At 36.7% G+C, this 134,157-nt stretch overlaps 1 protein-coding gene across 1 annotated transcript; it reads left to right on the top strand.

Moving 5' to 3' along the window:
* Positions 1-71,213: 71,213 nt before the first annotated feature.
* On the top strand, positions 71,214-133,751 carry LOC139674850 (sodium channel protein type 2 subunit alpha-like). The gene is made up of 27 exons (XM_071561699.1): positions 71,214-71,290; positions 86,817-87,141; positions 88,787-88,905; positions 90,099-90,188; positions 91,062-91,190; positions 91,636-91,727; positions 92,790-93,026; positions 96,347-96,410; positions 98,537-98,678; positions 99,362-99,568; positions 100,337-100,618; positions 101,130-101,510; positions 102,985-103,111; positions 103,916-104,154; positions 105,481-105,654; positions 106,724-107,080; positions 108,539-108,991; positions 115,939-116,056; positions 117,923-118,077; positions 119,274-119,447; positions 123,063-123,185; positions 123,439-123,720; positions 125,043-125,096; positions 125,919-126,056; positions 128,996-129,100; positions 129,507-129,777; positions 130,158-133,751. Exons 2-27 carry the CDS (start codon positions 86,869-86,871, stop codon positions 131,339-131,341), a joined length of 5,970 nt encoding a protein of 1,989 aa, XP_071417800.1. The 5' UTR covers positions 71,214-71,290; positions 86,817-86,868; the 3' UTR covers positions 131,342-133,751.
* Positions 133,752-134,157: the final 406 nt, after the last annotated feature.

Here is a 134,157-nt window from a genome sequence, read left to right as displayed (position 1 = left end):
GAGGTAAGCTCTGTGACCAGACTGGGTTACAATTCAGGCAGTGAAGGTGGGCAGTTGCAGCACAGGTAGGAGAGAGAGCTTGGCCACAATGTAGGTATGCTGAGAGGAATGAGATACTGGTGTGCTGAGGGGATCAGGAGACAGGACGTGGCTGAAGTTAATAGGTATTTTTTGGGGAAAGGGCTATGGCTTAAAACTGCGAATCATTTTGTACCCTTTTCCAGAGTGAGTTATCAGTTACAACCCAGTATTAATGATGGTATTTTGGTTTCTAACAGTTGAAGAGCTGCTGATTATGTCTGAAATCTTGTACAGACAATCCGTGATGTAGAAATGGTTATGCAGAGGAGAAATGAAGGATGGAGAGGGAGATGAGAAATTTAAAAAATGCAGCTGTGCCTGTTGTTAGATCATGTTTGTCTCCTCCAGTAGCTGGGATAAATGAGAACAGCCTCAGGATGATATTGCCCCAGCACTGTGTGTGCTTTTGGGAGTGAACACCAGAGAATCGCTTTAATGACGTTCTAACTTCTATCAGATCAAAGTAGAAAACTCAAAATATACTGTGTTTTCAACTACCACTTGCATCTTTGAGAACAAACTCATCTGTGTTTGTTTTTTTTAACTTGTATTACATTTTTCTGTACTTACCAATGACATCTAAAAAACTTGAAAATTTACTGTTTCTTATCCTTATTTTTGCCAGGGACCAATACAAACTTGATTTGCATTTTTCTTAACTCTGAATTTTATTAACTTATAGCATGTTTCTATGATTTTTTTTTCAAATTTACATCTCTCTGGTAGCAATTCCATTAACTATAGAATTTAAACAACTCAGTATTTTGGACATTAATTTTAGCAGGAATTTAAAAAAAATTAATACCTCTTTCAGAACCATTTTTAATATCAATTACAGGAATATTGGCCCTATTAACAAAAATTTCATGTAAATTCTTTTATGGAGAGATTTCTAAGATACAGGCCACTATGCCAGAAGGTGCTTTGACTCAGCTAGTTCCTGTGTTCAGAAAAACAATTTTGTCAAATAAAACTGGAAATCTGGGATAATACTTGCAATTTGCTTAGACATAAAATACTACTGTTTGTCTTTAATGTTTTATTTTTCTATCTGCAAACTTGTCTAAATCTCAGATTTCTTTTGTGGTAAGCATTGTTCCCATTTTCTACTGCAGTGGGTTTTTTATTTGGTACTTTTGTAATTTTTTGAGTATGTCAGTAAACAGTATCAATTCCTAATTCTAGGAATACTCTTTTCAGTTTTATGCCATGATATTAATTTGTCATCCTAGTCCCATGAAGCGTTTTGTTATAGGCGACTGAATGCAATTTACTGCCATTTCATAAATAGTTTGAGACTGGTGTTTATTGTTCCAAATCTCCTTGTTAATTTGTCTTCTGATTTCTGTTTACTGCTGCCTGTAATAATGTATCCAAAAAAGAACAACTATATTTTCCTCTGTAATTACACTGACAGTTGGGGTTGGTCACAAAATATACTTACACTGTGGTGTGTATATTGTTTTAAAAACATTAATTATCTTTTAGTTGTTTCTAATTAAGTTATCCTTATTTGCATGGCTAGTTTTAGTTTTTACCACAGTGTTCCACAGTGATCCATATTCTTTAAATCTCTGATATGGTGAATCCCTGTATAGGCAAACGGTGTACTTGACAGAGTCTGTGGGGATGGTGCTGTCCTGATACACAGCAGTGATGGTCTGGGGCAGAGAACCTGCGTGCTCAGGACTATGCAGAACTTTTTGCTTTAAACAAATCAGTTCTATGACCATGGCATTCTCTTCTGTTCCTCCCTTTGGCTGTCATAAAGCCTCCCCCATGACAGTCTCCAGCTGCTCCAGCCCCATTTTGCAAAGACCATCCCTGTCCTAGGGGGGCTTCGGAAGGATGATTTTCCTACACTATTGCTCCAGCTGCAGTGCTGGAGCTCAGATTTGTTTCACAGGAAATGGTATTTACTACTGTGAAAAAGTTACTGAAAGGTGTCACAATTACAATAAACTCTTTCATTGGGGTATCTACCCAGATAACATCATGACAGTCAATGCCAAAGACACCTGCTTAATAAGGATAGAATTAACCTTTGAAAGAGCAGCAAGGTACTGCCAAGAGGTGCTTGATTAGAGGTTAATATATTCAACTCTTGCAAAGCTTGCCAAATGAAAAGAAAAAGAAAAATTTATATTTTTATGATTAAGTCAGGGTTCAGTTCACGTCAAGCTTTTATAATGGTATGTGCAGTATTAGTGGGATCAGGTATTCAATTGGGATATAAACTGTTCTGTTGAGCACCCTGCTTGACAGCATTTGTTCCATTTTTTTGTTGGACATAATTTGTTGAAATCTGTCTATATTTAAGTAACTTCCTATCATGCAATTACTTCAGTTTTATGTACCGGCTCTGATATTATATTCTATTTTTGCATGTACTTCTCAGGAAAAGTGACACATGAAGCTATTTTTATGTTCCGATCTCATACTCTAGACATGATGAAAAATATAAAGCACTGGAGTACCAAACTTCAAGAAATATGCAGTCATTACAGTTAGAAATGCCAACAGTAGATTCCAATTTCAGTGGCCTACTGAGTGGCTATGCTTCATTTAGATAGTGGATTTTCCACTTGCTCTCCAGTTCTGCACTAATCTAAAAGTCAGTAAGCCAGAACACATGAAGTTTTAAATAGAGGAAAACTATTTCCCAAATTACTACTACCTTTTCTGCATACATAGAACTACCATGGGTTGGAAGAGGAATTTACAGCTGGCATATTAAAAAAAATGTGTATTAAAGTGTAAAAAAAAGTATTAAAAATGTATTCATCTATCATATCTTAACTACTCCTGTTACATGTGCTACTTAAAGGAAAGCACATTTTCTGTTGTCTCTATGAAAAGAATGCATGTGTAAGAAATAACAGAGAGGGGTAGAAGGAATAGGCCCAAAGAGAAAGGGTAAAAGCATAAGCTGAAAGGAAAATAATAAATCATAAATATATGATGAGATAGGAAACAAGTGGAGCAGTAAGTGTTTAGAAATTAAATCTGTTGCTTTAAAAAGTTACATAAAATTTTGATCCATCAATGCATTATTGTGACTGTAACTTTACATACTTGAGGAAGAGTTGTTCTCAATGGCAACTCAAATTATACATCATCTCACCACATTGCTGGACTGGCTCCTGACATTTACTAAAATTTACATTGCCTACAAAAAGCTGGCATCTCAAATTACAATTCAAAACCAGAGACTGCTTTGCTGGAGAGTACACAGAAATTATTTGAGGTTAATTCTAGTGCTGAGTGAGCTGATAATATATTCTATGAATCACTCAATCACAGTGAAATAGACATTTAAAAAAAGATAATCCTGGCCTGCCTGGAAAAAGCCTTTGGAAATGCCAGCATGAGATAAGTCAGCTTCTGATACATTTCTCCTTTGTAATTAAAAATATGATGGAAATCCGTTCTGGTGCAATTTAGAAAGAGAGTGCATCGAATCATGTCTACCATCTGCTGAAATGCTGGTGGCATTATTAAGATTGATGCCAGACCCCCTCAACTGACTATTAGAGAGGAGTGCTAATAACACCTACTGCATAAACTCTATGAAGCCAGTAAGTAAACTGTTGAGACAAGCCACAGTTCTCGGTTGATGCTATGCAATGCTCCATTTGACTAAGACAGAATTTCTCAAGAGGCTTTAAAAAAAATCCCTATGGCTGCCTGGAACCTGCTCATTCATTTTATCTCCAGACCAGTTCCAGAGATGCTTATCCTTTTCAGCTGTTACAGACAGTTTTAGAATAGGACTATTTTCATTTGGAGGAAGGATATAAAATAACTGTGCTCTATACATGAAACAGAGACCCTGAAAAGACTTTGTGTCAGCCTGAGGAAACAGAAGATCTATTTGCAGAATTGCCATCTGTGCTGATTTTGGCTGGAATAGTGTTAATTTTTTTCACAGTAGCTGGTATATTTTGAGTTTGTGCTGGAAACAGTATAGAGTATTTCAGGGATGTTTCTGTTACTGCTGAGTAGCTGGGAGGGGTCACACCCAGGACAAGTCACCCCAGCTGACCACAGGGATATCCCACACATGCTCAGCATGAAAAGCTGGGGGAAGAAGGAGGGCATGTTTAGAGTGACTGTGTTTGTCTTCCCTACGTGAGGTGGAGCCTCACTGTCCTGGGAATGGCTGAGCACCTTCCACACCATGGAAAGTGGTGAATGAATGCCTTGTTCGGCTTTGCTTGGGTGCACTGCTTTTGCTTTACCTGCTGACTGACCTGGCTTTACCTCAACCTGTGCGTTCTCCAACTTTTAGCCTCCTGACTCTCCCCCACATCCCACGGGGGCAGAGGGTGTGAGGGGTGTGTGAGAGAGCGACTGTTATGGTGATTAGTTGCTGGTTGGGGTTAAAGCACAGCATCATCTCAGAATGCAGCTTTACACTAAGAAAAAAAGAATTGAGGGACTAAATTTTACCTATAGATTTCATTCTTAATTGATAAAGCTCCCACTGATTTGTCATTTCTCACCACAGCAAAATTGATACAGGGGTCTTACTAGTTAAAATAGCAATTGTCTAATTCTTTGAGCTAAAAAGGAAAATTCTTCTAGTTGTTAACAGTGTTTGGCATACATCAAATTATTGAGATTTTCAGGCTCTTCCCTGGAAGGAATATCAGTTATATGCTGCTAATTGTATTATGTTGATTTGAAATGTTATAGCAGTTCTCAGAGCATGATAATGACTATTTTTGAGAAATCAGCAACTGGAGGATGGATTAAATAGGTAACTATAGGACATACAGTAAGTACAGAAACTTCTCTTCCTAAACCAATACCGAGCAATGGCATTTTTGAAGGACAAAACACTTGAGTATTTTAGAAGCACATAAGGAAACTGAGGCCACAGTTAAGTAATTTGACAGTGACCACATATTTACTGAGCTTTTTTCAAAAATGTGTTACTACTGTGATTGAGTAACATTATTTAAGTAGGCCAGCTACAATATCTGTAGAAAACTAAATCAAGATAAAATTTATGACAACTACAAAAAAACCCCATCAAAACTTTCAGAAGTAAACCTTACTTCATTTTTTGAAAAAAAAATCACATAAAAATCAAAGAGAATTTATACTAAGTTGGTACTAGAAGTCTGTATAAATAACTGGCAATAGATTACCAGCGAAACAGGCAGAGTAAGAAGTCTGGATCTGACACAGCTGTGTTTAATATGGAATGTAGTAGAAAGAACAGCAACAAAAGATTGTACAGGCAGCACAGCATTCTAACCAGTATTAACAGGCTACAATTTCCAGGCTTGGTTCAAGTCATGGAAACTGTTTACTGAATCAGTGTGATTAGTAACCAAGAGCAGTGCCAGGGTTCTTTTTCCAAAATCATGACCTGGGCAGCATGAAAGGCTCTCCACAGAGGAGGCACAAATTAAGGTTTGAACCAGAGAGAAAATTAAACACAGTAGCTTTCCTCTCCTATCTCCTCTTGCCTTTTTCACTTTTTGATTTACATATATATACCAGGCATTTGGGTCAAATATGATAACTGGTACCTTCTGTTTATGTATTTCAAAGTAAATGAAAAATGTCTTATGGCAACGTTAGAAAAAAACCCACACCAACACCTTTGTATGTAATTCTACTCCTTTTTAGTGTAGTAAAGTTTTATTTAAAGTAACCACAATAACCTTAGTACCTTCTTTGCTTTTCAGTTGTAGAAGAAAACTGCTGGATACTCAATTCATGTGTCAACTCTTTATTTATCCTTTTTTCTTTATTATATTTATCTTACAGGGCATGTTTAGCAACGTAATTGTACATTTCTCAGTGTTTTCACCCATGCAGTGGAAATTTAGTAATCTTTATCTCCTCAGTGCTACTGTTAATTCCAGGTTTGAAAAATTTATTTATTTGGGGTTTCATGAGAGCATGTGTAAATTTCAAGGGGTTTTTTGTTTTGTTTTGTTTGTTGCTTTGTTTTGTTTCTTTTCACTCTCTGGCTGAAATTTACTTTGATACAGAGGCATATGAGTTGAGACCTCTAAACATTCTCAAAATATCTCAGCGTGTGTCTACCTTTAAACAAAACAAGACAATTATTGTGAAAGTGGTATTTTTAACATGGTAATTTTGTGTCTAGTATTGCTGCAGACACTTTCATTCTTTCTGTTGTCATTTTCCACAAATCATTTGCTATTTCATTATTTTTGTAATTATTTTAAATAGCTGAAAATTATTAGAAGTATGTTGCGACGTGAAAGAGAAACAAAAGCAACAGAGCAGAAACAGAAGTGCTAGCAGAGGGGAAAAATAAATGACTTTCTAATTCTTAGTAGGCACTCTATTTTAGCTGCACATACACATCTCACTTGACCCTCCCCTTTGTTCCCTCCCAAAATATTGCCTGGCTTCTAAGATCTTACAATTTCCCAGTAATACTGAGCATGCTAGTCCCCAGATTTCACTGATAACAATTTGGAAGCAGGACAAAAGAAATATTTTCCTTCAGTTGTTCAAGCAACTGAGGAGAACCTTCTGCTGTAGTCAAGAGCCAAAAGAAAAATGCACAGGCTTAGTCTGATACAGTCTCTCCATTTGTAAGAGCTCCAAGTAGTGGACACATTTTAAATCCTCAAATGTATTTATTTCCATTAAACAAGTACTAATTAAAAAAAAAAGCTTAAATGTGCTGTATTGTCTCTGTTGCTTTCAAAACTACAGTAAACAACAAGGGATCAAGTGCCCAGGATTTTTCATTTACTCGGTGATAATACAGAGCGCCTTCTACATCATTTACTCTGTACATCATCACAGAGTTACATCCTGGGAAACTTTGGTGAAGTCCACAGCAGTCCTGAATTTAAAATTCCTTGTAAACTTTTTGTCAGTCAGCTAATTTAAGTTTTACTTCACTGCTTTTAAAAAAATTATTATTTTTAATAGACTGTTTATATAGACTTAAATAACTACCTAAACAAAGGTGTTTTTATCTAATATTCATTGCGTGTTTTTAAATTAGTTTTTCCCCCTCAATATTACAATCTGTAAAAGACAAATTAGGTATTATCAGCATTCCTTCTTTTTAAGAAATGGCATTTTATTTGGTCAGATACTGAACTGATGATTGAAAATGAGTAATAAGAGAAAATGAAACATATTCTATGATGGATGATTAACAATGAGCATATAAAAAGGGTATTATGTAAGAGATGTAGCTGCAGGGAATAAAGATGAGGTGCAAATGATGGAGTCTTTGAGACAGAGGGTATAACTAGGGAGATTCTCAAATCCGGTATTACTATAGACCATTTTCATACCCATAGTTCAGCAATGTTAATTACTGTCTGTGATAGAACTTCATATAAACAGGTTCAGAGAAAGACAGTGCATAACTTGAACACTCCTGGGTAAGCAAAGTTCATAAACTGCCTAATCTCAAAAAACATGTATTGTTTCAAAATTATTAATGAAGTGCTACAGTTGAAACAAACATACCATCACACTATGACACAGAGAAATGAAAAAGGAAACAGGCTTAAATTAGGGCAATAATATTTTCTTTTGATTTTTCTTTGCCATTTGCTAAATGCCTCGTGATTGCTGAGCTTTAAGATAACATGTTGTGGTGCTTTAAATCTGGGAAAGGATCGTATCTTCACAGAACTGTTTTTGCAAGATGCAGCAGAGCAAGCAGAAGAGCTGACAAAAGGGAAAGGACACAGAGCTAAAGGTACAGAAACACAAGTACACGTGAGAGATCTTTTTAGTGAAAAGGATTCCTGAAAGATCTCTTCCATTAAGACAGATGATGTAGTAAAATGTATTTAGCAGGTCATTTGTATCTTCTGCCCTGTAATGGCACATATTGGTCTCTACCTATATACTGGTACTACCTGTGCCTTGGTATAAAAAGATAGAAAAATCTTCAGCTTCTGTTTGAAAACCCAGGAATTGTTCTGATTTCATGAAGACTCACAACGGTAGCATGAAACTCCTGAGTATGGTTTGTTTGGACCCATTTACTTCAACCTCATAACAACTTAAGAAACATGGTGAGTCCATTTCTCTTTCTAATAGATACTATCAGAGAATAGCAGAATTGTAAAGACTTTCTGCTCACAAATGTTATACAGGTTAAAGATAAAAGAAGGTGCATATTGGGGATTTTATTTTGCATGTTTAATAGCCTATTGAAATACTAATTGTGAGTCTGGTGCATGTGCTTATTTGATTAACTTGATCTTGTTAATTTGACACGTTACACACTGTACTCTGCAAGCAATGACTCTTTCACTCCTGTTTAATTTATGGATCTGCTCTCCCCTGCATACCACCACCTGTGGATTTCTCAGGCTTTAGGTCACAAGCTTATTTCCCTCCTAATCAACTCAGAAGTTACATTTCCCTCCAAGTGCTGTTTCCAAAGGCATGCTGGTAATGGATATATTTACATCACATTTTTCCACATCACTTTCAGGCTTCAAGAATTGATTAAGCTACCACAGGCTGACAAATTGTTCCAAATATCAGCAGAAAGAATGACAGTGAAAATGGTTTGAGATTTGTTGCTTTCTGCCACAAGGGACAAATACTTAAGAAGAAGTTACTTAGGTTAAAAGTATTGTCTGTAAAATATTGCAAACTAAAACTAAACTAAATGTGAAGATGAAGATAAAGAACAAGTTATAAATAAAAATACTTTTCCAGACATTTTCTGGCTGCTGACCGTGGACAGCAGGTGTGCCTTTCCAAGTGTTTTATGGTCAGTTCCCAAGAGGTTACCAAGCTCTGGTGCCGCTGGCTAAGAGGTTGGAAACCATACAATGAAAATAGACTTGGGCAAAGGGAGGTATTTACTGACTTGCGGGTCAGAAAGAGAAGAAGCCATTTTTTTTTTAAATGACCCAAACAGCTCAGTTTTTCACCAGGATCAAACCATACAAAACTCAATGGATACACAATAAGATTATAGGTAGGATCTGCAGATAGAAGGCAGAACTTCTCTGCTTTTCTCTGCGTTCTGGAGAGTTGAGCCAAATAATAGTCAGTCTGCTATAATACTGAACTAACAAGAAGACAATTTCTGCTAAACCAGGCCCTAAATAAATAAATAATAAAATTAAATCTTCTTTCAGAATAAAATTAACAGTGTTTAAAAAATTAAAGTAATCAGGTTGTTTCAAACTGTAGTTTCTTTTTGTAACAATCACAGCTTGCAATGCACTATGAAAAGTGGGGGGAAATTGAAAATCACAGTCCTCTACATCCTCTTAAAAAACAATGAGGGAGAGCAAAAAGAGACATCATTATATTTATTTCCATGCACCCTAGTGTTCTTTCATGTGTGCCATTTTCAAAGTTGTAATGTAGACACAAACACAGATACTTCTATTCTACTACTGCAAATAGATTTATATTACAGTATTAGCACATTGAAAGAAAAACCCAACCTGATGCTTTTAGTTTTTTCAGGTTTCCTAAAGTGAATGAGATTCTTCTCTGTCTACTCCATTTCCTAATTCCAGGCTCATCTTTAGAACTTCAGTTAGCACAAAATAAAATATTATTTCTCTTTACCTTCAGTGGTCTTTACTGAAAGACCTAAAGAAAAAACTGTGTCATATCTGCAGTTGTACAGTCCTGAAAATATCTTCCAACCTGTCAGAAGCCCTGTATTTCTAAAAAGTGTTTTTGTTATGCACCTTTTTCACTTTCTGGACTTCTACAATACCTGTTAAACTGCTGTATATATGTTCAAGTTTTTAGGGATTTCTGTTACTGTGTAATGATGGAAGTCTGATTGTTTTTAACAGCACCACAAAAAAAAAAGAAAAAAGATAAAAAGGACTTAATCTTGTAGAGAAAATGTGCTTTGTAGTTTTTAAATGGTCCTATTTAAATGCTTCCCTGTTCCAGATATAACTTTCAGATTTTTAGACTGCTTTCTTGGGAAATTCAGTCATCCTAGGAAGCGGAATTTGATGCACTGTCAGAATAAATTTTTCTGTTAGCTAACTGTACTCTACAAAATATTCAGTTCATCATAACAGATGAAAAGTGCCTCTTTAAATTAAAAATAAAACAACCAAAAAACCAGAAAAGAAATCTTTTCAAGAGCAGGCAGAAAGAACATAGAGACAGGGAATAATCAGATAAAAATGGGACCCACACCTGAAATCGTTGCAATTTGTTGAGGACAAGTGATCCTATAAATAAGCCACCCTCATCTGCACACATGATACATTATGTATCTTTGTGGATTCTGAATAAGCAGGGAACAACAAGAATATTCCAAAGTAAAAGTATCCATTAAATCTTAGCTCAAAGAAGACTGGAAAGTTTATTGAGGGCATATGACTATAGTCTATCCCATCCTGTTGCTTATAAAAATGCAGCCTGCTTAACAGTACTTTATATGTAGATGAGATTAACCCCAAATTTAACTTTTGCTGAGGAACTGGTGACACACAAGTTTCAATTTTCCAACTGATCTATCCTACCTTTTTCTTTTCCCTAGCGAGTTTCCTTGTTGCTGTACCTCAAACTGTAACTTCTGTCGCTGTGAGGAAAAGCAGATGATTCTACCTGTTTAAGATGAGAGCCTGTTATGGATTATTTCCTCTGCTGTCCACACCTCCAAATAAAGCACAAAAAGGGTAAAGCTGAATTGAGGGCAGAAGAATAAGAGTTCCTGAGGATCTGTTAAAGAAAAATACTATCACAAGTTATTTGGAACACATTTAAATGTTTGACTGAAAGGTAGTTACTTAGTAATTAGGCACGTAGTGAAACTGCTTGCAGGGATCACCAGAGTGTGGAAATATCAGTGACAACTCTGTCAACATGCCTACTTTCTAAAAAGGCAAAAATGTAATACATCTTCCAAACTCTGAAAAAACAGCCCAGTTTAGAGGTGATTTAATTAACAGTGACTAGTGTGAGAGGTGGATTGTTTTTTCAGATGATTTGTAAGGTACCTGTAAAAAGCTAATACATTTGCTTAGAAAGTAAAAGCACAGAAGAAAAGTTTTCTTTTTGAAGAAAAAAACCAAAACAAACCAAATCAAAACAAAACCAGAATGTGAATTTTTACTAAAAGCCCCAGAGAAAATATGGTCTTTCCTTTTCACATTAGAATGAGTTCATGAAAACAAAAGAGGGGAATGTATGTGCAAAAAAAAAAAAAAAAAGGTTGAGTTAAGGAAGAAATGAAGGCAAAATCCAGAAGGCTGACCGTGCAGCACTCCCTTCAATAGCAAGCTTTTCAGCAGGGGAATTTTTCGGCCATCCTGTGTACTCAATCACCTTCAGTCATCCAAAAATACAAATGACACAAGTGCTAACAGGGTACAAAACTGACCTACAGTTGTCATGGGGTTCCATTCTTTTCCACACTACATGGCAATGCTAAATTATTATAAATGTTTCTGAGAGTTCTACAGAAAAAAAAAGTTGCTTCTTTAGGCAATTGTAATGAAGGACTAACCCTTTACATTAAGCATCTTTTGCCTTCCTTTACTTTCTGGCAGCAGTTCATATGTTTTCAGCAAATGTCATAGTTTAATGAACATATACCAGATTATTTAAATGAATGGTTTTAATGAGTTCTTTGAACAGGTTTCTCTGAAAAGTAAGTATGAAATTACTTTCTCAACTGTGATGCTTTAATGTATTTTCAGAAAATCACTATAATCTCCATCCAGCAAACATGAGCCATAATTGCTTTAACATTCCAATGTCTTTGAGTGCTACTAAACTAAAGTAGTTGTTTCATGGGAGTGATACACCAGCAGAGTAAATTGATATTTTAATATATTATTAATTCCTAAGAAACATTTTTTTCTTTTAGGAAAGTGGAAAATCCTTTTCATTTTATCAGAATGGTACATCAGTTTATGTCTAAATAATGAAAATAAATGGACAGGCCTGATACTACAGGCCTAACTTAAAAGACTCCAAAACCAGACTTGATTATTAACTTATTAATACTCCTTAGAAGGAAATATATCCAAGTTCCACTGGGATAAGCCCAGGTGAAAGTAATTTCACTTCACTAAGTGATTTAACTTCAAAATTACTGAGCTTGGTCCCTGACTATTTATTCCTTTTTGTATTCTTTGTTGCAATATGAAGTGTTAATTCCATTCAAATAAATAGGATTGGGCACAGTTCACCATTTATGCACCAGGAAGAAAAATATGCCAAAAGTGCATTTGCAGCTGCCTATAATGATGTCTTTCACTTCTGAACCAGCAGAGTGTTCTTTATATGATTTATCTATTTGTTTAGAAGTGACTTCATGGTTTAACACGATTTAATTGACCTGATTTCTCCCTATTGATTTTGTACATATATAAATAACAGCATTACAATGGAAGTGTAACCCAAATGAGAGGTTTTAAAATTTTTAATATGCAGTATTTTGCCTTAGAATAAAATATATTTTTCCCATGGAATAATGTAATAAAATGGGCCTGGTCTTGGAAGTCTGATGTTTCAAGAGGTAGTCCAAGCAGGGTTCCAACAGTTGGCAATCTCTCTGACCATAAAGTTTTGTTTAAATTTTTAAGATTCCACTGTGATTTCTATGGCTTTGACTTAGTTTACATGTAACAGTTTCTAATTTTGTTCTTCTTTGTGGCTTCTGTGTGAAAGCACTACAAAAATTCAAGAAAAATGCATCAGTTCATTCTCCATCCTTCACTCCTTCTGCCCATGGGAATGTGCTATGCCTGGGTGAGACTGAATCTTAAGCAATCAGTTTGCTAAAATCTTTGCATGACCTTGCATTATGTTGTGATATAAATATTTTCTTGTATTGCTTATTACTTGATAGAACTCTAGTCAAAATGTGCCTTCTGAAGGCATACTAATACAAATGCTGTTGTTTTTCATGGTAAGTATTTTATCTCATGGTGAAATATTCAACTACCAAAATACTTTACAGTCATTTATATTAATAAATGCCTTTGTTTATCTAACATCCAGAGTCTTTATCATTAACCAGGTACCTATGAAATGCTTAATATTTATCTTTCAATACCTTCAGTATATTAACTTAAACTACAATACAAAGCCCAGGCTTTACACATGCAAAGCTTGAGATTGCTGTAGATCATATTTGTTTTACGTGATTTAATTTGTTTCATTCTTATTGAACTTTTACCAATGGAGGAAACAGTAATTTCTATGTACTTTTTCTATGGTTAGATCTTGTACATAGATGTTGATGTCGTTGTTAGTACCAGTATCACTTTGTCTTCAACTTTTCAAAGCATCCTTTCACAGAAGACCTTTGTCTATGGAATTCACAAACTTTTTTTTTAAACCTTGCTGGTGCTTTTGGTCTGTGTTGCCAAGATTTAAAAGTGAATGACACAAGTTTGAATATCCATACTTCAGCATCAGAAACACTTGGTTGGAATGCCTGCATTTTTTGTAGTTTTACTTTCAAAATACTCTTTTTAAGTAAAAATATTTGAAATAATGCTTATATTGTGAAAGTTGTCTATGATACAGGTTCCATTTTCCTACATTTCATATTGATGGTATCTTGGAAACCTCAAGATGTTTTACAGTTCTGGAGAAATAAATCCTCAAAGGCAATATAAATCTTATGTCCTAAGACAGCTACCTGAACAGAATGACAGAATTCAAGTTTTCCACTTGAATTCTGAAGAACTGTTCCTCCTGCTTGTCACTTCCCAGTTTATAACCTCCCTCTGCTTTTCAATTTGTTCTATGCAAGATAATGACTTTAATAGCTGTGATTGCTGCAGGAGTTTCAGTGACTTAGCAAGGAAGCAAGCTCTCTAGAGAGTACACCTCTTTTTTTTACTTGCAGATATCCAGAGGAAAAATTTATTTTAACTAGAGCTCTAGTCAAATATATTTCACATGCAGCAGTCTTGGCAAACAAATTACTAGGAAGAGAAAAGCAACTGCTCCTTGAATCTTTCCCCCCATCTCCTACTCTTTTTATTGAGCCTTTGCTTCCCTCCTGTATCAGAAATGACAGTTTTTCACTTGGAGGATAACCAAGCAAAAAGACATATACTTGGAAATTATTTTATGAAGTATATCAGTGCAACAGTAACACTAACAGTTGGATTCTAAACTGCATGTGAATTCAAAACCTTTGCATGTGAAGCAGTAGCAAATTTTGCAAAATAACCCTGACAAAGTATTTTTCAATTGGTGTAACAGTTGTGAGACTGGGAGTAAGGAATTCTTTTGCTTCCTTGGTAGTTATTTTTTTTAAATAAAAGTGTGCAATTCTCCCAGGAGAAGAATGCTCTTTAAGTTAAAAAATACTATTTCTCACTCAATAAGGAACTCTCTGTATCAACAAGACTGAAAAAATAATTTGCTCCTGCAAGATTGATCATGTCTGCAATACTGAATGTATGTCTTCATAGGAAGAAAAGTTGACTTTGCTGTTTTTAACAGATGACTGTTAGATCCACCAAAATTTTTTTCACCTTAAAATCATTTGAGTATGCCATTTAGCAGCAATCTATGGCTATTTTATGTGGTCTTTAAAGTGCTCAATAATCCCATAAAGTTTTAACCTTTATTTTATTGGTACCTGTTACTTTGTGTGTTATGTGTTTAAAGCCAATGAAAAGATTTTTCATGAATCACATGAATTTTTATTTTACTGTTCACATAAAAAAGCTTTATTATATCTTTTAGTAGCAGGATTGTGTATGAATTACATAATTGTCAGCATGCATTATTCTGAACTGTAGTTTCTGAACCAGAAAACCACCTTTAAATCACTTTGGGCATTAAAATTAAATGGCTAAATGACTTCACTGCATCAACTGGTAGGGTCATCCTGCAGCAGAACAGAGTTGTGAAATCAAGTATTGGTGTATCTTTAATTGTGAAGCAGGGTCAAAGTTATTCAAAGGGGATTTTTTATTTACTTTTTTTTTAACCTGGTAAGTGAACAAAAAGTGAGGAATTAAAATGTGGAAGGTGTAAAGTACTCCATTAGCAACCAAAAGTTGCAGGGACATTTCAGTTTCCATGCAGAAGAAGTAAAGCTTCGTGAAAGACTTTTTAGCCACAAAAATGATTGAAGTTGGCCTAATTAAGATTACTAACCCTTTCAGTATCCTATACTTCTCGAAAGCATTTTTAAAGTTTCAGTAAAGTCTAGCTTCCCCTGAGACAGTGCAACCAAATTGCAAACATTTCTCAGACGAAAATCTGATGCCAAATAAATGTTGCAATTGGACCTTGCCTGTCATGTTAATGCCAATGAAAGGCAATGGGTGAAGTGACAGCAGACCTGTCATTGAAAGGGAGTCAATTCTGTTCTACAAATAAGAAGCAATTGCTTCAGAAAGTTTTAGAGTGTTTGTAAATAGTTTGATTTTGGAATTCTTCTCCCAGGCCATAATATGAGATCCTCAGATTAGCTGAGCTGGTTAGAGCCTGGTGCTAATAATGCCAAGCTTGTGGATTTGGCCCCTCTCCAGGCCATTCACTTAAGAGTTGAACCTGGTGATCCTTGGATGTCCCTCCCAACTCAGATTATTCTCTGATTCTGTGAAATATCTTGGGTTTTTACTCCCCTAAAAAGCACCAGCCAAACACAGCTGCACAATAACTTTCATGGCATCTTGGCAAATAGCACCAGTCAGCAACCATTAAAATGAGCCACACCAATGAAATTATGCAATAGGGAGAGCTATGGGTAATAGTAGATACTGATAATCAGTATGAACATACTGATCCAAACAGGCCACGGGACATCCATGGGAGCTGTGGCCACCCATTCCCAGCGGGTCACAGCAGAGGGGCAGTGTGAGGCTGGGAACACCACTCTGGGCCCATCTCCATTCCTGCCCTGGAGGTGTCCACTAAGCCCAGGCACTCACCTTCTGTCCACCCAGGGCCTCGAAGCGGCTCCGCAGCTCCTCCACAGTGATGGGGACATGCTCCGTCAGCTGAGAGCTACCTGAGGGATCCTTCTGGGACACGTCTGCCCTCCTGCTGTCTGATGGGACCTTCTGCAGGGTGCTGCTGCAGCTGCTCTTATCTGGCCCCAGGGGTGGCTGGGCTGGCGAGTACCGAAGCGTCAGGCCGGGTCTTGAAGCATTGGCAGACTCCCATCTCTGCTTGAGGAGCTCCACGGAGCCCTTCTGCAGGGTCAGGTCCTCCAGCTCCAGTGTGCCCTGCCAATGCAACATGTACCTGGGGTCAATGGCCAGTGGCATGATGCCAACAGAGGCCACCACAGAGTGGCTTGAGAGCCCTTGTGGATTGCAGGACAGACCAGGGCACAGTCTGATTGCTGGAATAGAAACCTCTTCCCAGTGGAAAGCGAGATCCAGTAAGAACAGATCCACTAAGAATCAGTGAAAGAGTTCACTGCGTTCATACAAGAGGAATATGTTAATTATAGAGTGAATTAAAGATGGTGTTCAGACATTTTATTCTTAAGCTTGGCAACAGAATTGCTGTCTATCATGAATGGAAAAGCAGCAAGCACACAATTAGGGAGAATTCCAAACAAAGTGGGGTTAATGAATGAGTGCCTGGTAATCAGCCTGTGCTGCATGAAAGGTGTTGTGACAGGTGACTTCAGGTTTCTATTAGATTGATACAGCTGTCTGCATTGTGGAGTGAGTCACAGCATTTTAATGCAGCCAGGAGACAGAAGGGCTACTGCATTAGCTGTGAGAGTGCTTGGGTAGTCTGGAAACACAACCCAGGGCAGCTCTGCTAATTGCACTGTAACTCCTCTGTCAGGTAAATTGCTAAGTGTTGATATCAAATCTTTCTAATCAGTTGACTGTGTTCTCACAAAGGCTTATTTGTCTTTCTTACAGTACACTTGGGAAGGAAAATTGCCATTCTGTCATTTTGCACCAGTTGCTGATATCTGCTCCCCTTTTCCTGAAATCAGCTCCCAAGTGGATTGATTTTGAGGTTTTCTGCCCTGTAGCATATACTCAAAGGTAAGTTTTTACCTCCCATTCAAAACGAAATTTGAGTAGAAAGAATATTAATTTAAAACAGCAGAGAGGAAGAAATGTCAAAATAACAGAGATCCAGCTAGAAACTAAAATCTTAATTCATTAGTCCCTTCTTCATGGAAAGAGATTCTTGTATGTGTGCAACTTCCTAATTCAGGTGAGTGTGCTTTTCCTAAGTCAGGTGAGTGTGCTCATGCAATATCCTATGTTTTGCTTCATTGCCAGTGGGTCCCTTTGCTGGTTTCAGTGATTTTCAGGGTGCCTGTTATGCCATTATTCAAAAATAGTCTGGAGTTCACCTCCTCCCTCATGGGAACAAGGTTGCTTCTTTGACTCTTATCTAGTGTGAGACCTATTGGCTGACAGACGAGGGAGGAAATTAACATGTTTATTTTGATCACATGTGTGACTGGCTGAGCTGATTGTGTGGAGATTCAGTAGTTTATAAAGTTGGTGATTTGATGTTCTTTCCCCACCCCAAAAGAGAGATTTCAGTGTAACATATTAATTTGTATCAAGAATAGATTTGGTTTGCCCTAGAGGTCACTTGATGTTTTCACCTTTTGTTACTGGTCTCTCCGATATTCACAGAATTACATAAAATCACAGAATATGCAAAGTTGGCAGGGACCCACAGGGATCATCGGGTCCAACCCTTAGCTCTCAGCTATCTGGCTATATTTGTCCTCTGGCCTAATTATTTCTCCCCCAAACTTACCTTGAACTATTCTCTCATAATGACAAAAGACTTATTACATTATCCAGTTTGCTGAAATTTCAGGCATATTGGTATCTGTGGGTCTGTGACTATCTTCTTCCCAGGAGATGCATAATAAGAGCGTACCCATGTATGGGTCTTGTGGCAAGGTAGAACTTATTCTGTTACAGTCATGTTTTCAGTCCCATTGCTCATAACAGTCAAGTAAGAGCCCATGAAAATGAACAACATATTTTAAAAAATTATCAATGTGATAGAATAAAGGTTTCAGCCAGATTAAATCTCTGCAGGGAGCATTGTTCTCTCATTTTTCATGATTTGGAGACTCAAGTATGCTTCTATGGCCAGAAGTGATGTGTTGGAGAGAGGAAGATTGCTGTATGAAAAAACTAAGTTCGCTAGTAAGCAGTCATTCTGGCAGAAATGGAGGGAACTACCTAATATGCTGTATAACCTTCAAAAGTAGGTCTTTGTAAATGCCAACTAAATCTTTTGCATTAATGTGTTTGTATTATGAGGCCAGTGATAGTGTCTTGTTTCTTCTCTGGGACCTTTTGTATCTCTCTCCCACCAATTTTAGAAGAGGCCTATGATAATTCTTCATTGCATGTAATAAATCTGATAAAACTATACTTTTCCTGAGCAAACACCTATGGGAAGGCCTGTAGATTTTGGGCACTCATGAATTGCAGATACCCCATAAATTTGAGGGTTTTTAAAAAATCCGAAGTTGCAGATAAATCTGTCTTCACAGTAGGATCATTGAAATGGTATTATTTTTCTTGCACTTTTAATGAGATAAGCGCTCTTGTACTGTTCACAGACTGTAGATTCAATTGGTAGGGGAACATATGCATGCAAGTAAAGAGCTGTTGAGGAAAACTACACTCTGCTGTATGTTCCTTTGCTAAAATGGCTTCCTGCATTTTCCTCGTATTCTTGTTATCTTAAATGTTTCTTAAATGAAAACTCTTTCATTTGTTCACTAACAAAGAAGTAAATGGAAATTGAAAAAATGGTGAACTGATACAGTTTGCTTTTAGAACTATATGTGAATAGTGTAGCTTGTATCTCCATGGGATTAACCATCATGCATATTGCACTGGTGAGTCCTCTCCTAACATTAGAGTCTGTTGTCATGTAGCCACCATTTGCCACTGCATTTGGAGCTAGATTCCCTTCTCAATTAAACAAACAAAAACCACCAACAAAACAACCCCCAACACGCTAAAAACACCCTCGCATCAACCCCCGCCCCCTTCCCCCCTCCCCCAAATCTTTTGAGGACAGGATTGAAAAGTCTTTTTCATGGTTTGCCATACTACTTCATCCAAATCTTGCCTCTGAGATTTTCCTTCCTATCCTACCCTGCTTCCAGTTAATCTGCACTGTCAGGAATCCCTGGTATGAGGCTCCACAGTTCATTTTGGGATAAATTACTAGAGAAAGAACATGTTGCAAATGAAGACTGTATATCATTCAATCCATTATTTTTCCCAAACCACTGAAGAACAGCCCCCAGAATCCAGAGGAAGCTACAGTGTAAAAAGCAGCTGACCCCTTACTTTATGGCTATGCTGGGAAGGAGGCAGAGGTGTGAGAGGACCAGCATTAAGCTCTCCTTTAAATCTAGTCAAAAATGGAATAAAATAGTTCAGTTGGAAGGGATCTGGAACAATCATCTAGTCCAACTGCAATATTCAGTGGTCACATTACTAAATAATCTATTTTGTGCTGAGGATGCTTTATATGTGCACATGATAGGTAGGCTTGTGCTTCTGACACCACTGCTCGAAAAGCTTGCAGTTTCTTCTGTAGGTAAGTAGAGCCTCCAGTATCTGTAACATTTCTTCATTTACACATCAGACACTTCTGAACAAAAGCACCTCAAACAAGTTTATAAAGAGCTAAAATAGTTCTTGATTACTAGAAAATATAAAGCACTTCCAGATTCCTAGTCATATTTTGAGAAAATACATTATTTGGGGCTATCATTTAACATTCCAACCTTTATCCTGATACGAATGTGCATAGCTAAATAATAAAACTTAAAGAAATGTTATTTCAACTCTAAGTTATGACAGACCCTATTCTAGCAAATGTCACAAGGTTCCAATATTTTAAGGCAATTCACACTGAAACATTAATTCTCATATCTCACCAACAAAGTCAACATATTTTATCATCTAATAAGAAAGGACTCAAAAGTGTATCATTCATATTCATAGGATTGAGGAAAGATATGCTTAATATGTTTCCTCTTATCCCACCATTCTCATTTATTACATAAGCATTATCACACTAGAGAGCTTATTAAAAAACCCCAAAAACCAAAAAACCCAAATTGCATATTTGTACTGCATTTATCTTACCACTGTGTTCTTCTTAGTCAAGTTTTCTTGTGACTCCTCTGCATTCATTGTGTGCCTGTTTAAAGGAAGACAATTTTAAACATTCTCTTAATTCATTGGTCTCGTTTGACTAACGAACATGAAGCTTGATAGACACACGTCTGATAGTAGTTACGAGACACCAAATCTCTTACGTGCTTGCGTTGCCAATGTATTATTTAGTGAGTCATGGAGGTAAGGTAAGCTCTCTGCCATAGCCCTGGCTGTGCTGTGTGTGCTCACCTTACACTGCTTAGCAGTGGCAAAGGCTGGAGGCAGCAGCTTTTGTTTCGGTGCTCTTTGGCAGGAAACAAAGCACCTTCCAGTAAAAAATTGCTAGTTCTTAAGTACTTAGGAAGGGTTTGGGGTGAAGGTACTATTGGTAAATCATAAGTCAAATGGATAAGAAAGCACTGTGTACATTCATATCATTCAAGCCATGTAAAGATACTGCATTCCAATGCAAGTGGCTTTCTTAATAATAAACCTAATTGCTTTTCAGTAGTTTCATTGTGGACCAAAAGTACATATTAGAAACCATACAGGAAAAAAATTAGAAGGATTTTCAAAGATATTTCCCTCCCTTTCATTCTGTTTTCATCTGCTGTGTTACAGAACTGTTACTTTTTCTTTTTGCTCCCCCTCCTGCCTCAGTCCACACCTGTCACAATTGCATGTCAGCAGGTGAAGACTGTAGTCAACACATGTTGCCTTCTGACCTTTACCTACCTAACCACTGTGGGCAAACAGAGCCAAATTCTGGGGTTTCTGGGCCACTGTCCCATGGGCAGGCACATGCAATCAGCACAGCCAACCAAGTCTCGCAGAGCTCCTTTGCCGAGGACACCAGCCAGGAGGACATATGCAGGGACAGAATGTGTTCTGTAACCTCTTCCCAAATGACTTAGGGGCATTTTTGTGGGTGGACTATTCAGTAGATAATAAAAATACCCAAACATAGGCAGCACTTCTTTTTTATTGTTACTCTCGACTACGAGGCTACCTTCAGGTTATCTCTTGTAGCCAGCTGGGCAGAAGTATATGTTCAGTCAGCTCTGGCATGCCACCCTTGTTTTTCTTTTATTTATATTTTTCTTTCTCTCACTTTTCTGACTTTCAGGCTAAAGCTCTTTGTCCAATAGAAGTTTAAAGGACTCTTCAGCTTGTGCCACATGTTTTGTAACTCATAAAAATTACATGAAATCTTACTTCAAAATCAGAAGGCTGTGAAATGTACAAAATAACATATTCATTTAGAACACCTATGAAACTCTTTCATTTTTCCTCCCCTACCTTTGAAACGGTGACAAAACCTATACTGAAATAAAACATACCATGCTGCAAGTTGATTATATGTGACTTCTGCTTCTAACATTTAAGGAGAAGTGGTTAAATATGTGTGCAGAATCTCCTCTATCCTGCCCTTGACAGCTATTTTTATTTCTAAGTAGTTGGTATACAGAATTTCCAAATCACTGTGCAGGTTTTTGCCTCTCTCAGGTTTGATCATGGCTAAATGACTACAAGGAAACAGGGTCTTGATTCACTGTGTATTTTAAACTGAAGGTTCAGAATGCTCATGGCAAATATTGCTGAGCATGAAATCCCTGCTCTGAGGCTCATCCATCTCATTGCTACACCTCCATAATTTCCATTCCCTCCCCCAGGTCTGTCCTTGTGAACCAGTAGAATGCTCACATAACTGAACAGTCTAACTGCTATAACTATAGAGAAATTTATTGCATTTAGTCTCTGCTTAAGAAAATCTATTTAATCTTTTTTTTTTAAATTAAGATTATGTTTCAAAATAGGAATTTACTTGGTCAATATCTGCTTTTCTTCGTTCCTTGTAAGTCTTAAAGCACAGTAATTGTCAGACTATTTGATCTACACTACAGTCCTCTGAAAATGGCTTTTTTGGTTAACCTGCTCTTAGCAAAAGGGAAATTGCAGAGAAATCATACATAGACCTCTTCGCTTCTATAGCAAATTGTGAAAAGAAGTCAGAAGTTTGTGGCTATAATGACGTAACTTGAATTAAAGCAACTTGGTCCTCATGGTTATGATAAAAGGTGATCCAGAGATGCACTTTGCCTGTCTGTATTAGGGTTCCAGCTCTTCTACATTTGTATTTGTCTGACAGCTAATAAATGTCCTTGGGAATATATTGCAGGAGGAAGGTGCAGAAAAAAAGGTTTTAATGTTGAGTTTTAACAAAAAACCTGGTGCTTGAGTTTAAATAGTGAGTTCTGGGTTAGGTGATGCATTTCAGAATGTGATTCTGGGTTTTTTTCCTACACAGATAGAGCCAGGGAAATGGAGGTAAGAATTTTATAACCTCATCACTTTAGTCAGTGTTCTGGGAGCCCTGAATTGCAGCCACATGTAACTGTTATGGCTCCGTCTTGGCAGGAATATATGAATCGTCACAGAAAGGAGTATCATTTTGTGAACTTGTGAACAGAGCAAGCCTTGGCAACATGTGTTAAATATCTGGGTGAAATTCCCAGGATCATGGTATGATTCACTCAAATTGGATAGCTCTTTAATGGGTCAGTTATTTTCTACTGGAGAAATTGCAGCTGGCTAGCTTTTTGGTAAGGATCTGTTGTGAGTATGTCAATAATAATTCTATTATTATAATTCACCGAGAAAAACCCTTATGTGATTTCAAGAGACAGTGGCATCCATTAAAAATGCCACTGATGGCAGTGAATGGTCACTCCTCTAAACCCTGGAGAGCAAAGCTTACTGTGCTTAATCACCTGCCCTCCATTACAGACAAGAATATTTCAGATGCCTTAATTTTGCTTTTTATGTCTCTCAGGAATAGCTGGTGAAATGCCATATGACATTCTTTTCAGCATGATGGATTTTTCCACTATGCTGCTTTATGTAAGACAGCAAGGAGTTTCACACTGAGGGATCTTGAAAGAAGACTATTGCAGTTATCTCTGCCATCTTTCTGAGACTATCATGAGAAGGATTTCTGGTCAAGTTTTCCACATGAAAGATAGTATTGCTAAAATACATTGTTTAAATTATTTCTGTTCTTTTAATTAATATTGTTTGCCATATGCCTTCATTAGGGAAAACAGAGGTTTCAGTGAAGCGGTTATTATCACGACTGTCTAAATATTTATGATTATTACATCACATTATTATTATTATGGACAAGTGAATGTCTCCTGGAAGTATACACATCTTGCATTTGTTCTCCCCATAGTTCAGCACGTGAGAGCTTCAATGTATTACAGAGTCTGGTATGCTGGAATCAGTCAAGGCAGTTGTAGCCTCAGCTGTCTGTTTTGACTGTATTAAATAATTTGAAAATGATTGGGTGATTTCAAATTTGATACTATGTATGAAACAGAGATGAGAAAGGTCCCAGTCTGTTGAGGGAAGCAAAGATCAATGTGGACAGGCCCTGAGTTGACCTAAGTGACTCAGAAAAACTTATTTTTTGTACAAAGACTAAGACAGGCTAGTCCAAGGTGCATGGCATAACATCTGAGCAATGGAAGAGTTATCTGAATGAAGTATTAGTGTTAAGAATAGGTCAAGGAAGAAGGTAAGTGCTGAAAGGCTGAAGCAGTGCTTTGAAATGGTGCACAGAAAAAAAAAAGAAGATATATAACCTCACTAGTATAGCAAGTACACGTGGCAAAGGTACCTAAAATTCATGCTACGCCAAAAATTGAGGATACAGGGAAGCCATATCTATTGTTGGCCATGCTTGTATTATGAATGAGATGTTGACTGATGTAGGAGGTATGCAATCTGATCCACTTTGGCTATACTGCAGTTAAACAGGGAAATAACTACTGCCTTATGATGGCAAGGTAAAATCTTGGTATGGATCACTTCAGAATGGAAGCTTTTGAAGTAAGGTATGCAAGGCTATTAATTTTACCTCTCTTTTAAACCTGATGAATCTTTTAATCTCTTCACTGGGGATTTAAGGCTTGAGAGTTCTCCAAGCACAGTGACTGGTGTAATCCTTTGGTCTCTCCTAAATACAGGAATTTCCCCACTGGGAATACTATGTGGGAAAAGATGTTTTTTTTTTTGTTTGGTTTGTGTTTGGTTTGGTTTTTTTCTTTGTTTTATATTTATTAACGATAATGTAGGGCAGGGGTTTGGGGAGGACGTGGAAGGGAAATATTCTCTTTTTCTGTTGCTTTTGGTCCTCCCCAGAACAGTAGGAGCACTGTAGTAAGACATACTTTCAATTAAGTTTTCTGCCCAAGAGGCATGGATAGGTACATGATGTTAGTATTTCAGCTTGTGAGCACAGGTCTTACAAACCCCAATAAAATAGGGAAGTAAATAAAATGTAACACATATATAAACCTGTGCTGTCAGATATACTTAACTATGGGACCTCGCAGAACAGGATATTGCTATAAATATCTGCATATCTCTGTTTACAAGTGATTGCAAAAGGTTAAGCAGAAAGACAAATGGAATGGAGTTAAGATAGACATTGTCTTATCTGATTGACACGTTCTTGCTTATTCACCTCAAAGATCCCCCAGAGTTGGTTGCAGTACTCCAGGCAGGATCTCACGAGAATGGAGTAGAGGGCACATCAAATTACACACGTTTCAAATAGAGTAAATTACATGTTCTTTTCTTTTTTTTCAACTTTTAAAATATTCATTCATTTCAACTTACAGCTGCAAAGGAAGTCTAGTTGCTTTATACAAACAGTGAATTTTCTAAATGAAATTTACTCTAAAGAGTATGATATTAAAGGACATTCTGAAAGAGAAGGTACTGAGAATGTTCAGATAACTCACATCTGCTCTTTTACTAGCTTGTCAGAAAATTACAGCCCTTTTCCAAAGTAATAAGCTTAAGAAAGGTAAGCCTTACTAGAGAGAATAAAGGCAAGAATTGGAATACTTTTACCCAAGGAACAGGCTTGTAGCCTCAGGATTGGCAAGCACTGACATTGAAAACCAGCTGCTATTTAAAAGATTTAAGTATCTGGGAGTCCTGGCAGCTTTTAGGTTTTAAAGTAGCCTGGAACAGCATTGGTCTACTGCTTTACTTCTTTTTCAGTCTTATAAATGTAGTTACTATGGTTTACTTGAAACAGCAGCACAAGCTGCCTTTACCTTTTGTCAGGATGTTCTGCAAGGGACCTCTCTGTCCTTTGTCTCCATTGATTTTGCAAGAACACTGTCAGAAGGACAAGACAGCATTTACTTCCTCATATAAATAAATTTCTGCATCAAGATTCTTGCTTCTTTCATAGTCTTCTTTGGGCTACACTTCTAACCCTGAGGGTGAAACAGATTTCGTTACTAATAGTAGCAGAAATAAATTGGCTTTCCTTCTGGTAGAGATGGTGCTAATGTTATCTAACACTCTGAGGAGGGGACAACCACTTTTGATATTTTTTTCAGAGGTATTGCTGAGTAAGGGAGACCTCGTCTTTCCAAACAGCTTTTGTGAAGCATCTGAAGTAAAAAGTAAGCGAGAGCAAAACACAGTGTTCTTTTTCAGATTGTTAGATTTGCATTCAGATGCATCCATATTGTACTGTCCAATTTTCAGTTATGTTCACTGTCTGTAGTTATAGGAAATTAGTGAATCTCATGAAATAAACTTAGCAAGTTTTCAGGGATTGATTATGAAAAGTTCTACAGGTCAGAGTATCAAGCCCATGTAACTTGGATTTTATAAGGAAAAAATTGAAGGAAAGAGGACACTTCAAATACCATAATTAATGAAGATAACTACAATATGAATAATTTTTAACCTGAAGGAATTCTACCAAGGAGTGACCATGACACCACGTAACGAAACAGAAAAAAACAACTAAATCAACTGCAATGCTGAGTAAAACAAATACAAACCATTATTTTGTTCTTTTATTGCTGCTGGTGAGTTTTTTTGCCTTTCACTCTCTCCACATAAAATTTCCACTTTAATGGATGAGATAGAAGTTAGTGGTAAAGAGTAGTACTGGGAAATAAAGACGTAATTTGCATTTTTTTATACTTCTTTCTTAATCTGTGTTGTTCCCAGAAATGTAAGTTTACAAATTTAACAGTAACAAGAGGAAACTAAATATACACCAATTTTTTTAACAGTTTGGAGTTCTTCTACTGCACTGTTTCAATTTCTTGCCCCAGCACAGAGGATTAGACCCTATACTAAGAACAGAATAGTTGAAGAGATTGTCCTTTTTATTGGCTTGCTCTGGTTGTTTAAATGTGACCATGAGAACTATAAAAGCAAGGAAATCCTTTCTTTTATATCTCTCTGCCACAAATTGTTCCTTCATTTTATTTAGATTTTGGGAGGTCACATTGCTTACACTGCAACTGGAGCTTAGGAATGTAGATGTAAAATCTCATGTTGAGTCAGTATGAATGCTTGTTAATGATGATCTTTCAAATAGAAGTATCCTCCTTTTTATTGAAAAGGTCATTTAAGCGCAGGTTGAAGTTTTGTGACTTGAAGTACTAACATGAGTAAGAAATTTTACCAAAGGTTGGGTTTTTTTTTGTTTTGACTTTGCCTGCCCTTGTGAGCCTTGAACGGATGCACCCATATTGTTGTAGCTAAATAGGTGAGCTACTAACTTTCCTTCACTTTGTCTCTATCCCTGATGCTTTTGCCAAATGAAATTACAAGTTTTACCATTTCCATGTGATGCCATAGTGCTTCTTCCAACAAGGTTAAATGGTAACTCGCTTTCTCTAGAACCAGAGCAATCCCCCACCCTGCCTACTAAGAGGAATGTTTCCTTGGGCACAAAGGCACCTAGTTTAATTTGCTTCATTACTGAAGCTCTCTCAGTGGATGAGACAGGGTTTGTGGTGTGCACCTTCTAGATGGTGATGGTGAGGAGATTATTTGTTCACTCTCTTCTAGGTCTTTGCAATAAACTTGTTGTGGAAATATATTTGGGTTAAAAGCCACTGCATTCACTTTCCTGCCTCAGTGAGGCATTTTGCATTGTTTCACATCGTTCCTAGTTGGATAGTTCCGTCAGAAGTCTCAGTATATTTCTTATGCTGCCAGTGCTCTGACAGAGGACCTGTTTTCCAGTATACTCAATGACGCAGGATATTCTTTCTGAATGAGATTAATTTGTAACTTCAGTAGCTGCTTATACTCCTCTCAATTAAGCCTTATGTCTTCATTGTCAAGAAAGACAATCATAATTTTTGTATTGTCTTTTAATTCATAAGAACAATGACTTATTATTTCTTGACTTTAGAAGACAAATTGTTTTATGATTATTATTCAAAATAATGGCTAATTGATTTTTGTTAACTCATCAAAGAAATATTTATTCTGTATAACCACAAAGTAATTGAGGTGCTGGGAAGGAAGAAGGTGCATGTGCTCTCTGAGTCCTTACAGAGCAACCTCCTCAGAAGGAAAAGGACAGTGGTAAAGGAGATGGTAGATCTAGAGCATGGCATGTGTTTAGAGCTTGTCATAGAAGACATGGGAGTGCTCTCATCTCTGCTTACACAGAATGAGTATTACTTTGGGTTCTGGGGTTAGAGGGAGTGTTGGGCTGATCTTTTCAGCAGCTTTTAGTTTCTATGCTTTTTTAATAATATCCGCAGTCTCATTAATTTTCTGTAAGACCTCCCACTACACTGACTCAGTGCAGTGACTGTACAGGCTTGAGTTAGAGTTGGTTAGATGAGTGAACTCTTCTGCAGAGGTTCACAGTCTGCTTTTTGGCACTTTTACTGACAGTCCATGGTGGTTTTGCTTTCAACTCCCCTTCTGCTTTCACTTTTATGAAGAAAAATGATTTTTCAAGGAAGTGGTAGGTTTTCTGTTGTATAGTATACATGGGGACATAATTTCAGACATTGGTGTTACTTTTAGTATTAAAAAACCCCTTATTAATCATCCAAGAGGTCTTTAATGTTAGGATCAGGATTTTTAGAGCGCACCTGATTAGTTTGTTTCAGTTTTTCTTCTGACCTTGCCTTGCCTTCCCAAACCATGCAGATCAGCAGCAATGTTGTTCTGAAGCAGCTGTGCTTTGATGGTGTCTCCAGAACCTTGTCAGCTGTGGCAGGTAGTCCCCACCACAGTGCTGTTTTATTTGTTTATTCACAGAATCAGAGGATATGCAGAGTTGGCAGGGTCAAAAGGATTATAGAGTCCAACCCTTAGCCCTTCACAGGACCATCCCCAAGAGTCACACCATGTGCCTGGAAGTGTTGTCCAAACGGTTCTTGAACTCTGTCAGGCTTGGTGCTGTGGCCACTGCCCTGAGGACCCTGTTCCACCCAGCCACCCCTCTGGGTGGTTTTTCTAATATCAAACCTGAACTTCCCCTGAACTGAACTGAAGTGAGATTGACAGGCCTGTAGTTTCCAGGGTCCTCCTTGCCCTTCTAGAAAATCAGGATAATGTTTGCCAGTTTCCAGTCAACTGTGACCCCTCCAGATTCCCAAGACCACTCAAATCGGGAGAGGTTTTGTGATGACATCACCTAGCTGCAGTCCCTCTTTCATTAACTGGAAAAACAAAATCTTTTTTGATTTCATAGCAATCTTTTACAGAATACTGATTTCCTTGTTTTCTCTAACAAAGTTTAAGTTCAGAATGAATTTCCAACAAGGGTTTTAGCAGGGAAAATACTAAGTAAGGAAAGAGTAATGATTCTGTCAGTACTGCTTTCCTTTCAATTCAAATTGTTCATGGGCTGGGGTATGCAGTTACCTAAGGATTGGTGACAGGAAGAATACACCAGAGCATTTCCCTTAATAATTTAACGACAGAAGTCTGGCTTACTTAACACAATAATGCTTTTAAAAGAGAAAGACACATAAGTCAATAATATGCAATATTTTCAGGTGAATTTGGTAATTTTTTATTGTGTATTCCTGGTCCTGTATTTGTGTGACAACCATTTGTCCTGTTAGGGGCATAGTCCAAACCAACAATCAAAGAGGTGCAGGTTTTTTAAATGAAAAAAAAAACTCCTTACCAGCTTATCCAGAGGACAGTAGACGTGGAAGACCCTTTCCCTGCTTGCACACGTGGGGCTGCCACTGCTGCGTGGCAGGATCCCACTGTTTTGGGGCAGGATCTCGCTGTTGTAGGACAGGATCCCACTGGTGTGTGGCAGGATCCCCCTGTAGTAGGACAGGATCCCGCTGTAGTAGGACAGGATTCCGCTGCTGTGGGGCAGGATCCCGCTGCAGTAGGGCAGTTTTGCTGCTGTTTTGCTCTCCATCAGAACCCATGTCTGTTCAGTGCCTGGGGCACGATTGGTCACTCCCACCCACACAGGCAGCAGCATGTCAGGAGGGGAACCCTACCCCTTCATCCAGGGAGGCTGCCCCTTTGGACTGCAGCATTCCACACATGAGAAGCCAGAAGGCTTTTTCTGTAAGGACTGTTTGGTTTTAGTGTAGACTATTCAACCAGACTGAGATGGAGACTGACTTTCTATTTGGCTAAGGGTGTTGGTATAAATGCCACATCCCACCTTGTAAGAAGGAAGCCATGGAGGCCCTAGGCACAGAGCCCCTCATGCCCTCCCATCTGTGAAGGAACCAGCACCTCATGCTAAAGCCATTCCATCACCAGAGACTCACAAAATAGCCCCATCTGCAGTGCTGTTGGGAAGTTGGGACTGTTGTCAGCCCAGAAGTTCTGTGCTTTTACATGTGGAGAGTTTGAGTGGTTTAAAATTAGTTCAGTGGAATTGTAATCAAATCCATTTATATCTTTGTGAATAAGTACTTTGTTTGCAAGGCTTGACAGCAGTTGGGCCACTCACAGTGTGTGTGCCCAAATCCTCCAGGAGCAGTGTTTGGTTGTAAGCTTCTTGCCCTGGAGACTGTGTCTCTCTAATGTTGAAAAAGTGCCTGATGCAAAAGTGCTATGAACATCCTTGGAGATTCTGCAATTTGCTGTTGCTTTTATGAAAAAATGAAATCGTAAAATGAGACCAATGAAATGTGAAAACTGGGGACCTATTTTTTATGGGCATTGTTATTCAACTTATTCACAAAGTAAACATGCCATTAGCGTGTGATTGATAAAAAAATCTGGTTAGCTTCATATGAGAAAGATGCACAGACAGAAAAAAAATGCCTATAATTTCTATTTTCCATTCTGTCATTGGATATGTGATGTCCATTTCTTTTTCATTTTTGTCACCATAGAAAATTCTTATGTGAAAGAAAAAAAAACAGAAGTCTTTTCAAGAAAAAAAATCTCAATTTGAGCTCCTATATTTACATAATTTAGTGAGAGGGAGAAAGTGTGTGCGGGACCTGTTGACATCCTTAGCTGCAGGTTTATGTTAAACACAGGAGGTGTAACAGATACTTTTAAAAGTAAAACTTTATAAAATTATTTTTTCTAAGTTAGAGAAATTCTCTGAAGTAGCTCCCAGAGTTGTTGAAAGTGAGAGGCATCCCTCAGGCAACAATATTGTGGTGCAGATTTCTATGTCTTTGAGCTCTGCCATCAGCCATCACTTGCAATGTCAGCAATGTATGTGTGTGCTGTATGAGACCCCAGAATGTCAGGACTTTAAGGCTTCTTGAATGCCTGAAATTTAATTCTATTAGTAAAATGCTGGGCCAGTTATGTATGCAACAGAAATGTTGCTAAAACCTGCTTATCTGCAGCTCTGTGCTGTTCACTTGCTAAACTTCCAGCAGTGAGACGCAGCCTTCTTGCTAAAGAGCATTCATGTTTCAGCCTGATTAACATCTTTAAAATATTCATGAAAAAGACTCAGAAATTTTGCTGACACTGTTTTTAGAAGAACTAAATGCTTTGGAGCACACATTGAATTGTATGTGGCTGCTGTGGTAGAAAAAACTACCCTGGAGACATCTTTTTTTCTGGGCTCCAAGACAAATTTTACGTCCATCTGCACTTTAGTCTCACAAGAACATAAATATCAAACTATTTTAACTTGCACCCAGCTGGAAAGTATATACTTTATGAGAAGAATGACATTTTTTAACAGCACTGTATTCACAGGTTATGGATCTCATGTGGATAATAAAATTGAACCCTACTCTGTATCTAGTATTACATTATAGAAAAACTTGTCTTTCAGGAAAGTTTTTAGGTTGTGTCCTTGCTTTATGAAGAACTCAGAAAAGGAAAAATGTTCACCTTGTATATGCTTGTAGGTAATCTTAAAAGCCTCCTAAATTTAGAAATTATGGCTATGTTTCTATGAAAATGCTCATTATTTATCCGCATAGAGACTGTTGAGCAGGCTTCAGGAAAGAAGTGAGGAAAACTCTCTGTTCTGGTCAGCATTAATCCTTCCTTCTTCACTGGAGTCATTAGCTCTGGGTTGGCTCTGCATCAACAAAATAAAGGGTTACTTTGTAATACAAAGCAACAAACATTACAAAGTAACTTGGTGATGACAAATTTCGACTTGATGGTCTTGGGGGTCTTTTCCAACCATAATGGTGCTATGATTCTTTGAAACCGTGGTGTCAAATCGTTTTGTCAGGCAAAATGAAAATAATTGGAGAACTATCAGTAATTTCGGGAAGCACATTTTAACAAGGAGGAGGAGGAAAAATACTTTAAAAAAGGTAAAAAAGGAAGAGAGTGAAAAGGACAAGAGGAACTGCTTAAATATGGAGAATAGGAACCAAAGAGTGAAGCTCAATGAATGAGTTAAAAGGCAGACAGCTGTGAGTGCCCTAAGATTCTATGATTTCTCTCATATACCAGCTCTCTTGTGAACAACTTTCTTTTCTTGTCAAAGAATGGTAGAGCTGAAGTATGTGCCTGTTTAGGAAGGTGAATGAATTTTCAGTGCAATGATATAATATCCCTTTGTTGTTGTTGTCCCCTCATTTCCCCTCAAGGCAAAACAAACAATAAATTACAGAATGCCTCTAGCAGAACTTTCCTGTCAGTGTTCCAGGAGTCATGACTTCTGCAGACAGATTTTGCACCTCTCACAGTTCAGACTTTTTACCTATGATATTCATTGCTAAGGGAAAATACTATGTGTCAAGCTATTTAGTTCTTGTATAGTCTTCTCCTTTCAGATGTTTCTATCTACCTCTATGCTCAACTTAAAATCCTCCTGTCTAGTTGTAGTTGCATTTTGCTGGCACCAAGCTGAGTGGTTTTTCTCCAGCCTCTGCTTCTATATCAAAGACTCTCCTGAGTTTACTTTGAGTGTGTTTGGACTGTCCTTTAAAAACAGAAGTCATGTAAAAGTAAAAGTGTTCTTTCAGTCTATTTTGCCTCTTCAAATAAAGGTGTCAATATTTCCCTTCATTCTGGTCTAAAGAAGATAAACATTAATGGAGTCCAAGGTCTGTATGGATGCACTGGTAAGGACTCAGCTTGCCTGTGAAAGCCAGAAAATTTGAAATGTATGATTCTTAGGCTAGTAGTGTTCTTACATCTATAAAGGTAGATGCAGCAAAAAGTAATGTCATGCTAAGGTCATTGGAGTGCATATTTGAGAAATAAGTATTTCTGATTTATTTCATATAACTGTAGTCTTAATGTATCATTAATACAAATTTCCACGTTTTAGCTCTCCAATTTTTAATAAATAGAATAGGAAAGGGCTAGAAGATGCCATGAAGTTTCATGAAGGTCTTAGAGCAGCCTGACATGCATGTACGGCTTTAAGTATAGAAGAAACTCATTTTATGTCTTTTTACTAAATATGTGTAATGGATTTGTTGGTCTAGTATGAATCAGTGTGACTAGATAGCATTAAAAATGTCAACTGGGTCTTTCTTTTTGTGCTCTTCTTGGATTTCAGATCATCTGTATACTAAAACTGCTGCTTGGGTAGGTATTTCAAATACTTCTTTTATACCATTTTCTTTCTTTATTGTCTTTCCCATCAGCAAAGAAGCATTCTGATAACCAGATTTTGTTTATATTAACCCTATTTAATTTAACCCTCTTGTAAGGATTTCAGGATGAGATCTTGAGCTTTACTTTGGCTTTTCCATGCACTATATTTTTTTCTGGATAATAACTATCTACACAGGTTTTGAAAAACCCAGCTCTTACAAATTTAGAATTTTTATTAAAAAGAAGGATGTTGAGGCTGACTCCAGAGATAGGAAACCAGAATCACATGACAGTGGTAGCCCAGATCTTCCTGTGATTCCTATGGGGGTTTGCAACCACTGTAGAAACTGCAATTTCCCTGCAATGTTAGATAGCTCTGTGCATGAGGGCAGCATGTATTACAGTGGCCAGGCTCTTGTCTACAGTAAAGAATTTCTGTTTTCTGGTCAGCAGAAAGGTAAATACATTTCTTGTTGTTTCATAAGCAGATAATCCCACTGTTAGATCATCTAGGGTAGATTAAGAACAGTTCTAGTTTCTTGGCAAGAAACCAGCCTAATCACTACAGATGAGCTGGGTGCTTTGGGCTGTGTCTGATCATGACCATCATCTCTGGCCCTGTTCTGGAGCTGTTGCTTTCCATCCTGGCTCTTGGGGCAGTTGCTCATACCAGCCTTATTACCAAATTTGTTCCCAGCTTGCTTTCCGTTGCAGAGCAGCTGCCCCTTGGTGCTCTGTGCACGCCTTTTGCTCTTTCTCCTCCCCTTCTCTTTTTCTTTACTCCTTCTTAAATCCTTCACTTTCTCTTCTGCTTACTAGAGAAGGTTGTTAAGTTTATTGAAGGTGAAGGGACTCTGTTGGTGGAGAAATAATACCCGAAATGGCTGCTTGCTGCATGAGGTGACAGATGTGTGTGTTTCGGCTTAAAAGAACAGAAGAAGGATATATTTTCTAATGACTTCTTCCATCTACTTTCTTTCTGTGTGTATATGTTCTTCGTAAACATCTTACCTAAGTGAAACTCTGTTGTATGGCAGACACTTTATGATTTATTTTTTTTATCACGTGGCAGCATGAATAAAACAGCTTTATGAGTGGCTCTTTACCCAAAACATGAAGTTTTCCAGGGATGCAATTTAGGTAAGGGCTAATTCTTCACATACTCTTGAAAAACACTGAAGTCTCAGTTCTTATTGCTGTAGTTATGAAGAACCCCAGTGGTTACCTGACTGAAGAGTGGGCAGAACCGTAGAAAACTAATTCCAGCTTTTCCTATAAAGGTGTATTAGTAATAGCTTTAGGCAAGTAATTTATAACCAGTAAGTCAGAAATTACATCAATATCTAAATAAGTCTTGATGAAATTAAGATTTGCTTATATGCTGTGATTATACAGATAATGGGGGGACACAAGCACGCTCTATTTACAGAGGAATAATTGTTGCTATTTATATTTTTCCATGTGTACTTATTAAACTCAGAAAGCATTGATTGTTTTTGCCTCTTAGCCCGTGCTGCCAGTGAAGATGTTCTGGACATCCGCGATGTGATTCTCTTAGAGCTAACTTAGCTACCAGCACAGTGAGATTAATCTGCATGAAGTGTTTTGCTGCCACAAGCAGATCACATCTTCTAATGTAACATGCTTTAGAGGAAATGTGCTTCAATTCGTCCTCTGTAGAATAGGAATAACATTCATTCCCAATCACATGGTCAAGTGGCAGTGGGAGAATTAACCAGTCCATGTTTCTACAATACTCTGTTGTTGAGGGGGATAACGTTTGTGCATGTTATTGGCTGGTAGGTGTGATTCTGAGCTGTGAATAAAGGCAGAGCACAGTTGTTATTCCCACATTGCCATTAGGGATAAATGAATTATTTCAGCATGTTCTCCACCCACAGAAATTTCTCAGTCTCTTTTAATTTGCATGGCAAACAGCTTTTTAGGAAAATTGAGAGCATTGAGGAAAAGAAGCTTGGTGCAAAAGAATCATATTGCATTGCCAACCACATGCAATCAAAATTGCAAGTTAGAAAACAATCTGACTGTTAAGAAATTAAAAACGAAGGTAAGCATCTATTTGAGGGATGCAGTACAGCCTAAAATCATTATGCATAACTGCGAGTCTCTGAGCCAAGCAGTGTTCCAGCAGAAAGAAGGGGAATAGTTCATCATGTAGAGGCAAAATCTGACAAAATATTAAAAGGTTACTGAAGCTAGCTAAAGAAAATATGCTGAAAGTTTACCTAGTTTGTTTGAGCTTAAAGCTCAAATGTGGTGATTAAGAAGGACACCTAATCTCTTTTCCTTATTAATATTTGTCCTTTGAATGAATATAACTTGAAAATTCACAGAAATTAAGACCTTCCATATTTATTCCAATATTAAATCTTCATATTCTTGGAATTCAAAGGGCTTGGAAAATTTTGGAAACTGCAGCAGGAAAAGAGATTGAGCAAAAAGTAGAATACTTGATATCTAATGGGCCCAGACTTAACAAAAAAAGAGTGTTTGAGCTTTGCAGTCCCATTTGGAGATATTCTAAAGTCTTCCAACTGTCCTCTAAATAGCAGCCTGCCAAGAGAGAACAGAGGAGGTCCAACATTGCTCCATGTGCTTCCTGTACTGGGTTGGAAGCTGGAGTAAAAGTGCCAGCTTTGTGTCTGCCAGAGGGACTCTCTGTACCAGTTCTGCAATCACAGGGAAGTTTTTGGCTGGGATAATTTGTGTGGTTTTCAGTCTCTGTGTGACCAAAGCAACACAAAGAGATTCTGACAAACTGGAGGGACTGAGCTTCACAGTCTAGTATATGTATTTGATTCATTTTTGTTCCACCTTGTTTAGAAATAAATCTGGGCATGTACTAAGAAGAGCTGGTCCAACATGACTTTATTGCCAGAGCTCCAGCAGTTTGCTTAATACTGTGCAATATTTCATGAGTTACTGACAAATTTATTGGTGAGGTTTTCAGGCTAACCATATGGTTGGCTTTAGAGGGATGGAGCAGTTTATTTGGGTCAAGTATTGATTGATTAAGACGTTATTGGTTAGCTGACTGTCAAGTTTGGTTACCTCAGAAACTGCTGTTTACTAGCGCAGCCTCCAGGCTTGCAGTGACAAACACCTGAACTGAACTGAAGTTCAGCAATTTACCTGAAAAGTGTCAAGTGAACAGCCATATTAGATCACTGTGGAGATTTTACTCATCTCCCTGGTGACTATTCCAAGTAGGACAATGTTGTGTTATACTCCAGAGATATTAGAGACTTGTCTTCAGGCTTAACACATTTTTCTTTATCATCTTTCTGTGGTAGTACATAAGAGGACATCATTTATGCAGTGTGTCAAAACATAGTGGATTTATTTTGACTGTCTGATGTGATGCCTCTGTCATTCCTCCAACTTAGTAGCATTAGTGTTCTGAATACCAATTTAGATTTCTAGTAGGAAAAGAGGATCAAAGGCTTCTATACCACAGCTTTTTTTCTTGGTCCCTACGCATTCCAGCACTCAGACTGTACATGAAAATGGGAGTGATGGAGACCTTGCACTTGTTCTGTGGCTTCACTTTTACCCTCCCTCTTCTCTCCTCTCTGGTATGTTTTGTAGACACCTGAGGGTTACTGCAAATTGTATTACTTTTCCCTGTCCTTTTGGACCCCAAAACAAAGAGGTGGAGATTATCAAGAAGTCTTTTTACATGACTTGAGACCACTGTGCTATCTGATATAAATGGCCTGAGTGAACCTGTTCTCCAGCCATCTGAGCAAGGCTTTGTATTTTGTGGTTTTATAAGCAGCAACAGCTTTTTCCAGCAATTATGATATTTTGTAAACTCAGTGTCACTTTGCCTCCATGTCATCCAAGAACCAGTGCACAGAGCATAAGAATCTATGGTATTTAAGGATGTTTTGAGCTCCAGTGTTGATTTATTGTGGGCAGGTACTACTTCAATATCAAAAGGATCATAATGAAAATTAAAGATTCAGTGGGAATGGTCTTGGACAGCTGAGGTATATTTGAGATAAAAGGCCATTTGATTTGGCTACAGGTTAGAACCTACTGAAGCAGAAAATGCTATTAATATGAGTGAGCTATTGCTTCTTTTTGACAATTCAAAAACATCAGTAATGTGTACTGTGAAGTTTAGATGCTATGCCACTTGCCAAGTGTCACTTGGCACTCTTGGAAATACTTGGAGATCTGCTGATTTATTAATGTATTGTCTGCCGCTGTTTATATGATCAGTTGCCTGCTTTCCTTGAATGTCTAACAACCTTCTGGGAATTAATGCTGTATTTCTACTGATGCTAATCAGAAGTTGGTAAAGTCTTTCTGCTGTCAAGGGGGCTATAGCAAACAAGAAACACTGAACACAATGATCTGTCTGTGAATCACTTCCTGCATGCCATCTCCCTTTTCGCTTGTTTGTCTTTTTTTCTCCCCCTGTAACAGTAATCATCACAAAATAATTCTTCCTTTAATTATTGTTTTAAAGCTCAAATGGGAAGCAAATGTGCCTTTTGAAATCAAGGACAAGAGGCACCTGTTTCTACTTCATCATCTAAAATTTTGACCCTTTCTGTTTAGGACTCTCTTATAGGCACACAGCAGACTGCAGTGATTTTGTCTATGAAGAATTCATTCCTAATTACTGCTTCATGGTGCTGCTTACTAAACCCCAAGTACTGCTTTTTAAACATTTTGTTCATGTAGTAGTTAGCATGTGCGTTCTGAAATAGCGATCATTTTTCTAGTGCCACTATTTTTGCCTACAGTGTGCTAAAGATACAGTTACACAAAAAATTTTAGTCCCTCTCACAGTCAGTAACTATTCAAAATACTGGCTTTGTTTCTACTTTGGCATTGCCTTGGTGCCACTAGCTTTTCTCTGCAAAGATTCATTAAATTCATTAAAAATGTTCTATTTTATTCTGATCAAAACTGATATAACAGTAAAAATATAATTTTTCTTAATAGGAAAATAGTTATATTACTGTGAAATTTTCCCTAATATTAATTATGCAGAAGCAGGCTCAGCATAACAAGGATCATGTCTGTTGTCTCTCTTGCATTTTAAGATCCATTCTTAAGGCCTTATGGTCCCTTAAATTAGACAGTACTATTTTTTTTAATTTTTTTTTTAGTGATAAACATATCACTTAAGTACATTTATCAGCAATGCTCTATTACAACACAGTCCTACCAGGTATTTTGTAATTTGGACTTACTGAGCCATACCTATGGAATATTGAAAATATTAGTTCATACATGAAGGTCCAATTTTAAAAAGTTAACAAAATTTGCTATTTTCCCTTCTTTATCATGCATGTTTTGAGTTGTTGCTGGTCACTGCACAAAGCAAAAGTTCTGTTTGAAGCTCCAGCCTAAACTTTGACACTGGCTAGAGATTGCCTTAGGTTTCCAGTGTTAAATTTTGACCCACATATTATGATCTATGACTCAGAAAATTATTTCAAACTGTAGTTAAGCAGTTGAACATAAATTCTTAATTAAATGAGTTCAGTTCTTGCTAATATTTTTTTAAAAATACCTTGAAAGACTGTTTGGTCCTTCTCTCCATTCTTCCTTAGTCATATTTTGACCACCATGTGAAATAGAAAAGTAAACTCAACGGACTTTTTATTTGATCCAGGACAGTTCTAGGATTTGTCCATATTCTGGGTCTCTTTTGTTCTCTTCTTTGGCAAACAGTAGTTTTTTTGTGGCATTTTCAGTACTACTTTACTCATTGAATGTTGAGAATGCATGTAAAGCATGTTGTGCATGAAGTGAGAAGGTGTTCAATGATCATTTTGTTCAATATTCTTAATACCCATTTTCTGTTTCAAGGGCTGAACTTAGTTTCAGCTTGGTCTGATGATCCTCACAAGTTACAAGTAAATTTGATGTATTTGGCCTTTGAAAGCATGGGTATTTTTGTATTTTTGCTGTTTGGTCGGTATTTTTGGTTCAGTAACTATACAGTCAACTTTCAGTAAATAAAAGCAGAGGAGTATCTCATTTGTGAAACCTGTAGCTTCCTCTGTCAGTCATTGTCAGTTAGGGAGCCTACAGTATAGGGGTATCACTAGCTTTGACAGATAAGGAATTAGACTTTGATGTGCTATCTTATTGGTATTTATTGATCAGTAATAAATTTGGACAATAAATCAGAAAAGGGTTTCTGAATGTTGTGGAATAGGCTGAGGGGGTGAGGAGACTTCAACATCTTGCATGAGGATAGAGCTTGCTAAAATGATGGAAGAGTCTGCATTTAGGAGAAAAGGGCTCATGAAGCTGAAAATTAAAACATTTACCTAGATCTTGCAAGAAATTATAGTAAATATAATAATGTGGTGTGTGTGTTGTAGACCTATCCCTCTTGTACTTCACTTTAAGTGGCCAGTGCTTGGACATTAGGAATTAAGGCAATGTAAGGGCAATGATGAAAGCCACCTCCCAGAAACTTGCAATGACACATAGTAAATACTTCCAAAATGAATGTTTGAAAAAAGGCCTACTGAATGGAGGGAAATGGCTACTTGGTAAGTTCAAAACAAATGAGTTCACAGATTTAAGAGGCAGAAAAAAAATCAGCAGTGTAACAAGGATCAGAAAATAGAAACACTGCACTGTAGCAAAAGGGATAGGTATAAATGTTTAAACAGAACCATTACAAAGAAATGAAACATTTTTTTACATCATGAAGAAAAAAAGTTTTATGGCAAAAATACACAAAATCCAGTTACAATGCATTTTAGATCCTATGCAACATACATGCTTATAGAAAAACTGTTTCTTTATTGGTCTACACAGCAACTGTTAAATCGAATGCATCAAAATTTCAGTAAGTTTTCTCATCTAATTAATCTAGAAGTCAGAGAGACCTTCAAACTAAATTTTCTAGGCATCATGAGCTCCTGACAAGAAACAAAAGTAATGGTTGTAATTGCTGCTTTTGTTGAATATCTAGGAATAATTTTTATCTTATTGAGATATACTTTTGTATATATAATGCCAATTTCAGAAAAATTGGTACATTAGAATATATGTATTGTACCTGAAATGTACATGCTACATTGGAAATATTCTGCCCTGCAATTTCTCTCTTTTTGAACAAATTTCTGCTCTTTTCTACTTAAATAATAGTATTTTTGAAGCTGGCTTTCATTTCAATGTAATTTTTATTCATAACAAAGAAGGTGTTCAAGGCTCTTTTACTGAAAGTAAAAGAACCATAATTTTCTTTTGAAGTTCTTAATTTTCTTCATTTTTTTCAGAGAGAGTTAAGATTTAAAAATAGAAATGTATTTAATGGTGTAAACTGTCTAGGGGCTTACACCCTGCAATTTAATGTTTTATTCGTAATTTTCTACAATAATTGTAGTTATTTGTTGATCTTCATACAATTCTTTTTAATACTGCTTTAAATTTAAAATTAATGACACACCTTTTTTTGAGTTTCAAGAACAGTTTTCCAGTCATAAAACCAGATATCCATATGCAATTCACAGTGAGCATTCTTTGCAAAGTGCTCAACTATATGAATTATTTAATACTTTGTCTGTTTCTGTTTGCTAGGGCTGCTTCCTTTCCATAGACACAGTAATGCCCTTGATTTGCTTTCCATATGTATTTAGTCTAACTTAGATACTGGTTTTGTGAGCTACTTTTGGTTGAATGTCAAAAAACTCCAATTGTGAAGATTGTAAAGCAGAATCTCCCTTTGCAATTTAACCTGCTCTGCAATACATAATTTTCATTGCATTTTCCTTTGGACAAATCAAGCAGTGTTTTGGTACAGTCAATGAACCAGTGACTTCTCATTTTCACATGACAGTTATTGTCTGTGTATCTCTTATGCTACACTTTCCAGAAGACCTCATAAGGTACTTTAGTCAACTGACTTCTTCCTTTAATCTACCAAAATGTTTACTGTCTCAAATTTTGGCTATTTCTCACAAGAGACCACAAGATTCAAATCTGATCACTATGGTTACTGTACAACAAATTCATATCAACTTGATCTCTGTATACTTTTCATGATACAATTTATTTCCATTTTTGTCTTGCAGACTGAAATAAATATCTCATCTACAGATGGGGTTTTTTGTATAGCTTTTCTTCAGTTCAGTAGGTCATCAATAAAACTATGGGGTTTTTGTTAAAAGTTTATTTTTCAGGGACACTTGAATAGACAATGTACACTGAGGTAGTTGCAGTTCAGTATAATAAAAGTTTGCCAAAGTCAGAGAGTCTTAGGAATCAAGACAAGGCTCAAGGCATGGCTCTTGTTTGAAATCTGCAGAGTATGAGGCAGCACACAAATTGTTAGAATAACTACAGCTTTCACAACAATCAAATCTAACTGTTCCATTTGTTAACATTTCTCAAAAGAACTGACCCAGAATTTAAAGCTCATTGGTAAGTATTATCTGCTAGTTTTTCTGTGAAAACATGAGTGTGGATTACTCTTCCCCATAAAACCTAATTTAGTGTAGATATAGTCTTGTGTGCACATGCTCTCTGTTCTTCCTTGTCTTGCCTTGCATAGAAGCTGATCTGCATTGTAGCTAATCAAGATGCTTCGCTTCACCTCCCTTTTGTCAGCATACAAAAGCTCATGTCAGGAAAGCTTTCAGAGGTAATCAATCCAGAAAAATAGATCAGCAAAAGGGAAACACGGTGAATAAATATTTCATTGCACTATGTAAGCCTGTTGTTTTAAATAGCAAAACAAACAGCTTAGGCTGTTTTCTTTACATATTTTAGTTATTCATTTATTTTGCATACAGGCAATATATATGTGTTCATATGCAAGTGTCATTCCAACATTTGGGATGATTTGTGCAGTATTTGGAAGCATGTAGGTTCCTTGAACTCTATCATATTTTGTAACTGCTTCCCAGAATAAAGTGATATGTCATCTCAATGTATTAACGTACTCTCACTAGAGCATCCTATGGCACTAATGATTATTATGGCTACAGCAATTTGTCCCACTTTACTGAATTTAGATATGGCCATAGACTTGGCAACAGGGGTCGTACAATAATGATATCCTAAATTATATGGTAGGTCTTTGAAACAACTTTTCCCCTAGTTTAAACTACTAGGAATATCATTCTCAAATTTGCAATCAATGCGAATATGCACACATGTAATTGATATTTAGCATGGATATTTCTATGGCCTGTGGGAGATTACTGTGTAGGTCTGAAACTAAGAGGAAAATTTATTTCCCAAGAACTTAAAATCAAAGTGTCACACAGTGAGTGACCTCACAGCAATGTAATCTGCATAAGACAGCAGCAACTATGTGCAAGTAAAAATGGAATCAAGGTGATTTTTCATGCCTGTGGAATAATGGTTTGTGTTTATCAGCTCCCTGTTCAACTAGAGTAGAATCAGATCTTTTAACTGTAAAAAGACAGGAGCTCTGAGTTGAGATTATCCTTTTTTTTCCCTTTCTAAAGGAATGCATAAGGTAGATGCACACACATTCTCCTTTCCCACATTTTTATCAGTTGTGTTGAACAGTTTTATGATGTTCCTGCAAGCAAGTCATTAGGTGTAAATAAATTTGTGGTGAACGGCAGACTTTCTTTTCACAAATCTCAAATAAGAATAATTAAAATAAGTAGCCATGTACCCTCAAAATATACAGATAGATTCCCCCAGGCAGCATTTGTGACTGCATAGGTGCATAATTATATATACTGTGGTCATACACTGTGGCAGTTTTGACTTGTCCTACTCATAGAGCAGAACTGCAGCTATGACTCTTTTCAAAGTTTACACCAGTTCTTTCAATTATAAACATTAGATTTTAATGTAAATATTCTGGTGAGTTTAAAATATGTTGCTATTTTCTGTTTTGTGGTTTTTATCTCTATTTTAAACTAAGATTTTTTACCTTTTGCATAAACTTTTAAGGAAATAATATGACTAACTTTTTCCATTGCATTTGATCTGTGGGCAATTATTTGCTTTTATTCCATTCAGTGGACATAATTTTAAAATTTCTTTCCCAATCTTCTTGTGAGTTATTTTTGATTATTAGTAAATGAAGGAGAGGTAGTTCTAATTTTTGTTTTCAGAAAGAGATTCAACTATCTGAGCTTTCTGTTTCAATGCTCATTTCATGTCTCTCTTGATCATTTTATATTACAACTATGGTAATTCCAGACAGACTAGGAGTATGTACCAACTCATTTGAATTGCAAAATTGACTGCAACTCTACAACTATACTTTAAACAGACATAAATTAAAGATTGTCAGGTTTTTCTGAAAGGATATTTCTGTTAATGCTGTTTTGTTCCTAACAGACCTCTTGTAGAAACTCCTATAGAATACCCATTAAAATGTGACAGCAACAGTTCTTTCTGAAACATGAAAAGTCATTTAATTGTAACTAAGTCACATCCAGTTGATGACTGGTCACCAGTGGTGTTTCCCAGGGTTCAGAACTGGGCCCAGTTCTGTTTAATATCTTTATCAGTATTCTGGACCAAGGAATTGAGGGCACCCTCAGTTTGTAGACAACACCGATTTGGACAGGAATGCTGATCTGCTGGAGGGGAGGAAGGCTGTCTAGATGGATCTGGACAGGCTGGATCGACGGGCCAATACCAATGTCTGAGGTTTAGCAATGTGAAGTTCCATGTCCTCCACCTGTCTCTCCACAATCCCAAGCAGTGCTACAGACTGGGGGCAGAGTGCCTGGGAAACTGCTTGTCAGAAAAGACCTTCAGGGTGTTGATTGACAGGCTGAACATGAGCCAGCATTGTGCCCAGGTGGCCAAGAAGGCCAGTGGTATCCTGGCCTGTATCAGAAATATTGTGGCCAGCAGAACCAGGAAAATTATTGCGCTCCTGTACTTGGCACCTCAGGTTCTGTATCCAGTTCTGGGACCCCTAGAACAAGAAAGACATTGAGGTGCTGGAGTGAGTCCAGAGAAGGGCAATGAGGCTGATGGAGGGTCTGGACCACAAGTCCTGTGAGGAGTGGCTGAGGGAGCTGGGCTTGTTTAGCCTGGAGGGAAAGAGGCCCAGGGACAACCTCATTGCTCTCTACAAATACCTGAAAGGGAGTTGTATCCAGGTGGGGATCAGCCTCTTTTCCAAGTAACAAGGACAAGAGGAAATGCCCTCAGATTGTGCCAGGGGAGGTTTAGTTTGGATCTTGGGGAATATTTCTTCATGGAAAGGATAGTCAAGCATGGGAAAAGGCTGGCCAGGGTAGTGGTAGAGTCACTGTCCCTGCAGATATTTAAAAGACATATAGATATTGCACTGCAGAATATGATTTAATGGTGGACTTGGCAGTGCTGAGTTAATAGTTGGACTGGATGATCTTGCATGTCTTTTCCAACCTAAATGATTCTATGATTCTAAATTCAGTTGCTTATTTATTTTATCTAGAAAGCAGTCAGGATCTCTTTTTAATTGAAAGGTGAGGATGATAGAAAGAAAAACATTGCCTTTCTACAATTCTAGAAAAATATGAAATGGCTTTTACATCCACACCAGATGAAACAACATAATTTTAGCTAAACCTTCCAAGATCTTTTTATCAGCTCAAAACCTTAGTTGATGACTATGTTTTTATAAGAGCTAGAGGTAAATCTGCTATGCTGAAATTTTTAAGGGCAAATTTTATCTTCTACTGAAATTAAAGGTTGCAGTGTTTATATTTTCAATGGCTATGAAAGACTCAGCTTTTGCTCTACAGTGTTCAAGTACATCTGGTTTTATGTTTGCTTCAAGATTTCTGATCAAAATATTGTATTGACCTTGGGTCATGACAAAGGTGGAATATGAAGGATGTTGTATATATAACTGTAGTATCTGTGTTTAAAGGTGAAGAATACTACCTTCTCTAAATGTGTGTCGTAAAAACCTCAGGCTTTTCTTGTTGCTTACCAGTGTAAGTCAGCTCATGTATTCTTGTCATGCATTACAAGTACGTCCTCCAGGCCACTTGAGAAACATTTGCTTGCTGAGTGGGTGAAAGTAGGATTTTATGGTCCTTTGAAGAGTTCTCCAAATCTTTTATTTTCATGTGTCTTAATCATGCACAAAATTATAAGAACAATTCTCTTCAATAACACCATATTTCTGCCTTCTTCTCCTTTCATTTTACTGACTGCTCTTGTAATGTGAGTTGTGATGTACATCCTTTGATTCTAAGAAAGTGTTTTCCTCCTTTAATAGCATAGGTGCCACATGTGACTTCATTCCTTACAGAAATTCAGCAGATTTTACTTTGGCAGAAGGTGTCAGAGCAGATAGTTTCAACATTTCAAGGACAAATTCCCTGCAGATAAAACAGTCTAATACATAGTGTTCATCTGTATTATTACAAATTCACACTATATTCTTACTGATCAGTTTTAAAATGTCTGATGGCATTTGACTATTGAGAACACCAAGGGACCAACTTGATGGATTAATTTCTGAAATTTCTTGCGGATCAAAAAAAGTCCAGCAACCTAATTGACTTCCACAAATACTTTTCCCAAGCTATATTGCTAAAATATACATGCAGCTTAAATATGCAGTCCATCAGACCATCAAATTCCTTCACATTTGAAACATGTTATATTTTCGTCACCTTTTTACCATCCATTTTGAATGAACTTCCTTCCAATATGTCAGACTGTCTTTCCAAACTCAGAAACTACTACTTAAATTCTTCAGACCATCTTCTACTACATTCCCTCGTTTTGGCTTGCCTCATGAACAATATATGACACCATAAATTCAGTTTTTAGCTACTACCTCTACAGCTTGCTTCTCTTGTGATACTGAGTGCCATCATATTTTTATATACAAGCTATATTTTGAGCCAGTGACTATTCAGGGATAGTTTCTACTTCCACTGACTGTCCTGTTGCACTGTGGAAGAATTTGTAACAAATAGTGCTCTGTGAGCAACATGCCTAAAAATGACTGAAAAGTATCCGCAGTGGAAATCTTAATTTTCCCCTCCTTTTTAATATCATCATAGGTTTTACTGCAATAGTATATGAATATGTGTTGCATTCTTTTCTACAATTACTCCTAACAGGAAACTATTTTCTCCCTTGTTGGCATTCACAGTGTACTCACAATGAGTTTTGTGAGCTTGCAGTGTTGTAAAGAGTACTGGATGCTTATGAGTATTCAGTGAGTGTTTGAGGGCCTGTACCTGTATTCCTCTGCCATAACTCATGGCACCACTATCAAGAATACCTGACAGTTATGTTTAATTAGGGAGAAATGAAGAGCACTCAAAAGCCAAGGATTTTGTCTATGAAATTGTTGGAAAAACAACCTGGCTGGTGCTTTGCACCTGGAGACTCTTTCATGACTTCAGCAAAGAAAATGATGAGACTGTTCATATGTAATTGGAAACCTGAGATTTCTGGCAAACACTAAAGCCTTACACTTAGTGTAAGGCATTTCCCATATTCCTTTACTCATGACTACCTGTTAGTTCCCCTCCAACTTCATGTTGTGCCTGAGGGCTTTGATCTGTGCTGATGTGGACCTTGTATATTATTTCAGGGGTACAAGGGCAGTCTATTTTGCACCATTCTTGCTGATAATACAAGACTGGGGAGAGTTGCTGATACACCTGAAGCCTGTGCTCCCATTCAAGTGGGACCTTGATAGGCTGGAGAATTGGGCAGAGAGAAAGCTAATGAGATTCAACAAAGGCAAATGTGGGGTCCTGCACCTGTGGAGGAATATTCCCAAGCAGTGGTACAGGTTGGGGGCTGACCTACTAGAGAGCAGTGCTGCTGAGAAGGACATGGGAGTCTTTGTGGATGACAAGTTGGCCACGAGCCAGCAGTATACCCTTCTGTCCATGGGGGGCCAAGGGTATCCTGGGGAGCATCAGGAAGAGGGTGGCCAGGTCAAGGGAGGGGATCCTCCCCTTCTACTCGGCCCTAGTGAGGCCACATCTGGAGAATTGTGTTCATTTCTGGTCTCTGCAGTTCAAGAAAGACAAGGAGCTACTGGAGAGGGTCCAGTTGAGGGTCACAAAGATCATCGGGGTGAGGAGCACCTCTCTCATGAAGAGAGACTGAGGGAGCTGGGCTTGCTCTGTCTTGAGAAGAGTAAATGCAAATAAATATCTCAAAGCTGGGTGTCAAGAGGAAGGTGCCAGACCCTTTTCAGTGGTGTCCAGTGACAGGATAAGGAGCAATGGCCAGAAACTAAAACAGAAGTTGCACCTCAACATGAGAAAGAACTTCTTAACATTGTGAGGGGAGAGCACTGGAACAGGCTGCCCGAGGAGGTCATGGAGTCTCCCTCTCTGGAGGTATTCAAAACCCACCCGAACATGTTCCTGTTTTAGGTGACCCTGCCTTGGGAGGATGGGGGACTGGACTAGATGATCTTTAGGGGTCCCTTCCAACACTAACAATTCAGTGTTCTTGGAAAGCACGCAGTACATCAATGTAAGCAGGGTATTTGTTCACTGGATTTTCTCACCCTGATCTTATCATGTCAGTAGTTGCAGTTACTATCCTCTGCTGTTCTCATACTCCCCCTTTTACTTCCAATTGTAGCCCAGTGCATTGAGCTACCTACAGAAATCTTTGATTAAATCAGCTAAGGTATCCCATACAAGCTATCACTCTTGTGCAGAAGGTAAACTTACACATCATTCCGACTTGAAAAAAATTGTCTCTGGGAATTACTCCCTCTTCTGGGCCTTATGTTCTAGGGCTTGACAGACTTTAGGTTGGAGTATAACTTCTATCTACTCTGTCACTTAGATTGATTTTAAATTGCTTAACCAGGAAGCGTTAAGGAAAGTGAAAGACTTATTGTCAGTGGATTTTCCAAATGGTGTAAGATGATCATGGGCTTCAGTGATTTGCACTAATTAAAATCTTTATGTGAGTAAACAATAAAATGGAAATGTTTCTGAACTCCCAATTGTTTATACAGAGAAGAAACTGCATTCTCTTTTCTCTTGGAATATGTCTAGCCTTAACATGACAAATGATTCTGCTCAAAATTTCTTATAACACTGTCTGATCCAGTTAGAATCTCTTCAGGGAACATGAATTCATTTATCCCTAGCAATACTGAGGGGGGAAAAAAAAGTATGTAGAAACCTCAACCAGAAATTGATATCCATGGTTAAACAATAGGATTTGTTCTGGTAACCAAAAAGTGAACTGTCCCTGGAGTGGGGAGGTGCTGGCTTAACTTTTTGTTCAGTTGCTGAGGTGTGATGATGAACCTGAGTGTTAGATAAGGGATTGTCTGAACGACTTTGTGCAGTTTATAGTTTGTGTACAGGACACATTTGAGATGGGATCTCCAAATTCAAGAAGATTTGATTTCCTAGAGTAGCCAAGTGTTTTCAAAACTTAGGTAGACACATCTGTGTCTCAAAATAGCTAAATATCTTTGCAGTATTGTCTAAAGTGTATATGGCTCTAGACAGAGTTGAGGCAGAACTGGAAACAGATCTGAGACATGAGACCCAGTCCAGCACATCTGCAGAAATCATCCTTCCTCCTGAAATTTACTTCATCTGTGCCACAATTCTGTGCTCAACTCATTCATTTTTAAAAACAGGTACTATATACCTTAGAGTGAATTTAAGATTTAATATCTTATAATTTATTGATTGAGATCTTCATTAAAAACACTGGATTGCCCTGAGCGTGCCCTTAAACTTACTCAAAACCAACACATTTTAATGACTTGGCGTGGTTGTTCCCATTTTCTCCAGTAAGAAAGCAATTTCATATTCAGTAGATCTACAGTATTATTCAAACAGCTCTGCGCTCCACTGACAGCACTTGTAAACAAACAGTACGGGAGAAAGCATTTCTTCAGACAAGACAGTCTAGTGACAACAGTAATAATTTTCAACAAATGCACATTCTAAGACAGAGCAGACATCCAGAGAGGACATCTAAGTGTGGTTTGGGTTTTAGTTATTTTTTGTTTGTTTTTTTTTTATAATCTGATTACATCCTGTTTTTAAAAATGGTGCAAAGTGTTTCACCTTCCATTTTCACACTTTCAGGGTTAATTAGAATGCCCCTGATAGTCCTTACAGTATATTAAATCTTCTAAAAAAATCTAAGTCTATGAAAGGGCATAATTTACATTACTATAGTTTTCTCAGGAAAAGCATTCTGTTCAGGGAAAATTAGACATAATCAGGTACTGGCTGTAGACAAGCCATGATAAGTGTTTCCGAAACTGCAATGAGCATTGCAGCTTCATTCATTGTGGTAGTAGCAATCTGAAAGCTGGACATAAAATGAATAACTGGTGTCAGGATCAGGTGATAGCCCAGATTCTATTTCTGTTAATTAGTCAGTCTGAATACCTAAAGTAAGAATAAAAACATTTCAACCTTGGAAAAAGCTGTTCAACCTGCTAAAACTTCCTTCCCCCCCCCCCCCCCCCCCAGTCCTCACCTGATTAAGAGAGTGGTTTTATCATGTAAGATTTTGTGGCTAAATGGAATTGGAAAGTTCACTTGTGGACAATGTGAACATCTAATCCTTGTTTCAAAACCCTCCCTTAAATTTTTGTGTCGTGGCTGAATAACCTGGGAAATAATGTCCATAGTTAAATCTACCCCTCAGCTTTCTCCACCTACAGGTGCCCTGAGGCATCATGGGCTCATTGAGCCAGGAACAACTCTCCCTTATGCTAGTCCAGGTGTGATGTTCCTCATTAGCTCAGCCTTTGGGCACATGAGCATCCACATGACGAATCTCTACAGATTCTACTTAAGCAGCAGTGTCCTGCCACACACCAACAGCCCACATGGGCCTCTCTATGCTTCAATTAATCTTGTTTTATCAGTCCAGCTACCCTCAGAGGGGCACTGGCTGTCATCTACAAGTCAGTGTAGAGGTGCAGTCTTGGCTAGTTTTCTGGTTCAGCAATGCCCAGTAGAGTTGGTTGTTCTCCTCCTCCTCTCAGCTGGAGGCAGGGCGGCTTAATTGCTGTTCTTGGCTCTGTTCTGGGATCTCTGCTTCAACATGTGGACAGATTTTTTTACCAGCTTTCTTACGTTTTGATTTCCATACCTGGACTTCAAGCACAGAAGTAGATTCACTGTCCCACCTCCTCATGCCTTTCCCCTGGTCACACAGGAAGGACAACAGTTCAACATGTGACTCACGCTTGGGGTTTGCTCTCTGTTGAGGTAAGGCAGGAGAGAAAGACAGCTTGCTTTGGCTGTAAGGCTTCTCCTTGCAGTGGCTACATTCACAGCAGGTACGAGCTGAGATGTCTGAATGCACAAAAACAGTCAGTAAAAGGAATAAAACAAGCGTCCAGTAGCAAGAGAACATTGTTTATCTTATTTGTTCTGGATGTACCATAACAATGCAGCTATCAAGGAATGTTTCTATAACAATGCTCCCGGGAACTCTGCCAACCTTCAGGGACACTTGCCAGTGTCCTTCCTTTCCCAACCAATGTACCATTTATCTGTCTTGGGTTGAACTGGCAAAATGCCAAGTGTTCAAGACAGAGAGAAAGGGCTCCTCCTCCCCCCAGCCAGCCAAGGGAAAAAGAAGAGGGAGAGGAGGAAAAAAACTCTAAACCAGGTTTATGCTGAAACTAACTATATGTATTTATGCAGAAAAGACAAAATTAAGAGAAAATTACACTGTAACACACACACAAGTTATGTATAGTATAACAAGGAATAACCTCCCACTCCCCAGTTAATACTAAGCCTATTACTCTAGATTCATAAGCACTCTAAAAGACACCCTGCAAGAAAGAGAAAGTATAACAACAAAATATTTCTACTTCCCTGAACTCAAACAAAATACGATGTAGCGGCAGCAGGGGCAGGGCCTAACAGAAGAGAACAACTGCAGCAGTCTTCTCTGAACTCCAGCCATGGTGGAACTGACCAAGCCACTCCCACACACTGGATTTTACCCCTTTTGAGATGATGTAGTATGGTATGGAATACAATATTATTGGCTAGAAGAAGTCAGCTGTTAGCTAGCTCAGCCCAGCTCAAGTCAGCTGACAATTTCAGGCCTAGTCTGAACTTTAAAACCTAAATTTAGGCCCACTTGGCCAAACCCATAACAATCACCACTTCTTCATCTTCCACTGCAAATTTTTGAGGTACAAACTAGATGATTTTCAGTTTCAAGACAGTACTTAAAAATGTTTTATTGGATATTGACAGTAATTAAAGTATTTCTGTAACTGCCAAACTATAAAGCTATGGCAATAGTAATTTTAAAAAATGCATGGAAAATTAAGAGTTTGTATTTCACTAGTTTTCCTAACTGAATTTTTAAAATACCATTTTTCAAATGAGTAGTCTATAATTGCTTTTACTATTAAACAGATTCTTAGATAGTATGATACAATTATCCAGGAGGATAGACTGAACTTTGAAAGATAAGAATGGCTACATAGCATTGTTTATTTCCAAACATAAAACAAGAGATAATCTCACATACCGTTATGCTTTGCAGGCTAAAATCATATATCCTAGAAAAAATATTTCTCCTATTAAACTGAGATGGGGTAAGTATACTGGGAATGTAAAATGAAGTTCTTATCCACTCAGCTGTAATTATTTGCAGCATTCTAATCTTTTTATAACATTCAAATAAAATAATCTTATTCACAAAAAAACAGAAAAAATAATTTGAGAAATATGCCAATTTTTTCCTATATCTTGAAAATGTTAGATCACTTTTGAACTGTTGCCAAAAATGAGGTGACCCTGTCAGCTTATCCCAAGAAGGCAGACAGAAAAGAAAAATAATCCAGTCTAGCTATATGAAACTCTTTAAGGGGTTATAAAGTAAAATACAGCTAAATACTATAGATGATTACTTAGTCAGGAAAAATATATTTTTCTGCTATTCTGTCTACAGATTCATGTAGAGTCTTCATCACTCAGCCTCTTCACTCAAACACATTTGTAAAAATAGTTTTCAGGCCATAGCAGTGAAAAACCTGACACAGACAGAAGAATGAAACTTGCTGAGTGATTCTATGATGTTAAAATGGTATTATATAAAATTCCCAGTACCAGTGTAAGGAAAAGTCCTTATTCTACCCCACTTCCTTAGGGCGGTAATAAGTGCTGTAATTATCCAAATAATTCCATTCTTTGTTTTCATTTTAAATTTATGCAGGCATCAAACTACTGTTTCACATACAAAATGTTTTGGCCATGCACCCATGAAAGAAGATGCCTACAGTGAAGGGAATTTCTAAAGGTGGTGGCAGTGCTTCAGTATGGTCAGGCAGAAAATGAAACACTATGATGCAGGAATAGTAAAAATAAAAAAAACGTTTCTTCACATACCCAAAATAACCTGTGAGACTAAAGTTCTTTTTGATATGTGTAAATATCTATGTTGCTTCCCTACAGAAAAGCTACTCCTTTAAAAAAAAATGCATGCCCTCATGTTGATGGCCACAGGGAAAAACATTGGGCAGAAAGCACCATTTTAGACTTGGTGCACGTGAGCCAGTCCCTCCAGGATGTGTTTGTTCTCCGGCTGAACTCCTGTTTGTCCTGCTGCTCAGGCAGGCTGGGTCTCCTGCACTGCATCACTGCCCCTGCAGCCACACTCATCCAACACACCCAAGAAACAGCCCTCCGAGATTTCAGTCTGGGGGCTTAGCTGCACACCCAGCTACAGGGGTTGGCTACAGTTCTTAGGTAATGTTACCCTGCTCTGACACATCAGCACAATTAATGTAAGATACACTTTTTTATTTAAACATTTGTATGCTTGGCCATCGAAGTAAAGCAAAGATATTGCACTCTCATTCTGAACCATGGCATTGCTCTCCGAAGAGAATTAGGGTAACACATATAACAGAGCATGTAGAGGCTGCTTCAATCTTCAGGAATTACATGATAGCTACACCATGAAAAAACCTGCTTTTGTAGTTTTTCACTAATATGTTTCAAGATAGTCTCTTGTGACATATTCTTTCTGTGCTGCTGCTTCCTTGATGGTTCATGTTTTGATTGCTTTCTTAAACACAAAATAGGCATCTGTGAGATATGCAATTAAAATGAGGATATAAAAGGGGATTAATTTAAAGGAGGATTATGAGGGGGATTCTAAATGTAACTATATAAATAAGGAATACAAATGTAATCCAGTGCATTCATTAATCTGATTGGCAGAAATAACGTAGCAGCTCGCTCAGAAATGATATTCAAATTGTTTTCTAATACTATGCACTTTATCAGATGTATGCTAAAGATTCCAGCTCTATCCAATGTCACCTTGACCAATTCCACATTCCACTTACTGCAAAGGAAAACAAAGTCCTTCCCGCCCCCATACTATGTTGGTGCAACTGGACTGAAGGAAGGATATTTGGGAAGTGAATGCATAGACTTTGTTGTAGAAAATCTGACCATCTTTCTGTTCCTCCTTTACACAGCTATGGTGATAGAAATAGGATAGACTATGAATAATTTCAATGACTAATCTAACTAATGCTCTAATAGCTTTGGATTTCTTTCTGTTCTGTCACATGATTTCAGCTGTGTGTATGTCCATGCCATCTCTTCTGCAATTCTGGAGATACAGGCAGCTTGCCTACCTGTCTACCTTGCCTGCTTTATCTTCTCAAGGTCATGCCATTAGTAAAAGGTAAGAATTCACAAACATATGATTACTTCTCTTGTAGAAATGGCTATGTATTTAAGGTAATACTGGAGGAAACTTAGCTACATTCTTACTCCCATCTAGACCCACCTGACTGTGCATCTGAATTGCCTGTCTGGCGGTTCAGAGTTTATGTCTATTTAAAAGATGAGGAAAGAGGAGTCAGTGATGTCAGAGGTTACTTCAATAGAACTGAGAAAGACCTCACTGTCATTTTTGTAGAGCTTTCAGAGCCTAATACTCAGCTGAAAAATCTTTGAAAAGCAAACTAGCTGTGCTGTGTGTCTGAGAGAAGCAGAAGGCTTCAGCAGTTACCTTTGAAAATACTGACACAGGAAGGACAATTTGAATAGCAGAACTCAGAAGCAAATTACTTGATGAAATATCTTTTGATTCCTGTAATGTAAATGCCAAGATAAAAATAAATTAGCTAAAAGACACAAGCAGTCCAGCGACTAACGAGATACAGGAATCCAGCTGCTGCCATTGCTACCTGTGTTTTGCCTCCATTCTGGCAGATTGGCAAATTCTTTAGATAGCACTAAATTCAGCTGGATAGTTTGACTAACACCATGACAATTAGTTAGCCCAGGACTCCTTCCAAACCTTATGAAAACATGAAACAGTTGCACAAAGTCTAAGGATGAAGATTCCCAAAGCAATAAAAATAATTTAATCCTGACATTCAAAAACATGGAATGAATCTATTCCCAAAGACAATTTCCTAAGCAGCACAGTAACTGTAAAATACTGTAGTCTGTGGATTTGAAATCCAATTTTCTTCCTCTTAATTGTTACAGAGCTATAGCAACAAGTCATGTAGTCTTTCTTCTCTTTTCTTTTCTTTTATGGTCAATAAACCAGAATATATTTACAGGGATGACTGAAGTGCCTAAAGAGACATCCAGGGTACTGGGCTGAAACCAGAACTGGTGGTAGATGTAACTGAAAACATTAATTCTACTTGTCTTTCTTTTTCTAAAGATTCCTCTCAGAAGAGGAATCTCAGGATGTTTCATCTGCAGTCCATGTCTGCAAATCTGAATTATCTAAAAAATTATCACTTATTTTTTTATGTGAATACTTAGATACCTTTTGTCATGTAAACCATGCTTAATATAAAAAAGCTCTATAATGCCAGAAGGACATTTCCAGTGGGGTTTTTTGAATACTGGAAATAGTGGAATTTAACTTATTAAGGCTTTAGGTATTATTTTTGCCTTTGAATGAGATATAAACTTCAACTAAATATTTGTCACAGTTCTGTCTCATCTGGATGCTCTGGTTACTAATGACTTCTGTACCCAGGTTTCAGTATTTCTTTCACTGAGGGCACTAATAACATCTAGACACTCTGCATATCTGTTAGTTGCCTGGAACTTTAAGTTGCCTGGAACTTAATACCTGATGGGTTTAGTTTTAGCAAATCTAGTCAAGATTAGTCATTGGATTTAAAAAACCACTGTGAGGAGGGCAGGGAAGAAAAAACTGTACTGAACAATATTTCTTGGTATCCTGGTGAAATGAGCCTGAGAAAAGTAGTGCTAGCACCATATCTCGATAGCCAATCCTTAACATATGACTTGTAGACTTCCTTCCTGGTGGAAACTTTATTCTTGGTGTCTTTCAAAAGTTTTCACATTTTCCTACTCTGGTGACATGAGGGATCTTTTCGTAAGGATTTGCTGGCATGAAGCTGTGTTTCCAACACTTAGGAAATGCAGGTATGAAAATTCCTTTCCCCTCCAGTCCATCTCTTCCCCAGTAGGGCAAGGACTGCTCTTTGAGAAGGATGCTCTTCAGGGAGCCTGTGTCTTCTTTTTCAAAATATTTTTAAAGGTTGAAAGATAAAAAGATTTTCTCTTTTAAGTTTTAAAAATTATTATTTTTAAATAATGCTGTGCATTTAAAACAGTATGTGTTTACCTTGTGTTCTCTGGGTGACACAGTCTTTGAGCAGTACAACGTTATCAATACACTCTCACATGGAGGTTCATACCCTGGGTTATGTTGCTGGAGGCCCCATTAATCTTGCTAAGAGCTGCAGGAAAATGGAAGTGATGCTTTTAAACATTTGTTGTTGACTGTTAGGAAGGAAAAGTACCTGATCTACTTTTTGATCTTTCAAGATGTTCAAAGTTGAGCAAATTCCTGATGCTACTCATCTTACTGAAGACAAGGACTCTCTTGGGGATGGAATTAATTTTTCCAGCTATTCCCAGACTAAATTGGAGATAGGCAGTGCTGGGTTAGATGGTGACAAAATAGGGGACTACAACAGGAAAGCTCATTGATAACTGATGGTCTTAGAAGACAAACTTCTGCATACATATTCACTGAAGCAAACATTACATGGGTCTGCAGTTTACAGGATGCTTTCCTATAGATAGAAATAACACTTCCAGGTCTGTGAAACCCACTCATTTTGAACCAAAGCAATCTGGTCATATGAAGGAAACCTTTTGTGCAAAATAAACAACACTTCATAAACAAGTAAAGTTTATCTTCTTGTCTCCTGCATGGATTTTGTGTGACTGGACTTAGGCAATAACAGAGAGAAGAGAACCCAGCAATGCTCTCTGTACTTTTCCAGTCAGATGATAATCTTTTGACAGCACAGGATAGCTGTTTCCACTTCAATTTGTAAATGTTTAGAAATATAGCTCCTTCCTTACCCTTCCTATACATTACAGCTTCTGCTGGGAAATCCTGGCTGCAGACATCCTTCCTGTCTAGTTATACCACTGTGAACTTTTTAGGCATCTTCTAGTTAAACGATGATGTATTTCTTCAACCAGTATATTTCTTCGGTAACTGGGGATAGTGACCTAAATTCTGACATTTAAATTTTTTACTATTCATCTGTTTTACCCTGTGAACCTCACATGTATTCAAGTAATTTCTAAACAATATGGGTTGTGCTGTCAGAATGAAGGGTGGGGTTTTATTCATTAAATATTGTTTCTGCTCATATAGCAGTTATCAATGGTTTCTGTGGCAAGTTCTTGCCAAAATTCTACCTAATATTGACAGCCTTATGTGAGGTTCCTAAACATGCTTAAGATGTTCTTCTTGTTTGGAAAGCCACCAGCATGAATATAATTTCTCTTTTAGATGTCAGATATCCTGAAGTTACTGAAAAATTGTATGTATATGAGTGTCAACACTGGAATGTTTTAAAATAGGCCTTTAATGTAGCCCTTTAAAAGAAGTCTTTAAATGTATGGATTCAAACTAAAACCATATGTTAGTCTATATATGCAACTAATTTTCGTAAGATCATATGCAGAGAGATATTCTACTTAAAAAAAATAGCAACAAATATAGCTGGTTTCTTAGTTATCAGGGATAATACGTATAGCATTTTTGGTTTATGTCAGTTTAGCATTCATTCTTGCAATATCTTTACCTCTATTTTTATGCTCTGAAGGTACCAGTAATGACAGTGAACATTTTTAAAAATTTTTCTTTAATTTTTATTTTTTTAACCTGTAAGTAGGGCATGAAGCCATGGTGAGACACCCTGTCAAATGTGTGCAGAATTTCTATGAACCGCTGGGATCCTGGTTCAGAAGGTCAGTGTTGAAATTCTACTTCATTTCACAAATGTATGACCATTTGCTGCCATCTGTCTGCTCTGCAGCTGGGAGTCAATAGTGCACCATAAGCTTTATGTACCAAATTGCACCTATTTTCTGTGTTTGTGAAAATCTTTAAAAGGCTTCTATTTTACTTCGTTTCAAAGCAGTTTCTTGGTCTGCTTTGGCTATTCATGGGAAAGCAGATTGCAAGGCTGAAAGGTTTGACATTTGTAAAAAGGTTATTTTTTTCTTTGCCCCCTAAAACAATGTCATTCTTATCATCTTTATAGAACACAAGAGGAACCAAATTAGTGTTGTCTGTGACATCTGTCATTCTCACAACCATTACTATGAGTATGTACCACCATATTCCAGCATACTGTATGAGAACTCAAAATGTTAATTCACGCCAAAGCCTGAGGGACATTTCCTTAATTCATTTTTCATAAAGGCCTTGAGACTGAATTGGGACTGAGTATCATCCTACAAATTCTGTATATTAAAGACTATTAAACATCATTATTGTGACTAAGATTGTAAGGGGAGAAAGAAATGGCATGTTGTGGCTTAAACCCAGCTGGAAACTAAGCACTATGCAGAGAGCTGCTCACTCCCCACCCTGCCTGCCCCCAGAGTGGGGAGGAGAACTGGGGAAAAAAGCAAAACTCATGGGTTAAGATAAGAACAGTTTATTAATAATGAAGAATATTATAATAACATTAATAATAATAATAATAACAACAACACTACTTATAATAATTGTCATGAAAATGACAGAGAAAGAGAGAAAGGTATAAAACCCAAGAGAAACCAAATACAGTGTCTCACCACCCTCTGACTGATGCCCATCCCATCCTGAGCAGCAATGAGCCCCTCCCAGCCAGGTGGTGACATCCTGAGTGTGACATCCTGTGCTATGGGATATCCCTTTGGCCACTTGGGTCAGCTGTCCTGGCCATGCTCCCCCCAGCTCCTTGTGCAGCTCCTCCTCAGAGACAGAGCATGGGAAACTGAAAAGTTCTTAACTTAGGGTAAGCACCGCTTAGCAACATCCAAAATATCAGTGTGTTGTCAACATCATTCCCACTGTAAATCCAAAACACAGCACTGAACCAGCTATTACAAAAACCCCTAACTATCCCAGCCAAAACCAGGACATGGCACAATATTCATTATTCTTTTCTCATAATAAGATGAGACTGGCACTGTAAGTTTTACAAATTTATTCCAATTTTTTTGCAGATCTTAACATTTCATTCTTACCCAGGTGTGATTTTGTCCATTTGAAGTCCATTTGTCTATTGTGGTGCATGACCAGGTAGATGGTGAATACAAAATACTTTGTATAACTTGCATCATATCCATTTTACCATGCCAACATTAAGAAACTATTTGATAATTTCAAATTAGACAAATTGATAATTTAACAAATTTTTCATTTTTTCAATTTCAAACTTGAAAATGTCAATATTTTATTTAGTATATATTGCTTATAATTGTACTATATTTGAGTGAATGCTTGTCTTCAAAAAATAAGAAGTGAGGATATGTATTTTGCAGACAAGAAGACTAGTTTTTATGTAGGTGCCATGTTCGAAATTTTTATTTATGCTCCAACATATTTAAACTAAAAAATAAAAAAAAATTGTTATTCAAATACTGAACACTTAAAAATGTGCTTCAGAAGTTGATTTTTAAAGTTAAACCCTAGGTAACCCCTCCAAATGAAAAGGAAATATATTTGTTATTGCAATAATAGTGAAAAATAACAGTCACATTTTTGGAACAGAAAAGCAATGTGGCAAACTGTGCATGTATTTTCCATGTAGTCAGCCATTTAATGACAGTAAAACAAATCAAGAGAATATATTTTTTTAAAATGCAGTTTGATTATTATTTAAACCATAATTTTCCCAGGTAAACAGCATTGTGCAGTTTACCCATACGCAAAAACACTTGTAAAACTGAGTGATTAATGGAGGGTCTTCATTTACATCAAAGTGTAGGGGAGTGAATTCTATATCATTATGTTCCTGTGAGGAATATGAAGGTATTAAAACTAACATTTATTCTGAATTGTTTTCAAAAATATGTGCTATTAAATGGCTTTGCTAAACTTAATACAGAGGCTGTTTTCAAAAGAACAAGTAAAGATCAGAAATGACATCTAGAATTTCCAGTGTGAAGTTCAACGTATTAAAAATGCTGAGGATTTTTTACGAAACTTTTCATAAGTATGTTCTTTATATCCTTTAATTAGCAAATTAAACAGAGTTTTTAACTTTGATTTTTTAAATTATAATTATCAATCAACATGAATGCTTTTCAGTCAAGACTGATTTTATTTCAGAATGGTTATGCTTTCTGCACATAACACTAAAAAATTGTCAAAGCCCCTTTCCTGTGACTCTTTTGGAAGAAGGGCATATCATAAGTGGGATAAAATGTAGTGGATTTGTTGTTGTTGTTTGATGGACTTATCTTTCTTTCCAAGTATATCATGTTCTTTAAGTTTCCAATATAAGCATTATGAAAAATTCACAACAGAGACCTGCAAACCCTGGGGAAAATGTTATCCAAAAGAGATTTAAACCGTATAATTTTAAGTAATTTTTTTACAAGCCATACTTTTAGCAGTATTCACTCAGTAACTCTGTCTCAGTGTGTATGTTTCGTGAAAGTCATGTGGAAGATTTGTTTTTCCTAGTCAGAGTTTCATTCAGAATGCAGTACCTCAAGCAATAATAGCTTAAGCAGTCGCTTGAGTGCCTTCAGTGTTTAAAAGGCTGCACAGTCAATTTAACTCAGTTTAAGAGTATCCATCATCAGATAGTCCATTTTGGTTAAACAGACAGTGGATTTTATGCAGTCTGAATTGCTGGGAGGGTAAATCACATAATCAAAATGTGATGCTGAATAATATGGCTCATAAGAAACTGGTTAATCTTATCTTCTGAGACCATTGTAACGAAACGGATGATTATATTGTATTTATCAGAGCCACTGAGAGTGAATTAAGTTGTACTGTTTTCCATGGAGACTGTTATTTCGTAAATCTTATGGTAAAATTTGCATTCTTTCTGCTCAGGATATTCTGCATATACCACTACTTAAACTTACTCAAGAACTTTTTCAATGTAGAAGTCTGAACCAGAACTTTTAAGGCTTGGATGACTCCACCTGCCATGATCCCAGAGTGAAGACTCTTGCATCCTTCACCTTGTCTTACTATTTTGTTTTTCATTTCTAGTTTTCTTTCTTCATAGTAGGTGTGGTTGTAGTTGTAGATGGAGTGTTCTGCAGATAAGGGATCACAGCCATACTAAGCTCAATAGTGGTTTGGGTTTCTTTTCCACAGTCAGAAATTCTGCTAGGAGATTTTCAAGGGTGCTAGGAATTAAATCAGTGGTAGGAGTTCCAAAGGAGGGATGAAAAGAAATGAAATGAAACCAAACAGACTAAATCTTCTACCCATGGGAAGCTTCACAATTTCTGGGTTTTTACTTTGATTCAGAGTGTAAACTGTCCCAAGCAGAATGAAATTTGGAAAGTCTGACCAGACCTATTTCAAAGTCTTCTTCAAGTGTGCTCTCTAAAAGGCTCCCAATTACATGACTTTCAGTTTGTTGTGGGTTTTTTTCTCATCTCTTCTGTTCCCTACATAAAAAAATATGTTTTGTATTGTAATCTTCCAGTACTCTTCCTTCCAGTCTTCCTCCCAGTTTGTCCTCTCAAACTTGCTTGACAGATTTTGCCTTCTGCCAAAGTACTGCAACTTTTTCATTTGTGATGCAATACTCTATTGAAAGAATGATCAGTAAATAATTTTGTTTAGTTTAATGTTCTTATAAATGTGTATAGTTCTATCTGTGAAAGTAATACAATTTCACTGATCAGGGGAATTTGTCATCTAGTACCAGTGACTCTGATTTGTGTGTGACATAAGTCCGCAGAACAGATCAAAAGTACTCTTTTGTTCAGAATCTTTGAATGCATCTTTCTGCACAAGAAAAGAAGGAAAAAATAGAAAAAAAAAGATCTGGTTTCAGCTAACTGTATTTCCACAATAATAATCCTTTGATATTAATCTGGATGCTGAGGTAAAAGGTAGGCTTTTCAGCAACACAGCAATCCCTTTTGAAGATCTAACTGTCCTTATAGCACAAATGCCCTTTTTTCTGTTTGGTTTCAGAAACAAAAGCTAGACTGGAAATCCCTTGCTGAAAAGAAAATTCCTGCTGGAGAGTGACTGCTAAGAAATAGTGTCTCATTAAGTTTCTTCAATACTTTCATCTTGCAGTTACTAGCAGAAAACTCAATACTACTCATAACTCTCCTACACTCAAGCCTTTAAAAAGCATAATCCATTTATGCAACACACTTGGTTGCTCCTGGTTCCTTTAGTGTGGGAACCCTCTTTGTCTCATGGCTTGTGAGTCTGCTTTCCATCTATTTGCATGCTTCTCTCTGACAGTGTGAGACCAGGTTAATAGTAAATGAGTGTCCTTGTTAGGATTTCCACTTGCTGAGAATTCCTAAAAGGAGGAGGGATGCTGTACAGATGAAAACTTAGATCTGTTATATGAAGGTGAATACTATATCCTGATAATATTGAATGGGCTGGAATAATAAGTGCAACAAACAAAACAAAAATATATCAGTTGTACTTTAATCTTGTCAGAACCAGACTAGTTGTGCCATCAATGTGTGTTATCCACTGTTGTAATAAGAATAATCACTCCTGCCAATATGTGCTATGGTACACCTGACAGGCAGGTAAGGGAGGGTGAAGTTCTCATTAGGTAGGTGCTATCAGTAAAGACTCCCAGGAAACTATCGAGCCAGTCCCCTGCCATATGGCTTCCTGTCCTAGTGCCTCAGTCGAGGGCAACTGAGTGAGCGTTTGAATGTTCACTGCTGGAGAGAGGAAAGCTATATGCCAAGAGAGGGGTTATGTCTTTTCTGTCTTCATTCCCTCACTTTCCTCCAAATTTAAATTTTATTGCAGTTCTTTCAGCTCACCTGTCAAATTCCTGTTATTTTTATCTGTCATGCTTGTATAGATAAAGTGTGTAATCCACTTATGCTCCTTGAAAATAGGATGCTACTCATCTCTGGGTAAGTAGGTCAAATTTGGCTTTTTATGATTATTGACATTCTCTTTATGGCCCTGCTATTGTACTCCTGTCAGCTGCAATGCACATGTGGAAGCAACATTAAAGATAGATGGGATAATGGCTGCAACCTGCTGCTGCACTGAGATGCCATGGCACTCCTTTCACAGAGCAGGTCAGCTTCCAGAGGGCACACAGAGCACCATCACCACTTACATCTTTGATCTCTGGTGAGAATGTGTGAGAATTGAGACTGAACTATAAGCCTCTCAAAGGTCGTCCTCTTATCCTGGAGATAAAGAAAGTTTGCTTTGCTGTAAATGGGAGTTTTCCATCTCCAGGAAAATCAGTCAAATGCCTTTGAAGACTAAAAGCTCTGTGGAAGTAAAAGCAAATGAGGAGGATTATCAATTGCTGTCTGTTGACATCATGGGTGACTTAAGTGTTTGCATGTTCTTCTTCTGGAGTGAAAGTGAAAAAAACCTCCAAACTGTGAAAAAAAATAATTCCTTTTCAGATTTATAGTACTAATAGTTGTAAGCTTGCTAGACTATTAGTACTTTTGTCCTGCTAATGTAAATCCTGTATTACACATGAGGTTGTCTGCTGGGGGTTAATAGTCATATTTTTTAATAACAGAGGAAATGATGAAAACAAAATACGCAGAAGGGAACAAAATACAGTATGTCAGTTACTACTGACTTTCTAGCCTCAGCTGGTAATTGGTGCTGATCTTATTCATCACAGACATATTTTCACATTTTAAATACTCCTTATATGCTCTAAGTCCCCTAAAACTTAATTATTTTTGATGCTGAAAGTACAGCCCTAGCTCGTTTCTTATGTATGCATATGGGGAAGAGGGAAAACTTGCCATGGAGTCTAAGAAAGGTGATGGTCTCAGAATTGTAAATATTAGTATAGCAAATAATGTTAGTAAAGAAATACCAGTTTTCTCTACCAAATACAGTTGAGAGTTAAATGGTCCTAATTTTCACTTCTATCAGATCTGGGCCATTTTAAAAAAACTGGTGTGTATCTTCGGCTAATGAGAGTGGAACTTGAAAAAGAAATTAGGCCAAGTAAGGATCAGATGGAAAAGAGTTAACAGTATGCTGCTTTTTAAAAAGAACCAAACAAAAAGAAAGTGAGGAAAGCTAAAACAGGAATCTAAAGAAACTGTTCCTCAGTTCAACGCATCAGAGACATGAATTTCCTTTCATTTCACAGATCTGACAGCAAATGACAGCTATTGGAATTGGTGATCCTTAAGCAAGGTACTAGCTTGAATGAAAATTTTTTTTGGTTGGAAATTGGTAATTTTATTCCCAAAATTCAGCAGAGACAACCGACATCTTCTGAAAACAATACAAAATAATCTGTGACACTAAAAATTATGATTAAAAATTAATTTACAGTTTATGGTCAAGTCATCCAACTTCATTCTCATGTGAAAAAAAATTTCAGTATGTTTGTGTTTTGGTTTAAAACCTTGGCAAAATGGACACAATTAAGTAGACCAGGTTACTCAGTGCCCCATCCAACTGGGCCTTGAACACTGCCAGGAATGGGGGATCCACAAACTTTTCATAAATCAGTAGAAATTTGTGACAATTTTGTATGTCAGAACAGGGCATGGCTTACACCCTTGGGATGGATGTTGGTAACAATAATATCTAATATCTAGCCAATTATGCTTTTTGCTGGATTGATGGCCAACATAGGTCATCTCTAATGGTTTTCCTCCTCTAAAATAGATGAGATGGGAGAGGGTTTTTTTACCAGTGTAGTGAGGCAAAGCACTGCATCTGAGTTGTTTGCTTTGTCTCCGCACATGTGACACAGACAAGGAGTGGGTCCTCTCAAACAAGGACAGTTTCGGGTTCAAGGAGCGATCCTGAGATAATAACCTCAGGACAGTGGAAGAAAAACCCATCTGGCAAAAAGGAACACCATCAGTCAGAAATGAACTGTGGCTAATCTTCTCCTATTAGCAATTTATGTTATGTTGGTGCTAAGCTTGTGCCTGTCTTATTATTCCAGGAATTCTGCTCATTTGTGTTACTGTACTCCGGAGATGATAACACAAATGATGTCTCATCTCAAAGACATTAAATCTGGGGACAGGGAAAATTAGTTCTTGGTTATGTGCAGTCTAAGCTAATTACTAAAGAAAGCCAGACAATGCAAAAGGCAGAGTTTGCAAGCACACAAAGAAAGTTTGGTTCTGGAAGTTTGAAATGCCTATTTAGAAAACTGTTTCTCTGCTGCATAATTATGGTGGCCATTGGTACTTTTTTTCTGACAGCTGCACAAACTGGCCCCTCTTCAGATTATGTTGTCATTCCTCTTGTAATGTGCTCTTACAGTACTCCACATAAACATCTAATCACTTGTGAAAGCTGTACTTCTCAAACCCTCTCCACCTTGCTTAACATCTGTCTTAGATATGACCATCTTACTGCTGCATTAAGGTCTTCATTTGACACATTACCATATTTCATGCATATTTTGCCTTTTAAAAATGTGTATTCTGTTCAGAACTAGTAAAATGAGAACTTGAAGAGGATCGAGCAAAGGAGTTTTATAAAACAAATTCTTTAAATAGTAACTTCTGGTTTTCAGTATATAGCTCAGTTTAATGTTTGGATAATAATAAAAAAATAAACATATTTGGTAAAGATTCAGTAGCACTGTCTTTTTAATCAAATGCATTTCTACATGACAGTGTTCCTCAGTCTTCCTTCAACCATTATTGCTAGTAAAAATATTATGGAGATGGTGAGTGATGATTCATTTATTTGTGTTTAAGTTCCAGTAGATTGACAGAAAAGCTGTAGAAATATGCTTGAAATAGTATGCATGACCTGTTTTTCTAGACAACGCTAAAACAGCTCTTGAATTCGGATGACCTTGTTTTAACTTTTAGAGTAGGAGGAAACTGCAACAAAGTTACAAAGGAAAACATCGGTATAGAGTTGATGCATGCTTCGAGCTAGACTTGCCTTATCAGCACTAAAATGACATGGAAGATGATTTAGTAGCTTTTTCTCCCACTATACTCCAGAGGGTTTTCTTCCCTCCTAAAGCTTTTAGAAAGGCTTTTTTAAAAATAAAATTCCGCTGTTAGATAAGGGTGCCCCCTTATGGAGACCGTGGGCACAAAGTCTGAGGTTTTCAAGATCTTTTCATGGGCTTAGTAGATGTTGGGGATGAAGTTCAGCTTCCAGCAGAGAGGAGCCTGATGGGTTTAAGCAAAAAACCTTGGTCAACAGAAGCTGAGACAATTCTCATCACATGTGGACTGGACAAGGCCTGTTGATGTTCTGCCATGAGATTAGCCTGTCTCCTGCTGCAGGATAAAAAGATGGACTTTAAGGTAAATATTAGCAGACTATGTTGAAACCCTTTGTTTTCTTCACCCATGTAAATCTCTGTTATAGAAAATATTAACTAATTGTGCAACCTAGCTGAAACTTGTATAATCCCCTAGTTAACATATGTTACCAGAATCGAGGATCCTTATTAGCATGTCCTGCCTGTGAGACCCTTTGCATGTCACGTGTTCAATAAAGCATTCCAGTTTTTACCCCCAGACTGGGATCGTCAGTTTTTAGACTCATACAAGTAGGCATGTTTTACTTCACAAATCAACACAGAGGGTAGTCAGTAAGTCAGCAGGTCTACAAGTAACAAAATGTGTAATTTAAAAAGTAGACATAAGCATTTTGTTTCCTCGTAGTACGCTCCTATGAAAATCTTCCTCTTCAGGGCAGTTTTGCCTTTTGCCTTCAACTCCAACAACAATTGAATTTCAGTTACAGGTAGAAATTGTGCAAGTACAATTAACACTGAGGTGAAGAAAAATTATTCAACATTTGGGGGAAAAAAACCTTAATAAAAGTGAATAGCTGGGCTAAGTCTTGATTTAAATTAATACTTTTTTTAAAGCACCTAATCACTGACCAGATTAATTTTCAATATTAATTTATAAGCACTTATTTATTGTTTAAGTCGAAATAAAGTAATATATTTCATATATGGAAAGTAGATGCAACCTCATATGTATTACTCTGTACATTTTCATGTTGGAAACTGAGATAAATGCTTACATGGATGTGACTGTGAAATGGAAATTTCAAAAAATCTGTTTTATAAGTAGAAATATTTTCATTTTCTAATAAAAACTTATTTATCATTAAAATATTTTTTTCTTTCTACTCTAAAAGTGTTTTTAAAGTGGTAATCAAAATGCTATTAATGTCTGTCATTTACCCGCAATTTTCCAGTCTTTCATATTCCATCCTCATAGATATAATATATATGCAGCAATGCAGAAGTTTTTTCACCTGGATTTGGCAGTACAATGTGACTGGAAAGATATATGTAAAATCCAGGTCATATTCAGGTGAGATCTGATGATATAATGCAGGCCAAAATAATCAGTTATGATACAGAAATACTGTAGTATTTCTATTAATATTCAAATTTAAGCAGAATGGTTTAGTATTCTAATGAATTGTTTAACCAAGAGTTAAACATCTTTAACAATCTTTTCTTCACTGATAACATTTAAAGTACTATACATCAAAACTAAACTTATATCTTATTAATACCTAAAGATCTAAATATCTTGTGGCCAAGAGAAAAGGCAATTGCCTGAGGAGCTCTAGGAATCACTGATGTATTGTTTGTTGATTTCTCCTGTGTAGTACATTTTACCACTTGCTTTGTAAGAAGGTAGATAGAAAGGTGCAGTTGAAGTTACTCTAACAAACAAATGTAGTTTTACTGAGACTATTTGTGGAAAACTGTTCTACTGCCCTTGTGTGTGTATGGCCAAACTTTGTGAACGAAGATTTGGACAGGGCTCTCCCCACGTGGGTGTGCCCTTCCAGCCTGCACAGTGGATGTTTTAGGTGAGGCACAGCGTGCGCAGAACTGGCCCCACCGATTATAAATCCTAAGGTCCATCTGCCGTGGTCGAGTGAGCTTGGAGGGTGACAGTGAAGTCCTCAGGACTGTCACAGCACCTGGTACTAACCAGGGCTGACCCTGCTGAACATCCGAGATCTGACGGGATGGGATGGCAGGGAGGCATTGAACTGCCAGGGGATGGTCCCCACTGAGACTCGAAGTCACGTCCTCGGGATTCAGAGTCCAGAGTGCTCTCCATTACACCATGAGACAGCCCTGCATCTACTGTCCTTACCGCTTTAACAATTAACAAAGTGGAAGGGGGTAAGAAATTGGTAAAACAAATAATCTGAAATTTGGAAAATATGTGTGACACTAACTGGCTAAAGAACTGTCTGCTGAGCTTGTCTGTAAGAACTGGCTGGTCTACAGGCATTTTAAGATTACTGATGATAATGTCTCTGTCTTGAACAGACAGAATAGGATGCAGCCTTCAAATATGTGTTCCAACTTATGAAACTTCTGCAAAACACATTTTTCCACCCACTCTGCCTCTTCTTGCTTTTATAATGAAGGGGCAAAGAGATGGAATGTGCAGCAGTAACTCATGACAAAGTGCTTTTGGCTTTACTACTATTTATTTACATACTGTGTATTTTGGCATCTATATTGTCTATGATAATATTGACTCATACCATCAAAAACCATACTGCATTGAATTTGAATTCTTAGACCATTGTCATGGTAGAATGAGTTCAAATACATAACAATTCTCCCATAGGGTGATATCTGAATGGTTTATCTTAAGAAATAGGAGCTATGGTAAAGGAAAGTCAAGAGAAGGTAGACAATATTATGCCAGAAAGAAACACCTAACAGGACAATATAAGTAGTGAAGTCTGATGGTACAATTTTTAAAGCAATATTACAACTATTAACTAAGAGGAAAGGAAGATTAATATAAATACATGTTAAAAAAAAACAATTAAAAATAATTTGTTTCTGACTGTTGAGAAAGTTGCTGATCTTGGCACTCTGCAAAGACATCAGTGAAGCAGCTCCTGAGACAGCAATATTTCATGACTGACAGAAAAAAGGATTGCTGGAGAAGAAAGTAGGATCATTTTAATTTCCCATATATCCAGTTCTTGTGAGGAAACCATGACATTATTACAAGCATTGTGATTTTAACATGGCTGGATGCCAAGCTTGGAAACATGATGCAAGATCTAGACTCTCTGAAGCCAATTATTGACTATCTCCTTGCTAATCATGCTCATGAAAAAGAAGTTAGCACATTATATGGTATAATGCTCTTTGGTGAGAAGCATGGGAAGACGGTAAGTCTGTTCTGATCTCCAGGATGATCTATTGTAAATAGCAAAGCAGATAAGAAACTAAAGGGCTAAACAGGCTGAAAATTATTTTCTAGCTTTTGGAGAAAAGATGTTGGTAACAACCTGTAGTGATTTTTAGATCATTTGTATCAAGACAGGTACTAGACATTTTTTTTCCAATAGGTTTATATTCAGCACACATTTGTATCCATGTATTACTTCTCTCATGGTACCGTATATATAGGATTAATGAGATAATAAATATCACCATCACTGTGCTTCTTCAAGTGGCAATGCAGCTGTTGAGAAATACCGATTACAAAGCCATATCCACTTTGAACACTGGGTGGTGCTATGATATTAAATATTGCAATTCACTCTTTTGGAAACAGGTTGTACGATCTGATAACCACCCTCCTTTTCCACTTAGTTATCAGCAATTACAGTTATGATCCTATTGCTTGTATCAAATAGCAATAACGACTTTATTATTTTTTTATTATTATTAGGCATCATTAAGGCTTTCTGCAAGAACTAAATAAATAAAGTAGCTGTAGTCTGTTCTCATTGTCTGTGCAACTGTAGCATTGAGTAATTGCATCTAAATAGTAAATCCAGGTCCCATTGCGGTAGATGTTGTTATGTAAACAGAGGAAAAACACCACTGCTGTGTGGGGATGCTTTTGAATGACTTATTCAATTCAGTATAACAAATTACTTATTTAATACTAAATTAGCATTTTGTATTTTAAGAAAATCTACTGGTTGTATAGTGCACAATAGGAATTTTTAAAGCACTGTCATTATTTACCAACTACATAATCATAATTTTCTGGACTATCACAGAGGTGTCTGGTTCTTAAGACAAACCTGACTATTGTAGTAGCATTGGGTACTGAAATATTAAAGGTTTCAACATAGACAGGGCACTCAGAAAACAATTGCACATCAGCACTAACATTTCAAAATGATAAGTAAAAGAAAATCTGAAACAGCTTAAAAGAACATTGAAAAAAAGGGAGGAACCCCTCTTTATTTTGGTTGAGTTTTGAGAGAGATGGAGAAAAAAATAAAAAGAAAAATTTTTCCTCTGCATTTGATTTCTTCCAGTTTAACGTTGACTTTAAATGCATGCAGAAATCTAAAGGGTTTCATTTGTGGTCACCAAAGTCAGGCAACACTGTCTCCTGTGCTGTTTCAGCTTCTTAGAACTATGTTGGTCAGAGCAACCAGACTGAAGTTACCAATCCTGCACTTTTTTTTTCTTTTTTATTTTTAATATGATGTAACTAGACACAGTAAAGAAGCTGATTTCTAGTAGGCAGTCAAGATAATATGGATACTGTTTCAAACAGGTTTCATGGGTCTGCTCCCAAATCTGACACATTTTGTAGAAATGTTTTAAGTGGTCTATAAAAGCATGTGACCTGCTGCCTGTGCTAAAAAAGTAGAAGTGATAAGGAAAATGCCTTCTTAGCACCTCGTCTTCCCTGCCATGGTATGCTAGTGCTTCATCAAGTACAGTTAAATTTTGGGCAAGCAAATGTGAATATAGAAGACTGGGGGGGGAAAAAATCTATTCCCGAATTATTCTGATATGACAGGTATATATTGAATTTTCATACTCTGAAAATCAGACCTATCCTGTGCTGCCTTTCTCTGCGCTGAAGCAGAAGGAAATTCAAGGTATTTCAAGTGACTTTTTATGGTCTTATGCGATGGCCAGAGAGAAAAACTACAGATGTGACCTAATTATGCAGCCTTTGAGATGCACTAAGGTTCTGTGAATATTGGAACGGGGGAATTGGTGTAGATGACGCGCCCCGGGTGCAGCAAGAAGCCTTCAGGAGCAGGAAGCACTGATGGTGAAAGCTCTGGGGAAGCAGTGCTTGGCTGGCATTTTAACTTGGAGGCTCAGCATTTTGACTTTTGCTCAGCTGTGGCTTTGGTTGCAGCTGGCAATCCTTAATGATTTTAGATACACATTGTAAGCATAATGTTCTACATCTCTAATGCTTACTGCTCTTCAGGTGCTAATTTTTCCCTAAAACCTGCACAGAATTACTGTCTGATGTCTGCATCCAAAAGCTTGGGGGACATAAGGAAATGTCTAAGCAAGAACCCACCACCTCTGAGGCACTTAGTTGAGTAATGTATCACACAGAACACCTCTTCTCGCAACAGGCTGCAGAGGGACTTATTTTCCATTGCCAGCTTTCCAAGGCATATTCAGAAGGTATTACATTTCACCATCAGTAGGAAAAAAACACACATAAACCCTTCTAAAAGCTCATAAGGCAAATGTTTAATGTCACTACCTTGGATTACAGCCAAGGACACCACGACTTCCCCTCGGAAACCCATTTAGCACTGAACGTGAATGAAGAGCCGGCTGTGACTGCGGTGCCTTCGCGCTTTTTGGAAGCGACCCAGGAGCAGAGGCGCCACGGAGAGGGAGAGCTGCGATGCCCTCTCTGCCCATCGGCCGGGCCGTGCGGTCCCGCCACCGCCGCCGGGACTGCCCGCGGGCAGCGCTCCGTGCCCGGCGCCAGGGGGCGCTGCGGCGACTGCGGGCGCGGGCGGGGCCGGGCGGGGCTCCCGCGGGGCGGTGGCTGCGGCGCGGAGCGGGCGGGCAGCGCCGGGCACGGAGCGACGGCCGCCCCGAGACGGCACCTACCTGTGGCATGGCAGAGGTGAGTGTGGCCTTGTCGCCCTCCTGCTTGCGGGGTTTTGCCCAGGCGAGGGTCTAAGCCGCGTCGCGGATCCCTGGAGGGCGGCTGGAGTGCGGAGTAAAAGTAGGTAGGGTATTCTGTTGAGTCCCTTGTCTTTGCTTTTCTCTTCCCCATCCCCTTGGTATCAGACCTTTCGGTTTGTTTTTTGTTTGTTTGTTTGTTTTTATTTTATTTTTTTACCTACCATTAGTATTTGTATAGCTCTTTTCCTGACAAGTCTCAGGTTCTCCACCGAGGGAAGAAATTCATGTCACATCGAGCTGCGTCTGAGGTCCCACTTGGTACCTCTGAGAAAACAAAAAAAATATATTCTTCCTAATTTGCTGTGAAAGGTAATTTGCTGCCTTGGAGGTGGAGCAGGGTGAGCTCTAGATAGAGGATTTTCATTTGTGTCATCATGTGCCCTTGGTTGCTAAGCAGTGGTGACCACATCTGTGGAAAGATGGAAGAAGCACACAGAGCTGAGAGCAACAGGAAAAGCCAGGAGGAACAGCAGGTTCTCCTCTCGAGCAGCCTTATCTGCTGGGTACTTGTGTACAAAATAAACACCTGATGCCTTAGTTCTTACGCACCTGTTACCTTAAATCTAAACTTGTGGCATTACATCATATAGTTTGGGTGTAGCAAAGTTATTTTGCTCATCGAAATTGGTTTTGTCATGACTTTTATACAGAGTAGTAATCTATAAAAGCGTGCTTTGTACTTCCCAAGAGTAGCATTGTTTCAACCTGGAAAAAAATCTCGCTAGGAAAACAAATGATGGGAATAACCCATACAGAAAAGCATATGATTGATTTAGAAAAGTCATTCATTGGGAAGGTTTTCATCACAAAAATTTATTTCAGTGCACTTTCCCACTCCTTCTGTAAAATGAGATTTGGTCATTTAATTTGAGGACTCCAAGTTGTCTAATATTTCTTTTTTTTACCAAAATATCTCATTGTCTCAGGAATATATTAAAAAGACTTCTAGCTTGAGTGGGAGGCAAAAAGCAAAATTAAGTTGTGGGTAAATTCAATATTTTTTTCCCAGTTGAACTTGTTGAGCATGTGAGTTAACAACATAAAAAAAACCCAAAAACTTAGTATTACTGTAGTGACATGTTTACCATTTGTCACAGCACCACAGCACTTGGAAAAATTTTCCTATGGAATTAAAGGCAGTTCCAACACTGCCATTTTCATGTTAGTTGTGTGTGTGTGTGCATGTGTGTGTAAACATCTTCCATCTTCTAGGTGGACTGAAAATCTGCTTTTATTAGAATCTGATCAGTTACTGCCTTACTGTTGTTTGCAAACACAGCTGTTGCAGGCAGATAGAAAGAATCCATCCTGTATGTTGGCTCTGATCTCACTGTGAAAAACACAGCAGCTCCTTGGCCAGTCCTGCTGAAAAGGGTGTGTCAGGGTGGGAAGGCAGAGATCTGTTGTGTGCATTGTTCGGGGTGGTGAGAGGGGTGTACATGGTGCTGCAAGATCTGCCAAGGGCTAGGTTGGCCATTAGCCAGTCCAAAGGGTTTGGATGCTCCAGTCCTGTCGCTTCTTGTGTTAGGGGTTCAAGAGCATAGTTTCATATAGGCTCTTGTTTTTTATTTCTGTCTCACATGTTTTTAAAAATACTGTGTTTTTTAACTGGTCTTCTAAAGGTGTATTTAGCTGAAGTTTATACCAGCACAGATTTAATGAAAATACAACTTTTGTGTAAATCTGAGGCTTTGACAGATAATTTTGTATTATTCCTAAGAGACACAAAAGCAAACATTGCCCCTTCCATATTTAAAACATTATTCAATGTTTCCACATGAAATTCAACAGAGAGAAAAGGAAATAGGTGAAACAGGTTGTTGATTTTAAAATTACACACATTAAAAGAAATGCAAAGTGCAGATAAATAATATAAAACATGAACAATTTTCTGTGCTTTTAACTAGAGTTTGTTAATCTAAGGTTTTATTACCAGCAGTATGAAATTGTTATGGATGGCTTTTGCCTTCAGTATTTTATTGTAGAACTTGTTTCTGTTTTTTGAGGCAAAGATGAAGCTTTGAGGCAATGCTGAAAAGATACTTTGTTTTTTAACAATAATCAAATGTAATTTATTGTTAATATGTACTTGCTACTAATAAGCAGTGATAGAGCCTAGAAGATGTTCCATCTTACTGCAGTCTGAGGGAACACGTTAGATCAATCCTTCAAAAACATATCCTCATTTCAATTTTTTTATAGGGACACTGAATTGGATGTCTTCTGCAGCATGTCCTTAGGACTGCATAAGTGCATATAATCCAGAACTCATGGAGAGAGAACTGGTATAATTTAATCTTCAGAAATGTTTTCCTTTCCTGTTGAAATAAATTGTAAACTCAGGCCAGGACAAGGATGTATTTATCAATAGTAATCACAGATGTCATGCTCCTTAGAGAGGGTTGAGTCATTCTCAGTGTTGAATGGTTGTGCTGTTTGAAGCTCTTGTGTCCAAAGCTCATAGGTCTGTTAGCAGGGAAGATTTCCCATTATTTTTGTTCCTCTTGTAAAGGTTTTGTCACCAATAAGTAGTTGATGGGTTGAGTCATTCTCAGTGTTGAATGGTTGTGCTGTTTGAAGCTCTTGTGTCCAAAGCACATGGGTCTGTTAGCAGGGAAGATTTCCCATTATTTTTGTTCCTCTTGTAAAGGTTTTGTCACTAATAAGTAATTGATTTCTAGAGAGGAAACTAACCCTTTCTCACATTTCTGAGTACAAGCTGCATTTTCCCATGCGATGTAATAAATTCAGTATAAATAGTTTTCTTAAGGTCTTGGAAGAAATCCACTGTAGAAATTGAGTATCAAAGCAGGAATTGAAAAGAAAAATTAAATCATCTTGCATGCAAGTCATTGTGTGCTGGGCAAACCCCCACTCCAACAGAAATTTGAATATATTTTCATATGTGAACATGTAATGCAGTTAGTTTCATAGGTGTTCTATCATGTTTTCTGTCAGGATTTCTTTCTTTGAAACTCTCACCATGAAATTTTCTTGCCTGCAATTCAACAAGGTAACTATGGGAAAACAACCTCAATGTTCCAGCAAGCCTCTTTGAGAATAGCACTTTTGGGACATATTTGTGACATGTATTACATGGGAGTCCTTCCTGTATCTGCAAGTTTAGTTGATCCTCTCAGGTTATCGCTCTGTTGATCAAGTCAGTGTATAGATCCAGGCTGGTGGATTTTTTGAGCCTGAAACCATATCTTTCTCAGATGATTTGTTTGCAGAATCGCTATCCAATGTTATCGTGAATTTTTGGACTTAAAATTCTTGTTCAAAGTTGCCATATCTTAGAGTGGCCTGAGTAACCAAGAGACGTCGCGTGTCTCTCTGTGCCCTTGCAGTGTTACCCCCTCTGCACACAGGCTGGAGCACGTGCTCTCAAGCGGCTGTTCCTTGCATGTGGGATGGGCAGTGCTGGGGTCCCACAGTGTGCTTACCACGGCATAGAGATAGGATGCCATTTATGCTGCACCCAAAGCAGGAGCTGGCAGGTTATCCCCAGGTTTTTTCTGTCTCATGGGGGGTGCTCCTGAGACATCACCAAGGTCTGGGACAAAATAGGCAAGCCCTTTGCATTTGTCTCACTGTTTGGCTTTGTGTCTTGACAACTATGATTTACTGTACAGATTATCCTGGTATGAAAATGAGTAGATAATCAGTGAGGAGGTATGGTGGAGGAATAATAACCAAATGGCGAACAATCTTGAAACTCACTTTGAACTACCTTGAAAGTGTATATAACTTTACAAAGCTTTTATAGATACTGATTTACCTTGTTATAACATCATTGACAAGGGTTTTTTGTGCCTTATGTGTGCAATTTGAAATCCTACTGTGTTCATTATTCTATCTCCAGACTTCCTAAATGTATAATATATGTCTTGGAATATTTACAACATCCCTGGGAAACATTTTGCCCAACTATTTTTACCGTGTATAGAAAATTTTTATACCAGTGGATAGGCTATTATGGAGCATATAAAGGCTACATCTTCCCCTTCTTACTTCATTTTCTGCATTTCTTTTCTTTCCACAATTTTTTTAGTAATTCTGAAGTGTTTCACACCTCACCTCCCTTACCATAGCACCCTTCCCTTCTGATACCCCCACACTGCTGCCTCCACTCACTGCCGTGGTTGCCCGCCCAGGTGAGGGTTGTTCAGCTCTCATGCAATTTTTAACTGCAGGTGGAGAGGAAATGTTTGATCAGACAGCAGCCAGGAAGGAGCTTTTTGTTTCTAGTACCCAAATAATTAATGTGAATATACTTCTTGGCCATCTGGCTTGATCAGCTAGCATGCAAATACTTTATAATAATGAGAAATGTGACTTCTGAGCAGCTGGCTAGCCAGTGAGGAAATGTTTATTTTGGAGGTCTGCCATCTAGTAGGTACTTGAGCTTCTTTGCCCTCAATCCATCAGTGGATTCCCTGGTACCTGCTGCCTGGAAGCTGCACGTTCCCTCAGCATTGAGGCTGTGGTTGGCCAGCAAGTAGGGTGTTTTCCTGTAGTTGCTCATCTTTCATGTCTCCACCCTGATTCTGTCTGGGAGCCATTCTCTTACAGCAAGGCTTGTATTCAAGCAGCAAACCTCAAAGGAAATAAAATATATTCAATTGTTTGAAGATATGCAGTATCTTCAGTGTTTTTAGTATGTATAGCCACATTAATCAGTGCAATCAGAGGAAGAAGTTATATTTATCTACAATTCCTTCATGAAGGCTTTGCAGCATTCTGTTGAAAAAAAAAACAACAGAATTTTCTGATTTCCTTCAAGTCCTACTGGATTTATTCATCTGGTGCACCAGGTGTTTTCAAGTTTTGGAGTTTTTTCCTAACTAGATGATTGGTGGGTGTGAGGGGAGAGTACTTGTCCCAGAGTTGCTGGATAGAGTTCCTCTGGTATTGATTGTCTTTGATTACATACAGGTCAGCTGAGACAGGAGAAAGGAGAGAGGGGGCTCTGAAAACAGACACAGTGAGGTGGTACTTACTGAGGAAAATAATATGTGAAGGCACTACTTTGGTAAACATGACTGTAGAAAAAACAGAGATAAAGGAATTTCATATTTGGAGTCATCTTGTGTTAAGGGTACTATAAAGGTGACTGCATTCCATATCAATTCATCAAAATCTGAAAAGTCTTTATTAAAATAGAGACTTGAGGTTTGGCACAATCAGAGGGATCTCATCCAGGAATAGAGCCACTTACTGGGTAAAAAATTATACAATTGTAATAAAGTACAATTTCTTTTCTGTTACAGTACTTCTGTCTTGGGACTTGGACTCCAGCTTTTGTGTTAATAGTAGTGGTGGTGGTGGGTTCTGTTGAACTTCTGTTGATCTCATGGACTGTCTTAGAGGGTATAAGGTAGTGGCTTGACCTCTGTGTACCAGCAGTCCTGTTAGATAGAACATTCTTGGTCAACACAACCTGTATTTCTTCTGTAGGCTGCACAAAACACTTCGAAGGATAAAGACAAGACATAGTGAACCATTGTGTTAGATAATTTTGAGTTCTATATTGTGTACCACTTTTATTATGAAAAATATGTTAACTAACTTATATTTGCATGCAGGAATAGGTCCTATTGCTTGGAAGCTTATTTTTCTGTTTGCAGGCTAACTGATGTATCTTTAAGAAGGACTTACTATATTTTTCCCAGTTAAAAAAATTATACAGCACTTTTTACAAATAGACCTCTCAAGTTACTCTCAAGTTATTCCCTTCATTAATAATATGATCCTCAGTTTTTAAGTGGGAAAACATACTTCAGAATTAGAGTGATGCCTTGCTTGATTTTTAAAGAATTTTTAAGTAAGTAAAACCTGTGAGAATTGATATGATAATTTTCCTAGATGAATCTATTGTATGTCCTTCAAGTGATGTATCAATTTTCAGTTCTGTTTTGTTAGACAAAGAGTGTCATAGATAAGAAGAGATTTAAGATGATTTGGAGATGATGTTTGTTTATATTTTGTCGCAGTTTCTGTGCCTTAAAAAATATTATTTTGTTAATTAGATTAAATAAATGAAAGAAGAATCTTTTTGTCCGGAGCACCAAATAATAGTGATCACTTACTTTGTCTTTCTTTACTTTATTCTTCTGTCTCCTGGTCACTGGAGACATATTTTATTTTTTTCATCTTGCTCCATCTTTGTCCTTTTACTGAACTCAAGCAGTGTTCTGTCTTTCTGTGTATCAATTATGAACTGCTTCATCAAAGATGAAAAAGAATAAAATAATGACTTTCAGAGGCTTTGCTGCACTAAGTAAACCAAGATGTGACTGATGATGATCTACATGTATGATCAGAACTATCTGTGTTTCTTTTATTTCTAAATAATCACAGGGGTTTTCTCTTTTGGGATAAGACACATCCTTTTCTCATGAAGCTGTGCACCAATATGTCTGAGGTGATAATTTAGAGAAATCCAGAAGCCTGAAATGGACTTTGGAGAGGCACTATGAAACTCAGTGCCTCTTGCTTTCTGCCATGTAAAGCTGATTTAATTCTTCACAAGGTCTTCAGCCACTTGCTTTCTTGGAAGTTCTGTCATGAGAAGAGAGTACAGATACTATCATAGCCTTGTGCTTTTCCAACTCTTTGCTTTGTTAATTCCTAAAATTTTCCAAAGCCTTTCAGAAATACTGCTTTTCTGGATTCTTGTAAATTGTGTACTTTCTGCTGCAAAATGCTTTACTTACAGTTTGATGATTTCTTTGAGCTGTACACAGGTTTCAAACAATTACCAATAATTTAAAGGCATGCAGAGGGTGAGAGAGTGTTTCTCTTAATCTAAAAAAATAAATTAAAAATTATTTTTTGACAACTCTAAGATGAAAAATCAGAGGAATTACTTTAAATAGTACTGCATGGATATGCTGAATGATTTTCTCATAGTTTTGCTGAAACCAAATTCTGAAATTTGAAGCCAAAGTCCCTCTATTCTAGAAATGAATCTCAAGTTCTTGCATTGTAAAATGGGTTTCAGGGTTTGTTGTTTTGGGGGTGTGTGTTTTTAATTTTTCATGGGTTTTTGTGGGTTTATTTGGAGGGTGGGGTGGCCTGACGGCCTCATACCATTGGTTTCCCCTGTAAGAGAAAAGTGAATAAGTAAATTTCTAGTTCTAGGAGGTGTGTTGACTGTTTTTTAGGGAAGCAGTTGAAAGTGTGGCAGGTGAATCACAGAGTCAGACCTAATAGAAGGCAATCAGCATCAAGCATTTATAAGGCTCTGAACAGCAACTCCCATTCTTTTAAGCAAATACCATCATTTCTAGGGCCAAACACATGTATTGTATGTTTGAGAGCAGTACCGATACCTTTTGATTTTTCTCAAGCTTTTACATTATTAGAACACTTATGTCAAGGTCTAGAACTGGGACAGTTGCTACTCCATTTGCTTTTGTTGTTTATGAGGACTCTAGTCCAGCTGAAATGGAAATAATAAATAAGGATGTTCTTTAAGTTTTTCTGTTTAGAATCTATCCCTGGTTAGTCATAATGAGGACAGTGTTCCTCCCGTCTTTGAACTAATGTGTCAAAGAACAGTAGTTTGGCACTTTGTAAGTAATTTAAGAGATGTAAATGTGTTTACCAGCCAATTAACTAGCCATAAAAGCCACTCTCTTTTCCATGGTGTTTGCATCACAGTGTTGTGTGTACACAGGTATCTATTAGACAGAGATGGGTGTTTAATTGAAGAAGTCCCCTGGTAACTGTTTTTCTAAAAGTGGTGTTGTTTGAGTGCCATTCTTCTAGTTTCGTTTGCAGTGTGAAACAGTCTTTTCCAAAAACTGTGACATTACATTTATAATCGGTGTATATTGACTTTTTATTTTAGAAAGTTGTACATGAATTTGAAGATACAAGTTTCTTTTTATCTTAAACTCATACAGCTGTCTTTTGGCTAAGCTAAAAAGAAAGATGTACACTCCTGGAGATCTAAGAGATGCAAGAAAGTGAGGGGGAAGGAATGCAGGCACAGACTAATAGGCTATTCCTCTCTCCTGATGAATACTTGATTAAATTATTTATTCCTACTGTATGACTGGGAAGGAAGGAACACGGAAGGTTTTGAAGCTGAATGTCATTCCACAGTGCTGATAAAGTACAGAGGCTCTGGTGATCTGGTCTGAAACAGCTGCCTGCTCTTTGCCTGAAACAGAAGATGGTGGTATGTTATGTAAAAAAAGAACATTACTTTTTTTAAACCAACTGCTGCACTTTATATGCTGCTTTTTTAATGCCTGTTTTCTGTGATAGCTTGCAATTCTGTTTTATATTGCACAACCACAGAGTAAATAATCACTGCTTTCTGCAGCAAGTTGGCACTTCTGGGCAGTGTGAGGGATGTACTCCTGCATGTGAATTACCAAAAGTTGTGTGCCTACAGCGAGGAGCAAGACTAGAGTTGGCTTTGGTTGGTTTAGGGTTTTTTGGATGAGGAGGCAGGGAAGGGGGGCAGGGAGGGTTTGTTTGTTGTCTGTCCCCCAAACACTTATGGCTACTTTTAGTTACTGTTGCTGTAGGTGTTTTGTCAAACATCTGCCTGTAGGTTGCCCATACTCGTCTGGTGCTTTGTTGTGCAAAGTAAATAATTTCAGGTGTCATTTCCGAAAGTAGTTCTAATGGCTGAAGATTTGATGATGAGCAAACACAAAACCCTCCAGGAAATCTTGGGATGTTTCCTGTGCTGATTTTGCAGTAGTAATAAAAGTGGGACTGTGTCAGGGTTGTGAATTGCTGGGTTCAACACGGGCAAAATGCATGATTCCAAGCCAGTAGATGGTTGATGTCTGAATAGGTATTATTGGCAGGCACATTTCTGTGGGTTTTTTTTTTTCTACCAAGTGGCATTTTATTCTTCTTATTGAGTCATGCAGCTGATAGAATGATTGCAAATATTTTGAATACTTCACAGTTTATCAAAAGCTGGGTCAAAAACTTTGTTTCCTTATTCTTAAGAATTGAATTTTTGAACATGCTTGGGAAAATATGAATATCTAATATACTAATAAGACATGAAATTTTTTTTTTAAATTCTTGATGACTGGAGGAGTGGATTCCACCAGAACACTACATTTATCTTTGTCTACAGATTATAATGAAAGGATACTATCATGTCTGTATATTTGTTCATAATTTCATCTGTAGGTGCAAGGGCAGCAATAACTTTGAGCTTTTGTTTTAGAATAGCTTGATCTAATGCAGTTGATTTTCTGGTCTGTATTTTTTGTTTACATAATCTAGAAGTGCAGTAATTTTCAAAAGCAATTAAATAAGAAAAGGAAATGACAACATGAGAGGTGTTTTCAGCTGTCCTTGAGTCTTCAGTGGAGAGGGTTTTGTGTGAGAAAGGTTCCTGTTGTATTCTTGCGAACCGCACGTGATGTCAGATAAATTTGAATGCTGACCAGTCTCACAATATAAAGCCATGAAGAAAAAGGAATGAGGGAGGACAAATACTTCAGAAAATATAAAGGCTTTTGGATTCAACCTCGAGAGGAAACTACTGCCAAATCTACCTGGAAGTTCCTTTGTTCTGGCTTATGATCACATGATTGTCTGAAAATGACTGATAAAGACTAAGAGAATTAACACTGTTTATGGGAAAGACTCAATGCTCATAAAGAAAAAATTTCTTTTAAAAATAATTACATCCCTGAACAAAACAGCAAAACGGAGAGAGTGTAGTAAATGGTTTTTTAGTTGTGAAAGAGACCTGTGCTTATCATCGTAGTTTTACTGTGACATTTTCTAACACTTCAAATGCAAGTAACTTGGAAAGCAAGTTTGTTTCAGAATCTTTTTTCCCTTTGTCTTTCAGTTATGACAGAAAGCAATTCTGTATTGAAATAGCTCTGATTGTTAGGAAGTGTGGGAAAACCAAGGGAAATGCTCACTGTCTCTGCTTCAGCCCCCAGCATGGTAGTGGAATTAGTTTGGTTAACGTTTGCCTATTTTTCTTTTTCTTTGTGGTAAACTTGAAATGAGCAAAAAGGCCAACAGTGTTTCCCCCACTCTGAGTGCTGTGCTATTTGCAATCTGTGCCCATGTTCTGCATGTTCCTAAACTGCTGTAGGTTATCAAGGCCTTGTTCCAAGAACTAAATTTCTCTTACACATCTGCTTTGGTCTTAATCTCCTGTGATTTCCCATCATGGGGTTAAATATTCTAGCATATTATCTCTTTTCTTCTCATGCTCTCCTGTTCCTTGGGAAGCAGATAGTTGGCTTTGCCAGTTTTGCTGCCAGCCTCCAAATCTCTTGGAGCAGCACAGCATTGTGTTTCAGGCTGTTGAACTGAAAGCAATAATTGGTATTGAACTCTCATTTCAGATTTACAGGCTTATTCCGCTGCTGTGGCTTTTTTAATGGATGTCATTAGTAAACAGCTTTTTCTGATACATATAAAAAAATCAATAATATACTGGAGGTGCTAAATCCCTTTTGAACCTGACAAATGAACCTTTTCAAGAAGAACATCCTGCCATACATCCCCGTGTTGATGTATGCTATTGCAATTTTCCACCTTCAGTGTGTTTGCACAAAGACATATTGAATGAATTTGGGAGTTTTGCCTCCACATCACTACAAACTGAGCCAGGTTTTACTGATCACCCCAGCCTGTATCCATTTGCAGAACAACAGCTGAGACTCTCAAGGAAATTAGACCAGCACAGAAAGTAGACTCAGATTACACTAATGAGGCCATTAAATGAGATACAGTGAGCCAGTCTGGCCAGAATTAGGAACTGAAAGAGCTCTGGCTGTACTCCTTGCTTTACGTCTTAGGTTCTGCAGCCAGTTTTCATGTTCTGTGTATTTACTTGTGTGGGAGAGTTGCTTTCCCTCCCCCCTTCTTCTTTCCTATATTCTCTTATTTGCAAAAAGAAAAAATAACACTTTTCCAACATTTGAGTGAGAAAACCTGACACAAGTGGTGTTTGCAGGCTAAAAAACTCATGACAAAGCACTAACAATGCACATTCATGTTCTAAAAATGATATGTCTTTTCAGTCATGCTCTCTGACCTTTTTACAGGTGGCCTCATTTACTACATGGAAAACTAGAGGGAAATTAAATTACTCATTTTTAATGTAGTTATTAGAAACACCTAATAAAAATCCCATCACGTTTATTTAGGTCATAGCAATGTTATTCTTAACAGCAAATAAACTTAAAGACTGTGTCAGAATTTTAGCAGTTTTATATTATAGGTAGTTATGTTGTTTTCTGCTGTGGTCTAAAGGAAACAGTAATGTTTTTGAGTTTTCTGATAGATAAATACAGAGTAGGTGTACATTTTATGGATTTGAGAACATAATTTTTTACTATTTCAAATCTGGTGAAACAGATTTGTGTTCTGTTTTATGTTATTAATTTGTACGTTGTTAGGTTTTCTCTGCGTCATTATTGTTATTATTGTTGTTATTATTGATGAAAGAGGACTTTTCTAATATAAAAAGTCTTCTGTTTTATAAACCTTCTTTTGGGGTAGCTTGAAGAACTCATTCTATTGAAGTACCTAATTCACTTTTGTTATGCAGGAGGGAAAACTTTCAACAGCATTTTTTTGGGTGCTGTGCTGGTTTGAGATCATTTATCACTGTTGCTTTGCAGTGGTGGCTTGTGTTAGTGATGGCCCAATACTTAAACAGAACACAAGAGAGGAGAACAAAATTTTGATAACAGACAAGCAAAAACCTACAGCAAATATTGCAGAGCTCTACCTGCTAGAACATGAGCCAGAAAGTTAGAGGGGCAGGTGATGCTGAAGGCTGATAGACAGCTGGTAAAAGAAGCCTGGGTTTGCATGAGGAGCAGGTTGGAATGTGTTGGGTGGAGGTCCTGGAGAGACCCAGTGCAAGCATATGCAGATACTCTCTTTCCTTTCTAGCTGCAGTTGATATAAACTACACCTTTCTACTTCAGACATGGCTAACATGTTCCCTGTGTGTAAAAACCAAATCTGCTGTTTTCTTCCAACTTTCATGAAATCATAATTCAAAATAATACTTTTTGCATTAATGAAAGTTTCATTGATGTAAAGACGGTGTTGGTACAGTTATAGAGATCCAATACACTGACTTTAATCTGACAGAGGTAAGACATTCAAGATACATCAATTTTTAAATCAGTTTTACAGTAAAGTTATCAGATTGGTAACAAATTTGAACCATGTAACAGTCTAAAGTTGAATATTTATAGCAAGTGGTTCACCTGCATGAGTTGCAATAGATCACTTGGTGGTACAAACTTTGAGGGATATATGTGGAACATTCGGGTATCTGTGGCTCAACAGATGATGCTTGTAACAGCCAAAATAATGAAAGATCCCTCCTACGTGGATGTCTGCAGTTTCTTTGCTGTGTACATTGCAGATGTACTTCGTAATACTATGACCATGTAATTTATTTATTACTGTATAAATAATTTATTCCTACAAACTTACGAGGTCTGAGCAAATTGTGGAGGAGTTCTGATTTGCTGCTGAGCCGGTCTCTCTGGAGAGCAAATGAACTTCCAGAGGATATATTGTAATGGATCAGCAATGGGTTCACTGTGAAAATTCTAGCACCTTGATATGAAAAGATGAAAGAAATTCCCATTTTCTTTCCTCCTAACACTAGCGTTACATCCTAGAGATTACATTACTATCACTATCAGTTACATCCTAGAGAGTTTGTACAGCTAAAAGAAGTTGAAGTGGTGTATTCAGTTTTGTAACTAACATAGTTTCTGAGTAATAAGCACTCTGTGTGAAGAAAATAATCTTACCCTTTGTGATGGTGCCTTCCCTCCACGTTCTCTTTCAGCATATCAATTCAAGGAAACTAAACACTGTGCAAGTACTGTGATTATTTAAAAGTAGCTGTAGAGATTATTGTTTCTTGGCTTACTCCAAGCAGATATACTATGTTATTATGTGGTATCCATGGAGATATTTCTTTTTCCTCAAAACAAGGAGTTAGATGCATGCTTATTTCACCCCACAGATGGAAGTAGTATTTAAAAGTTTTGAATGTATACAGAAAAATTATGCAAGTTGTGAAGATGAAGGTCATAATGTAATTAACTTCATGTCATCATCTTTGATGTCATAAAAGAAGTATTTTGGAGCAAAGGTCACCAATCACACATTATCAGTGCTGTGTGATGGAAACTGCATGAAGTCTTATTTTGCCATAGATTGGTTTAGTTGACACATAAATAGCAGCAGCAAATTGAAGAAGGACTCTGGAAAACTGAGGAGGAAGAAAGCCAACAAATTGATAATGAAACCTTGCAAGACCGACCACCAGGATTTACAAAACAAAATCTGGCCCACAAAGTAACAAACCCACAAAAAATGTAAAATAAGTTTCAGTGCCTAGTATTGTTTATGTAACTCACAGAAAAGATTCACTGAACTCATAACACCAGATGAAAATTTTGAGAGGAGAATTTTTACTGTAAATGTATGAAAGTAAGAAGCAATGATGGGCTAATGAAGTGAATAACAGACTCAGTGTGGGAACAGATTGACATAAACTTGTCTTTAGATTGTAAATGTAGTTGACAGACTAGGAAAGTTTTAAATTAGGATTATTGTGCAGAGAGTTGGCTACATGACTTATTCGGATCTAACTAAAAGTAGGGTCTTGAAATTTTGAGCAATATTTCTCTGTTCTGGAAAAATGTCATGTTAGTTATGTGAATGACGGCAAGATCATACTTTCTAGAATAAAAATATGAGTGTATCACATTTCTGACAATATAAATCATGTTCTTCACAGTTCTTCGATGCCTTGCCAATAGTAAAAACTTCTACAGTTTTGTGTTTGTTGTCTTGGCTGTATTCCAGATTGGCTGTTTGATACGTGCTGATTCGACTGCTTATTTGTGAGGAATGAATTTCCTGGATCTGCACTTGATGAATGCATTTTCTAACACAAAGAAAATAAGCAGATCATTTTGCCTGTGTAGTTGAAGGTTCTAAAAATGGGCTTTTGTTCGAGGAATTTTCTTTTCTAAGGTCAACTGTAGAATCCTCTACCTTTTAAACATTTTTTGTTCCTGCAATGTTATTTTTCAGATATCTTCTATGAATTGCTGTGAATTCATAAACTGGAAAATAAGATGCTATTGAATTGAAAATAGCTAGTTTAGAGTAACTTCGGAAATGATATGGGTCTTGTAAGGCAAGTTGCATATAAGAAGCTGAATCCCTAAAACTGAATGGAAATTCAGTCTGCCTTTCATAAGCATTTGTTTTGGCCTTTAAAATTATTTTCATGAACAAGCTATAGAGAAATAAATTATTTATAAATTAAGAACATGGTAAAATGTTTTCTTTAAAATGAGCTGTCCAACTTAGTGCTATTGTATTGACACAGTCTTTTGTTGGAGAAGTATTGGGTGAAGTGTAGCATAGGTCTAATTTATTCAGTCTCAAAGTAATTAATAATTCAGAAAAGTTTTAGTTCTTATTGATGTTTAGGAAGAGTTGCTTCCTAGATTAAACCATTGCCGTAAGAACTTTCTGGATTTGTATTATGGCTTCCTGCTTGTTGTGCAAATAATTGCAGCTTTGAGGTAGCAGTAATAAACTCGGTTTATTTTCTGTAGAAGCCGGAACAGTCTGAAGGCTGCATCACTGAATAATGACAATATGGTAGTTATAGTGGAAGCTTTCTGTATAAATCTATAACATTCATCTATCATAACTTCCTTAATTATGGAGATAGCACCATCAAAGGTACAATTAAAAATCAGGTAGGTAGAAATCAGAAGCCCTAAAAGAGAAAGACTAAACTTCAGCCCAGTTGCTTTCTGCTTGTGCATAGGATAGGGCTTTTAGTACAGAATGCTTTTATGTAGTACCTGTCTGATAGTATAATGTGAACATTACTTTAGCAAGCATAGTAAGAGCCACCAGATGGAGTAATGTTGCTGTAAGAGATTGAGAGTAATAAAATTAGCATGTTTTTTCTTTCTACTTTTGTAGTATAAGTGACAAGACTTTTTAAGGTACTCTGCCAACAATGTATAAATCCATGTGTTAGAAGCCGTTACCACTGACTACAGTACTTAGCTGTGTTAACAAATTGCTTAATTTTTCACAGTAAGGTAACTTAATGTTAGCCTAAGAAAAGTGAGAATGGTTTTCCTTTTTCTTGTTGTGAGGTGTTAAGCTGAATTGACAAACTATAAGTGAATTTGATATTTCTTTTTGCCCCCTTTCATGTTTTTTTTCTTTGCATCATCACTTCTGTCTCTTTGCCATGTTGTTACTGGTAGCTAATTTTCCATTGAGTATCTGACAATTATTTGAAATACTTCTTGCTACAGTGCTTTATAAGTAGGAAAGGGACAGAAGATAACTATGCTAAAAACTTTTATGTGACGACTTTGTTGGTGATGCTCTCTATTTTCTGTTTTGTGGTTTTTTTCATGTCCTCCTAGGGTCCTCTTCCTCAAGGAACCTAAAAGCAATTAAAATTTGCAGAATGAAAAGATGGCACAGGCAATGCTGCTACCACCAGGACCTGAGAGCTTCTTCTATTTCACCAAAGAATCTCTTGCAGCTATTGAAAAACGTATTGCTGATGAAGCATCTCGTTGTGACAAATATGAGCCTAAAGATGATGTTGGTCATGAAGAAAATTACCCCAAGCCAAGTAACGACCTAGAGGCAGGAAAGGTACTGCCATTTATTTATGGTGATGTTCCTTCGGGAATGTTGTGTGAGCCCCTGGAGGACCTGGACCCATATTACATCAATAAAAAAGTAAGTATTTCATATTAAGAGTGTAGATAGAACACTCCTTTTGAACTGTAAAGGGTCAAATGCTCTGGTGGGGAGGTGGTCACAACCCCTCATTGAAATTATTATGCAGTGAGTGATATCACGTGAATTATTTTGATTACACTATAAAGACAATTGTGTTCAACTTGCTTAAGCTGCTTTTTTCTTTTTTTAAAAAAGTGTTTCTTTTAATGTCTAATGTTATTGTATTTTAGTTAATGGATTTTACATTAAATGTCCTGTAATCTCTTCAGATCTGATTGAAAGTTGAAGCATTTGAAAACTTCCCCTCTGTCTGGCTACTCTCTGTGTTTTTTAGGAAACAGTACCTGAGATTTAGTTCATCAGAGTCGTCTTTGGACAAAGTGCTCATTCAGTCATATACCAAAACAATTACTGTGAAACGTTCCTTGAAATATTGTAGAAATACTTGTTTTACAAAAGAAAAAAAAGCGCAAAGACTAAAAGAATCTACTTTGTGTTTCAATATTTGGTCTGTGTTACAGGCCCAATATAAACCTGAAGATAAAATATAAATTTAAGTATATTGACTCCATTTCTTTTATACATATAATGATAACAAAAGAAGAAAAGAGCAAGGTGATCACTTTTGCAAGTACAGATGAAGAAAAGATATTTTATGTAGGCATGTGAAGAGGAATGTTGAGAAAGGAAACAAAATTGAGTTTACATTAAAAAGGCAGTACAAAATATGCAGCGAGTGGTTATTTTATTGTGTAAATCAATAAAATGCTTGTTGAATTAAAAACAGAACAGGTTCTTGAAGTAGTGGATAATTAACAAATTAGTATCTTGCAATTAAGAAATTGGCCAAAGAGCTGTATTACCTCTTAAGAAGCAACTTAAAGCAGTGGTTCTTTCTAGTACAGAATGTTGAAGACTAATAATCAGATGTAGATTTTTTTAGTTATTTTAATTTTTGTTCTCTCCACTCTGTGAATGCTACCGACAAATGGCCTATTTCTTTTAAAGTGGCATACCATTAGGAAACTGATTATGTTACAAACTGCTTATTTCAGATATTAGCCTTTGGGGGGAATAATCATAAAATGTAGTTTAAATTAAAATTTCATTAGATGACATTTTCATTGTGTATTCTAGTCAACATCAAAAATGGTTCCATGGATGGTACTAGTGATACTCTGCAGGCAATAAGGACTTTAAAGCCTTTAAAAAGCAAAGGATGTCGCAACTCAAAAACAGTTTTAACATGCTTAAATAGTTAAATAGTTGCTTATGAGTGTACAAAAATGGTTAGTTTAGGTCCTTTGGTTTGGATTGCCAGCTTTGATCTGAAGTGCAAGTAATAGAGCTTCATTAAATTTAAATGTTAAATGTGACATTGTAACTATTTTTAATAAAATTACTTAATCCTAGAAAATGCTGAAATGCAGATTTTTTTTGAGCACAAAGAATGCATGATGTAGAGTTGTCATGTGAAAATTTAGAATCTGATGTTTGCTTGAATAATTCTACTGAAAACGAATTTGGCTACTTAGATCTGTGTAGGTGCAGCCTCTATTATGACAAGGTTGCTAACATGTATCCTTAATTTCCCATTTTCTATCCCATTTCCTGCCCTGCCCTTTTTGTCTGTTTTTTAAAGACATTTATAGTATTGGATAAAGGGAAGACAATCCACAGGTTCAGTGCCACACCTGCCTTGTACCTTTTATCTCCTTTCAATATTATTAGAAGAATAGCTATTAAGATTTTTGTTCATTCATATCCTTTTCAAGGGGTTTGTTAAAAATTGTTACTGATTAATTTTACTATAATTAACACTGAGGGGTTTGGCTTAGTGTTTAAATGTGTTCCTGCCTTTAATTCTTTCCTATCAAAATCAATCAGAGCTAAGATTAGTCACTTCAAGTTGCTGATTAAATTCAGAGGAAGAGAATTCACTGGTGGGGTCCCCCAGGGTGCAGTCCTGAGCCCAGTCCTGTTTAATATCTTTACTGATGATCTGCATGAGGGACCAAGTGTGCTCTCAGTAAGTTTGCAGATGACACCAAGTTGGATGTGAATGTTGATCTGGTGGAGGGTAGGGAGGCTCTGCAGAGAATCTGAACAGGCTCAAGATGAACTGAGACCAACAGCATGAGGTTCAACTTGACCAAGTTCCAGGTCCTTCACATTGGCCACAATAACCCCATGCAGCACTACCGGCAGGGGGAAGAGTGGCCAGGTAGTGGCCCAGTGGAAAAGGACTTGGAGGTGCTGGTTGACAGTGGCTGAACATGAGCCAGCGTGTGCCTAGGTGGCCAAGAAGGACAGTGGCATCCTGGCTTGTACCAGGAACAGTGTGATCAGCAGGGCCAGGGCAGTGATTGTCCCTCTGGCACTGGTGAGACCACACCTTGAATCCTGTGTCCAGTTCTGGGCCACTCAGTAGAAGAAAAACAGTGAGATCCAGAGAAGGGCAGCAAACTGGTGAGAGGTGTGGAGCCCATGTCCTGTGAGGAGCAGCTGATGGAGCTGGAATTGTTTAGCCTGCAGAAGAGAAGGCTCAGGGAAGACCTTATGGCTCTATAACTACCTGAAAGGAGGTTGTTGCCAGGTGGGGGTCAGCCTCTTCTCCCAGGCAGCCAGTGACAGGGCAAGAGGAAATGGCCTCAAGGTGTGCCAGGGAAGGTTCAGGTTCAACATCAGGAGGAATTTCTCCATGGAAGAGCTTGTGAAGCACTGGAATGGATTGCCCAGAGAAGTGGTGGAGTCACTATTTTTGGAGGTGTACAAGAAATGACTGGAAGTGGCACTTCGTGCCATGGTCTAGTTGACAAGTGTTGTGATAGTAAACTGATTTGTACATATTTGTATCATTACGGTGTCAATATTCTATGGTCTGTCAAATCCTCATGTTTTATGCAATGCAAATTCAACTTTTAAAAGGAGCACGTTCCTTAACTACAGTCCACATGGTTCAACAGGCTCATTATGATCACTATTATGGCAAACTGTGTATTGATGACATGGAGTAAACTTCCAGAATGGACGAAATATGTAGAGTAAGTATACTTAAATTGGCTAATAATTTTTAAAGTGGTTTAAAAATGAAAAGCAAATTAAGAACTAGACCATGTAGTTTTACTTACTCTTTTGTGTAATACCAGTATATCTTTTTCTGACTTGGAGTTTGGTCCTAGCTGCAACTCAAAGCAGCAGAGTCCTGCAAGCCCTGTGAAGGAAAGAGGGTGTGACATTGCTTTATTTTTCCTCTGAACAAAACACAGATAAATACTTTTCATCAGAATGTTTGTACAAGCAGTGTTTTTATGCATTCTAGCTCTTGAGCTATTCCTTTATAATTAAAAAAAAGAGAGACAAAAAAAGACAAAAATAAGAAAATAGCCATTCAACCTGAAACTACTGCTTTTCACTGTAGAGGATGCTTTCTATAGCTCCTCTGAAACACCTTCATTCTGTACTACAAAATCTAAAATGGGGCACCCTTAAAGAAAATACCTCTGCTGAGGATTATGGTGCAACTTTCTTGGGTCTATCTCCTCAGCCATCAAGTACTTTAGTAAATATTAGGTTTCACTTACCCATGGATTTTATTTCTGACATGGCAGCCATGCTGAAATTTTGATTTGAACAAAAATATTTCTTCATGTCAGTAATGATTATTATTATTAGTGCTCAAATTTCAAAAACTTACATGCTAGAAACTGCAAAAATATATTTCAGACAAAATGAAAAAGAACATTCCAATTATCTTACTGAAGAATGGTGGAAAAACAGTCATAGTTTATGTGAGTTTGTGACTGCTATGAAAGTACATGAACCAATCACTGCTTTTGAGTTATTTTCCTGTGTGCTCATGATGTATCACTGGAAAAAACAACAGTCTTTAACTCTCACTTGAATGTTTCTCATAGGTACACTTTCACTGGAATTTATACTTTTGAATTTCTAGTAAAAATCTTTGCAAGAGGCTTCTGTATAAATGATTTTACTTGCCTTCGTGACCCCTGGAACTGGCTTGATTTTGTTGTCATTTCCTTTGCGTAAGTACATAGTATTTTTTAAAGTAAAATATCAGAAATTTTCTTGATCCTGTAATAATATGTTTGGCTCATTTGAAATGAATTTTAGTTGAATTGTGTTTCAATTCTTTCCTCTTCAATATTTTACACTAATGTAGTACATAACAGAATTAGTGAGCTATCCCACAGTAATAGAGAAGGTACTGCTGAACAACCAATTTAAGTAGTATTTAAAAAATAAAATCAGGCACATATGTTTTATTTTAAATTTGCATTTAATGGAGAAGCTTAAGGGTGTGTTTCTTGGGGAAAACATAATTGAAACAGGAAAATATGAATGCAAGTCTTTGATTTAAACTTGCTCCTTCCGAAAAAAAAAAAAAAAGAAAAAGTAGACTGGATTTCAGCTCCAGGTAAGTAGTATACTCTTTACCTTAATTCTGAAAACTGTGGTTTAATCCTACAGGTATATAACAGAATTTGTAAACCTAGGCAATCTTTCAGCTCTTCGAACTTTCAGAGTATTGAGAGCTTTGAAAACTATTTCTGTAATTCCAGGTAAGAAGTAACTGTGTAAAATGGTAGCCACTCTACATCACCTCTGTTTAATTTTGTGTGTGCTGTCATTGTGTTTGTGTGTGGAATCCCTCACTACAGATATGTGACAGAGTTTGTGGACCTGGGCAATGTCTCAGTGTTGAGAACATTCAGAGTTCTCCGAGCTTTGAAAACAATATCAGTCATTCCAGGTGAGAGCGAGGTTAAACACTGAGGCTGACTGAAACTCCACAGAAGCTGAAGTCATGTTTTTAACAGAAGCATCTCAGTTTTAGTCTTAACTTCAATTTCATTCCCTGTTCTGATTCTCCAAAACACTCAGCCTCAGAGTTTAATACATCGTTGCATGAGAAACTCCTTTATATAGCCCGTACACGTATTTCCATTTCATGATGTCAAATTTTCTCTCCCACATTAAGGATCAAAATTAATTTCTTTTATTTTTCTCTAAGTAGTGTAAATGTTACTATTTACAAAAGACATTTGGGATTGAAAATTTCAATCTTTTGTAAAACTTGAATCCTTGACAACAGAATAAGATAATAAAGAGTAGCATGGGAATTGCATGATGTATTTATTAGCTTGTGATGCCTACCTTCACCAAACTCCACCTCCAGTAGAATAGGATGCATTACAGTGCACTCATGAAAATTACTGCTGAAATACAATTGTTCTCTCTTTTTGTTTGCTGTTGTAGAACCAATATATTTTGTATTGGAATGGAACACTGGCAAAGGTTTGGAGCAAGAGGCATCAAAAAGAAAATAAAATTAACTATTTTCTTTCGCTGTAGTTTATCTGTATGGAAAGCATGAATTAAAAGCTCTTCCTTTGAAGAGCAGATGCTTTGGAATGTGTGCCATTCATTCCTGTTCATATTTTCAAACTAATCTATCAAGAATGATGACACTTAATGGTATCTCTTAATTTGGAAAATATTTTTGTGAAGACAATTTTTGTGAAGCTGTGCATGATACTTAGTAGTGCATTGGAGTAGTTTACATTGCATTTTAGCTTATGTAAATATTTAATATTGTATTAAAAATCTGCCTCTGTTTTCAGGCCTGAAGACCATTGTTGGAGCCCTAATTCAGTCTGTGAAGAAGCTCTCAGATGTGATGATCCTGACTGTGTTTTGCCTGAGTGTATTTGCACTAATAGGCCTGCAGCTGTTCATGGGCAATTTGAAGAATAAATGCTTGTTTTGGCCATCAGAAAATTCAACAGCTTTTGAAAAACACGTAGCTCCATACTTTAATGGTACAGAATTTGACTGGGCAGCATACATTAAGGAAGAAAGTAAGAAATACTATTGTAACTTGCTAAAATTTTTGTGTAAGAACACATACAAGCACAAGATAACTGTGTTATACTACAGACTAAAGATAACATTTCAATAGGATGTCAAAGAATAGGATTTGAAACTCATGCTGGCATGATTGTTGTTTCCATTAACTGCACTTAGAAATGTGTTGATAGGGTTAATTGGTTTTAGAATCACAGAATCATGAAGGTTGGACTGGATCTCCACAATCCAGAACAACTGCTGCTCAGCTGCAGGTCCAGTAACAGCAGACTGCTCAATGCCTTGACCAGTCAAGTTTTTAGTATCTCTAAGGTTTGAGATACCACAGCTGCTGTGGGCAGCCTGTTCCAGCATTTGACCAGTCTCACAGGAACTTATTTGATTATCAATTCAGAATTTCCCATGCTCAGACTTGCTAGTAACCTCCTACCTTTCCAGTGTGCACCCCTGAGAAGAGTCAGGTTCCATCTTCATTACAGACTCTGATATTACACTGGTGGGTAGCGTGGAGATCCTCACACATCCTAACGCCTCCAGCCCTACCCTTAGCCTCCTCAGGACCAGACAAAACCCATTCTTCTTGTAGCTTTAGAACATAAAAAAGACAGAGAAGCACTAGATAAGTATCAGGAATGTTCCTGGTTGAGATGCACTTTTATTATTAGTCAGAGGTAACAAACCAATTTCTTTGCCTGAAATACATAACTCATTAGACAAGCAGAGATTCTGGTAGAAAAGGAGATGGTATTCACCTGTAAGACTTGTTTAGGGAGCTGACAAAGACATCTTTATACAGATGTTTTTCAACAGTTTTAATGTCTGTAGCCTGAAATGATAACATTCAGGCTGGCTCAGAAGCACATAGATACTTATGTTTTGGGTTTTTGACAATTTAAGTGATAGCATCAGTAATGAACTGTGAGATGTTGTGTAGTAATTTATTTTTCTGAAAAGGAATGTGGAAATGGAATACTGACAGTGCTTTGTGGGTAATTCTGGCCAATTAGATTATGTGCTGTAGAACACCTGTGAATTCTCTCTTCAGATACACTATAGATCCTCTGTTTCCATTTACCACTAAGTAGTAATCTAAAAGAAATAAAATTTTCCAGAATGTCAGTTGCTTTCTGTGCCTCCTCTGTTGACTTTTCTGTCAGTCTCTTCAGAGTGCTGATGCAGGCAAGACTGTTCCCTCTTTCTGTGTTTGTATTCCTTCTTTCTCATATAACTATTCTTAATTCTATGTATTCTATGCAGTGTCATTGCAATAGTGTTTCACTGGGCTCAGTTGGGGGTCCTCCTAATATTTTTTCAGCATATCATATTCTGGTCAGCTGTGACTGAGTGTGATATCCTCTTGTGACTTTTTTAAAACATGTGTACATTTTCATTTATTAAAGAACAAGGCCAGATTCAGTTTTTGAAAATGCAGGCACAGATTTTGGATCCACATGCCAAAGTATTGGCACCTGGCATTTAGGTCAGTATCTGAACATTTACAATTTTGGCCAGATCTAAAGCCATTAGGAAAGTAATAGGTTTATAATTTTTATGACATTTATAGAAGTACTGTCCTTGAATGGTAGGATTTTGGCATCACTGTATTTTATTTAAGTGTTCAGTTTAGAATCCTTGTATATTCATATATTATTCATCCCATGGACTGTTTCTGACTATTTGAGTACTACAGTAGTTTTTTACCTTGTGAAAACCAAAGCCTTTGTCGGCATAAAAGATACGTTGAGGACATCAATTGAGGGTGGCAGCAGATTGATTTAGTTGACATAGGAGTTTTTTTCCAGATTTCTTATCTTTTCCAGATTTCAGTGCCTGGCTATCCTGATGATGAAAAGTTTCTCCTTATATCCAATCAAAACCTCTCTTGCTTCAAATTATGCCCATTGTCTATCATTCTGCTGCCAAGCACCAATGAGAAGAATTTGTCTCTGTCCCCTTGATAACTTCCTTGTAGTTACTGGATGCTTTCTACCACTCCCTGCAGAGACTTCCCTTTGCCAGGCTGAACATGGTCAGGTTTCTTGGTCTCTCCTGACATGGTGAATGGTCCAGCCCTCTCATGACCTGGGTGACCCTCTGCTGCTCTTGCTCCATTTCACCGATGTCTGCTTGCACTGTGGGGCCAAACCTGGACACAGTTCTTTGGGAAAAGTCTAATGAGTGTAGAGCTGGAGGCGACAGTCACTTCCCTTGTTCTGCTTCTGCCTTCTGTTCATGCAGCCCTGGAGGCTGTTGTCTTTCCTGGTTGCCAGGGAACACTGCTGGCTCAGCCCCTCTTTGCTCTGTGTCCAACAAAAGTCACGGCATTTTGTGCAGAGCTGCTTATCAGGTGATCAGTTCCCAGCCTGTATCACTGCAGGGGGCTCTTCCTTCCCAGGTACGCAACTGCTTTTGACTGTGCTGAGTTTTACATGCCTCCTGTCAGCCTGTTCCTCCAAGTCCATCTGGGTCCCTCTGAATGGGGTCTACTCTCACTCCTATGAACTTTTCTTATTTATTATCATCTTTTTTCTTATAATACTTTTTATCTTTTTTCTTCCTTTTTTATTTTATTTTGAGGGCAGCACAGTTGTTAATCTTTAATACCAAAATATATTTCTTTTTTTCTGAAGGCTACCACCTTAAAAGAAAAATTCTGTAAAATTGTTTATAGTACAACAGCTCTTATAACACTGTCATTGGAACATCCATCTTTTTTTTTTAACATGCTGCCTTCGTATTTTTGTCACAGGATGTGCTAGTTAATGTTGCTCTAACTTCAAAACTGTCAACCAACCATTATAATAGGTCCATTTTAAATGAGATAGGATTTAATTGTCTGATTACAATCTAACTGCCAAATAAGAGAATAAGTATTAAGATTTATGTGTTTTTTCTCTTATTTATGGACATCATATTTTGGGAGGATATCCAGTGTGCAGTGACTCAAGAACAGAATATACGATTTATGTTGTTCTAGGATTTTATTTTTACAGTCGTTTTTATTTTGTTACCCAGAGAGGTAACAAAACCCCATCTCTGAAGTGTTTAACGCCAGGTTGCATGGGGCTCTGATCTAGTAAGTGGCATTCCTGCCCCTGGCAGGGAGGTTTGGAACCCCAGACTATTTTCAAGGTCCCTTCTGACCCAAGCCATTCTATGACTCTATGATTGTGCCAGTATGTGAAGTATTGGGAAAGCATGAATGAGAGATTTTGAACATTCAGAACATGATGACTTGAACAGAGGTTCATTCTCACAAAAAAACTCCAAGGCCTTCCATTTGTAAATATGTCACTTCCTATTTTTTCTGTAGGTCATTTCTATCGCCTAGATGGAGCAAAGGATTTTCTGCTTTGTGGCAATAGCACAGATGCAGGGTAAGGTACACTGAAAATTATATGCTACCTGTCTAAGCATGTCAAAAAAACCAATCTAAACTTAAAAATGCTAATTTAACTACCTGCCTTCACAGTCAATAATAATAATAACAATTTGGTCATGATTCCTAGTCACTGGACACTTGAATGAGTAAAAATATTACATGAGAAGACAGTTTCCTGTAAATTTATTTTAAAAACTCTTTAAGTAACTAGAAAATTCCACTTCAGCAGGTATCAATGTTATCAATGACTTAAGAATATACTTATTTAGTGTAGGTTTCATGCAATTTCTCAACTCTAAAATAGGCACAGGGCACTGTCACGTGAAAAAGAGGGGCAGAAATGCAAAGATTTATTGTCCCATCTGTATTAATATAAAGTTATTAGCTATAAGCATCCTCAGAATATCAAAGCCTTTTAAATGAGTCTGCGTCTCACTTAAAGAGACTTTGCTGGACAGATTCACTGTTTGGAAAGACTTTTGATACTCTGATATGAAACTCCACTTAATAGCAAAAGAGAACATTCTCTATAAAGTTCTCTTAAAAGTTCTATTGCTGCCAGCACCACAAACAAACTGGACTAACTCTAGCAGTCCCTGAAGTAACTTTCATTGATACAAGTATGCGACAATTACTATATGGGTTGTATTGTCAGTGATAACGTTTTACTGTGTGATTGCACTTAACTAACAACAAAACCACAAAAACCAGAAACAAGCTTCACAAACAGAACAGCACAATCTAAGCCTCAATACAAAGCTCAAGCAACAGCCCCCCAGCCATGACAGACTACACTAATGATAAAAATTCAACAGCAAGAAGCACAACGGCAAAATCAAAACGCATTAGGTGTTACAAAGCAAGAAGAGAGAATATGGCTGCTTCCCACTAACACACTTTTTAACTCACTAAGATAAGGGACTGTACCACTTAAGGCAAACCACCAGCAAGTCAGCAATATAGCACAGTGTAACAAAACAAAACACTGAATAAAAAGTAAGATATATACCCGGTGAGTTACAAGGTGTAAAGCAAGGTAAAATTAGTAGCAAAGTACAATTAGTAAATAAAGTGTCTATGAAATAAAGATATAGCAAGGTAAGATTATTAAATGAGGTAGCTATAGGGTAAAAGTGAAAGATGGTAATCCATAGGGTTTAAGGTATTATAATGGTATAAAGTGTAGGGGTATAAGATAAAGGTAATAAGCATTATAAGAGTGTAAGTTATAAGGAATAGGAAAACAGAATACATGGTTGCTCAGCCCTACATTGTCCGAAGGAGGTGGGAGGAGGCAGGGCAGCTTGCCAGCTACCCTCTGCAGAGATGATGGCATTTCTCCCCAGTTTTTGCTCATGTCCAATCTATTTTTCTACTTTGTTTTAGGCAATTTGAGTGACTATAGTCAATAATAACTTTTGGGGTGATAGACAGATGACATAGGCTTAAGAATTGGCTCCCTGTGTCCCCATAGGAGGTGTCAAAGAAGGGCTATGCTATCTCCATAACACTCCATTCTCTGTTAATCCTATCAGTCTATCTTGGGCACTTTCCGGAAGCCACTGGAGCCTCTTTGTCCCTTCATGTGTAACTCATGAGCCTCTGACAATGGTATTCTGGGAGCACCCCTTCAGGGGCTGAGGTGTTTCCCTTAACCAATCATGAGGTTATCAGGGCTATCACCCCACAGGCACTGAGACTTTTGAGATTTGGGGAGGACATCTTCAGGCTTCTTCTATCTGAGGACTACATGCATTGCCGTGTCTTGCGCTCTCTTTGTGACAATTCCTTGTAACAAAATCTCATAATTCTATATGCTAATAATACATCAGTCTATCACTTGATTTTGGTTGGCTCTGGCTTTAAAACATATAGACTTAAATTATTTTGGTAAACATTTAATTTATATGTGCAGCTGTGAGATGATTTTGTATGTCTGTAGGTAGACATCAAATATACACACACGTGTGCAAAGAAATCCTTACAGGGTTTATCTACAGAGGTTTTGTAGGCAAGAACCTTTTCTGTCCTTCAAGAATGAAATAATAATTTAAAAAAAATGTTATATGCTATTCATATATGAATCGTTTTACCTCTCTTTCTTCTTTTTTTGCCTCCTAGTAAATGTCCAGAAAACTACATCTGTGTGAAAGCTGGTAGAAACCCCAACTATGGATATACTAGCTTTGACACATTCAGTTGGGCTTTCTTGTCGCTGTTTCGACTGATGACACAGGACTACTGGGAAAATCTTTATCAGCTGGTGAGTGTATAGTAAAAAATTGTGGTTAATGTCCCCAAATCAATCATGGAAAGGCCATTCTTGTTGCTATTATTTACTATTGTTAGCTATTGAAATTTATTAAAGGGAGTAAATTCAGTTGCGGAATTGAGCACACATGGAGGCTTGTAACAGAATTTCACATGATTTCTGAGGCACGTGAGGGATTTTTTGATCATTCATTTAATTTTTACATTTTGTGCCCCATGATATTTTCAAAAATGTCGATATTGAATTTAAATTATAAAAATAGTCTGTTAAAGCAAAATCTGAATCTTAATTCCTATACTTTTAATCCTGTTTCTGATAACTAAGAATGCACGTCTTGATATAAGTTAATTTTCTTACCATAGCTTTTCATTATATGGTGTGTGAAAATGTGCTAATTATAATAAATTTTATCTTCTGTGATCCCACATCCTTTTCAGTATTATTAGTCATTGAAACAGGTTTGTCAGAGCACCATGATCCTTAAGCATGTTTCTCCTGTACAGGAATTCTCCCTTTATTTTGATTGCTCTGTAATTCAGAAAGCTCATATGATCTTACTACAGAAGGAAAAACAACTCACTATTAGTTTTCACTTTCAAATACATTAATGCTGACAAACTACAGAACTGATGCATGTCTTCACCAGATGGATCCTTTCTGCTCTCCTCCTACAGACGCTGCGAGCTGTTGGCTTATCATACATGGTATTTTTTGTTGTGGTGATTTTCCTGGGTTCCTTCTATTTGATTAATTTGATTTTGGCTGTGGTTGCCATGGCCTATGAAGAACAAAATCAAGCAAATATTGTTGAAGCAGAGCAGAGGGAGGCAGACTTCCAGCTGATGCTTGAACAGCTGAGGAAGCAGCAAGAAGAAGCCGAGGTATTTTCTAACAAGACTTTGAGTTTCAATGTATTCCTTTACATGCTATTCATTAACACCAATAATTAAATTCACATATGAAAAAAAGATTCTTCAACATACATGTGAGGTTTATTGGTTTTTAAAGGTATAATGCCTAAAGCATTAATTAATTAATTTCTGAATTGAGAACAAAAAGTAGTCTCCAAATCAGAATAATTGTTTTAAAATAAATATTTCTTTATCTAGGAGTAGTATCTTCTTACCTGTCATGTTGATTTTCAAAATTCTCAGCTTAGAATTATTTTCAGTACTTGTGAAGCATTTATTAGAGTGTAAAATATTTTTATCTATAAATTTCTGACTAAATTTTGTACTTGTGTTAGTAGCAGTGAATCAAAGACTAGAAGCAGTACCCCAAAGTTTTGTTCCTAAGAGCACACTAAGGAAGCTGCTACTTACAATAAAAGTTAGAATTAGTTTACTAAATTAATACAGGCTGAATTGTGTTTAGCTCTTTTGTTTGCCATTGCATTCACTCTAATGCTTCTATTAATTTTCAAATATTTTAAGTTTAACTTTGTGTCTGTAGACAAGGTTGTTTGACTCCATGATATGGATGTAAGGTAGAGCTTCATTTGTATTACAGAATTTCATTTGAAGCTTTGCACAAGGCTTTAATTGCACATCTAAAAGAGATTTGATATAAATCTTAGGAGCAAGAGCTATATTTTTCTTTTAAAAATGGTGTGATTTGTAAAGCATCTCATTAAATAATTGCTGTGGCAGGCAATAGCAGCAGCTGTAGTAGAGATGAAAGAGTACAGCGGTGAAAGTGGAATTGCTGGACCCTCAGATAGTTCTTCAGAAGCATCCAAGCTTAGCTCAAAAAGTGCCAAAGAAAGGAGAAATAGAAGGAAGAAAAGAAAGCAGAGAGAGCTCTCTGGAGAAGAGGACAACATAAAGCTTCCAAAATCTGAATCATATGGCAGTATCAAAAAGAAAGGCTTCCGTTTTTCTTTTGATGGGAACAGACATGCAAATGGTAATCGATTTCCATCACCCCACCAGGTACTGTGAACAATCCAATTGTCATTTCTGAAGTTCGTGACATAACCTGTCATATCTATATGTTTAGGATCTAGTGGGTCTTAACATGCAAAGCAGCCTTGCATTTTCCTAGTTAATCTAAAGTAGAAGTATCTTCTTAATTCATAAGAGGAAAAGTCAAGTATAATGCATGAATGTAAAAGTCTAAAGGTATTGCTATCTTTTAACTTAATATGTGATTTATGTGGATCATTAGAATTTCTAGAAATCTTGATTTTTCTCTTTAAAGCAGATGAAACTACTAGGGCCTTATACATCTTATTCTCTTCAGTTATTGTTTTAGGTATACTGTAAATTTACCCATTCAGCTGACTTTCATCTCTAATGTGTCTCTGAGATCTGCCTAAGGCACTGTATTAAAGATAACACTGACAGACTCCTGGGGAATATAAATTATTGGTTTTAATACATAGACATGCATTTTGTATATGTGAAATCTTCAGATGGTCAGTTTTTTATGTTTCCTTTGCAGTCTTTGCTGAGTGTCCGTGGCTCCCTGTTCTCTCCCAGGCGTAGTAGCAGAACAAGCCTTTTCAGTTTCAGAGAATACGGAAGAGAGAGAGGATCCGAGAATGAGTTTGCTGATGATGAGCACAGCACATTTGAGGATGGTTCGAGCAGAAGAGGTTCTGTGTTTTTGCCGTGCAGCCACGGTGAACGGCGCAGCAGCAACATCAGTCAGGCCAGCAAAGCATCAAGGAGGTTCCCGGCGTGTCCAGGGAACGGCAAGATGCAGAGTGCTGTGGATTGCAATGGAGTGGTTTCCTTAGTGGACGGACCACCAGGTCTATTGTCGCCTACTGGACAACTTCTGCCAGAGGTGATAATAGATAAACTAACAACTGACGGCAATGTAAGAAAGTTTAAATTACTCCAGGTTTCATGGTCTCTCTTTATTCCACCAGACTATGCTTTAATGTAATTATTTGCTTTGAAAATTGATGATGTTTTTGTAGATCTTACTGTAATGAAATATTTTTTCAGTGATTCAATCAAATGTGGGTGACTGAAGCATGAAAATGAAAGAGAACAAAGTAGTATGTTTTTATACACCTGCAAAGCAAAGATATGCGTGCACCTGCTTAGTGAATCAAATTAGTAATATTCCATTGCTAAATCTTTTTTTAGAACACAGAATAGGGTGCTCAGCTTTCTAAAATTTTGTGTATATTAGTAAATTGTTTCAACTTTTTCTTTCTTCCTTTATGGTTTTAGCCTGCCTTTAAAAGTATTTCCTAATTCTCTGCAGTAATCTGCTGGTTCTGCTCTTCTCTCTTGTCCATATATTTGGTATTGTGCAAATGTAGCATAGTCTTTAAGACTATGTTGACATTTTAGAAGCCCTGAAAGTGATTTTTTTATTCTGGGTCTCAGAGATTATCTGAGCTTCTCACTGCCTAGGATCAGGGTATCTTTGAAAAAAGCCCCACAAGAACACAACATGGAAATGAATCCTTTTATCCGTGTGCTCAGTTTTCCCTTTTCCCTCAGTCTGCTTTAGGAGCGGACCAGAGACATCCACATATTTTTTCCTGGAAACTTTTTATATTGAAACAGAAATTCCTATATGGATCACAGCACCGGAAAGTACATGAGCCAGGTTTCTTACAGTTACCAGCCAGATGCCTTACAGTTATAATCCTGCTGTTTATTATAATTTTCATGTATTTATTTAATTTACTGAAAAAAATCTACCCTTCCTCATACAACCAAAACTTCTTCAGTTATAAAACTGTAACACAGCCTTTATTTTTTAAAATAAAATAGTGTAAAACTAGTACTCATTTTTATGGTCAGTTGTCAGACTGAAATTAAGTTAGATTGAAATTCATAGAATAAGAGCTAATAACAATTCAGTGTAGAACATAGAATTTAAATAAGTTTTCAATGGGTATAAAGATCAATACTCATCTATAAAAACTAACTTATGGTATAATTATTGCTACAGAAAGCTTCCTAACATTAATAACTTGCCATAAGTATCTTGTGAATGAACTGGTTTAAAAGTGAAATATTAGTAGAGAAAACGTAACTGGGAAATGGGAGTATTTCGACTCCAGTGCTGCAGCAATCACACTTTGTTTCCTAGGGTGTGACCCCCTCCAAAATTTGTTTGTGTCCAATGTGGAGTTAATAGTATTTAACTATAATGCAGTGGTAATATGGAAACTAAATATCCACATTTTTTTTAGTGTTTTGTAAGTATTAACAACATTTAGAAGTATAGCATGAAAATAGTAGTTTAAAAAAACCCCACAATATTTCTAACTTTAATTTAATTTAAAGCCCTCTTGTTTGGTTTTTTTTGTTTGTTTGTTTTTTAATAGAGCACTACTACAGAAATAAAAAGCAGACGTCCCAGTTCGTATCAAATACCGCTGGAGTTGCTGGAGGACCCCAGCGTGAGGCAAAGGGCCGTGAGTTTGGCCGGCATCATCTCAAACACGATGGAAGGTGTGTTACAGCTGCACATACAGGACCTGGCTTGACATAGTCTTAGACTTGCTTGAGCGGTTATATCACAGAGCAAATGCAGATGAGAAAAAATATGTAGCCATTGCAAATAAACTGAATAGTAAAAAAAAATGCATGTACATAATGAAAAAGAAGGGAAGGAAACTGTTAAGCTGGGTAAAGCAAAAAACACGTAATTAATACTAGTTGATACTGTAATTTAAACTAGTTATTCATGTTTAGCAATGCAATTATTGGAAGAAATGCCTTGTCATAACTTTTCTCCTAACTATACTGTAAAGATATTACAGAAACTAAAATCCAGGCCTTAGTTAATAAGGAGAAGGAAATTTTTTGTGGAATTACTTGGAATTATTGCTAGTGAAAATCTTGAAAAAACTTGAATAATTTTCAAAACCTATTTAGGGTAAAATTACTTTTATTTTTCTTGAAAATAAATGGACCTTTGAGAGGACTGTGAAGTTGAATTTTTTACTGAAAAAAAATTCCATAAATGTAAGTGGAGTCATTTTATATGTTGTTTGGGGTTTTTTTTTTGAAACAGGATTATATGATCTTAAAAATAGAAAAGGTTTTCAATTATTGGCTCAAAACTGTTTGGGTTTTTCTTTTAAACCTTCCAAAACCTTTTCGGCCAGAAAACAATGAGTTAAATTCTTGGAAATCTTAGGAGGTTCCTCCTTAGTGGTTCCAGATATGAAGATTAAAACTTGAAAAAGCAAAATATTATCTTCACTGTTTTCAAAACTTGTTGACTCTAAGTTTCTTTTTTTTTTCCCACAGAACTTGAAGGATCCAGACAAAAATGTCCACCTCCCTGGAACAAGTTTGCTCAAACTTTCTTAATTTGGAATTGTTGTGAGCCCTGGTTAAAAGTAAAGAGTGTAGTTGAATTTATTGTAATGGATCCACTTGTTGATCTGGCTATTACTATTTGCATAGTTTTAAACACATTATTTATGGCCATGGAACATTATCCAATGACTAAAGAGTTTGAGAATGTACTTAAAATAGGAAATCAGGTAAGCCTTTCAATCTATATAATTTGATACAATTGGCATTTGTTTTCTCTTTGAAATAGAATTGCTTTTATTACTTTTATTATTATCCCATGCATCAGAAGTTAAAACTTTAATTGTACTAAAAGTACCATTTGAGATATGTTGTATTTAACAGTTTGATGTCTGTATTAAAATTTCTTCAAATAGAATTTTCAACAACTAGAGTTTGAATGACAGAAAACTGAAAGAAATCTGACTTCTTTTTGTTTAGTATTACGCCCAAAAAAGTAGGAGCCAAATTAGATTCTTTTAACTTTAGGTACTATTTATAACACAAGAGCTGAATGCTATTTTGGATTATTATTTTTCACTGCTATTTTTTTAATTGATTTTGTATTTTCATGAAGAATGTTTATTTGATTGGTCCATAACAATCTGGAAGGCACAGAATTTGTGACTTGTAAAAGTATCTTGTTACAATTGGGTTTTGGTGCCTAGTGGACACAGTCTGTAGGTCGGGTTTTGTGAGATTTTATGATTGTTCCTTTCCTATCCAGTGAAGTAGCTTAATATTAATCTCATTTTGAGCTGTGTGAGTATAAGTGTTCCTCCATGCTAAGAGTTTGTATGTGCTCCCAGTCAGCTAAAATGTCCCTGCAGTACTGATGTCATTTCAGCAGTTGGACTGTGCAGCACTACCTTTTAATGAATGCTGCTGACTTTTTAAAAGTTTCTTCATCTTTCTAGTAAAAGATAGTAATTTATGAAGTTTTGTAGATACTGATGATCATACATCTACAGTAAATTTATTTCAGAGGTGGTGTTTGCCCTCTGCTTCAGAACACATCAGAGGCATTCAGAGTTAAAAAAGGACCCACAATTGACCATTTTTGGCAGATATAAGGAGAAGATATGATTATTTCTGAGTTCCTATATAGACTTCATTAGTAGCACATTTGCTCGAATTTATGATCAATTCAGATTTTTCCACACACCTTTGTTAAAGCAGTTTTCATTGTGTCAAGAGCAACTGTTACTGTCTTGCCAGGATATATTCCTTTAATGAGATGGACAGCAAATAAGAGGAGCAAACTGGAGGCCTGTTAGGAATAGTTGATTCTTCAGAAGTCACTAAATGTGTTTTGAGTCTAACTGAAGTTACAGATTTATGCTACATCTCATTCGGATGTTGCCACTTACACTCTCTGTGGGGTTCAGTTTGTGATAATTTTGCTTACTGACATCCTGCTGTGAGAGGGATGTTACTTCTTACTTATGTTCTTCTTATGTGATGGTTCAACTTAATAGTATTTATCTATAAAGTAACAATAAACATTCTTTCTTCAGGTTTTTACTGGAATTTTTGCAGCAGAAATGGTTCTCAAGATAATTGCCATGCATCCTTTTTATTATTTTCAAGTTGGCTGGAATATTTTTGATAGTTTTATAGTTACCCTTAGTTTGGTGGAGCTCTTTCTGTCAAATGTGGATGGATTATCTGTTCTCCGATCATTCAGATTGGTAAATAATATATCTGCATTAATTAATGAATTACATTTGTATTCTAACTGTACTCATATAAATAAGACACTTTTTGGTATTATGTGTGTTTTTTACTAAGGGTCACAGGATATATCTGCAAGCATGTTTCACAAAATTAATTATGTTATCATTAAATACTGTGTAAGAGCTGTAATTTTATTATAATTATTTTAACATGAGTAGGTAAAACTCAGTGAAATTAATTGGGTTTTGTATATTGAGATATATAAATAAATAAAGCATTTGTAGTCTAGTTGATTTCCATATCTGGAAATAGCGAAAAGGCTAGAGGTGTTCTTTTAAAATGTAGGAATTATAACATTAATGGTTTTAAAAAAATTAAAAAGACTGATCTTTCTTTTCCCCTTTTCATAAAATAAACAAACAAACAGAAAACATTGTTTTCGAAAAATATTATTTTAAAAATGAGAAATTATGTATGGGACACTCTTTCCCTTTGTTCTCTTTCCATTATGCATTTCTATTTTTCCTTTATCTGAAAATAAAATGTGTTTAATATATTGTTATTTTGAGTGGGTTATGGTTAAGGAACAGTATGAATTACACTTTTCCCCCTTCATAAGTTGAAATGTTTGACTTGGATAATGTGCTTTGCTTTTATTTCCAGAGTGTGGGTCTGTCTGATCCTTTTTAATTTATTGGAGGTACTGTTCTTTTGGAAGACCCCATTCTTTGTGGATTTTGTTTTTCATCAGTAGAATTCTATTGAGCTTTATTATTTTTGTTAACAGTGGAGATCTATGCCGTGTTTACAATTCACTGTCCAAACAAATATAATCTCTATTTTCTTTCTTTCACATGGAAAAGAGTACACACATGCTACACAAAAAAAGTGCAATCTAAAATTTATTAAGTTTTAAAAATGTGGATTTTATGAAACTCCTGGCTTTATTTAAGTGCTGGTTGCTGGAATCATGTTGAAGTTTCTTATCTTGCTGTTGCTGAGAGTCACTAGTTTACAGCATGTTGCTATTTCTATAGCATTTTTGTAACTACTGCAAGTAATGGCTCCGTCTTTTTTTTTCAGTTACGAGTTTTCAAGTTGGCAAAATCTTGGCCAACTCTAAATATGCTGATAAAGATTATTGGCAACTCAGTGGGGGCTCTGGGGAATCTGACCCTGGTGCTGGCCATCATTGTGTTCATTTTCGCTGTGGTTGGGATGCAGCTGTTTGGGAAAAACTACAAGGAATGTGTCTGCAAAATCTCCAGTGACTGTGAACTTCCACGCTGGCACATGAATGACTTTTTCCACTCTTTCCTGATTGTATTCCGAGTGCTGTGTGGAGAGTGGATAGAAACGATGTGGGACTGCATGGAGGTTGCAGGCCAAGCCATGTGCCTTACTGTCTTCATGATGGTTATGGTGATTGGAAACCTAGTGGTATGTAGCCAAAATAATTTTAGCATTCATTTAGAATGGTAACAGAACCAGTAATTATTTTTCTAAGCACTATTAAATGTGGGTTTTAATTTTTTTTTTTTATTTTGAATTTGTTATGAGTATGGATTCTGAGATAGAGTTTTCTATTTGTTAGATATCTGATCCCCTACAGAATCCTCAGCTTGGAGGATGACCCCCTTCAGGGGGTGTCTGGAGTGGAATTCAGATCTGGGTAAGAGAGTGCAGCACCACGTGTTTAGGATTTTGTGGGCAGCTCCTGGGTACTTAGAGAGGAAGAGAAGAGCCCCAAGTGTTGGGCTTCCATGATGGGAGTTTGCTGTTTGCCAAAGAGGACATAGCAGGGCCTTTTCTCCCTCCATGATTGCAGCACCACTCCCAATCACACATAGCCAGGTTGTTAGGGGTTTTTATTTAACTTTTCTGCTCTCTCCTGTCTAAAGGACTGCTTTAACATTCAAAAGACCTTGGAATGTATGTCACTGTGAGACCTGCTTGTTGCACAGCCAGAATTTTACACAAATGGAGTAAAGAAACTTGAGTTAGAAGGCAGTCATGCAGAAAAAACCCAGATTCAGTTACTTCAGCCCTTTCTTTCACTTCTTCACCTTTTTACTTCCTGTTTTATGCTTTTTACAGATACTTTTAGTCTGTATTGTATCTGGTTTTTTTTCCCGAGGAAAGCATCAGATCTGCACCAGTTTGTGCATACATTGTGCATACATTTCTCTTCTTAAATATGTTTTAAATTTATTAGCTCACCAGTACTTAAGACCTTAGTTGCTTGGCCTTTTTATCTGCTTTTCTCACTGCCGTCTGAGTCTTCCTCTGTTATTGTACATCTCTTATTTAAACAACTGTCAGTAGCAGAAGGGATTTTAAATTGACCATCCTGAAAGCATTCTTTATGCATAAGTTTTACCCTGTTGTCTTACAAGCTGGTAGAAAAGCTTATCTGAAGATTTTAAGAGGGTTTTTTGGGGGGTTAGAAGGCAGAGTGCACTCCTCATTTTTTAAGTTGCAATGAGCAAAATATCTGTGTAAGTTTGGACCTGCATGTAGGAAATATGTTTTCTGCACAGATCATTTGTGTCTTCTGTTACAGAAAGGTTTGCTTTGTCAGAGAAATAAATGTGTTGAATCTGTTCAGACAGTACCAAAGAATCATTCATTCCCGACCTTGTGGAAACATGAGCAGAAAAACAATTTGCAAGTTTTAGCAATGCAAAACCACAAAACCCCCTCTTGAGGTATAGGCAGGTGTTGTGCTTAAATTGCATTTGCATTTTATTTTCAGTATAATTTCCAGAATCTTATAATGCAAAGGAAAACATGAAGCCTTGTGTTTATAGTGGGTTTGTGCAAAGCATGTGAATGAAAACTGAAGAAATTCAGCTCTGTTGTCTTTTTTTTGCCTTTATTTTATTGTTTTTTAATTAGGTATTGAACCTGTTTCTGGCCCTGCTGCTGAGTTCATTTAGTTCAGACAACCTTGCTGCTACAGAGGATGATAATGAAATTAACAACTTGCAGATTGCTGTTGCAAGAATTCAGACGGGAATAGATTATCTGAAGAAAAAAGCAAGTGAATGTGTCCAAAAGTCTTGTGTGGGAAAACAAGTTGTTGTAAATCAGAGAACAGCAACAAATCAGTTGAATGATGAGCGAGACCCCTGCATTTCCAACTGTACCATCAGTGAACGAAGGATAGATACGAATTATCACAAAAATGAGAATGGAATGGCCACTGTTATAAGTGGCAACGATTATACATCATTCATAAACAACCCAAGCCTTACTGTTACAGTACCAATAGCTCTTGGAGAATCTGATTTTGAACACCTAAATACAGAAGAGTTTAGCAGTGACTCAGATTTGGATGAAAGCAAGGAGGTAAATTTAAGTGTTTTATATTTTGTACGAGTGATTTATACCAATTGTATTGTTTCTTTGTAGAATACTCCCTGCTTAGAAATGGAAGACAATTGTAATTTGAAATTGTTGGAGTACTGAGAGTGAATGAACTGAAGTGGGCAAGTGGAATTTAAGAGGTTAGGAAATCCAGGCAGAACTGTATAAACATATATGAACCCATTTATAAAAAGATTTTTCAAAAAAACACTCTCTTCCAAATCGTTAATTAGATAGACAAACTAGTGTATATGGACAGCATAAACAGTTAAAAGAGTTTATATATATATATATAGTTGTAATATTTCTGTGAAGTAAGGATAAAAGTAAATTGCTATTTAAAAATACTAGAGAAGATACTCAAAATGAGTATTAATACCTTTTTAGGAAAATTAACATTACTTTTCCTGGATAAACCTAACAGGTGCTAACTCAGGTCGATGAGAGCAGTAACAACGGGTTTTGAGTTCTTAAGTCAAAATGATGGGGGAAAGCCAAGGGAGCAACTTTAGTATTATAAGGTGAATACATCAATTAAAAACTGATGAGAAAAACTAGAATTACTGAATGAAAAAATATTGATTTCTTGCTTGTTTGTGGGAGTTATGAGCCATTCACTTCGAATGTAACTGTCTGACTTTAAACTGGAGCAGCTTTAGGAAAGTAGTCATTAATCAACAGCTGCAGACTGAGAGGAAAAGCAAAATTATGGATTTCAGCAGGATCCTGAGAGACACTGAAAGTTCAGCGTGCAGTCTGTGGCTCAAGAGCAGACTGTGTCTGGTATGAACAGCCCTGGCACGTGAAGACAAGAGGACACTAATAGAGTATCAGCGATTGTGCAGAGGGCTGTACTGCAGCCTGGATTGGTTTGGATTGTTGGGATTTTCTTGTTTGTTTGTTTCTTGGAAGGTTCATTGGATTGGTGTGGAGGGCTCTGGATTGATTGTCAGCTTTTTACGTTTTTAGTTGTTTTGTTTTGAATGGGTAATTAGTTTGCCCATATTATTTCCGAATTGTAGAAAATAAGTTTGTTCTAGAAAAGTGTAGTGTAATTAAATTTAGAACGTTGTAATAAGGTACTCTTTAGGTGTTTCTTTTATTGTAGAGTGCAGTGTTCAGTAGTATTATGCTTATTTTTGCTATTTTGGCAGCTTATTTCCTGACAATTTATTCAATCTACTGTTTGGAGATTCTGCTACTTCATATATTATATTGACCACTAAGTCAAGAAGACCACAAATTACTAAGAGGCCTCTTTAAAGCGAAGCAAATAATATTCATAACTTGTTTAAAAATCTGACCAAATCTGAACTTGTTAGTGTTTTAATAAAATCTGGTTTGTGCAAGGAATATTTGATGAATCCAGGTAATTTACTCTTGCTCTGATGACTGTGTTAAATCTAAATTTTACATGGAAATTGTTCTTCAGCTGAAGACACCTGGTTCTTCATTATTTTATATTTAAGTATTGGGTGACAAAATCTATGTCTTCTTGCCTCTGACTTTGAAGGTGAAACATAAGCATTAGCTGTTTATATGCTACTATTATCTAGTGTTAATTTTAACATACTCGAATTTGGAAGAGCGGCATGGATGAAAGACAACTATAGGAGGTACATAAACTAAAAACAATTTCATGTAAACTGGTTCATAGTCAGCAAGGAAATTGTCTTTTGTTTTCTAGATTATTTTGGCTCTTCCTTTCAGACCTCCCCTTAAAATGGAAGCAGTTTATATTGGAGTTACTAGATCATTATTTGATGAGCCTTTGAGAAGTCATTGTTGAGAAGTGAGATTAGATTTATACCTGAAGACTAGTAAAATATACATGTGAGATACTACAGGAAATTACAGGTTTATTGTTAGGCATGGGATTTTTTTTTTATTGCTCTATGTCTGCTGCAATCCATAGTGCACCTTAAACGGTTGGAAACCTTTTTTTATAGTCATGCAGTTAAAATAACGATTATGGGAAAAACTGCTTATGCAGTTTTCATGTTTGACATGGTATGATTTACTTTTTGTTTTGCTTTGCCTGCAGCTTCTTTCTGAAAGTGTATTCTAGAGACATATTTAGCACCTAGTGAAGACCAGGAATAACCTTGAAAACAAAATGCAAGGAGAAATAAATGTCTGTCCTTTTACAGGTCTAGTTACTACTATTAGAAGGACGCTTAAAGCTCTAATATACGTGGTGTGGGTGTATCTGTCTGTCTTTTTTGTTTGGGGCTTTGTTTTTGGAGGAGGAGGATTTGAGGGTAAAGGGATTTGTGGTGGTGGTTTGATGTGTTTGTTTGTAGGGTGTGTTTCATGTTCAGACACAAGTCCAGTTTATATCTATGAACTTCAGATATTCTGCTAATCTTATGTCTTCCGTTATATCTTTGCTTAAAGCCTTAAACCACAGCTGTAAATGTTATGTTTTGCAAATATGTGTCATATCTAGAAAACACATGTTTAAATCTGTAGGAATTCACACTTGTTTCCAGAACTCAGACAACCTGAAGGACACCGTGTTTTAACTTCATTGCGTACCATTCTTACTTCTCACAGGAGTAAAATCCAGCTGGATCAGTCAAGAATGCAGATCTGGTGCTTTTTAACCAGGCAGAGCAACGTGCCAGCATGTTTGCACAGGTTACCTAAACAAATCGTCCATACCTGATCACTTTGGGACTGATTGGCCTGCATGCTGCTCAGCTACAGTCTATTTTCCCCATATGTTTCAATGTAGTGGAAACATCCCCAGCCGCTCTGTGAGCTGAGCCCCATGACACATCACTGCATGATCGAGGGCAACACAACATGTTCTCTCCTTGTTACATCTGTGGTATTTTCTGTACTTCTGTGGCATAACCTGCATGCTTTGTAGGTTTTTAATTATTGTTCACTGAATTCTTAAGCATGAAGATTTTTCAAGGCTCAAAGAGGTTAACAACCTATGATTTTATGACAATGGAAAGGTAGTCCTCACTTGATGTTTTCTGTTCATCTGTTGTACCACATTTTTAGGTTTCATATAATTATGAACATTTTTCTGATCCTGCTCATTTGACCAATGGCTCTGTAATATTACATATATACAGTTAGTTGTATGTTAAGATGTTTATATCTTTGATATAAATTTTTTGTGTTTGTTCACAATGGTTTTATAATTTCCATTTCAGTTTTCTAATATAAGAGAAGCTAAAATATAGGATGAAAGATACACACCTAGAGACAATCAAGCCCTTTTTTTATACATATACATAGTTCTTTGCATATGGATGTAATAGTTTAGTTATATTCTTCTCATGAATTTTGTGTATGTTTGTAAGATTAGAATTCAAAGCATCATTTATGTAAGTTTTGTTCTCCATCATCAGTAATTAATTATTTCTTTGTCAACTTAATCCAGTTACTTAATTTTTATAAAGACACATAAAACACAATTTCAATCAAAAATTCTACATAGGTTTCTGTGTAGGTGTCTAAATATATATCGGGTGTTTTAAAACTATATAAATAAGGAAGTTCAAACAAGGAAGAAATATAAAAAGAGGAAAATCCAGAACAAGAATGAAATTAAGACAATTGTTAAAAAGACAAAATAGGAACTACTACCCTACCAAACCTCTAAATTCAGGAGCCCCCAAAATATAAAACAAACCTTAATTATACCAAGCTATGTATTTCTTATTCCTGATTATCTCTTCTGAATAGTTGGGCAATTCCTCTCTTTATCATTTTGGGATCATTGGGGTATTCCTTTTCCAAGGACTAATTTTGTTTTTGTGTTTTCATTGTGGAATCCTGCATTACTTTCCATGTATTCTTTTGCACTGTTTTCTATATTGGAATTATTTAAGCCACACTTTTTTTTTCTCCAAGGGGGGCCTGTAAGCTGTTCAAAAAGAAGAAATGTAAAAATACCTTTCTAAAGGATTTTTCCAAACCTTTTAGGAAAGGCACTTAAATAGGGGAAAGTAGAATGGGATAGTATCCCATCCTAATGGTCCTAAGTATGGGAGTATTAGTCTCATTTGATGGCTATTGTTTATGACACTGCTCCTGCTTCAAGCTTCTGCTGTCATAAATCTGTGCAAGTGTAGAGCAGCAAACCAGTAAACCAGGAGTTTGTAATCATTTGACTTGAAAATACATGAATCTTCTTCATTTGGATGTCACTTTGTCTTACTTACCCTTCCTTGCATGACAAGATGATGCTTTTTTCATAGATACACATGCCAATTTTTTCCTCAGTTACAGAGTAGGAGGAGTAGGTTCTCAGTTTAGTTGATTGAAAAAAATGTGAATTTGTTTTGGGTTTTTTTAAATTACACAGGACAGTGTTTTCCTTTTATTCCTCCACTTCACAGCTGTATTGCTGCTCTTAGTTCTGTGCTTGGGAGGTTGGAAAACATGCCAGATTTTTCTTTATGATTTCAGTGACAGGTCACAGGAGGTACCATCATGTGAACATTCCATGGCTACTTATTATTAGCTCTTATGGAGTTTTCTTTGAAGTCATTGTCTGAAATTCTGAGTTCACTTTCATTTATTATTTTAAAGGTGATGCTTACTAAAGATTGACTCTTTACTAATTACTTCAAGAAATCCTATATTGTTTTCAGTAGAACTATTTGTGGTGGTAACATTATTCGTGCAAGTATTTGTACCTTTCTACCCGGAATCCTTTAGGAAAAAAGAAAGATCATAAGCATCAAATTTTGACCTTATCACAGTACAGGAGATACTTATATTGAAAAAATTAATATGTTAAAAATCTGAATAGCTTTTCACTGCCAATAGAGAAAATGAAGGCCACTAATCAACTTGTGAGCATGTCAGTTCATCCATTCAGTCCAGTGCTTAGGGTATATCCAACATGGCCTTCTTACCTTGGTTTGGTAAACTTTGAGCAGCAGCCAAGTGCCCTGGAAGGTAAAGGATGAACATTTCTGTCTTTCCTACAAGTCCCCTTCCCAGAGTGATTCCCAAAATCAATAAGATTTCTGCAAACTTTGTAAATAGCAAAGAAACTAGCTGTCCAGTTTTTAATTAGAACAAGAAACTCTTCCATGCATATTATTCTTATGATCTCTTTTTGTTGGTGTTTTTGTTGTTTGATACCTGCATCTTAGTGAAAAATATGGGCACCCCACATAAAAAAGAGAACCAGTGTTTATTAGATCTGTAACTCTTCAAGCAGTAGGATTATACCCTGCACTCTCTATAGAAGAAAGAGTGAACCAGACTAGCTGGTTTATATCAAAATAGTTCATGTAACCTCTGATTTCTAGAGTCAAGAAAATTGCCTTTCTTAAAACTACATTTTAAAAAATCTTTAATCTCTGATTCTTCTATCATGACTTATAGGAGATAGATACCTTCATGTTTTAAACATGTTGATCCTTTTCAGTTCCTTTTGTGTTTGTGGTTGTTGGTCTCATATTCTTTCAGTTGAATTCATGTCATCTGCTCAGATGGTGTACTAAGCTTACACTTAAAATGACTCAGGGTACTTCATGTTGGCTTTAATTTTTTATTAGCAATATGACACAAGTCTTCCTTACTCTTAAAAACTATATTTTTAAAAATTAATAATTCTATTTATAATTCAATAAAAAATTTCAGTTTGCCCACCACCGCTGGAACATTTTGCAATATCTATGCTATGTCATGGAATGATGAAAGCAGCATATTCATAAAATTATGGAAGGCATGTAATGCTATCCTCAGGTCCAGTAGAATTAATGATAGGAAAAGTTGTTTGCTGTGAATATTGCTATTTTAAAATTAGTGCTACAAAAAATGACAAGACATGTTCACAGTAAACATGAGTAATATCTATTCCAGATAATCAGTTTGTAAAATAGCAGCAAAGTAGGCAATATGACAAAAACCATTTTTAATAAAAGTAAATGCAGAACACGTGTTTAGTTATTGTATTGTCTCTGTCTTTCAAAACATAAAAAAATTCTTTAATACTGGAAATAATTTTGTCCTTTCACAATTGAGGTGTAAGTACAACTTGATTGAATAATGACTTTTCTGCTTTTTGTATCTTAAATATCTCTTAATCAAGGAAGTCTAACTAAATTTATGAAAATGGTGTTGATTTGACAAAACCAAGGTTGTTTTATAAAGTGTGCTTACATCATTCCCTACAGACATTCACTTGTGTGACTTCATTACTGATGTTTTATACTTCTTGATAAAAACATTGTAAAGTGTCAGAGAATGCTGTGACCAAAACTACTTTGACTTAGTTTGGTACACATACTTGATATTGAGTGTGCAGGACACCATATCTTCCTTTAAAATCTCCAGACTATGGACTTTGCAATACACAGGCAGATTACAAAATAAAAAATAAATTAAGGCTTGGTTTTTGAGTTATTTTGGTGGGGTTTTGTTTGGGTTGTTTTTTTTTTTACTAATGTGACTTTTGTCATTTTAATTATTAAAACAAAACAACAACAACAAAAATTCTTTCTGGGTGTTGACTGTACAGGTATGTGTACCAGAGTAATGGGTAGTTTCAGAATGCACAATGTACTACATATGTGCATTGGCAAAAAAGAATGGAAATTAATGCCAGTTGAAATGTATAAGAAAGTAATAGTAGAAAACAAAATAAATAGAGTTTGTATCAGCAAACCAACTTGGTAACTTTGATGAATGAGAACACTGCACTATATTTAGACCAGAAATTCTGAAATTCCTTGAAAGATTACATGATATGTCTTGCAATATCTAGGTAGCAAGTGGATGATTTATGCACATTTCAACAGCATTGACTGCTACATGTGGGTGTTTGTGTGTATTTCTGGTGACAAATACTGTTCTTATTACTGGCACACAGTGTTGCATGCTTAAAGATAACTACAGTTCTAAAAGTGCAAATATTAGTAAAGGAAAAATGTTACCAATTTTATTTTCAGAAGCTAAGTTTTTCCAGCTCATCTGAAGGAAGTACAGTTAATTTAGCTGCCTTTGGAGAAGAAAAAGCTGAATCTGAACCAGAAAAAGCATCAGAACTACAGGCATGCTTTACAGAAGGTAGGGAAATAAAATTTGAGGTTAGAATTCACATTTTGCTTGTTTGCAATGAACTGGAAGTTCAAGGAAGCCATGACTACAGTAGCCCTGGATCCTCATCTGTCAGTCTTAGGGTATGATGAATTTTGCCTTTTGTAGACAGTTATGCTGAAGTCCATGGAGCCATTTGTGTAATGCAAAGTTAAATATGTGTTTGTTATCATTTATGATATTTTAAAATAATCACTGGGCATAATTCTATAAACTGATTCTCAGCAGTCAATAATTCTGTTGATTTGAATTAAATTGTCAGTAGATCAAGCTCTCCCACCAGGCTCACACTACTGCGAAATTTAAACCAGACTCCTGTGATTACTCACAGTCACTTCCTAGGGCTAGATAGTAATCCAGTGGGGGATTCAGATCTTGGAAAGTCTGACTCAAACAGTAGAGTTATTATTTTGACATTACACCATCGATGGGGTGAGAGGGCGCATAAATATAATGTGGGAGGAACAGGTGATCCTCTGGTTCTGTTTAAGTAAAGATCTCCTAACAGCATACTTGCATATCCTTACAAGTTTTTATTCTTTTTGGTTCTGTATGCTATGTCCTTTAAGGAGCTACTGAAATGCACTGTGCAGGAATTAATTTCTGGGGTTTGTGATAATAAGATTTTAATTTCCTTGTAAGTCATGAGTAAAATCATTCAAAACAAAATGTGTTCCAGGATTAACTCTTCTGTCTATGCTTTTTGATTTACTGTTTTGAAAACACCTTTAATTTAGGCTAGGAATCTTGTTCTTTGAAGTATTATTTTACTCATCTTTATAAAAACAAAATTGCTTTGAAATGTGGGGTTGTTTTGATTATATCAAGCTTTTAATTAGAAAAAAAAGTACATTTCTTAAATAATTTACCATGATATTACAATTTTTCCTTATATTATGTGATATATATCAGTCCTTGGGCATAAGATTAGTTTTTTCACAATGTAAGCATTCTGACCAGTTGGAGGTGAGGTTAACTGTGTTCTTCACAGTGGGAGCTGGTTTGTCTGAGCTGATGAAACACAGTGTAACTTGCTTGTAACGCATGAACTTCATGACACTCCCAGGAAACCCAGAATGCCTTTTGGACCCATTATAGTCATTTCAGCTTGGTTATTTTGCTATGTTATTAACAATTTTAAAGAATTAGGGAGGCTACTATTGGCTAAGCAGATACTGATATTCTTTGAAAATTATGCCTTCAGGCTCCATGGTAAGGTAGGGAACTCTCCAGGGTGAGGTAAAATTCTCTGGATGGTTTCCACAAATATTTATTACATGGAAAAGCTCTCACAATCTTCAGTTAAACCATTTGTTTATGTCATGAAAGAGGAATCCTTAGTTAGCCCTTGAAGCACTGGTTGTTCCTCAGTATAATAAAATAGTGTTTATGTCTGTGATTTATTTGAATCTTAGCTGAGAAGCAAAATTTCTTTCTAAAAGAAGCTTCTGTACTCTTGAACTAGTTCATGTGAAAGTTGCTGTGCATGCTCTTTGTTTTTGCTCCCTAATAATTCTCAAATGTTCTTTGATTATCTGTATATAAATTGAAAAATATTTTAAAAATGTTTTAAAAATAGCTCAATTAGATTACTCTCTTTTATTATAAGCCTGATGTAGCATCAGAGTAGAGAAAAAAATTGAGTACACACAAATTTTCCTACACCCAAAGTATAAAATTGAGAAGGAAAGGATGATGTAAGTAGCATGCAGTAATTTGAAGTGCAAATTAAAGTAATTTGAACTCCATGAAACAGGAGCTAATTAAGAATCATTTGATTTTTCAGGGTAATAAAAATTTTGCCATATAACAATTTGTTGGGTTTTGTACCATTAGGCTGTGTACGGAAGTTTAGGTGCTGTAAAGGCAGTGTGGAAAGCACAAAAGGAAGAATCTGGTGGAACCTTCGAAAAACCTGTTACAAGATAGTAGAACACAAGTGGTTTGAAACATTCATTGTCTTCATGATTCTTCTCAGCAGTGGTGCTCTGGTAAGTAGAGCTTGCACCCATAGGAACAGTACCTGTAAAAATGTGTTATCAAAAATAGTATTATAACACATATGTGTTCATTAAGAAATAAATACGAAGTTGTCTTGAAAGAGAACATGGAACTAATTTCTCCGATATTTTCAGGTATTACATTTAAAATAATTCATTAAAATTTTGCAGGTGAATTTTTCATGAATACAAGGTGATGTGTGTGTGTGTTTATGAAAACGACTATACTAAAAATTTTGTTTAAGAATTATAAGGACAATGAAAAATGGATTGTATGCAATAAGTGAAGCAACTATTCTACTTCAAATTAAAATTATCCCCCAAAGGAGTATAGGTTCTAAATTCATCATGCTCTCAATTTTTTGCTGTAATTTAAGTATTTCTAGACAGTTACATAGGAATTCTTGAATTCTTTGATAATGTTCTTACTGACATTTAGACCTTCACACAGCTTGTGTTCATTTTGGTTGTTGATTGACATAGGATTTGGTATATACTGTCATTATCTTGGCTTCAACACCTGAAGCATCATGTCCCTTCCTTCTCTGACCTTGGTGTTTGCAGGGTAGTTTCTCTCACTTTTTTCCTTCAGTCTTCATACTGCCATGCAGGGTTTTGCCCTCTTTTAAATATGTTTTCTAAGAGGCACCACCAGCTTTACTGTTGGGCTCAGCTGCTTCCAGTTTTGGCTCCAGGGTGGAGTCAGCACAAGGCAGCCTCCTGGTCTCTTCTCACAGTGGCCACACCTACAGCCTCCTACTATAACCCTTGCCATCAGCACCTTATACTGAAATTCAGCAAAGATCATCAGCAACATAATATTTAATCTCTGTAGCTCCTTATTCTCTTTTGGTAATTGAAGTTAATGTATCAATGAGACTGCCTCCTGACTGAGCTTGACTAGGCTTTTCAGGGTCACAAATTGTAGTTCTGTGTTGAGTATTACTAAAATTTCTAAAATCTTTTTTGCAACTACAGACATGACATTGTAATTCCATTATCAGACAGTGATGAATTCTAAAACTCAGAAAGAATGTGATTGTAGTTTCTGCTAATATTGGGTTTTCAAGGTAAAACATCTAAAGTTGAAAGTGATTCTACTTTATGGTTTTAATTCAGTTCTGGCTTAATTTGTAATTTGCAAAGACTTTTGGATATCTAGTTCATATATAACCCATTTTTCACAGGCTTTTGAAGATATAAATATTGAACGGCGCAAGACTGTAAAAATCATACTGGAGTATGCTGATAAAATCTTTACTTACATCTTTATTCTGGAAATGGTGCTAAAATGGGTGGCCTATGGTTTTCAGACTTACTTCACTAATGCTTGGTGCTGGCTGGACTTCCTGATTGTTGATGTAGGTACTATACTTTCTAGGTAGTCTATTTTTGTTGTTTAGGCATGTCCTTTTATGTAACTATAATCTGACATACATATACCATGAATAATATAAATTGGGCTTAAAAGATCAGAAAATTACATGCTGGTGAATGAGATTCCACTGTTATTCTTCAGTGAGTAACTAAATCTGCCTTTATGCCATCATTGATTCCATGTGTTCTGTCATTTGCTGCTCTGGATTCAAACTGGTGAGTAAGGCTTATGAACTGGTTTGACTTCAGTCTTCTGGATATGGTGACAGAGAACAAGGAGGAAACACACAGAGGAAGGAAAGGGACATTTCAGTGAGCACATGAGGTAGGACAGCTGATTCTGGGCTTGACGAGTCACTGAAAAAGAACTAGAGAGGAGAATTGTTTTGCAACAGTAACAATAAAAACTAATGTTGAAATTGCACTCCAAAGAAATTAATTTAGAGACACTGTATGATGTGTTCATTTAAAGGAGTTCTGTGTAGACATTGGAGTGGAAATTCAATGAATGGATAGGAGAAAACTCTATTAATTGGGTGGTACCTGGAACATAGGACAGAAATTTTGCCCCCTAATAATATAATTGAAACTTAGCCAATGCTCTTTTTAAAGTAGATTTTTTTTTGAGGGAAAGGAATTTTCTCTTATTTGTTTGTTGTTTGTCTTCCTCATTTAACTGTGCTTCTCTTTTTTGGTGAATCCCCATTCTGAGCAAAGGGACTACCTCAGTGGCATGAGATAACATATGTTCTTTCTGGGAAAGTTATTTGCTTTCTCCTGTTGTGTCCTCTCCACTTTGTCTGTTGTGAACACCCGATTTATACTTACACCAAGTACAAAGTCAAGACATATTACCAGAACAGATGTATTGATCTGCAAGACACTTAGAAAGTATAAGAGGTTATTCTCTTTCCCTAAGATTAAATTATCCAAAACAAGATCTTCTCAGAAAGCAAAGGAAAAGAAGTTTGGACTGTCTTTGAGTAAGGCTGAAAATATTACATTTTTAAATTTGCTTTCTCTATGGGTGTCATTGGATTCTGATTTTTCTTTATTGTAACTCAAATGAAAAATTTTGACAAGTTAGAAATTAATGGGAAATCAGCAGTAATCCTCCAGATGGCTTTTGTCATCTTTGCAAAAAGTTGTTGATGTCGTGCTTCAGTCTCTTTTCCTGTTAGGATTCTAAGATAGTATGTTTTCAGAACCTTGTGATACTTAAATTTGCATTTCTTTTTGTCCATTGGAGTTATTATTGGTGGAAATGAAAGAAAATTAAATAGAAATAAATAGATTATTACTACTTAGGTAATATTTAAGTAGTATTCAGAACTGATATCTCTGTACAAGCCTGTATTGGGAAAGGTTGATCTTGAATTGTGTTTAAGATCCATCCTTCTCAGTAACGCATCACATATCTCCTTATGCATAGGAATGGGTTCTTGTTTTTCAGTGATTTCAGTGCTGTCATGTAGCCATCTTAATCTTTTGCTTGGACTGTCTGCATTTTATAGCCCTGTACTAGCAGATTATAGAACAATTTATGTTGATGACACTTTTGGAGGTTTCCAATTAGCTCTAACCTCAAGGCTGGATTGGACGCTCAGGCTGATAGTTCATTTTGAATGGAGAATGCCTTACTTAGCAATCCATTTCCAGTGTTTGACCTCCTGTATTGTAAACCTGCCCTTAAAGACAGTGATGGTCTGCTTAGCTTTTTGATTTACTTGTTTGTTATTGTTTTCAGCTTGTAGCATGCAACTTTAACTCTTGCTCTTACTGCTGCCCTTTTAGCTGCTGGTTTAGGTAACAGACAGTTTGATACCCTCAACTATCTCAACTGCACAAATCTATCTTTGCTTTATCTTTCTGCCTTGTGCCTTTATCCAGCTAAACATTGAATAAATTTGCCATACTAGTACCAGTCAAATTAAATTATCACAGTGAGGCAACACTTTACAGAATCTTTTTAGGCAAACTGTTCTGTACCTGTCAGTCTAAACTTTCCAGCTGTTCCCTGTTTGGGAAAGAACAGAAATTCTTATCCATGGTGATGTTCACAGTGATTTCAGAAAAGGATAATTATCCCCAAAACAAGTGCAAATGATGGTTTTGCTCAGTTTTCCATGGGCAAGTACAAATGGTATCACAGAAAAGAAGAAACATGGGATTGCGTAGTATTTGGCAGCTTGCAGGAGCTCTCCTTAGAAGAAAGGAATCTACAGAAGGCTCCCCATGTAAATGCAACAGGAGACAGCCAGCTGGGGTGAAAGGCTCAGTGAGCACAGAAATCATTGACTTTCACCAGAAAACAGCAGGAAAATCAGCTTTTGAGCTGTCAATCCAGCTGAATCAGAGGTATCAAAAATTCTTGTGCATTAAACCCTTTCTTCTGCAAAAGGAATACTGTTAAAAGAGGAAATCTCAAGGCATATTAATTGTTCGCAACACAAGCAGTTTAACAAATCCAAAATGAGATGTTTCCAGCTTACGATAACAATGTGCTTTTCTGCAGTTGCCCTATTTGGTAGTTACAAGAACAGAGAGTTGAAACGAGCTTGGGTTGGGATTAAAACACTGTATGCTATCTTTAAAAAAAATCAGTCAGTTCCTCCTCATTGTCTCTGCATTTTATTATGTGCCATTGTTTAACTCATTTCAATACTCGAAGGTAGATGATTCTAAAACAAATCTGACAGCTTCTTGTTCATGCTTGGACTTAGAATTTTTAACTTCAATTTAGAAGTTCTAACACAGGAAACAATGCTCTTTGCCAAGTGGAGGTAAACACAGATTTTCTTCTGGTACTTGATACTACGATTTTTAAAGAACCAGATTGCAGTAATCTGAAGAGACAATAAAGGAAAGCTCACAATTACATTATTAAATCTGTCATAACTCTGCCTCCCAGGAAAGTGCTGTTTCTGCTTTCAAGTGCAATGCTTTCAGATGATTTTTTTAGTTTTGTACCATTAGAAGTCCTGTCTAACTAAGTATGTGCTGCTCCCAAGCCTGTCTTCTTCAGCAGGCAGTTCATGTGAAGTACTACTTGTTCATATACCACCTATTATGTGAATTATTCTAGGTGCAAAATAGCAGAAGCAAATACTGCTGGCTCATATTTTACCATGAATATAATAAAGCACTGTTCAGTATTGTAATATGTATTACTGTGGTACAGCACTGTTTAGTATTGTTGTATAGAATGGGATTGGTTTTCAATATATTTCAGGCATTGACTGATTTTATTGGGAAGTTGAGCATTTATTCAAATACTTTTTATCCAAATTGCCCTTCATTTTACACTAGTATGATATGCATTCTTCTTACTAGAACTCTGATGAAAATTCCAGAGATTAAGGTATCTTTTTTGTTTAAACTGTTCTGAAATTGATGTGCAGTGTTATACAGATTTTTTTTCATTTTGTTGTTTGGGTTTGTTTGTTTGTTTGTTTTTTTAATTTAGTCTTGCTGGAAGATTTGGGACCTTGTAAACTTTTCTTCCAAATATTCAGATCAAAGCTTTTCATCCTTGAGGTATTTGTATTGTGAAGCTACTAAAAAAGGAAAGAAAGTTTAATTTTGTTCTCTTCCTCTAGGTCTCATTGGTTAGCTTAGTAGCTAATGCCCTTGGTTTCTCAGAATTTGGGGCCATTAAATCCCTCCGAACATTAAGAGCTTTGAGACCTCTAAGAGCTTTGTCACGCTTTGAAGGCATGAGGGTAAGAAAAAAAGAGAAATAATGTGTAAAACAAATCCCTAAAAAAACACCTGATTATAAAATCATGGAGGAACACTGAATTGCATGTCTTTTTTCAAGGCCAACAGTAGCATGTTTGATTGTATTGCATGCATTATTCCTTTTCTACCTGCATTACTTCCATGTAATGTTTTGCATTAAATCTTTTTCTGGACTTAAAAAAAATTAATCCTTGTGGGTTTTTTTAATATTTTTTTCCTCTATTTATTTCCTAGGTGGTTGTGAATGCTCTTACTGGAGCAATCCCATCCATCATGAATGTGCTTCTGGTTTGTCTTACATTCTGGCTAGTTTTCAGCATCATGGGAGTAAATTTGTTTGCTGGCAAGTTCTATCACTGTGTTAACACCACAAATGATGAAACATTCCCACCAGAGAAAGTCAGTAATAAAAGTGCATGTGAAATGACTAACTTGACTACTGGAGATGCTCGTTGGAAAAATGTGAAAGTAAACTTTGATAATGTTGCAATTGGTTATCTCTCTCTGCTACAAGTGGTAAGTCTGTAAATTTCCAGCTTTAATTTTTTGTTGGGGTAACAGTTAATTCCATAATTTTCAGTGTTATTTTACAATATATGAATAGATACGGGATTTGATTTTATAATTCTGTCCTATGAAGCTGAAGAATGTTGATTATGATACATTCTCTGGCCATTTTGGAAGAGGAGGAATATCTAATATTTATCTGATGAATATAAAGTTCCTTGGCATCCAACTGCTAGTAGCTTTTCAAGTTCTACAGAAACACAGAGTATAGTTAAAGTATCTAGTTAAATATAGGGCTTTTCCTTTTATTTGCTTTATCTGTTAAGGTAATCAAACAGGTACATGCAAGGGTTCCTCTGATTTTCCCACAAGGAGAGAGTGGTCTATTGATTTGGAAAAAGGTTTTAAATTCTCTTTTTCTCTTCTTTTTCTTTTTTACTATTCTTCTTAGCTGTGCTCCAGTCACTTTCTATTATTTCCAAGTGAGTTGTTTTGGAGAAAGTTTTAAGTTTTTAAACTCTGGATTAACAGCTACAGAATTTACTTGTGTTAGATTTCTAAGCTCAAACCTTTTTTATAGGCAGCATGTGTAAACTGGAGCCAATAAAACAGAAACATACATTCATAATCAAGTTCACTTGACAAACTACTTGTGGAAAGTTATTTGTGCTTATTAGCAATTGGCAATTTTTCTGTCTTTACAAACTAGCAACTGGTAGTATTTAGTAGTTGTTATTGTGCTGGCAGGCTGATTGTATCAGGGAGTAACAACAGCTATTGCTAAATAGCACCAGACATAAACTACCTGTAGTGAAAGGTGTCCCTGCCCATGGCAGAGGACTTGAACTAGAAAATTGCTAAAGGTCCCTTCCAACTCAAACCATTCTATGGTTCTATTATTTTCTCAAGAGTTCTTGGCACTACTTACCTTTTGGAGTTTCTTCTAGGACTATTTCCATATTCTGTCTGAACAATGACAACCCATGGTGGCTGATTCTGGTTTTTTCTAGAGAAGTCCTCCAGTTTTTTGGTAGTCAGAAAATTAGAACTGAGAGCCTTGTTATGAATTGCAGTCTCTGGTATGGTCATGCAACTCATGTGACAGAGTTTATATGAAATTTTCATGAAGATTAGAATTTATTCAATGTTTTAAGAATTAAGAAGTATTCCACAGTACAGTGCTCCATGTGAATGTTTCACTTGTGACCTACCATACTTAATATTTCTCTTTATTTTTTATGGGTGCAAATACATTGAGAAGACACTGTTTTATTTAGAATGTTTTCAAAATTGGAGCTTTGATAGAAAATACCAACAAATTTTGCTTTTAGGCGACATTTAAAGGATGGACGGACATCATGTACGCTGCGGTTGATTCTACAGAAGTGAGTGCAATATAAAATCTACTGAGTAAAACCAGAATTTACTGAGTGACAGTAAATATACAATAGATGTAATGCTTCTTGAATGACAGTCGAAATTAACTAAAATATTAAAAATGAAAGTGTAAAACCTTGATAAATTTCCTAAATAAACCTATGCACTGCAAAGTGCGTATACTTTTAATAGGTAAAAAAAAAATTATAGCCGTAGATCTACATAAGGCATTATTCATTTAATAAGTCATCTGAAAATTCAGAACTAATGACATCTGGTTTCCTATCAATTTATGTCACTGACATTGCACAGTTTTTCCTGTGTCTTCAAAAATAACCCAAATTGTCAAGTGGCAGTCCTGCAATAACTAATCCAGAGCTGCAGACTCTGCTGATGTAAAAAAATAAATTGGCTAAACTTTGCCTGTTTTTCTTTTAATGATATTTGTTTGCATCTCTCCTGCACCAACTCCTGATTTGCATAAAGTCTATAGGAACTGAATTGCTTTTAAGACTTTTGAGATTTGCACATTTCTGTCAAGTTTAGTAGTACCTACATGAAATGTCAAATGTCATTGAAGAGGACAGACAGGAAGGGGAGACAGAAAGGGGAACAATGGCAGGTCTGTGTGTGCAAATACAGACATCTGTATCAAATGGGTTTTCAAGGTCAAATATAAGGCGAGTGGAGGGTATGCTTCAAAACAGTTGGGTTTACCCCCTTGACAAGGAGTTGCTGTCCTTCTGGATGTCACTTTGTTCCTGCTTGCTATACTATGATTTTTCTTATCTGTTATTTGTGATGCATTGCTGTTTTTCTATGCTACCTAGATAGAGGAACAGCCCAAGTATGAGGAAAACCTGTACATGTATCTTTACTTTGTTGCCTTTATCATCTTTGGATCGTTTTTCACCCTAAACTTATTCATTGGTGTCATCATAGATAATTTCAACCAACAAAAGAAGAAGATAAGTATCACATGTTTCATTTTCACATTTAATTGTTATTGAACACTCAACAAATGCATGCAAGAATAAATATGAGTGTCTGAAACTTCTCATAGTGATAGAAAAAAAGAAAACAGCTGTAAAGATTTCTATTTAGTCAAAATAATGAAATAATCATCTCTTCTGTTTAAGGAATTTGAAGTAATTTAAAATTACACTGAGTGCCTGAGTTTCGTCAACATCCCTGTACAGCCCAATGACATGTTGTGTATCAAAAAGTAACATCTTTGTTTTTTCTTACCCTTACAATGCTGTGACAATGCTTTGTGAAAATGCAGGTGACTTAAGGAAATAAATGACAGGAAAGAAAATAATAGGCAAAAATGTAATTATCAAAATTGATAAAGAGATATCATATAGCAGTATTGTGAAGGTGTTCTCATTTACAGAGACTAATACAGACAAGTTGAATGCTGGACATACTGCTCTGTACTGTAAGATTAGAGAGGGCTGACAAACTGTCTAGACTGGGTAGTAAATTTACAAGAGAAAGAAAACTGGTGATGTTTGAAAAGATGTAGTTTTTCTTTTCAACTAAAATTGTTACTATTACTCAAGTGAACACAGGGTTGTGTAAAGAACTCCAGGAGCATTTAGATAGATTAAAATGCAGACTATGATGACAAAGTAAATTGTACTTGCTATTTAAACTATAAATGCTGCCTGAGGTCTATTGTAGTCTTATTTTTCTTTGCACATTTGGACCAGAATCATACTGGAATATTGATTTCTTTATTTTAAAGTGAGCTAAGTAATAACAAGGCAGTACATCATTTCTGCATTTGTGATTTTTAGATGGTTTGTCAATGATTCATTGTACTGAAAAAGGATCTTCCTAGTCTTACTGCAGTGGAAACTTCAGTAGATCTTTCCACCTTAGATTGGAGTATGCAGTTTCATGTATTGCTTCTTCAGATCCTTTAAGTCTGTTACACGCAGACCCACGTAATAGAAAGGAGGAGTTTGTGGTTCCAAACCTGGTGACATCTTTATCCTCTGAGATGTTTGCACCTCCCTTGAACTAAACTTCAGGGGCATCCGGTGCTTCAGAGGAAGGTGGTTCATTTTCTCATCCCTGGAGAGCAAGACTAAGGTTATATACAGGTTACTGGCATTTTGGGCAGTCAATAAGTAACAAAGTGAGCTTACTCAGTAATGAGGTGATTATAAATTCTATTAAGTTCACTTGATAGTAACTGTCTACTAGAATCATTATGACTGAGAAGGGAGAGAAGGGTTCTTGCTGAAGGGTTCTTGCAGTGTGGCATACACCTGTTGTACATTTGTCCCTGTTGTAACTGTCACCAAGAAAGTAAAATACTGGAGATACAATTAGGCTGGGAAAAATTCTATCTACATGGTAGTCTTCAGTTTCATGTAGCAAATTAGCAAATATTAGTCATCTGTCTTTGGAATTTGTAGATGCACCTGTGCTCATAGAAATGTGCAGATCACACAGTACATGGCTACCTGGCAGTATTTGTCTTGTCCTTGTTCTGTCTTCACATTACTGACATTGTTCCATTTTGGGCAATGTTGTTGGAATATGAATGGGAAAGACCTCATATTGCAATGTACTGTTTCTGTGTAGTTAAACTGTGTGCATTTCGGTGGTTCTTGTGTGTCTCCTACTTTGATTACCTTAATTCCCATGAGGGAAGAAATGTTCTACCAGCTATCAATTTCCCAACCATTTTAGTTCTCAGGGGTATCTTGCCTGGAGGCCTGTTCTCCCCGTGGACAGCAGACTGAGACAAGGATGACTTGTTCACTCATGATAGCCATTACATTATCAAGACAGCAGAAGAAATCCCCAGTTCAACGCTAGTTCCTTTATACCTTATTTATTTAGTTAGTTAGTTATTTGATTGATTCCCGCTGGGTAAAATAATCTGACAGTCCCATCACATTTCCACCATAATTAGCAAGTTAATTTCTTGTTTTTCTTTCAAGCCCTGTATTCTTTAAGAAGTAAATTTTACTTCAATGTTTGACTTATGAGGCAAGCATGCTAAACAGGGTCTTTTTTGACTTCTAAATGCTGATGTCTATATATAGCCACTGCTGGAAGACTTAAACACATCTTCCAGATTCCTCATTACTTTCTCAGTAGGATTGACACTACATTTGACAAAGTCAGTGAGACAAAGTCACAGAATCACCTGTGACTCTGACATCATGCATGTGTGGAATGTACTTACAAACCAGTGCATGAAAGACAAAAGCGAGTTATTGCATTTCATACAAGTGTTTCCATGTGTGTATTACATATAGCAGTCTAGATACCCTTTTATTCAGGCTGCTGTCCTCTTATTCAGGCAAGAAACCTCAGAGTAAGCCCACACTTCTGATTATCTCTGGGTAATGTAGGGGGATGATCAAGCCTCATATACATTGTGGAAGTATTATCATCTGAACTAAGACATCTATACTCAAATGGTAAAATGTACATCTTGAAAAGTAAAATCAGCAATTTCTTTCTCATGGGTTTTACCTGAGGGCATATCTGCTCACAGTGAATCTTTGTACCTTTGAAGCTTTTTTTTTCTGGTAGATTGATTTACAATATGGAATTTATGATACTAGATTTTTAAGTACTTATGGAATGCATATTTTACAAGTTGAGGTTTTTTTCATACTTATTTAATTGAATTAATCAGGTATGTATATTTTTAAAATAACAGATAGAAGTTCTGGGAGTTTTCTTGGTTCTTTATTTTATGTTTTCTTCAAGACTTACCATATATTTTAACAATCTTTGAAACAATTACTATGTGTTGTTTTTGGTAGCAATGCATAAGAATGAACAAAGGTTCAATGAAACCATGCTCTGCAATGCTGTGAATTAATGGACATAAACACTTGGTGGTAATCACTTTTGGGGTTCTTTATTATTTTACCTTGGAGGTCAAGACATTTTCATGACAGAAGAACAAAAGAAATATTACAATGCAATGAAGAAGCTGGGATCCAAGAAACCACAAAAACCTATACCTCGACCAGTGGTAAGAATGTGTGCTATTCCTGTATCATCTATATTTGGGAAGAACTGGCAGCGGTACATTAACTATCAAAAAATTTCTCCCTTGACTCTAAAAGGGTTTATGCCTAATTTAAATCATCTGTTCATTCTGAAATGAACCATGTACATATGTCTGTTTTGCAGACAAAATATCTCATAGATTTTGTACCTCAGGAAGCAGACAATTAAAGAATGTGAAGAGATATAAGCCTGTAGGTTTTGAGGGGAAAACTTAGAACTGGCATATAAAGAAGTTACTGGACCACATTTTTTTTAGATTTTTCAGCCTTTTTCCTGTTTTTTATATTTTGGAAGAGGAAGTAGGAGGGAGGAAAAAGGATGTTCATTACATACTAAATACTATCACATTTTCTTTTTTCTCCCCTCAGAACAAATTGCAAGGTCTGGTGTTTGATATTGTTACAAAACAAGCATTTGACATTACCATTATGGTTCTCATCTGTCTTAACATGGTCACAATGATGATAGAAACAGATGACCAGAGTGAACTGATGAAAAATATTTTATACTGGATTAACTTGGTCTTTGTTGTCCTTTTCACTGGAGAATGTGTCTTCAAAATATTCTCACTCCGTTGTTATTACTTCACCATTGGCTGGAATATTTTTGATTTTGTGGTTGTTATTCTTTCAATAGTAGGTAAGAAATTCTTATCTTCAAAATAAAACAGAGTTAGATGTCTATTTAATGCTTTGTCTATGACAAGTTGTGCAAATTAGAGGAGTTACTTAATTTTAATTTCTCTTGATTATTTAGGAAATGAAAAGCATACTTGAGAGTAGTAACTTTTTACAAAAATCTGTATCAGTCATAATACTTCCAGGGTTTTGTTTTTTTTGTTTTGTTTTAAGAGTGCTGGGGAAAACAATCTAAAATTACCCACAGCAGATAAAATCAAATCCCCAATTGTAATTTTCACTACTTCCACAACTACAGTTAGTTTTTGTTCATACTTTATTGTTGAAAATGTCATCTGTGTTAAAAAGTTGGATTCTCAATTTTATTCTTATGTTTCACAGGTATGTTTCTATCTAAGGTGATTGAGGAGTACTTTGTGTCCCCTACTTTGTTCAGAGTCGTACGACTTGCCAGAATCGGTCGAATCCTGCGCCTCATCAAAGGCGCCAAGGGAATCCGCACTCTGCTTTTTGCTTTGATGATGTCCCTTCCTGCTCTGTTCAACATTGGTCTGCTGCTCTTCCTGGTCATGTTCATCTATGCCATATTTGGCATGTCCAACTTTGCCTACGTGAAGAGGGAAGCTGGTATAGATGACTTGTTCAACTTTGAAACGTTTGGCAACAGCATGATCTGCTTGTTTCAGATCACCACGTCTGCCGGCTGGGACGGTTTGCTCGCCCCAATCCTGAACAGTGGGGAGCCCGACTGTGACCCTAACAAAGATCATCCAGGGAGCTCTGTGAAAGGTGACTGTGGCAACCCTCCTGTTGGGATTTTCTTCTTTGTCAGCTACATTATCATCTCCTTTCTGGTAGTGGTGAACATGTACATTGCTGTGATTTTGGAGAACTTCAGTGTTGCTACTGAAGAAAGCGCAGAACCCTTGAGCGAGGATGACTTTGAGATGTTCTATGAGGTTTGGGAAAAATATGATCCTGATGCAACACAATTCATAGAGTATAGCAAATTGTCTGATTTTGCAGCTTCTCTTGATCCTCCTCTTAATATACCAAAACCAAACACAATTCAGCTCATTGCAATGGATCTGCCCATGGTGAGTGGTGACAGAATTCACTGCCTTGACATCCTGTTTGCTTTCACCAAGCGTGTTTTGGGGGAAAGTGATGAGATGGATGCCCTCAGAATACAGATGGAGGATCGGTTTATGGCAGCCAATCCTTCTAAAGTCTCCTATGAACCAATTACAACCACATTGAAACGAAAACATGAAGAATTGGCTGCTACCATCATTCAACGTGCTTACAGACGGCATCTTCTAAAACACTCAGTAAAAAAACATTCATTTATATATCAGAAAGATGGGGTTGATCTGCTTATCAGAAAAGATACGATTATTGGGAAGTTAAGTGAAAATTTGCCTCCAGAGAAAGTGGATATGTCTGCATGCACCACAGCTCCGCCTTCCTATGACAGTGTAACAAAACCAGAAAAAGAAAAATATGAAGATGACAAATCAGAGAAAGAAGACAAAGGGAAAGACAGAAAAGGAAATAAAAAGTGAAAGACAGAGGTTGTTCGTGATGAATGTTCACAAGCCTGAGAAGATGACATTTTTATCAGTAGTACTCTTATTGGAGGATTATGCCAAAATCATAAGTTTTTACATATTTACCTACTGCTATGGTCAGTGCCTGTACCACGACAATGTCCCTCGACCAGTAACTCACAATCTTTAACAGGGAAACAAACTTGCAGAACAATAGTTTTGATTATCAGCTGTCATTAATTGAGAGGAGACATGAAATTTCTACTTGGACTGTAGGAACCCTTAATGAAATGCAAAATTACAAATCCTTTTAAGCCTGTATTTTTGTGGAATAAGTATATCCACAGTGTACATTTCATCTCCTGTGTTCCATGTGTGTCAGGTTTTTTTGTCATCTCATTTGCTTTAATCACATACTGCTATTAGTAATTCTGCTGTGTGAGAAAAAAATCTAAGTACTTTTTGTTTAGATAAATACTAAATACTACTCTGTATGCAGAGAAACACAAATGTCAGGAATATGTAATTATGACACCATAATATAAACATAGTTCTCTTCAAGCTACTTCTAAACCCAGAAAACTAAGATTCCAGATTATTGAACCTCAGGATCTAGATCAAATTAGCAGCAAATGGTAAAAAACCCTAGAGTCTAGATAGAGAATTTATCAGAAAATAAGAGAATAATTTTCACAGAAAAGATTTTGGTAGCTTATTCTCTTAAATTTAATATACTTGTTTTTAATACTGTTCAGTAATTCTTCATTTATTATACTGTCCACTTCAGATACCTTGTTTTAAGTAAATGATGCTGCACACAGCTTCAGTTCCAAAAGTCGTGAAACTATGAAAAAAAACTATTTACTTTCAGAGTACAAGATGCCTAGTAATTCCTGAGATACTTAATTCTTTTCACAGAAAAGCTACAAATGCCAAATAGTGCCTGTAGAAATTGATACAACTTAAAAAATAATAAGAAAAACATAGTAGGCTTTTTTCTTTTTTTTTTAACCTTTAGATCCTGTAATATCATGAGTACTTTCCATACTTCATTCCAAAGTCTGTTTCTACACTTCTTATTTCTCATGAGCATCCCACTTAGGACAATAATCAAAGCTCCATGAATAAATTGATAGCAGGGTACCTTTGGGGACAAATACTGCCTTAATGTATACCTCAGATTTAAGTTTCCATGCTTTTGAAGGAGGGATCATGCCAGAGACACGAAATATGTACAGCAGGGGTGGTTTCGACCCCCTGTGACACTTTAGTCAGGTTTCCACTGTAATGCAATCTTCTGTAGAAAGATGTACTTACATAAGGTTTGTCCTGCATTGTGTTTTAGGTGACTTTTTTGTCATCCAGGCTGACACTATACATGTAAGTAAAATATCCTCTGCTATTTAATCAGTTGTTTTACACAGCGGTACCTTTTGGAACAAAGAGACAATGGCCTAATTGCTCTTCTATATGTGTCATATATGTACCCTAGTAAGTTAACTTATAAAATTTCAGTAGATACTATGATATATTCTGTAATACTCCAAATAATTGGGAAGCTTCAACTGATGCATGCTTGCTGCTATTATCCTACAGCTGTTTAAGATGGGAAGACATGTGAGCAGTAAAAAGAAAAAAAAACTATATTCGACAAGACCGTCATTCCTCATACCAGTAAGCAATAGTTGCTGCTATTAAAGATTTTATTTTGTTTGAGTTTTGTAATCAGCAAATATGCAGTAAATTACTGAACTATATAGGACAAATATATGGCTTAAAATATGGGGCTAGAAAAAACTTTTATAATATATATATCTATTGATCTATTCTTGTTATTTTGAAAATAGCTTTAATTTATAACTTTTTATACTTATTACAAAATATTGCATGTATCTTCATGTTGTTATTATTTTTTATTGATATCTGTCTTTGACACTTTACTGTTGGGAAACCTAAGATACAATATGAATTGGTAATTGAAAGTTTCTGCTAATTACTTTTAAAGCATTTTAATGAGGAATAATTCAAAAAGAAATGGACAATAAGATTATTTTTCTGATCAGTACATAGGTGTTTTTATGTGAAACAAGATGGAAGGATTTGTTTGTTTTTTTTAATTATAATCCTGTCTATTAATTATCAGGGTAATTGCAGTCATAAAAACAATACTTTTTCCCCAGAGTTAGTCTCGCACTGTCTGCTTTGCTTACTGGTACATTCTGCAATAGAAATGCTTTAAATATAATTTGTTATTCAAAATATTCCTTCATGAGGATAAATAGTGAACCTGTGCATTGGGCAGTGAAATACTTTGCATTTCTTCTTTATTCTAGAATATAGATGGGCTCCTGCTTTTATAGACATTAGTGGCTCATTGTACTGATGAACTGCATGCAGGAGGTTATTTTACTTAAAATAACTACATTGCTACCAATCTAAAAGAATAAAGATAATCTTTTTATGTAATTATTTTAGTCTTTGTGTTTTTATTACATGAAGTTCATGAAGATTAACAAGTAGTGGTTGGTAGAATTAAAGGGGAACCACGTCAGCAGTGAGGTGATGTGTTTTAGACATCTAGATCTCATGTTGCCTCATAACCAAGGTCATACCAACTTGTCGTCATCTAGATGAAATGAAATGCTTATGTTGTCCTGACCAGGAAAGTTTTTTCTAGAATTCAGAACAAAACCCCATTCCAACTACATCTGTTTTTGTCAAATTTTTGAGTTACCCAGGAACAGCTCCAGTGGTATTCTCTGTTGGTCAAGTCCAATGCAGGATGGTTCCACATTGAGTAGACACTGCTCACACTGGGGCAGGTGATAACC

The sequence above is a fragment of the Pithys albifrons genome, chromosome 8 (genome assembly GCF_047495875.1).
Source record: "Pithys albifrons albifrons isolate INPA30051 chromosome 8, PitAlb_v1, whole genome shotgun sequence".
NCBI classification, from domain to species: domain Eukaryota; kingdom Metazoa; phylum Chordata; class Aves; order Passeriformes; family Thamnophilidae; genus Pithys; species Pithys albifrons.
This window is presented reverse-complemented; position numbering and strand designations above follow the sequence as displayed.

What these genes read in the sequence shown, in the direction of transcription:
- LOC139674850 (XM_071561699.1), top strand. Translation starts at nt 86,869, where the DNA reads ATGGCACAGGCAATGCTGCTACCACCAGGACCTGAGAGCTTCTTCTAT. An exon ending in ATTAAGATTTTTGTTCATTC is followed by an intron (nt 88,906 to 90,098) that starts ATATCCTTTTCA and finishes ACTACAGTCCAC; the next exon opens with ATGGTTCAACAGGCTCATTA. An exon ending in ATCTCTCTCTGCTACAAGTG is followed by an intron (nt 123,721 to 125,042) that starts GTAAGTCTGTAA and finishes TTTTGCTTTTAG; the next exon opens with GCGACATTTAAAGGATGGAC.